The 144,179-nt window shown below is 41.7% G+C and overlaps 3 protein-coding genes across 8 annotated transcripts in view; 2 read left to right on the top strand and 1 right to left on the bottom strand.

The window, feature by feature from the left end:
• Positions 1–17,721: 17,721 nt before the first annotated feature.
• On the top strand, positions 17,722–27,375 carry LOC142659570 (UDP-N-acetylglucosamine transferase subunit ALG13-like). 3 transcript variants are annotated; one of them, XM_075835835.1, is made up of 4 exons: positions 17,722–17,906; positions 19,020–19,182; positions 22,914–23,052; positions 26,530–27,375. In XM_075835835.1, the coding sequence occupies exons 1-4, from the start codon at positions 17,823–17,825 to the stop codon at positions 26,639–26,641; spliced, it is 498 nt and encodes a 165-aa protein (XP_075691950.1). In that variant the 5' UTR covers positions 17,722–17,822; the 3' UTR covers positions 26,642–27,375. The 3 variants fall into 3 exon arrangements, with proteins under 3 accessions (XP_075691950.1, XP_075691951.1, XP_075691952.1); XM_075835836.1 differs by having other exon boundaries at positions 17,905–17,992; XM_075835837.1 differs by lacking the exon at positions 17,722–17,906 and adding an exon at positions 18,778–18,897.
• Positions 27,376–39,732: 12,357 nt separating this feature from the next.
• LOC142659569 (UDP-N-acetylglucosamine transferase subunit ALG13-like) lies at positions 39,733–100,839 on the top strand. 4 transcript variants are annotated; one of them, XM_075835834.1, is made up of 26 exons: positions 39,733–40,103; positions 52,688–52,771; positions 53,320–53,370; positions 54,481–54,527; positions 56,115–56,187; positions 56,348–56,429; positions 57,516–57,693; positions 62,217–62,292; positions 62,430–62,538; positions 63,036–63,100; positions 63,217–63,317; positions 63,943–64,070; positions 64,674–64,726; positions 64,818–64,900; positions 65,783–65,896; positions 66,558–66,639; positions 67,887–68,013; positions 69,747–69,779; positions 70,761–70,816; positions 75,288–75,356; positions 78,169–78,328; positions 80,578–80,670; positions 80,762–80,802; positions 94,157–94,319; positions 97,476–97,767; positions 100,258–100,839. In XM_075835834.1, the coding sequence occupies exons 1-25, from the start codon at positions 39,963–39,965 to the stop codon at positions 97,748–97,750; spliced, it is 2,484 nt and encodes an 827-aa protein (XP_075691949.1). In that variant the 5' UTR covers positions 39,733–39,962; the 3' UTR covers positions 97,751–97,767; positions 100,258–100,839. The 4 variants fall into 4 exon arrangements, with proteins under 4 accessions (XP_075691949.1, XP_075691948.1, XP_075691945.1 ...); XM_075835833.1 differs by having other exon boundaries at positions 65,807–65,896; positions 66,486–66,639; XM_075835830.1 differs by having other exon boundaries at positions 39,734–40,103; positions 66,486–66,639.
• Positions 100,840–119,182: 18,343 nt separating this feature from the next.
• TRPC5 (transient receptor potential cation channel subfamily C member 5) overlaps positions 119,183–144,179 on the bottom strand; it is a 311,378-nt gene continuing 286,381 nt past the window's right edge. The window contains exons 8-11 of the mRNA XM_075835838.1: positions 128,481–128,687; positions 128,306–128,347; positions 124,994–125,083; positions 119,183–121,659 (exon numbers count right to left, since the gene is read on the bottom strand). Coding sequence (XP_075691953.1) covers positions 120,955–121,659; positions 124,994–125,083; positions 128,306–128,347; positions 128,481–128,687 — 1,044 coding nt within the window. The 3' untranslated portion in view covers positions 119,183–120,954. The remainder of the gene's footprint in view (positions 121,660–124,993; positions 125,084–128,305; positions 128,348–128,480; positions 128,688–144,179) is intronic.

Genomic DNA, 144,179 nt, shown 5'->3' on the forward strand with positions numbered 1-144,179 from the left:
TACCTACATGTGGGTCTGCCATCTACAGGGTGGGCCATTTATATGGATACACCTAAATAAAATGGGAATGGTTGGTGATATTAACTTCCTATTTGTGGCACATTAGTATATGGGAGGGGAGAAACTTTTCAAGCTGGGTGTTGACCATGGCGGCCATTTTGAAGTCGGCCATTTTGTATCCAACTTTAGTTTTTTCAATGGGAAGAGGGTCATGTGACACATCAAACTTATCGAGAATTTCACAAGAAAAACAATGGTGTGCTTGGTTTTACCGTTACTTTATTCTTTCATGAGTTATTTACAAGCTTCTCTTCGTTTACAGCCATTGACATGTCGCAGAGGTTAACACGTGAGGAGCGGATAGAAATTGTGTTGATGTCTGGTGAACGCAGTACAGGAAGTTAATATCACCAACCATTCCCATTTTATTTTGGTGTATCCATATAAATGGCCCACCCTGTATATTACATAGCTTGGTGTCCTCTGCAAAAATAGAAATAGTGCTATTAATCCCATCCTCTATATCATTAATAAATAAGTTGAATAATAGTGGTCCCAGCACTGAACCCTGGGGTACACCACTTATAACCGGGGACCATTCAGAGTAGGAATCATTGAGCCAATTCTCAATCCAAATACAAACTATAATTTCTAACCCTATAGTCCGTAATTTACCCATTAGACGTCTATGAGGGACAGTGACAAATGCCTTTGCAAAGTCCAAAAACACTATATCCACAGCGGCCCCTCAGGTTGGTTTGACAACTTCTGTGCTTCGTAAAACCGTGCTGGCTGTCACTTATAATAAAAAAAAAATGGTCACATAATTCTGTATATAGTCCCTCAATAGCCCCTCAAACATTTTCCCCACGATGGATGTTAAGCTTACTGGTCTATAATTACCCTGGGAAGACCTAGAGCCCTTTTAGAAAATAGGCACCACATTTGCCCTGCGCCAGTTCCTTGGCACTATATAACCATTAAAACTTTATACACATCCTTGCCCTGTCCGAACCTTTTTTTTTTTTACATTTGTCAATATTAAGTGTGCAAGCACTAGTGAATTATTTGTATACAGTACATGGGGGGTGGTGTCATTTACGGGGCGGGGGGTGCTTTCTTCAATGGGGGTGCTATCTACAGTGGGGAGGGGTGCTATCTACAGTGGGGGTGGTGCTAGCTACAGAGGGGTTGTTGCTATCTACAGGGGTGTGGCGCTATCTACATGGGCACTGTGGCACTAAATGGGGGTGTGACACTATTTACAGGGTCATTGCAGCACTATCTACATGGGAACTGTGGTGTTTTCAGGGGGTTTGGACAATAAAACCAACAAATTAAATCCATCAGTTTTTTTAACGGCCATGAAAAACGGACAGATGGACTGGAGATGGATGAAAATTTGGAGACACACTGATGCAAAATGGCCATGAAAAATTCAGGTTTTAATGGCCATTTTTTTTCCACTGTCATGTGAATATAGTCTAATTTTCTGGAACAACATGTGCTGCATCTTATTTGTGCCGTTTGGAGCTTGGTCTTCTGCAGTAATACACTCATTAAGGGCTTGTTCACATCAGCATTGGCTTTCCGTTGAGGGGTTCCGTCTGAGGTTTCTGTCGGGAACCACTCAACAGAAAGGCAAACCTTAGCTTCCGTTTGCATCACCATTGATATCAATGGTCATGGAAACATTGCTAATGGTTTCCGTTTGTCACCATTCCGTCAGGTTTACGTTTTTTTGACGGAATCAATAGCGCAGTCGACTCAACGGAAAGCCAACGCTGATGTGAACAGGCCCTAAGGCCTCATGCACACGACCGTAAAAACACCCGTTAGTGCGGGTCGTAATTACGACCCGCAATAACGGGCTCATATACTTCTGTTAGCCATCACGGGAAGGTGCCCGTGCCGTTAAAAAAAAAATAGAACATGTTCTATTTTTCTATTTTACGGGCCGTGCTGCTATACTTTATAATGGCAGCACGGCTCGCAAAAGCGGCCGGCTGCCCGTAGCCGCCCGTTAACGGCCGTGCTCGTAATTACGAGTCGTGATTACGAGCACGGTCGTGTGCATGAGGCCTAACAAATCATTTATCTGTAAATATGTTATAAATCTTTGGATTTATGGAAACTAATTATAAGTAAATCCAAATACTGTATATGTCCTTTATACTGTTTAGAGTTGGGGATTTTTTATACGCAAGATCATAGCTTCATCTTGTGGACAAAATTGGTTTTACAACTCACAAATATAATTTACTGAACAGCAGTGTGACTTGTTAATATAATAGCAATTACCTGGAATTGCCTTCTTCTTGAGTGTAGAAGAAGGTTTTCTACAGGTTTTTATGCAGGTTTTAAAGCCAAGATCAGGTGTGAATCATAAAGGGAGTGAACGTATAAAGACCAGATACTATTTCTCCTCTTATTTAAATCCAGCCCTAATTTTGGCATTAAAAACTGCATAAAAAAACCGAAACAAAATCTGATCAAAACCTGCATGTGTGAATAGTCCCTTAGATATACACTATATGGCCAAAAGAATGTGGACACCCATCCTATTTATTGAGTTTAGGTGTTTCAGTCACACCAATTGCAAACAGGTGCATAAAATCAAGCACACAGCCATGCAATCCCCAAAGACTAACATTGTTCATAGTATAGGTCGTACTGAAGAGCTCAGTGACTTGAAACATGGCACTGTCATAGGATGCCACCATAAGTACGAGTTAGTTTGTGAAATCTCTAATCTGCTAGATCTGCCTCAGTCACCTTTAAGCAGGGGCGCCATCAGGAATTTATGGGCACCATACAGCCAAAGAGAATGGGGCCTAAGGCCTCATGCACACGACCGTATTTTTTCCCACCCGTAAATACTGGCGTAAATACGGGTCCGGTGTCACACGTATTCGACCCATTTTGCAACAGTATTTACGGGCCCGTGCCTGTAAATACGGGCCCGGTGTCACCCGTATTCCACCCGTATTTACGGGCACGTTTTTGGCTGCAAAATTACACTGCACTAATCGGCAGCCCCTTCTCTCTATCAGTGCAGGATAGAGAGAAGGGACAGCCTTTTCTGTAATAAAAGTTAAAGAAATTCATACTTACCGGCCGTTGTCTTGGTGACGCGTCCCTCTCTTCACATCCAGCCCGACATCCCTGGATGACGCTGCAGTCCATGTGACCGCTGCAGCCTGTGATTGGCTGCAGCGGTCACATGGGCTGAAACGTCATCCAGGGAAGTCGGGCCGGATGTCGAGAGGGACGCGTCACCAAGGCAACGGCCGGGAGACTGGACTGGAGGAAGCAGGAAGTTCTCGGTAAGTATGAACGTCTTTTTTTTTACAGGTTGCTCTATATTCTGATCGGAATTCACTGTCCAGGGTGCTGAAAGAGTTACTGCCGATCAGTTAACTCTTTCAGCACTCTGGACAGTGACTATTTACCGACGTAGCCTAGCAACGCTCCCGTAATGACGGGTGCACACACGTAGCCACCCGTCATTACGGGAGCTCCATAGACTTCTATGGGCTGCCCGTGCCGTTATTACGGCCTGAAATAGGACATGTTCTATCTTTTTCAACGGCACGGGCACCTTCCCGTAAGAAAATGGAAAGGTACCCGTGGCCAATAGAAGTCTATGAGCCCGTTATTATGGGTCGTAATTACGACCCGTAATAACGGGTGTTTTTACGGTCGTGTGCATGAGGCCTTAGGGTGAGTTAAAAAAAAACTGTTAGGCCTAATTCACACGACTGTGTTCGGTCCGTGATATATGGTCCACATGTCGGCAGTATTTCCTAGACTGCACACTGTGCAGGGAGGAACGCTACTAGCATCGTAGTTATATACGATGCCAGGAGTTCCTGCCTCGCTGCGGGAAGCTGTCCCTTACTGTAATCATGTTTTCAGCACAGGACAGTAGTTCCATGGGGAGCCAGGGACAACTAGCGTCATAGATAACTATGGTGCTGGGAGCCCGGCTCCCTGCACGGTGTTCGGTCCTTAAAATGCGGCAGACATGCGGGCCGTATATCACAGAGCAAACACGTGTGAATTAGGCCTTAGAGTAAGTTAACACAGGGCTGATACGACGTGCAAAAGTATACAGCGTATCTGTTCTGGTCCCCACAGGGGATGCCGGATGAAAAACCGCACCAAATTGTGGTGCAGTTTTTTGGGGGAATGTTTACTGCAGAAAATAGTAGGTAGAAAAAATACTTACAATGGCGATGCTTCCCTCTGATGCCTGCAGTCCGGCCTCCTGGGATGAAGTTGCATCCCAAATGACCGTTGCAGCCTGTGATTGGCTGCAGCAGTCACATGGGATGAAACGTCATCCCAGGAGGCCGGGCTGGACGCAGAAGCAGAGAGATCTGGGTAAATATAATCTTTTATTTCTTTCAGATTTTTTTTTTTTGTGTTGCGACATAAATTGACATGCTGCAGATTAAAAAAACGCACCGCAGTTCAATTTATCAACGTTTTTTTCAGCAATTTTTTTACGAAGCGTGTGGATGAGATTTGTTCAACTCTCATCCACTCTGCTGCTTCTGTATTACGCTGCGTTGTGGAAAATCCGTAGTGTTTATGCTACGTGTGAACTTACCCTTACAAATTTTGCTAAGGATTTGCAGCAAATGAACCCTTTGCATCGTAAAGAGTAAAATGCGTGGTAATTTTGCACCATAATAGGCAAGCTGCTAATTTAACAATCAGCAGAATGGCCTAAATCTAATGCACATTTTTTTTCTGCTGCATGTGCACGGGGGTTTTGAAAAAGCTGTATTGTCATTTGTAGTGGATTTTCAGTGCGCAATCCGCACCGAAATTAGGAGACAAATCCACCATGTTTGAAGTGGCCTTAGGGTCTATACACACAGGGCAAAATCGCAGCAAAAACTTGATTTTACTGCACTGTGAGAATATAGCCTAATAGCACAGTTTTTTTCAAGTTTTGTGACTTTTTTAATGCAATTTTTGTCATCGCGGCACAAATCGATGCAGCTTTGCCATGATTTTTATAATCGCAGCAAATACAAAACTGCGGAAAAAGGGAGGGAGACGAAAAACAAAAACACTTTATTTCCTACAAGTGTGGTCAGGAGGGTTGTGAAGGAGGCTAGGGCACTCACCAGTCTTGCAGGGTCCAGTCGGCTGTGTGGAGAAGGCCGTCTTGCTCTCTCCACACGGAGCTTCTGCTTTCATGCTGCTCATGCAGCAGCTTCCCCTAAGTCCTCTCAGGGTCCCAGCGTTACTTTGGAGAAAGAAACAGACCCAAATTATAATGAAGGGTTCGTTCCTTTCTCCAAGTGACTAACGCTGGGGCCCTGATCCAAATGTTTAAAGTTACTAAGAAGCGGACGGGCACCTTTTTCCTTTTTTTCCAGCATTGTGGCCGGGCCCCTTACGGCAGTACCAACCGTACTGCCCTGATGGCGGCCCTGCCTGTAAGTACTATTATTGTGAAGTGGAAGCATCTAGGAGTAACAGCTCAGCTACAGAGACACTCAAACTCACAGAGCAGGGCTGCCAGGTGCTTAACCCCTTCCCGCTCCTTGACGTACTATTACGTCATGGCAGCTGTATCGTTCGCGCTCCATGCCGTAATAGTACGTCACGGGAGTAACGGCCGTTTTGGCCGTCCTCCCGACACATACAGGAGCTGTGACGCTGCTGTCTTGTTCAGCAGCTGTCACAGCTCCTACAGCGGGGACCGATCGCTGTGTCCCCGCTGATTAACCCCTTAAAAGCCGCGTTCTATAGAGATCGCGGCTTTTTAGGGGTTAAGCTGCCATCGCCGGCCTGCTACGCGATAGCGGCCGGCGATGGTGACTATGGCAACCGGACACCAAACAATGGCGTCCGGCTATGCCATAGACGGAAGCCTAGTGGGTCCTGACAACGTCAGGACCCACTATGCTTGCTGTCAGTGAGTAGCTGACAGTTCTAATACACTGCACTACGCATGTAGTGCAGTGTATTAGAATAGCGATCAGAGCCTCCTGTCCTCATGTCCCCTAGTGGGACAAAGTAATAAAGTTAAAAAAAAGTTAAAAAAAGATGTGTAAAAATAAGAAAATAAAAGATTTAAAAGTATTAACAGTAAAAATACCCCTTTTTCCCTTATCAGTCCTTTATTATTAATAAAAATATATAAACAAACAAATAAACTATACATAATTGGTATCGCCGCGTCCGTAACGGCCTGAACTACAAAATTATTTCATTATTTATCCCGCACGGTGAACGCCGTAAAATAAAATAATAATAAACCGTACCACAATCACAATTCTTTGGTCACTTCACCTCCCAAAAAATGGAATAAAAAGAGATCAAAAAGTCGCATGTACCTAAAAATGGTCCTGATCGAAACTACAGTTCGTTACGCAAAAAATAAGTCCTTGCACGGCGTTATTGATTGAAAAATAAAAACGTTATGGCTCTTAGAATAAGGAACACAAAAAGTGAATGATTGTTTACAAAACGTATTTTATTGTGCAAACGCCATAAGACATAAAAAAAAACTATAAACATCTGGTATCGCCGTAATCGTATCGCCCCGCAGAATAAAGTGAATATGTCATTTATAGCGCACGGTGAACGCTGTAGAAAAAAAAGAATAAAAAAACAATAGTAGAATTGCTGTTTTTTAGTCACCACGCCACCTAAAAATAGAATAAAAACTGATCAAAAAGTCGCATGCACCCCAAGAAAACTACAATGGATTCCTCAAGGGGTCTAGTTTCCAAATTGGGGTCACTTTTGGGGGGTTCCCAATGTTTTGGCACCACAAGACTTCTTCAAACCGGACATGGTGCCTAATAAAAAAGAGGCCTCAAAATCCACTAGGTGCTCCTTTGCTTCGGAGGCCGGTGCTTCAGTCCATTACCGCACTAGGGCCACATGTGGGATATTTCTCAAAACTGCAGAATCTGGGCAATACGTATTAATTTGTGTTTCTCTGATAAATCCTTTTGTGTTATAAAAAAAATGGTATAAAGAGGATTTTCTGACAAAAAAAATATGTAAATTTCACCTCTACTTTGCTCTAAATTTCTGTGAAACACCTAAAGGGTTCATAAACTTTCTAAATGCTGTTGTGAATACTTTGAGGGGTCTAATTTCTAAAATGGGGTGTTTGATAGGGGTTTCTAATATATGGACCACTCAAAGCAACTTCAGAACTGAACTGAAACCTAAAAAAAAATAAAAATGAGGCAATACTTCGCTTCTAACATTATACTGATAATGAGCCGTGCCCACCCCGAGATGACCCCAGTTTTGACCGTTTGTATAAACGGAGACCCCTATTAGACCGTTCCAGTGCCCGGTTTTCCCAAGCATACACCCCCGAGAAGTGTATTTCTATTGATGAGTCCCTGGTACATTTTAAAGGGAGGGTTCAATTCCGAGAGTACCTGCCGGGTAAGAGGGCAAGGTATGGCGTGAAGATGTATAAGCTGTGCGAGAGTGCATCAGGGTATACCTACAGGTTTAGGATATATGAAGGAAAGGCCACCCCCAAAACAAACTGCATCCTTGACTACAATAGGTACATGGGAGGGATGGACTTGTAAGATCAAATCCTGAAGCCCTACAGCGCCATGCGGTGTGGTATAAGAAGCTGGCCGGGCACATCATACAGATGGCTTTGTACAATGCGTACGTGCTGCATCGATGTGCAGGCCAGACGGGAACTTTCCTGGAATTTCAAGAGGTGATTATCAAGAACCTAATCTTTAGGGACCAAGAAGGGGGGGGCACCCAGTACTTCTGGAAGCGAGGCCACACGCATCGTACCAGGGCGGCAACACTTTCCAGGGGAAGTTCCCCAAACTGGCAAGAAGGGAAATAGTCAATAGAGGTGCAAAGTCTGCTATAAGAGGGCGATAAGGGATGACACAATATATCAATGTGACACGTGTCCCGAATAACCAGAGCTCTGTATGAAAGAGTGTTTTAAAATTTATCATACTTCCGTTGGTTTATAATTTACCCCAATTTTACTTACCCTGATGCACTCCGCACAGCTTATCCCCCCTCGTCTTTCCCCTCTGAGCCCTGCTGTGTGCCCAGGCAGCTGATAACAGCCACATGTAGGGTATTGCCATACCCGGGAGAACCCACATTACAGTTTATGGGGTGTAGGTCTCCGGTCAAAATGCTCACTACACCTCTAGATGAATGCCTTAAGGGTGTAGTTTTTAAAACGGGGTCACTTCTTGCGGGTTTCAACTGTACTGGTACCTCAGGGGCTTCTGCATACATGACTTCGCACTAGAAAATCCCCAGTAGGCCAAATGGTGGTCCTTTCCTTCTGAGCCCTCCCATGGGCCCAAACGGCAGTTTATCACCACAAATGGGGTATTGCCGCACTCAGGACAAATTGGGCAACAAAATGGAGTATTTTATTTCTTGTGAAAATAAGAATTTTTGAGCTAAAATGACATATTATTGGAAAAAATATATTTTTTTTTAATTCCCAGCCCAATTCAAATAAGTTCTGTGAAGAAACTATGTGGTCTAAATGGTCACATTACCCATAAATGATTTACTTGAGGGGTGTAGTTTCCAAAATGGGGTCACTTCTGGTGGGTTTCCATTGCTTTGATACCTCGGGGCTCTGCAAATGCGACATGGCACCCGAAAACCAAACCAGCAAAATCTGTACTCCAAAGAACACACAGCGCTCCTTCCCTTCTGAGGCCTCCCATGGGCCCAAACGGCAGTTTATTGCCACAAATGGGGTATTGCTGCACTCAGGAAAAATTGGGCAACAAAATTGAGCATTTTGTTCCCTGTGAAAATAAGAAATTTTGATGAAATTTTTTCCAATAAGATGTAATTTTTTATTTTTTTAATGTCACAGCCCAATTGAAATAGGTGCTGTGAAAAAACTGTGTGCTCAAAATGCTAACAACAACCATAAATGAATTCCTTGAGGGGTGTAGTTTCCTAAATGGGGTCGCTTTTGGTGGGTTTCCATTGCTTTGATACCCCTGAGGCTCTGCAAATGCGACATGGCACCCGAAAACCAATCCAGCAAAATCTGGACTCCAACAAACATATAGCGCTCCTTTCCTTCTGAGCCCTCCCATGGGCCCAAACGGCAGTTTATCACCACAAATGGGGTATTGCCACACTAAGGACAAATTGGGCAACCAAATGGGGTATTTTGTTCCCTGTGAAAATAAGAAATTTTGATCACAAATGACATTTTATTGGAAAAATGACATTTTTTTCATTTCACAGCCCAATTCAAATACGTGCTGTGAAAAAACTGTGCGGTCAAAATGGTAACAACAACCATAAATGAATTCCTCGAGGGGTGTAGTTTCCAAAATGGGGTCACTATTGGGGGATTCCTACTGTTTTGGCACCTCAACACCTCTTCAAACCTGGCATGCTGCCTAAAATATATTGTAATAAAAAAGAGGACTCAAAATGCACTAGGTGCTTCTTTGCTTCTAGGGCTTGTGTTTTAGTCCACGAGCGCAGTAGAGCCACATGTGGGACATTTCTGAAAACTGCAGAATCTGGACAATACATATTTAGTAGTGTTTCTCTGGTAAAACCTTCTGTGTTACAGAAAAAAAAATGAATAAAATTGAAATTCAGCAAGAAAAATGAAATTTGCAAATTTCACCTCCACTTTGCTTTAATTCCTGTGAAATGCCTGAAGGGTTAAAAAACTTTCTAAATGCTGTTTTGAATACTTTGAGGGGTCTAGTTTTTAAAATGGGGTGTTTTATGGGGGTTTCTAATACATAGGCCCCACAAAGCCACTTCAGAACTCAAGAGGTACCTTAAAAAAAAGGCATTTTAAATTTTCTTAAAAATATGAGAAATTGCTGTTTATGTTCTAAGCCTTGTAACGTCCAAGAAAAATAAAAGAATGTTCAAAAAACGATGCCAATCTAAAGTAGACATATGGGAAATGTGAACTAGTAATTATTTTGGGTGGTATAACCGTCTGTTTTACAAGCAGATGCATTTAAATTCAGAAAAATGCAATTTTTTCAAAATTTTCTCTAAATTTTGCAATTTTTCACCAATAAACACTGAATATATCGACCAAATTTTACCACGAACATGAAGCCCAATGTGTCACGAGAAAACAATCTCAGAATCGCTTGGATAGGTTTAAGCATTCCGACGTTATTACCACATAAAGTGAAATATGTCAGATTTGAAAAATGGGCTCTGAGCCTTAAGGCCAAAACTAGGCTGCGTCCTTAAAGGCATGGTGTTGCCCTAAAAACATGTTTTTTTTTAAAAAATTAAATATTTAGTGTGTGGGTGATTAAACATTGTTCAAATTTTTTTTTTTTTTTTGCACGAGTCCAGGAAATATTATAAATTATTTCTAATTTATAATACTACCCATTTTTGGTCACTAGATGGAGCTGTTCCCAATGTTGCAGCATTGCAACATTGGGTTAAAAGCCCTCGCTCTAGTGAGCTCTCAGCATCCCCCCCTCCTTTATCCTGGCTAGTGCCGGGATAAACGAGGGGTTTGAAAGGTTTAACCTCCTACACTGTGTGTCGCCATTTTTTGAGGTAACCCACAGTGTAGTAGGTTTACATACAGTAGTAAACACACACAAACACTAACATACATTGAAATGTCTTACCTGCTCCTGCCGCCGCGGCTCCCTCCGGCCCGTCCGCTCCCTTTGCTGCCGCTGTTCCATGTGCACAAGTCCGGAAGCCGCGACCGGAAGTAGTAATATTACAGTCCGGCCGCGACTTCCGGTCCACAGGAAAATGGCGCCGGACGGCGCCAATTTCGAATAGGACTGTGTGGGAGCGGCGCATGCGCAGTTCCCACACAGACGCCGTACACGGACGTGAATGGGACGGGAGCCGTTCACAGTCCCTATGGGACTGTGGCTGCCGTACTCCATGTCTGTGTGTGTCGTTAATCGACACACACAGAAATGGAACAAAAAATGGCAGCCCCCATAGGGAAGAAAAAGTGTAAAAATAAGAAACAGTAAAACACAAACACACAAATGAATATAAACGTTTTTATTACAGCACTAACATCTTTAACATATAAAAAAATTATTTGCCATGACACTGTTCCTTTAAGGGGTTAAGCTCGTGGCACATACAAATCCACTTTTGCATCACTTACTACAGAGATCTACACTGCCTCTGGAAATATCAGCACAACTGTGCATCGGGAGCTTTATAAAATAGGTTTCTATAGTAGAGAAGCTGTAAACAAGCCTAAGATCACTATGTGTAATGCCAAGCGTCGGCTCTATTGGTGTGCCACTGGACTCTAAAGCTTTGGAAACGTGTTCTCTGGGGTGATAACTCACGTTTCACTATCTGGCCGTCTGATTGTCGAATCTGGGTTTGGCAGATGCCAGGAGAACGTTATCTACTGGTGTGCACAGTGTCTGCTGAAAAACTTGGTGGAGGAGGGATTACGGTCTGAGGCTTTTTTTCAACGTTTGGGCTTGGTTCTTTATTTCCAGTTACACAATTGTAGCTTCCAACTTTGTAATAACAGTTTGAAAAAGGGTCAGCGAGGTCTATAAAGACATTATGTGAAGAGTTTGGTGTGAAGGAACTCAAGTGAACTTCACATAGCCCAGACCTCAACCCCATCTACCACCTTTGGGATAAATTGGAACACTGATTGTGAACCAGAACTTCTCATCCACCATCAGTACCTGACCTTACAAATAGTCTTTTGGTTGCAAATTCCTGCAGACACTCTCTAAAATCTTGTAATATGAAATGTTAAATACTTTTGTGTCAAAAAAGACAATAGTATAATAGGTATGATACCTTTATTGGCTAACCATAAAAGTTCTATATGCAAGCTTTCAGAGCACAGAGGCCCCTCCAAAAGAAAACCCTTTTCCCATTTTTTTCGCTAAAGCAATGTAAAAAAAAAAAAAATACACAAAATTGGTATCACTGCGTCCGTAAAAGTCTGAACTATTACAATAAACCATTATTTAACACGCACGGCGAACGCTGTAAATAACAAAGAATATAAAACGCCAAAATCACAGTTTTTTGGTTACCTTAGCTTTAAAAAAAATATTAATAAAAACTACTCAAAAAGTTGTATGTACCAAAAAATGGTACCAATAAAAACTATAGCTCGTCACGATAAAATAAGCCCTCACACCTCTCCATCAACAAAAAAAAAAAAAGTTATGCCTCTCGGAATATGGTTTTAACAAATAGTTTTTACTTTGTAAAAGTAGTCAAATACAAAAAAAACGGTATAAATTTGGTATCACCTTAATCGTATTAAGTTGCAGAAAAAAATTACGTTATCGTTTTTACCGCACGGTGAAAGCCGTAAAAACAAAACCCAAAAAACAATGGAGGAATCTGTTTTTCCCAGTTTCAGCCTGCAAAGACTTTTATTTCAGTTTCCCAGTACATTAAATGGTACTTTAAATGGTGTCAATAGAAAATACAACTCCTCCCACCAGAAATAAGCCCTCACACGACTCTATTGACGGAAAAATAAAAAAGTTATGGCTCTTGGAAGAAGGGGAGTGAAAAATCCAAAAATGGTTCAGTCCAGAAAGGGTTACTTAATTTCGAATGAAAAAAAACATTTATAACCACATGTGTGATATTGCCGTACTCGGGAGAAATTGCTTTACAAATGTAAGGGTGCTTTTTCCTCCTTTATTCTTGAAAATTAAAAAATTCAACATTTTAGGGGAAATAATGTTGATATTCATTTTCACAGCCTATTTATAATAAATTCTGCAAAAGACCTGTTGGGTCAAAATGCTCACTATTCCCCTAAATAGATTCCTTAAGTGATGTAGTTTCACAAATGGGGTCACTTGTGGGGTGTTTCCACTGTTTTGGTACCTCAGGGGCTTTGCAAATACGACATGGTGCCTGAAAACCATTTCAGCCCTGCTGTGGGTCCAAACAGCAGTTTATTACCACATATGGGGTATTTCCGTAATCGGGAGAAATTGCTTTACAAATCCTCTACGTTTTTCAGAAACAAAGTAGATTTTTATCTTCACAGATTAATTCAAATACAGTACATTTAGCAAAATAACTGGGGTCAAAATGCTAACTATACCCCTAGATAAATTCCGTGAGGCGTGTAGTTTCCAGATTGGGGTCACTTTTGGGTGTCATATATGCACATGGATGTCAGGAGCAACCCCAGAGCTGGAGTCCCGGGCAGAGCGCTAGTACTGGTACTCCAGCTGTGCTCCTGACATCACTGGGACACCTGCTCTGGGGAAGCCCCTGACATCACTGTCGATGTATGGACAGCAATGTCAGAGGCTTCCCCAGAGTACCGAAGAAGAGCCTAGCGCTCTGCCCGGGACTCCAGCTCTGGGGAAGCCCCAGACATCGCTGTCCATATGTGCACAGCGATGTCAGGGAATTCCACAGAGCGCAGGGGCAGAGCCTTTACTAGCGGTCTGCTCGGGACTCTGCTCTGGGGAAGCCCCAGACATCGCTGTCCATATGTGGACAGCGATGTCAGGGAATTCCACAGAGTACCGGAGCAGAGCCTGTACTAGTGGTCTGCTCGGGATTCCGCTCTGGGGAAGATCCTGACACACTGTCCATATATGGACAGTGATGTCAGTGAATTCCACAGAGTTCCGGAGCAGAGCCTGTACTAGGGGCTCTGTGTCCCGCGGGCCGCAGATGACTGCCCCAGGGGCCGCGTGTTTGAGACCCCTGATCTACAGCATGCACCAATGCTTAAATCTAATTGACATACCATAAGTGTCTTGAATCAGCTGCTTCAAAGGCCAGCAAGATATTGTCGTGTATTAAGAGAGGCATGGACTCGCGGGACAGGAATAGAATATTACCACTTTACAAAGCATTAGTGAGGCCTCAACTAAGGCCGAGTTCACACGTCGCGGATTTGTCGCAGATTTTGTTGCGGTTTTGACGCAGATCTCACCCTTTTGCATTGCAAAGTGTAAAATCTGCGCTGAAAATCTGCATGAAATCCGCGTCGTGTGAACTCAGCCTAACTGAACTGAACAGTTCAGTTCTGGGCTCCAGTTCATGGAAAGGATGCCCTGGAGTTAGAAAAAATACAAAGAAGAGCAACGAAGCTAATAAGGGGCATGGAGAATCTAAGTTATGAGGAAAGATTAAAAGAATTAAACCTATTTAGCCTTGAAAAAAGATGACTAAGGGAGGACATGATTAAATTATATAAATATATGAATGGCCCATACAAGAAATATAGTGAAATCCTGTTCCATGTAAAACCCCCTAAAAAAAGGGGGCACTCCCTCCGTCTGGAGAAAAAAAGGTTCAAACTGCAGAGGCGACAAGCCTTCTTTACAGTGAGAACTGTGAATTTATGGAATAGCCTACCGCAGGAGCCGTCACAGCAGGGACAGTAGATGGCTGCAAAAAAGGCTTAAAATAATTTCTCATAACAAAATAATATCAGCTCTTATGTCAATGTATAGAATTCTTGATTGACTGTTAATCCAGTCGGATTAAACCAATGGGGGTAGTAAAACAAAGTTCTATAATTTTTCCCACATTTCACTTTCTCCCATCTCTTGGGTGATGTCAAAGTTAAACTGTGTAGGGACACGCCCCTTTGACATGGTAACACCCAGCTGTCAATTTCTTCATAAATTTCTAGGAGGAATAACAGAGGAATGGCAAAATGCAGAGTTCCAAAATTGTGATTTCAAGGTGAGCACATGTATTTACTAAAATAGACATGTCTGGAGCGGCGACACATCCTATTTAACCCTTTAGTGACTGATTTTTTTCATTTTTTTCTTGGTCGCATTTCAAAATCCATAACTTTTTTTTATTTTTCCGTAGACAAAGACGTGTGAGGCCTTGTTTTTTGTGGAACAAGGTGTATTTTTTAATGGCACCATTTTGGGGTACCTAACATTTATTGATTACCTTTAATTAACTTTTTATTCCGGGGGTAATTAAATAAGAAACTGAAATTCCATCATTCTTTTTCTTCTTTTTACAATTACGCCATTTACGGTGTGGTTAATATAACACAATCAATTTATTTTGTGGGTCGTTACGATTACGATGATACCAACTTTATATATTTTTTTGTTTTACTATTCTTGCACACAAAAAAAACCACTTGTGTTTTTGTGTCACCATATTATAAAAGCCAAAACTTTTTTATTTTTCCACCTAGACAGCTCTCTGATGACTTATATTTTGCTGGACAACATGTCATTTTTATTGGAACCATTTTGGGGTACATACAACTTTTTGATTGCCTTTTGTCTTTTTTTGGAAGGCAGGAGGAACGGAAAACAGAAATTCTGGCATTGTTTTTTGTTTATATTTTGGCGTTCACCGTGCAGATTAAATAACGTTATCGTTTTATAATTCAGGGTGTTACGGACACGGCGATACTAATAATGTGTAGCTTTTTTTTTTTTTTCATAAAAAATTATTTTGTATGGGGCAAAAAGTGGGTTTTTCCTTCTTTTTTTTTTTATTTGGGACTTTTCTTACCACACACACACACACACACACACACACACACACACACACACACACACACACACACACACACACACACACACACACCATTGCTGCACAAGTATAAGGCTTCATGCACATGACCGTAGCAATGTGCATGGCCATGATTTCCGGGTTGGCCAGCCACGGAGTGACAGCCGCGAGTTGCCCGCAAATCGCGGGCTGTGCACATGGCCATTATTTTCAATGAGCCCGGACCGCAGAACACTGCCGTAATAAGGCTTGCCCGTTCTTTCTGCGGTCCGGGCTCCGGTGCCATGCACGGACCGTGAAAACCACGGTCGTGTGCATGGCCCCATAGGAATGAATGGGGCCGCAATTCTCCCGTGGATTTTCGGGGGAATTGGGCCGCAAAAGCACGTTCGTGTGCATGGGGCCTTATACACACACAGAATTGCTGCATGGACATATGTGCATACACAGCTCTACTTCACATAATACCCGGCTCTGCTGCATGCACACATACAGCTATGGTGCACGCACATCAGGCACACACAAGAATGCACCACCCCGAGGGTTTTCTAACCAGATTCTTTTCATTTTCTGGAAAATGGATCCAAAAATCAGACAGGCAACATTGTTTACAGACAAATGGCAAAACCAAAATGGATCATAACGCTGATAAGTGATTTATGTTAGATACAAATAGAAACACATTTGCAGCCTTTACTGTGAACTGCGGAGTCCAGACACGGTGGATAACTTATGATGCGGATTTTGCTGCGTATCTGCAACAAATCCGTAGTGACATCTGCATGTGTTTGGCCCCATGCACACGACCATGCTTGTAATCACGATCTGTGATTATGGGCGCGGACGGCCTTGGACAGTCACGTGCATTTGCAGGCCACGCTCCCATTATAAGTATGTGAGAATGGTCCGTAAAATCAAAAAAATAGTCCTATTTTTTACGGATGATTTCTACGGCCTAGACACCTTCCCGTAAATATACAGGAAGGCGTCCGTGCGCCATAAAAATGAATGGAACTGTATTTTGATCCACAATTACGGTCCGTGTGCATGGGATTTTGCCACATATTTCACCCTATGCTTTGCAGAGGGTGAAATCAGCTGTGGAAATCCATGGCAGAACGATGTGTACAAAAAAGTCCTCTGTTTACAAACTGTTTAGGAATTCACAGATAGTTGCCAACCACATACATACACATTAGGCTGCGTTCACATCTGCGTCAGGGTCCCATTCTGACATTCCGTCAGAGCTTCCCGTCAGAACGGAGCCCTGACTGAAACCATAGGTTTACATTTGCTTCACCATTGATTTCAATGGTGATGGATCCAGTGCAAATGGTTTCCGTTTGTCTCAGTTGTGTAAGGGTTCCATAGTTTTGACGGAAGTAATACCGTAGTCGACTGCGCTATTCATTCCGTCAAAACGACGGAACCCTTGCACAAAAGTGAAAAAAACGGAAACCATTTGCAACGGATCCGCCACCATTGAAATCAAGGTTTCCGTTTGTTTCAGTCAGGGTTCCGTTCTGACAGGAAGCGCCGATGGAACGCCAGAACGGAGCCCTGACGCAGATGTGAACGAAGCCTTACACACAGCACTGCTGCATGCACATTATACACACAGCTTTGCTGCACACAAAATATACACAACTCTACTAAACACACAAACATGCAGATCTGCTGCACTCACAAATACATACACAGCTCTGCTGCACACACACACATACACAGCTCTGCTGCACACACAAACATACACAGCTCTGCTGCACACACAAACATACACAGCACTGCTGCATACACAAACATACACAGCTCTGCTGCACACACAAACATACACAGCTCTGCTGCACACACAAACATACACAGCTCTGCTGCACACACAAACATACACAGCTCTGCTGCACACACAAACACACACACAGCTCTGCTGCACACACAAACATACACAGCACTGCTGCACGCACATTATACACACAGCTTTGCTGCACACAAAATATACACAGCACTGTTGCCCACACAAACACACAACTTTGACACACACACACACACACACACACACACTGTACATGTGAATAAGGCTGTTTCTGCAGGATGTGCAAGGATTTCTGCAAACAACATTCAGAGAATGGACCAATATCTGAAACAAATCTGCAGTGTGAATTCCTCCCGGCTCACATGCGGACACCTCCAAGTCTGACTCCTCCCAGGCATGTGACTGATCACATGATGATGAGGTCATGAAAGGTCCTGCAGCAACTAGAACCTAACCTCTCCTGTTCTGTGAGTGTTGTGCTTTGTGTACTGCCGGCAGGACCTGCACCATGGAGAGCTGTGTGTTTGTTACAGTGGGGACTACGAGCTTTGATGATCTGATATCCTGCGTCTCCTCGGAGCCCATGATCAGGGTAATCCTGCATGTTATTACAGCAGTCCGGCTGTGTTACGTGTCATCGCTTCATAGCCCGACTACTTCTTGCTGCTGCTTTACCAGGTGCATACAAGGGGCTTTCAGAAAGTTAAACTTATCCACAGTGTAATGAAAAGTTCTGCAACTCTCCAGTATACTTTCTGTATGTCCATTCCTTACCACTTTCAAAAACTCTGCTAGTGGTCAGTGAATGAGAACTTTCATTGTTTACTTCCAGTGGATACTAATCTGTTCCTGATGTCACGCGTTTTTTACGTCAGCAAAAAAACTGAAGGAGGCGTTTTATTTTTTTCCTCATCATTTCTTTAGCAACTGGTGTGTGAAAAACACACCGCACATGGATGATGTCCATGTGCTGTCCTTTTTTTCACGCACGCATTGACTTCAAAGGTTGCGTGATGCGCAAAAAACGCACAAGAATAAGACATGCAGTGAGTTTCACACAGCGGACACACGCTGCATGAAAAACACAATGCCCCATTGAATAGCATAGGTCCGTGCGACGTCCCTTGTTAACGCGCGTAACACGGATGTGAAATACGCTCGTGTGAATAAGGCCTTAAATTTAGAATGGAAAATCTACAACAAATACGCAACCGTTTCTTAATCCACCGCACGTAAATTTATGCCGCGATTTCTGCTACTGTAATACCCTGGGGATTTTCTCTGCCAGCTCAACAGCCCATGGCAGTCGGAGGCCTAACAAAGGTCTGCCGTAGGTTTGGCCTATTATGTCCTCTAAACAATGCAAAGAGTTATCTCTTATATGTTTAGGCTAAAACCTGGCAATCTGGAGAAGGTGCTGGTTGTAGGTTGTGGTTCTGTGCCTGGAACTTCAGACTCCCTAATGTTACTCCCCACAACCCAATGGACTACAACTCCTGGCAGTGGGTGTTAATACATATGGCCAGCACTTTCTTTCCAGCTCCAGAGAGGTAGCAAGATTGCTGCTGCTTCAGGTTTTTGAGGTAAATATATATATTTTATACACAACAATGTGATTCACAATCGGATAAACATAAAATAATCTGACACGTTCCATTGCGTAATCCTCAGTCTTCTATATCTTTTATTCTTCTCATCACTCTAGATCCTCACAGACCTTGGCTACAACAGACTGATTCTCCAGATCGGGAGGGGAACCGTAGACCCTCCGTCATACAGTGCAGCCGGTTTTACTGTGGATGTCTTCAGGTATAAGGACTCACTGGCAGAAGATATGAGGAAGGCTGATCTTGTTATAAGCCATGCAGGTACATGATTCATTTCCGCACCTCTAAAATAGTTCTCAGAACTAGACTCTATATTGCCATTTCATATCCTGTAAGGTCAGGCCCGACTTCAAATGCATGGAGAATAGATTCTTATCTGATAAACTAAGGGGCTATTCACACTGTTTGCAGTGTCCGTTCAAGTATCACACACGCCGAATATATACATAACTCCCCTCTCATCCGATGGATGGCAAAAGTGTGTTCTTTTGACCTCTGTCGGGCTGATATACGTCGCCATACCTTCTATTTCGTTGTATGGATTAGTGCAGTTCCAATAAGATGTATCCAATAAACAAATGTCAACTGCACAGTATACTTTTTTGTAACATGGAAGCCTATGGGCTTTGTATGCCTCTGTATAGCTATAGAGTATACAAAGGGGGCTTAGGCGGGATTCACACGACTGGGTCGTTCCCGAGCCCGAGTGTCGGCCGGTGATATCGGCCATTTTGCCCGGCCGGTTTGCATTAAGTTTGGCATCCGTACCGGACCGGGCAGATCCGGACAGTGACATCAGCGGCAACTCCTGAAGGGGAATCCCCATGTGTTCGGGGATTCCGCTTCAGGAGTTTCCCCTGATGTCACTGCCCGGATATGGACAGAGACATCAAGCGCTCTGTCCAGGAGCGGAATCCCCGAAAACACGGGGATTCCGCTCCTTCAAGGAGCTAAAGTGCGGCTAGCACATAGCAGAGCAGGGAGATACCTCCCCGCTCTGCTATAGTGGCGTCGCTACAGTAGTAGCAGCCGCAGCTGCTAGCGGCGCCATCGAAGGTGTCGCCGGGCCAGGGTGCTTTTAAAACAAGCAGGGGAAGGGAGCCAGCGCAGTGCTCCCTCCACCTGCTGTACACCCCGGCCCTGCCACACAGTGTACAGCGATGCCATTCGTCAGAATGGCATCAACTCCTCCTCCTCACATGCACTCTGCGCTGTGAGGAGGAGGAGATAGAGCGCAAGCTCCGGAAAACCCGGCCATCACTCGGGACACATCCTGGTGATGGCCGTGTATTACCCGGCCCCATAGACTTCTATGGGAGCCAGGCGGCCGGGTACCCGGGCGAAGATAGAGCATGTCCTATTTTTTGACGGCCGGTTTCCCCGGCCGTCAAAAAATCGGTCTTGTGAAAAGCCCCATTAGGGGTCTATTATTCTTAATGCAGCCGGGTGCCGGCCGTTTTATGAACGGCCGGCACCTGGCCGGGAAACCCTGCCGTGTGAATGAGGCCTTATGCCAAAGGCATACGTCAAGAATATCTCCAGACCTATAGCTCTGACGGACACTGCGTACCTAAGCTGTTAAAGAAGGATTCCTGTCACATTGATCTTCAGATATGACAATCAATGTGATCTTCTCACTATCTACTGTAAGTCTGATCTCCGGCCACCAGTGATTTGCAGAATGAAAGTAGCTTAAACCTTTTGGCGCAGCTCTCAAATTTCTGTTACTGAAAAAGATTGTAAGCCTTTTGCTTAGGCTGAGTTTACACTACCATTAAGATTTACGTTTTTTGCTCCGTCAAAAGAGCAGAAAAACGAAAACTAAAAGGACAGAGTGCTGTATCCAACCGTGTATGATGGACTCCATTGACTATAATGAGGTCCGTCGGGTTCTGCTGTGGAGTCCATCGTTTTAACAGGAAGCGCAGTGCTGCATGTTGAGCTATTCTTCCCGTCAAATATGACGGAACTGCAAACAGAGCAACCACTGATGGTGTGTGAACAGAGCCTTAGAATGGTGTGTTGTCTCTAAGCAATGGCAGAGAAGTCTGAGTGATCTATAGAGCTCAATCATTCCAAAAATCAAAGGTGGTCCAAGATCAGACTCCACGACCTATGCGATCTTCTCTTCTGTATTTATGACATATCAGAAGATCTTTGTTTGGGTTTCTTACGACTAGGATGATGACTGTTTCCAATGGCTATTCGCAAAAGTACAGGGTGGGCCATTTATATGGATACACCTAAATAAAATGGGAATGGTTGGTCATATTAACTTCCTGTTTGTGGCACATTAGTATACGGGAGGGGGGAAACTTTTCAAGCTGGGTGTTGACCATGGCGGCCATTTTGAAGTCGGACATTTTGTATCCAACTTTAGTTTTTTCAATGGGAAGGGGGTCATGTGACACATCAAACTTATCGAGAATTTCACAAGAAAAACAATGGTGTGCCTGGTTTTAACGTTACTTTATTCTTTCATGAGTTATTTACACGTTTCTGACCACTTATAAAATGTGTTCAAAGTGCTGCCCATTGTGTTGGATTGTCAATGCAACCCTCTTCTCCCACTCTTCACACACTGATAGCAACACCGCAGAAGAAATGCTAGCACAGGCTTCCAGTATCCGTAGTTTCAGTTGCTGCACATCTCGTATCTTCACCGCATAGACAATTGCCTTCAGATGACCCCAAAGATAAAAGTCTAAGGGGGTCAGATCGGGAGGCATTTCTTCTGCGGTGTTGCTATCAGTGTGTGAAGAGTGGGAGAAGAGGGTTGCATTGACAATCCAACACAATGGGCAGCACGTTGAACACATTTTATAAGTGGTCAGAAACTTGTAAATAACTCATGAAAGAATAAAGTAACGTTAAAACCAAGCACACCATTGTTTTTCTTGTGAAATTCTCGATAAGTTTGATGTGTCACATGACCCTCTTCCCATTGAAAAAACTAAAGTTGGATACAAAATGGCCGCCATGGTCAACACCCAGCTTGAAAAGTTTCCCCCCTCCCATATACTAATGTGCCACAAACAGGAAGTTAATATCACCAACCATTCCCATTTTATTTAGGTGTATCCATATAAATGGCCCACCCTGTATATATAAACTTTGGTGCTCAGGACTGGACGTTCCCTATGATATGATGGTCCAAATGAATTAGAAAAGATGCTGGACCCCGTTTTTCTGTGGCGGATCCAGCACGGACCTGTAAAACACCTTCTGTTCACTAGAATGGGTAAGACTGCATTTTTTGACTACTCACTATAAATACTGATTGTTCCCTATGCGACTCTCTCTATTGGTATTAGTCCATGTATTTATGAAGTTTAGAGGACACTGTGGATCATCAGTTTGTAACCCATTGGGGATGTGATACTATATACAATCTTTGTGGGTAGTAAATCCAGCTTGCACTCTATGTTTCTATACATTTTTATTCAGTTATATTCGTGCTGAATTCTGTACCACCACAGTGTTAGTACTAGAGTCTTATAGTTATGTGTTTTTAAATGTATGCTATTTTGTGTAATAAAGTTGATATATTCTTATATATTCTGACTACGAGCTCTATTTTTCTTTGGTAGTGTTTTCTTTATGCCTTTCCTTTCTTTTGGAACCACTTCTGGCTTTGGCTAATAAAACTTCATCTAAACTGTGTGTGATCCTGGCCTAAAGTAGATGGGTGGAGTGATTTCTATTAAAAGGCACACACTTCTTAAAGAATTTGGTGCAATTTGTACATTTTGAATCTTGTCCTATAAATAGGCAGAGATTTGCACCAAAATTTGCACCATTTTTGGAAATTTTTCTTAAAAAATGTCTAAACTATGGCCACTTTTTTGTCACTTTCCATTATCAACAAGCAGAAACTGCTTTGTAAACGTGGTCCAATGTGTTATCAAGTTCTGGCTTTTGCTCCAATATAACATGCTTCTGGTCACAATTGCTTCTGCTCTTCTATTTCTAATGTTCATGGTCCTGCTTAGGTGCTGGAAGCTGCTTAGAAACACTTGAAGCACGAAAACCTCTTATTGTTGTCATCAATGAGAAACTAATGTCCAACCATCAACTCGAACTTGCAAAGCAACTTCATAAAGATGGACACCTCTACTACTGTACATGCAGGTATAGCGGAGACGTATATGTCAAGCATGCTCCATAAAGTGATACTAAATCTACACTGCATTTCTTTGCTCTGACCTGAATTCATTGCTGAAATAGGATCGGTCAACTCTCCTGACGTGTGTTTTACTGAATACTTGTATTTCCCATGAAATAACAGATGGCGCATCTGTCCTTAGAACTCTGCATTGTGCTGTTCCTCTCCTTCTCCCCATGGAAATGTATGAATACATTGACAACTGGGTGTTACCATTCCCCTTGTAATAGGGTGTGTCTCTACAGTGAAGGAAATAAGTATTTGATCCCTTGCTGATTTTGTAAGTTTGCCCACTGTCAAAGACATGAACAGTCTAGAATTTTTAGGCTAGGTTAATTTTACCAGTGAGAGATAGATTATATAAAGAAAATCACATTGTGAAAATATATATTTATTTGCATTGTGCATAGAGAAAGAAGTATTTGATCCCTTTGGCAAACAAGACTTAATACTTGGTGGCAAAACCCTTGTTGGCAAGCACAGCAGTCAGACATTTTTTGTAGTTGATGATGAGGTTTGCACACATGTTAGATGGAATTTTGGCCCACTCCTCTTTGCAGATCATCTGTAAATCATTAAGATTTCGAGGCTGTCGCTTGGCAACTCGGATCTTCAGCTCCCTCCATAAGTTTTCGATGGGATTAAGGTCTGGAGACTGGCTAGGCCACTCCATGACCTTAATGTGCTTCTTTTTGAGCCACTCCTTTGTTGCCTTGGCTGTATGTTTCGGGTCATTGTCGTGCTAGAAGACCCAGCCACGAGCCATTTTTAATGTCCTGGTGGAGGGAAGGAGGTTGTCACTCAGGATTTGACGGTACATGGCTCCATCCATTCTCCCATAGATGCGGTGAAGTAGTCCTGTGCCCTTAGCAGAGAAAAACCCCCAAAACATAATGTTTCCACCTCCATGCTTGACAGTGGGGACGGTGTTCTTTGGGTCATAGGCAGCATTTCTCTTCCTCCAAACACGGCGAGTAGAGTTAATGCCATAGAGCTAAATTTTAGTCTCATCTGACCACAGCACCTTCTCCCAATCACTCTCAGAATCATCCAGATGTTCATTTGCAAACTTCAGACGGGCCTGTACATGTGCCTTCTTGAGCAGGGGGACCTTGCGGGCACTGCAGGATTTTAATCCATTATTGCATAATGTGTTACCAATGGTTTTCTTGGTGACTGTGGTCCCAGCTGCCTTGAGATCATTAACAAGTTCCCCCGTGTAGTTTTCGGCTGAGCTCTCACCTTCCTCAGGATCAAGGATACCCCACGAGGTGAGATTTTGCATTGAGCCCCAGATAGATGTCGATTGACAGTCATTTTGTATGTCTTCCATTTTCTTTCTATTGCACCAACAGTTGTCTCCTTCTCACCCAGCGTCTTACTTATGGTTTTGTAGCCCATTCCAGCCTTGTGCAGGTCTATGATCTTGTCCCTGACATCCTTAGAAAGCTCTTTGGTCTTGCCCATGTTGTAGAGGTTAGAGTCAGACTGATTAATTGAGTCTGTGGACAGGAGTCTTTTATACAGGTGACCATGTAAGACAGCTGTCTTTAATGCAGGCACCAAGTTGATTTGGAGCGTGTAACTGGTCTGGAGGAGGCTGAACTCTTAATGGTTGGTAGGGGATCAAATACTTATTTCTCTGTGCACAATGCAAATAAATATATATAATTTTGACAATGTGATTTTCTGTGGTTTTTTTTCTATATAATCTCTCTCTCACTGGTAAAATTAACCTAGCCTAAAAATTCTAGACTGTTCATGTCTTTGACAGTGGGCAAACTTACAAAATCAGCAAGGGATCAAATACTTATTTCCTTCACTGTACATACTCTGCCACTACCCGCACTGATTAGACAATGTCAGCGTGTAGGAACACGCGGTACTAAGGGGAATGGTAACGCCAGTTATCTATTAATACACTCAAAACTGTATTATTGTCTCTTGATACAACTGTAAATATTGTAAAACTGCATTTTTTTTGGGTATTGTGGCAAAATAATTATCATTGCAATTTTCACATTGCCCACCAGATGGCAGTGTAATCTCCATTCCCACATGAACAAGGCCACATTGCTTTTCACCTTTGCTATATTCATAGTGAATGTTATTCCATACAACCCTATATATTAGCAACATAATAACATACATTAGGGCATATTCATAAAGTGTATTTGTGTTCAGCTTTAACCCCCTTTGCACACCACAACATAATAGCACGTCCTAGTGTAGGGGGGGGGGGGGTGATGGATGGAGTGGGCTCACGCGCTGAGCCCGCTCCATACGCTGTGGGCGTCAGCTGTGTATTACAGCTAACTACCTGGACTAACGGCCAGGAATAGCGATCGCGCTGTTCCTGGCCGTTTAACCTCTTATATGTCGCAGTCCATAGCAACCGCGGCATCTAAGCTGTTAGAAAGCCCATCAGCCCCCCTCATTCCCCGTGGCACAAGGTTGTTATGGCCCTTCTCTGCCTGTGTTAAGCCCTGTCTCTAGCAGGGCTTAACAGAAGCCTGCAGAAATTACAATATACTGCAATACAATAGTATTGCAGTGTATTGTACCAGCGATTATAGCGACTAATAAAATAAGTTTAATAACGTTTTTAGTAGTGAAAAAAAATATTGAAAGTTAAAAAAAAAAAAACACGTATTCCCATTTTTCCTCTAAAGCAATGTAAAAATTGAAAAAAACTAACCAATTGGTATTGCCGCGTTTGTAAAAGTCCACACTATTACAATATAACCTTAATTAACCTGCACGGTGAACGCCGTAAAAAAAATAAATTTGAAAAACCCCAAAATCAATTTTTTTTAAAAAAAATAAATGATCAAAGAGTTGTACATACCCCAAAAATGATACCAATAAAAGCTACAGCTCATTCCGCCAAAAAATAAGCCCTCGCAACGCTCAATCGCCGAAAAAAAAAAAAGTTATGGCTCTTAGAATGTGGTGAAACAAACGTTTTATTTTTTTTAACAAATTTTTCTTTGTAAAATATAAAAAAAAAAACAACTATATGGCATCACCATAATCTTATTGAGCTGCAAAATTAAGTTGTTTATTTTACCGCACGGTGAAAGACTTAAAAACAAAATAGATCTGTTTTTCCCAATTCCACCCGACATGGAATATTTTTCCAGTTTCCCCGTATATTATATAGTACACTAAATAGTGCCAACGGAAACTACAACTCCTTTTGCAAAAAATAAGCCCTCACACCACTTTATTGAAGGAAAAATAAAAAAAAGTTATGGCTCCGAAGCCGGGAGTGAAAAACGAAAAAGCAAACAAATGGCTTCGTCCCAAAAAGGTTACGGAGGGAGCTTTATTCCAGATTTATACCTAAAAAACTGTGACCGCTTCTGGACTTCATTGTGTTTTAAGAAACATTACAACTTGGGACAGGAACGCGTAAAACTTTTCTGTTTTTCTTTCCGTAGCTCACTGGGGAACACACTGAAGACTCTGGACTTGTCGTCTTTGAATGTTTTTCCTCCAGGTCATCCAGAAATATTTGCAGATTTTCTTAATAAAGTTGTGGGCCTTCGATAGCAGTAACCAAATGGATCGTTACATTGAAAATACTCTGAAAGACTAAGAGAAGATCGGATTATTGTCAGAATGGGACTTTAATCCAGATCTGTTGGTGAAGTTTGGGATACGGGTGCAGCTCCTCTGGAAGATGCATTTATTGCTACATTTAATTGTGTGTACTACTTGTATGAGCATATCGGCATTGCCTGGGTGGTGAGACGGCTGAAGAAATAGTTGACTGGAAATCTCTGACTCTATCCACGCTGCCCCCCCAAAACTGTAATAATGCAGGTCCCCTACCTGCTAAAATTGTATGTTACATGTTTCTATTATTGGAAGTTCTGCCCAAATGTATGAAATTCCAACGTATGATTGTGCATATTAATACAGTTTTATTGCATTTTAAGCTGGTTTCAGTTTTAACTTAAACACTGTATAAGGAAAAGTTAATATAAGTTGTTGACATCTATAACACTAAATATTGGATGAATGTTGGCTGTGTATGGAGAAATACTGACTGTTCTAATAAAGTTAGGGAGAAAATTGATTTTCAACATAACCAATTCTTTGCCCCGGTCAGAAATGTCAAATGGGCAAGATCCCCCACACCAAGGCTCCATTCATGTCATGTTTGTGAACATATTCGCCGGGAAAGCTACCTGCTACCCATGCTGCACGTATCCATAGGGCTCCATTCACCCTGCACATGGCAAAAGGGTGTCTGTTTTTTTTTTTTTTTTATATACAATGGGAGCCTATTGGTGAAAGTGGCATACATTGCCACTGTCGTAGGTACATCTGAAAAATCCTTGCCGTATAGACGGAAAGCTGAAACGTGATGTGCACAGAGCCTTACAGTGGCAATGAAAGACTGACCATGCCATGTTTTTGCAATGTCTACAACAAACGGGCAGCACAAAATCAAAAGGTCTGCGCTGCATCTCTTGCGTCTCCTGCAGCTGGTCACTTTTCAGTGCCTTGTACATTATCGCTTATTACAGAGTTATCGGTTATGCCTTTAGAGTAGGGTCTAAGGCAGGGGTCTCAAACCCGGCCAGGTAAGTGGGCCTCATATAGAAAAAAATGGGAAGTTGACGGGCCGCATTACTTTCAAATTTGATACAATACAAAATTATTGTTATTCAAATTAGTTATTTGAACTACTATAACACTATATTACTAGAATAATAATACTACATTACTATAATAATACCGCTAGGTTTAAAATTTGAGAAATTTCTATACGTGCTTATTTCAACAATCCAGTTTAACGCTGGGTTCATACGAGCATGTTTCGTCCGTAATGGACGGAACGTATTTCGGCCGCAAGTCCCGGACCGAACACACTGCAGGGAGCCGGGCTACTACCACCATCATAGTTATGTAAGATGCTAGGAGTCCCTGCCTCGCTGCAGGACAACTGTCCTGTACTGTAATCATGTTTTCAGTACGGGACAGTAGTTCCACGGAGAGGCAGGGACTCCTAGCATCGTACATAACTATGATGCTAGGAGCCCGGCTCCCTGCAGTGGGTTCGGTCCGGGACTTGCGGCCGAAATACGTTCCGTCCATTACGGACGTAACATGCTCGTGTGAATCCAGCCTAAGGCTGGATTCACACGAGCACATTACGTCCGTAATGGATGGACGTATTTCGGCCGCAAGTCCCGGACCGAACCCACTGCAGGGAGCCGGGCTCCTAGCATCATAGTTATGTCACTGTCCATACACTGGACCGGAATGTGATATCAGGGGCAGAGCCGGTGTCCCGGAGCAGAGCACTAGTATAGGCTCTGCACCGGAACTCTGGGGAAGCCATTAACATCAGTGTCCATATATGGACAGTGATGTCAGGGGCTTTCCCAGAGCTGTCGTCCAGGAGCAGAGCCGCGTCTAGCACTCTGCCTAGGATTCCAGCTCTGCTCCTGACATCACTGTCCATATATCGACATGGATGTCAGGGCCAGAGCTGGAGTCCAGGGCAGAGTGCTTGTAGGCTCTTCCTGGGACTCCAGATGTGCTCCTGACATCACTGTCGATGTATGGACAGTGATGTCAGAGGCTTTCGCAGAGCCCATACTAGCGCTCTGCCCGGGACTCCGCTCTGGTGAAGACCCTGACACACTGTCCATATATGGACAGCGATGTCGGAATTCCACAGAGTCTGGGAGCAGAGCAGATACTAGCGCTCTGCCCGGGACTCCGCTCTGGGGAAGACCCTGACACACTGTCCATATATGGACAGCGATGTCAGGAAATTCCACAGAGTCCTGGAGCAGAGCTGATACTAGCGCTCTGCCCGGAACTCCGGCTGTGGGGAAGCCCCAGACATCGCTGTCCATATGTGTACAGCGATGTCAGGGAATTCCAGAGTCCCGGAGAAAAGTCTGTACTAGCGGCTCTGTCACACGGGCCGCATGCCATGTGCTTGAGACCCCTGGTCTAAGGGAACCAGAACATATGGCAGTCTTCTGTGTGGGGAAACAAAAGTGCATAGTCTTCCCTACACAATTCTTGGGTGTGCGAGGGGGATGCTGCTGTGGCACCTCAATCGAGAAACCAAAAAACTTTCACCAGGACCACTCAAACAACTGACTTAAAGGGGTTGTCCACTACCGGACAACTGATGACCTATCCACCGGATAGGTCATCAGTGTATGATCGTTGGGGGTCCGACACCCGGATCCCGCACCTATCAGCGTCTCCAGGCACCGGATGTCCATGCTGGAAGCAGATGGTTACGGCCACAGAATAGCAGCAGAACAGCTTCAAGTGAGTAGGAGCAGAGCTGCAGCACGGCCACTATGCAATGTACGGAGCCAACTGCTTCCGGCTCGAGACATTGCATACTGTGCAATGATATCCGGTGCCTGCAGGCAGCCGAAGGAGCTGATCGTTGCGGGGTCTGGTGGTCGGACCCGCACTAATGATATACTGATGACCTATCCGATGGATAGGTCATCAGTTGGCTGGTAGTGGACAACCCCTTTAACATACTGTGATTTTTATTTATTTATTTTTCATGTCAACGCAAGAATACCACTGTATTTTGCTACGGTGATATGTATGGAGCCATTGAAATTCAGTGGCCCTGTATTCGGGATCCATGTGATACGGATCCCAAATGCTCTCGTGTGCATGAGGCCTTTAACTGGTATGAAGTGTAGTTCCATAGGAGGTGCCATCGTTGCTTTGATGCGCTGGATATCCACCCACAATTTGATGTTAAAATACCTGCATATCACCCATTAGCTAAAAGTTGTTTACTTCAGTTTTATTTCTCCTGGACTGCTCTTCCCCAAATGTACAAAGAAATTAATGGAAAAATCCTTATATCTATTATACAGTCCACTTAAGGCGAGCCCCAAGAGTCCCAAGTTCAGATTCCCCTGTCCTCCACGTTCCAATAATTGGCTGCCCAGACACATTAGTGGGTAAAGGTGAATTAAAGGCTATGTACACATTTGTTTTGTTTTTTAATAAAAATATGTATGTGTTTGGGGCAACTTTACTTTTTATTAATTATTTTTACTTTTTGAGATACAGCTGCTTTGTATCCTGTATACAGAGCAGCTGGATCTTGTGCTGAATCCTTCAGGTCAGCGGCACTGACGAGTTCAGTGTCAGCGGGTCCACCTGTTATCAATCACATCTCGTTTTCAATTTACTAGTCATAGGCTTAGGGTATGTTCACACACAGCGTAAACATTAGGTATTTTCCGCAATGTATTTCATTGTGGAACATCCGCAGCGTATTACAGTAGCAGCAGATTGGATGGGATTTGAACAAATCTCATCCACACGCTGCGTAAAAAAAAAAATTTTTTAGAAATTGACCTGTGGTGCGTTTTTTATTCCGCAGGATGTAAATTTATGCATCAGAATTGCTGCTTTTCTGTTGCAGATTTTCTCCATTGAATTCAATGGGGAGGTAAATGCCGCAACAAAAAGGAAATGTTGCATTCTTTGCGGTGGAAAGCGGAGGTTCTGCCTCAAAAATCTCAACTCAGAAAAAAAAGAAAATATTTTTTTAGGTTTAAAAAGAATAAAAAGGTTTATGCTCATCACCCGAGTGTTGCCAAAGCTTTCTTCTGTTCTCTGTCCAGGTCAGCATCGGAGGATGACGTTATATCCCATGTGACTGCTGCAGCCAAACACATGCTGCATCCATCACGTGCAGCGTCTTCCCGGGAGGCCGGACGACAGGTCGCCATGACAAACTTTTTTCCTTAACCACGGTTTTCTGCAGTGGACGTTCAGGCCGAAAAACGGAACTACAATTTGGTGTGATTTTTTTTGTTTTCTTGGGCGGAATTCTCTGAGTTACAGGATGGATATGCTGTGTACTTTGAGGGTATGTGCACACAACCTATTTTCAGGCGTTTTACGCCTCGAATTACACCTGAAAAGACGGCTCCAATACGTTTGCAAACATCTGCCCATTGCTTGCAATGGGTCTTACGATGTTCTGTTCAGACGAGGTGTAATTTTACGCGTCGCTGTCAAAAGACAGAGCGTAAAATTACGCTCACGTCAAAGAAGTGCAGGACACTTCTTGGGATGTTTTTGGAGCCGTTTTTTCATTGTCTCCAATGAAAAACAGCTCCAATTACGTCTGTGAAAAACGCGAGTACATGCAAAAAAACAGCTCCGTCATTTCAGACGTATTTTGCGTTGTCGTATGAGCATACCCTTACTCAGCGTATCTGCCCTGTGTAAACATGGCCTTACAACTGAAACAGTAAAACGCATGGGTAATTAAAAAACACATGCGTTTTCAGATGCCCTTTTCTTTCCAGCATTTCAAAAATGCACAATGTGAACCGAGCCTAACTGCGGTGCAGGCAATGAAGATATTCCTTTGGGTATGTTCACACGGCCAAATTTCAGACGTATACGAGGCGTATTATGCCTCGTTTTACGTCTGAAAATAGGGCTACAATACGTCGGCAAACATCTGCCCATTCATTTGAATGGGTTTGCCGACGTACTGTGCAGATGACCTGTTATTTACGCGTCGTCGTTTGACAGCTGTCAAACGACGACGCGTAAAAATACAGCCTCGGCAAAAGAAGTGCAGGACACTTCTTTGGACGTTTTTGGAGCTGTTTTCTCATAGACTCCAATCAAAACAGCTCCAAAAACGGACGTAAAAAACGGCGTGAAAACGCCGCGAAAAATGCGAGTTGGTAAAAAAACGTCTGAAAAGCAGGGTCTGTTTTCCCTTGAAAACAGCTCTGGATTTTCAGACGTTTTTGGTCACTACGTGTGCACATACCCTTTCACACACAGGTGCAGTTTTGCCGCATTTTGACAGTGACGTGTTAGGCTGGGTTCACACACTGCGTTTTTAACATGCATTTTTTTTTGTTTTGGTAGATAAACTTCTATATCTCTGGGAGTTCATTATCCAAAAGGAAAAAACGTATAGTGTGAACCCTAAGTGCAAAAATACTAGATGCTTTAACTGGAATAGTTTTTATACATTGCATATTGTTAGCAAAAATAGAACGGGAACCACAGTCTATGTCTTCTGGAATTATGCTGAAATAACGCAGTCTCTTCATCTTACAGTTTCTGCAGCTAATCGGTACGCCAGGTGATTCTGCAGAGCAGAGTGACTTGTCTGTAACAGGAATTGCGCAGGTCCAGTGATCTTCCATGGGTTTCCGTGTCAATCTTTTCGTATACTCCAGCTGAATATTGATGAATGATGTTTGGAGTTTCATCCCCCAAAAACCAAGAACAGATCCTAGTACAGGAGAGATGCGAATCTCCCCTTCTGGGGATCAAATTCCTGTTTTGGTGAATAATTATGTATTGGAGAGCAAATCTACTGGATGTCAGTGCAGATGCAATTGTAGTTTGCATTATAAATCTTGAGCCAAAATAGTATATACTGTCTTAGCAGAATAGAGTTCTATTTCTAATGTATCATTTTGCAGCAGTTCTACAATCTACCCCAGAGTATAATGTAAAAAATAAAATAAAAACATCCATTTGGTAGGTGAGTCAGAAGTAGGGGACAGACCGCGTAGGTGCTGTAGATACAAAACGGTGGGAGACTATTTTCAAAATTCTTAATTTTTTTGGGACGAGGTAGAGCAATCCAAAAATTTGGTTGTAAAGCTGTATATAGCATTGTCCTCTTTTCAGGGCTCATGCACGTGGCGTTATTAATGGGTCTCCTGGGATATAAAGTTTTATTTAGCCCTTGTAAAGAATAATAGGGCTTCTCTCTCCCTCTAATGTCCACTCAACTGAGCGTGATTGCATCGTCGTTCAAGTTTATACACAGTCGAGACACATTATTAGGCCTCACACGAGCGTGGCGTTTTGCGAGCGCAAAAACCACTTAACAGCTCCGTGTGTCATCACCATATGATGCGCGGCTGCGTGCTTTTCGCGCAGCCGCCATCATGACACTCCATTTGGATGTTTGTAAACAGAAAAGCACGTGGTGCTTTTCGGTTTACATTCATCCTTTTGACAGCTGTTGCGCGAATCATGCTTCCGTGCGACGTGCGTGATTCGCGCAAAACGCCGAAAGAACGGACATGTCGTGACTTTTTCAGCGGACTCACGCTAAGTAAAAATCGCGGACATGTCTGCACGGCCCCATAGACTAATATAGGTCCGTGCAACGCGCGTGCAAATCACGCGCTTTGCACAGACGTTTTTCCCGTTCGTCTGAATAAAGCCTTATGACCACTATGACCTGGCCATATCAACATGATTTGGTGCGGATTTCCCTGCGGCTTTCTGCGCATTTTCTGCGTTACGTAAGTGTATTCTCACGTTGCGGTTGAATCGTGCCTTTGTGCAAAATGTGTGAATACACCCTAAGGCTACATGCACAGGTTGCGTATTTTACTGCGGAAAAGGCGCAGTGAGGCCTTATTCACATGAACGTGTGCGTTTTTTGCACGTTGCAGTTGCGTGTGTCATCAGTATGTGCTGCGTGGCTGCGTGATTTTCACGCATATGCCATGCTTATGACACGCGGTTTTGAACTTTAGAAAAAGAAATTAAGGAAGTGCTTTTATTTTTTCCTTCATTTCTTTATCTACTATTGCGCGAATCACGCGCGTCACACGGAAGTGCTTCCGTGTGTCGTGTGCGATTTTCACGCACCCATTGACTTCAATGGGTGCGTGATGCGCGAAAAACGGCCATGTATAGGACATGTCGTGAGTTTTACGCAGTGGACATACGCTGTGTGACAATCACGGACTGTCTGAACGGCCCCATTCACTAAAATGGGTCCGTGAGATGCGCGTGATTTTCACGGACGTAATACACGTTCGTGTGAATAAGGCCTAAAACTGCAAAAAATTAGCAGGGAAAAAAACTGCATTTTTGGGTGCGGTTTTGCGTAAATCGCTGCGTTTTCATGCAGCGGGTTTTGCTGCGTATTTCCCCAGAACTAAGAAGATAGAATTCGCAAGCGGAATCGCGAGATAAATTTACATGCTGCGGTTTCTGAAAATACGCACCACGAGTCAATTTATGCGTGGGAAAATACTGCTGCGTGTACATGACATTCGCTGGAATCTCATTGCCTATGATTTTACTGTATTATGCTGCGGTTTTGCTGCACACAAATACGTATAGTGTGCGTTGACCCTAAGGGTGTATTCAGACATTGCAGTGAGGCCGGATTCACACAAGTGTGTGCGTTTTGCGCTCGCAAAAAACGTGGCGTTTTGCTCGCGTAAAATGTACTTAACAGCTCCGTGTGTCATCACATAGGATGTGCGGCTGCGTGATTTTCACGCAACTGTCTGCACGGCCTCATAAACTAATATAGGTCAGTGCGACGCGTGTGAAAATAATGCGCATTGCACGGACGTATATCCCGTTCGTCTGAATAAGCCCTTAGTGTACTCACACACACATAGCGGATAACTTCAGCGTATATTCGCATTTCAAAATATGCATGTGTTACGCTGAGAATTTCACGACATCTACATTGAAAAGAGTGAAATCCACAGTGACCATCCAGATCAGAATGAGCATGCTGCAGATTTGAAAAATGCTACAATATGTAGATGAGATTACTTGAAATCTTATTTACTCTGCCGGTACTGTATTATGCTGCAGATTTGCCGCAGGAAAATCCGCTCGTAATAAGCATTGTGTGCATGTGGCCTAAGGGTATATTCAGATGGTGCGGTCCAATTGCGATTTATTACTTCGATTACCGCAAAATCACGGTGAAATGTGTGAAATCTTGGTATTAACCTCGATTTGACCGCACAGTCTGAATTTACCCTAAGGGCTCATGCACCGTATCATTAGGGCTCCCTTGGAGGTGCATGATGCCTCTAATGCACCTCCATATGTCTCCGATTTGATATAGAGGCATATATATATATATATATATTTATTTATTTTTTTAGATGAAAACAATTGTTATGTTCCATCGGACTCCATGGGGCAGATTTACTAATGTGTTTTGGCCGCCATCGGGCTGGTATACGTCAGTATACCTTTTATTTGAAGGATGGAATAGCGTAGTAGACTGTGCTTTTTCATCTCGCCAGATTCCACCAAAAAAGTATACCGTGCAGTACGCGTTTCTTTTTAACATGGGGGCCTATGGCTGACAGATGCCACTGTATAGCATCCATCACAGGCTTCTGTTAAACGTATGCGTCGGGAAGCTCCAGTGGTGCAACTATCCATACATGGACAGTTCGGGTATGTTCACATGGCCTATTTTCAGCAGTTTTTTGGGCCGTAAACGCCCGAAAAATCGGAAGAACACCTCTAAACTAATGCCCATTGATTTCAATGGGAAAAACTGCGTTCTGTTCCGACGGGCCATTTTTTATTTTTTTTGAAAAACGGCGGCGTAAAAAAATGGCCGCGAAAAAGAAGTGCAGGCCACTTTTTGGGACGTATTTGGAGCCGTTTTTCATAGACTCTATTGAAAACAGCTCCAAAAACAGCCGTAAAAAATGCAGCGAAAAACGCGAGTGGCTTAAAAAACGTCTGAAAATCAGGAGCTGTTTTCCCTTGAAAACAGCTCTGTATTTTCTGATCTTTTTGAGTTTGCGTGTGAACATACCCTTACCGCTGGAGCTTTCCGGCGCAGCAGAAGCTGACCTGTCTAACCGTCCGCACGGTGGCCCTATATTCCGCGACTTCAAGACTTTTACAGCCCCTCCAGTGACGTAGCTTCCCTGGGCAGAAATAGCACCAGGGGAATCTGTCTGCTTTAAAATCAGTCGAGGACTTCGGCTGCTTTAACATTCTTGTGGTCGCGGGGGACATAGGGCCGCCGTGTGGGTGGTGTCTGGAGTCGCCAGCCAGAGTGCTCTCGCGATGCTCTGGCCAGGGACTGCGGCATTGTAACGTTTCTGACATTACTGTCCATATATGGACAGTGACGTCAGGAGCTTCCCCATGCACAGCGCTTCAAGTTCGACTCTGCTTGGGAGTTTGGGCGACTTATCCTACTGCATGCCTATACAGTGGGAAATGTTGCAGCCTTCCGTTGGAGGTATACGCCCGATGAAAGGATCAAATTCGATGCGAACTAGGTCTTAAATTTAGACAGTGTAAACTTAGACCAGGCAGGCAGAAGATGCGCCAAATTTATCACAGTGGTGCACACATACCTCCCAACCGTCCCGGATCCGGCGGGACAGTCCCGGTTTCTCACCAATGTCCCGCCATTCCGGGCGGTCTGTAAATGTCCCGCTGGGTGCTGCATCAGAACAGCTGATCGCTGCTGACTGCAGAAGCGATCAGAAGAAGGCAGGAGTCTTGCGGCGGTGTTCGCACTGGGATCGATGCCGGCCCGTGACTGGACCAGTCCAGTCACCTGACCTGTCATCTGACCTCACCGGTCAGGTGACTGGACTGGTTCACTCCCTGGCCGACATCGACACCAGTGAGAACGCCGCTGCAAGACTCCTGACGGTGAGTGACGTGTCCCGAGTGACGGCCGTGTCTTCCGTCACTCGTGCTCTCTCTCTCCTCCTCCTCCTCCTCACAGTGCAGATGCCCGTCTCAATCTGTTCTAGGGTATGTTCACACGTAGCGTAAACACTACAGATTTTCCACAACAGATTTAATTGCGTAAATTCCGCAGTGTATTACAGTAGCAGCAGAGTGGATGAGATTTAAACAAATCTCATCCACACATTGCGTAAAAAAAAACTGCTGAAAAAAACGTTCATATATTGACTGCAGTGCGGGTTTTTTTAGTCCTTCAATTTATGCTTCAAAATCACTGCTTTTCTGTTGCAGATTTTCCCCATTGAATTTAATTGGGGAGGTAAAACCCGCAACAAATAGCAAATGTTGCAATTTTTGCGGCGGAAAAGCTGTGATTCTGTTGCAAAAATCGCAACTCAAAAAACAAAGTTTTTTTTCCTTTAAAATGAATAAAACGGTTTATACTTACCACTCGGGCATTGTCATAGCGAAAGTTTCTTCTATTCTCTGTCCAGGCTAACCTCCTGGGATGACGTTAGGGTATGTACACACGGCCTATTTTCGGCCATTTTTAGGGCCGTAAATGCCCGAAAAACGGCCTAAAAATCGGAAGCGGAACGCCTCCAAACATCTGCCAAATGATTTCAATGGGAAAACGGCATTCTGTTCCGACGGAGCGAAAAAACGGCCGCGAAAAAGAAGTGCAGGACACTTCTTGGGACGTTTTTGGAGCCATTTTCCATAGACTAGCGAAAAAAGCTCCAAAAACGGCTGTAAAAGAACTCCACGAAAAACGACGCGAAAATCTCAAGTGGCACAAAAAACTTCTGAAAATCAGGAGCTGTTTTCTCTTGAAAAAAGCTCTGTATTTTGAGACGTTTTTGCTCACTGCGTGTGAACATACCCTTACATGGCATGTGCCTGCTGCAGATAGTCAGAGGCTGCAACGGTCACATCCTAGGAGGACGGACTGCACGGACAACAGAGGGACGCGTGGCCATGACAACGGAGAACGGGGTAAGCATAAACTTTATTTTTTTTGTTTTAGCCACTGTTTTCTGCAGCAGACATTCCGCCCGAAAAACTGCAACACAATATGGCGCGGTTTTGTGGCTGGAATTCCCTGTGGGTTCCCGGACGGATACGATGTGTACTTTTATGCAACGTATCCGTTCTGCGTGAACACGGCCTTATACCAACTCTAGGCTGGCTTAGTTTTCATTTGGAGCATACAAAGCCCCTCCCATTTCCCGCCGAGACATGTCCCTTTTCTAGACACTTCTTTTTCTAAGCCTCTAGTGAGGTGCAAACATACAAATTGTGCCAAAATGCACCAAAATTTGGCAATTTTTTTTGACACATTCTAAGGGAATGTGGCTCCTAGGGGAGAATATCTCTTCACAGCCTCCACGCACTGCCATACAGGTCTCTGTCGCGCATGAGTCCAAAGGCCTTATTTCGACAAACGTAGAATATGTCCGTGTGACGGCCGTTAAAACAGCGGCCGTCACACGGACGCATGTATTTCAACGGGGCCGTCCACACTGCCGTTTTTTAACGGACAGTGTGAAGGGTCTGTTGAAAAATAGTACATGTCCTATTTTCTTCCGTTTTCACGGATCCCGTCATAGACTCAAGTCTATGGGGATCCATGAAAACGGTACCCGCATGGGGGAAACGCGGACGTGCCAAACGCCGGTTTTTCACGTCCCAGTTTCCCCACGTTCGTTTGAATAAGCCCTTAGCACCATATATGTATATTTAGGTTTAGGGTATATTGCCCATGTTCGCACAGAGTTTTTTGCAGGCAGTTAAAACTCTGAAGGAATTTTGAGGCAGACTTTGACCTGCGTGCTCTTTTTTGACACGGTTTTCACCCGCGGCCATTAAGGTCCGCAGGCAAAAAACGCTGCGAAAAATGCTTGTAAACGAGCGCACAATGGGAGGTCAGAGGTGGAAACTGCATCAAGGAAGTACATGCTGCTTTTTTTCCCCCATGAGCGGCTCAATAGCCGCCTGGGAAAAAAACAAACGCCTCTGTCTCCCATTGAAATCAATGGGGGGCGATTTCGGCCATTTTTTGGGGCGGATTCCGATGTGGTTTCCACATCAAAATCAGCACCAAAAAACTCTGTGTGAACTGGGCCTTTGAAGCCACAATCAGGAGTGGATTTAATTTTATTTAAAAAGTCCAATGTTTCTTATATACTTCCCTTCCCTTTACAATCTACTCCTGCTGTGGCTTAAAAAAAATGCACCCAAACGACACTGTGTGAATAAGGCCTATTGTAGCAGGACCTGGCCATGTGCTCTGGTGACCACAGGTGGTATATTAAATGCTCTCCAATTCCACACCTGAAATCAAGACATTTTAAATCCTGGTCCTGTACAGCCTAATGTAGAACAACATCTCCTGTACCAACATAGAGACTTTATTGAAACCTGCTATGATTTTGTGACAATAAAAATATCACAGTAAACCAGTAGTCACCCCTGAACCTAGAAATATCCCGATATATTACAGTTTCTCCAAACCCCGCACCGTCATGATGACACACTGAGGTCTATCAGGTATTTGTTTGTTTCACATTACCTCAAGTGCCTGTTCACATGCTGGCGAGTAGCGCGCCACTTTCAGGGTGAACATGTTGGAGACATTTTTGGAATTTGGGGCCGTTATTTATAAGTTTGAGGTATGTTTCTATAGATAACGGCACATGTTTTACATGCGGTTTTTCAAAACGCCACACCTGGATCATGTTGTGATCTACAAAAAACTGCAGTGGAATAAAATTGCAACATGTGAATGAGACAATAACATGCGCCATATTTCCTTACTGGGTGATGTGGAAAATTCCAATGGCGTTCCTAAAGGCATGTACCATACATAGTCTGAGTAAATCTTCCTGTTATGTTTAGAATTGCCATTTACCTATAACTTTTTCAGTCACAAAAGTTCTAGAATATTCGATGTGACCCTCCTCTGTCCAGTGCTTGTTCATGGCTGGTGGTAATTGCATTTACTGCAGCTGTATTTTATCTAATGTGCTACAAGCCTTGTCCCAGTACCTCACACAACTATAGGTAGCCATGATTAATGCACTGGAGGGGGTTGTGCCGAAAGGGTTGCACTTTTTTTTTTGTCTTTAAAATCTCTGTCTTTTTCTCCCCCACCTCTCTACTTTGCCCTTTAAGGAAGGATGATGCGCCCTGTTCCGGTTTGGACACCAGTAGGACTGACACATTGTAGCGTGTAGTTGTGACTCCTGCGCTGAGGAGCGGGCAGCCCGGCTCCGCAGCCTGTCAGAGGTGGCTATATAAGAGGGACCGCACCCTGCAGCGACCGACCACCCGGGCAGACAGAATTGAGGGCTCCGACACAGCGGCCGCCATGCACAAGGGCTGGAAGAAGTACTTTGGTCAGAAGTCTCTCAATGAGGTGACCATGGACGAGTATCTGGGGAGTCTTGGACTGTACCGAAAACTAACCGCTAAGGACGCATCTTGTCTCTTCAGAGCAGTGTCCGAGCAGGTAATGGGGGAGGTTTTGGTGCAGTTGTTTATTATGCTCCCGCATACTGTACAGACCAATAACCGGAGCGCTTTATGCATGTGGCTACACCTGTGAGAAGTACAGTGCGGCTTGGAACGTTTCAGGTGAAATCCAGTTTTCCATTCGTACTTCACAAGCAGTCTCCATAGGACAGCGGCCACAGGAGTCAAAGCATTGGGTTGTTTTTTTTGTAATGTGGCTGCACGATATTGGGTGGTGCTGCTCTTTTGGCGTTGAGGGAAAAAAAAATTCTTATTTTTGCATTGATATAGGTGTGTGTGTGTTTTTTTTTTTGCAGGATGATTTGTATTTTTTTATGGCACCATTTTTGGCTACAAGGTGTTTTTATCCTTTAAATTTTTTTTAGGGAGGGTAATGCAGATCTATTCCGCTGTTCACCGCCATTCACCTCCTTCCTTTATTATAATCTACTTTATGGGTCATTTCAAGGATGCAAAATGTTCTATGTTTATGGATATATATATATATATATATATATATATATATATATATATAATCTAATTATTTTTTATTTTTTTTTTGAAATTTGCCTTTAAGAAAATATTTGGAGGTTTTGTTTCTAAACGTCAGTTGTATTGTATAATGCAGTGGAGTACCTCTGTGCAGGGCCGATTCTAGTTTTTCTGCTGCATGAGGCTGGCGCCCCCCAGATCTTGATTGACATCCCCATGGCTGTTCTAAATCACAAGCAGCCTCACAAATAAATAAAAAAAAAATCATACCACCCGTTATCTCGCTGCAGATCATACAGTGACTACAGTACTGATTAGAGGCAGAATAAACATTTACATTAAGTGACTCACAGGTGACGTCTCCATCCGGTCCGAACCTCTGATGACTTCTCCCGGCCATGGCCCATTTCTGCAGTTTTCCGCTCCGATGTCTTCAGCTTCTAACGTTTGAAACATTTCTGCACCTATAAACGAAGATAAAATTCTCATGGTGCCACACACAACACCCCTAAATATAATAGTACCATACAATGTACTTCTAATAGAACCATACACTTTGTCCCTGATTATAATAGCACCATACACTGTGACACAAACCGTGCCCGCCTGTAGACAATGCCCCTCATGGAGCCCCCCTGTAGACAGTGCTCCACATAGGGTCCCTCACATTTTTAACAGAGAAAAATAAACTTGACATACTCCCCTAAACCCGTTCCCATGCCGTCCTCTTGCAATGCAGGCCTGCTCTCTCCTGAGCAGGTCTGCTGGGGCTGAACGATGCGAGCAGCGCTGAGTGGCAGGGAAAATCGTTCTGCTCGGGTAATCAGCGCCTTTCAACGTTGCGTCGTTGGAAGGCGCTGATTGGCAGGCTGGCTTGCCCTGTTAATTAACGACGCCGCTTACATCATTGAAAGGCGCTGACTAGCTGGGCACGTTCCGTGCCTCGTCATTCAGCGCTTATGCATGTATTTGCATCTGTGTCCTATGGACGCATGTACAATTATAGTGCAGGATGGGGTGGCGGCGGCTGGTTTCAGAGGTGCCGCCACCCTCTGAGGCAGCTGCCTGAGGAGAGATACTCCTCTCTACTCATGGACGGTGCATAACCTGCCTCTGTGTACCAATGCATTACTGCCTGTCCGTGTTGGAGCTCATGCACATGACTGAGCCCTGTGCATGGACCCCGCATGGCTCTTTGAAGTATCCAGCCGTGAACGGGTCCATCGGAGTACAGAGATATTCTCCCCTAGAAACAACGCTTTGTACATAGTCCGATGACGCCGTACGTATGAATTCCAACAGATCAAGCCTCTGCATGTGATTAGTCATATGGCTGTACACTAGAGGCCTCATTCACCTCTGTGGCAGCCCTATTACAGCTCTGTGAGTTAGCCCTAAAACTGACAAGCACCTATTGGGCCATGCCTTTGGGATTTGGTTATGGTAGTCCTAGGGACTATTGTGAGGACTTCATCTGTCATGTCATACTATTGGCACCCCATCCCTTTCCTTTGTGTACGCATGTCAGGGACTAAACATTCATGATTGAAGCTTTCCTGGGGAGGTATCGCTACATAACTTGGCATATCTGTCCTTCAGCAGTCTGACCAGGAATGACCGCCCTGTGTGAGCTTACCTCTCTCGACATCTTTATGCGTCATCCTTTTTTTTTTTTTTTTTAGGTCTCTACGTTGTTATTCCTCTGTTATCCCTCCTAGAAATGTATGAATAAACTGACAACTGAATGTTACTAGTTAGGTTTGTCTATAAACACTGACCATGTTTTAAATGTTGTTCGTGTCACGGTGTAGGGACTCGCCCATTTGACAAGGAGAATGGTAACCAGTTGTCAATTTGTTCATACATTTCCAGGACGAATAATAGAACTTTACTTTGTCCCGTTCCTCTAAGAAAATATTTTCTGGAATTGTTATTTCATGGGCGAATACAAGTATGTGCTAAAATAGACGTGACGTGTTTAGTTTTTAACCCCTTTAGGACCGGCTTATTTTGAACCTTGATGATGAAGCGTTTCTTCGAACATTTGTTTTTTCCATCGTTGCATTCGTAGAGCAATTACTTTTTTCTTTCTATCAATGTTACTGTATGAGGGCTTGTTTTTTGCTGGAAGACTCATATTTTTCTTACAACTATTTTGGGGTACACAAATTTTTGAATATCTTAGTGACTTTTTTTTTACGAGGGAGTTATGAAAAAATTGTCTTTTGCGTCTTTCTACGTCAATCACTGTGCAGTTTACATAACATGGCGTTGTGTGTCCAATTCTAGCTTTTCTGCTGCCTGAGGTAAAAATGTAAATGGCGCCCCCCCCACATCTTGATTGACATCCTCCTGGCTGTTCTACATCACTACCAGCCTCCTCCAACTCTTGCGGATGCGCTGTTGCAGAGTACACCTCACTGCACCGTGTGTACCCATGCAGTACAAGGCAATGGTGCATCCGAGAAATCTCGAGGGGACTGGTAGTGATGTAGAACTGCCAGGAAGATGTCAATCAAGCATGGAAAGGTGTGTCAGGACTGTGTGACTTCAGGATAGCGGTACCTTTATCGAATAACTAGCATACAGCATGCACTGTTTTTAGAAGTTGACTTTATAGCTTTTGCGGCATTTGAGAAAACCATACAGGGGAATGTTTGGAAATATTGTCAGGTCATATATTACCGCATGGTGGCGGTTCAAGGGGTTAAAACTACCTGACTTCTTCCCATTAAATAGACAATGAATTGCAACAATTCCATCTGCCCTGCAATTTTGTTATAAATATATCCTATATAAATTACAGCACCAGAGCCAAGCTCTGTACATATATACGGCGCCAGAACCAAGCTCAGTACATATATACAGCGCCAGAACCAAGCTCAGTACATATATACAGCGCCAGAACAAAGCTCAGTACATATATACAGTGCCAGGTCCAAGCTCAGTACATACTAGTCCTTCTCAATGAATTAGAATATCAAGAAGTTAATTTATTTCAGTAATTCAATTCAAAAAGTGAAACTCCTATATTATATAGATTCATTACACGCAGAGTGATCTATTTCTAGCATTTTTTACCCTTTCACCTATGACAGCACCCCTGGAGAAACATCCCATTCACTGGACAAGAAGCCTGACTATATAAAAAAAAAAAAAAAAAGGACACCCCTCTCCACACACCCAGTCAGGTTTCCTATTCTCCGGATGGGATTGTCCTGTTGGATCAAGACACTCTCTCGAGGATTGCAGACCCTCCATCAGGTACTCACCTGTATTCCTGGAGATCTTCTGAAGGTGTAAGCCTCTTAGGCCCTGTTCACACTGAGCTTTTTTACGCGGAAACCGCGGCGCAAAACTCCTCAAAAACCGCCCGAAAATGCCTCCCATTGATTTAAATGGGAATTGGACGAGTTTTTTTTACCGCAAGTAAAAAAAACGCGTCGCGGTAAAAAGCGTCATGACCCATCTTGAGGCGGTTTCCGCCTCCAAAACCCCATTTCAATCAGTCAGAAAGAGGAAAAAAACTCCTCGACGAGTGTTTTCAAGAGTTTTTGTCAAACCACTGTGCAAAAACCGTCTGGAGCAGTTTTTGCAGGACGAATTTTCCTCCTGCAAAAAACTCAGTGTGGACACAGCCTTAGGGATCAACCTGTAGTCTGGGGCTGGTATCTCCATCCTCTACTGGTCACCGCTTCCCTCTAGGGAGGTGGTAGGTTCCTGCCGCGGGTGGGGTCTCCTATCCTGGGGTCAGGCCTGGCTCCAGTTTGCAGAGAGGGAGCCAGAACTCGCAACCCAGCGTTCGGCTGCTTCCGGCTCACTACAGTGATCGCTTCTGGTCGCAGCGCACGTCGCTTCCGGTGGGAATGATGCGTGGACGTCCCAGGAAGCGGTGTTCCGGCGGCCCAGGTGGGGAGGAGGGTCTACAGCGTGCCGTAGCCTTCCCAACCAATCCTAGGCCTGAACTAAGATGGCTCCTTCTCCAACAAAGCAATCAGCATGGAAGCTCCAGGAGAAGCAGCAGGACGCGTGGAACGACCTGAGCGATCAGACCCAGCAAGATCTGCAGTCCGGTACTTTAAACTGCATGGGATCTTCTAGGAAGCATGGTAGGGCAAACCTTTTTTTCCATTTATTTTGTCCTTGTATATTGCATGCTTCCTAGGTCAGAGGGTGTCCCAGGAAAAAGTTGGACAAGGCTCGCAACAAAGACTGTGCTGTGTGTTATAGGAAGCTAGTAGCCTCTTATCAAAAGCGGTTATCCCAGCTTTGTTTAGATAAAATCCTGGCAGAGGAATCCATCAGCCTTGCCTCAAGCATTAAAGCTATAGTGCGAACAGAGGTTACGAATTCCCTTAAATCCCTTAGAAAAAATCATCTTCCTAGCACCTCGTCTGGCAAGACACGGCAGGGCCTAGGCATTTCTAAGTCGTCTAGTGAAGAGGAGATTTTTGAGGAAGAAGGGGAGCTATGCTCCGCTGAATTTTCCTCTGACGAAGATGGGGGAGGGAAAAACCTATTTCCAGTGGAGAATGTGGACCAACTTCTTAACTCCTTAATGACCGGGCATGTTTGTACCTTAATGACCAAGCCAGATTTGTCAAATCTGGTATGTCTGACTTTATCAGAGAATAACTCTGTGAAAGTTTTGAATATCCAAGTAATTCTGACATTGTTTTTTCGTCACATGTTGTACTTTATTTTAGTGGTAAAAGTAGACTGATACAATTTGCGGAAATTAATTGAAAAATGGAAGAAATTTTGTAAAAATTACCATTTTTCCCTGTTTTTAAGTGCAATATGTCACATATGTACACACATACTGTAGAATTTTTTTAATTAAATATATATTTCCATCTCTTTATTTTGGCAGCACTTTTGAAAAAATAAAACATTTTCAGCAATTTAGAGGACTTACAAATTGAATAATAATTTTATAAATTTTGAAGTACATTTTGTTTTCCTGCACCAAGCCAGGTTTTCAGAGGCTCATAGGTCTCAGAGTGATGGAAACCCCCACAAATGACCCCATTTAGAAAACTAGACCCCTTAAGGTATTTACCTAGGGGTATAGTAAGTATTTTGACCCCACAGTTTTTTGTTAAATGTAATACATAGCAGGTGGAAAAAAAAAATATTCACTTTTTTTCATAAAAGTATCAGTTTGAAGACCAATTTCTTTGTAAAGCGACCATGAGAATGAAGAAACACACCACAAAATCTATCACCCTGTTTCTCCTGTTTTCAAAAATACCCACATTGTGCCCTAATGCGTTGCCTGGACACACGGCAGGACCCAAAAGGAAGGTAGCACCCGGAGGCTTTCAGGACTCATATTTTGCTTGAAAATGTTTTAGGCCCCACTGTACATTCGGAGAAGCTTTGAGCTGCCAGAACGATAGAAACTCCCCATAAACGACCCCATTTAGAAAACTAGACCCCGTAAGGTATTTATTTAGGGGTATAGTTAGCATTTTGACCACACAGGTTTTTCGCTAAATATATTGGAATTAGTCTGTAAAAATTAAAATGTACTTTTTTTCTGAAACAACATAGAAATTTTTATTATTTACAAGGAATAACGAAGAAAATGCACCCCAACATTTGTAAAGCAATGTCTCCCGATTACGACAATACCCCATATGTGGTAATAAACTGCTGTTTGGACCCACAGCAGGGCTCAGAAGGGAAGGAGCGCCATTTGGATTTATGATTTTGCTGGAATGGTTTTCGGTGCCAAGTCACATTTGCAATGCACTGGAGGGACCAAAACAGGGGAAACCCACCAAGTGACCCCATTTTGGAAAAACCTTCAAGGAATTTTTCTAGGGGTATAGTGAGCATTTAATATAATCATTTTTTCCACTAAAATGTTGCATTTTCTCATTTTCACAAGGGATAAAGGAGGAAAAAAAAAACAACCATTTTTTATAAAGCAATTTCTCCCGAGTACGGAAATACCCCACATGGGGTCATACATTTTTCATTAGAAATGAATTAACCCTTTCAGGACTGATCCATTTTTTGCTTTCTTATTTTAGATTTTCACTCCCCGCTTTCCAAGAGCCATAACTTTTTTTTATTTTTCCATCAATAGAGCGGCGGGAGGAGCTGCAGTTTTTATTGGTACAATTTTTTGGTACATAAAAAGTGATTCAAAAGTTGTATTACATTTTTTTTTTTTTTAGAGCCAGGGTGACAAAAAAAAAACAGCGATTTTGGCGGTTTCAATTATTAAATTTTTTTAAGGTGTGCACTGTGCAAATTAAATAATGGTATATTGTAATAGTTCTGACTTTTACGGACGTAGCGATACCAATTTTGTTCATTTTTTTACATTACTTTAGAAGAAAAATGCGAAAAGGTGTTTTTTTTTTTTTTTTAACTTTAAAAAAAAAAAAATTCTCACTACTAATAACTATAATTCTTCTACACATTTTATTAATTAATCCCCTTAGGGGACTTGAGCCAGCGATCATTGGATCACTGGTACAATACACTGCAATACTAATGTATTGCAGTATATTGTTATTCTTACAGGCTTCTGTAACAGAGCGATCGCTGTACCTGTCCGTTAGTACCGAGGGGCCTGCTGTAATACACAGCCGACACCCGCAGCGTATGGAGCGGGCTCAGCACGTGAGCCCGCTCCATACATCAACCGCCGCACCATGACGGGCAATTAAGTCATAGTGCGCAAAGGGGTTAATGCGCAGCGGATGGTTCAAAGTGAAAATTGCAATTTTCCACTGATGTGCCATTTTAGTGCATAATATGTTGTGCCCAGTTTGTGCCACAGAAGACAAATACCTCATAAAACGTTAAGCGGGTTCTCTCGGGTATGGCGACGCCATATATGTGTGGGTGCAAACTGCTGCTTGGGCACACTGTAGGGATCAGAAGGGAGGGACGCCATTTTGCTTTTGGAGCGCAGATTTTGCTTGGTAGTAGTTTTGTTTGGGGTTTTGCTGGTATCTCAGTTTATAATGTGGGGGCATATGTAATCTGTGCGGAGAACATCAGGGCATAATAAGAGGGTATAATAATGCGGTAAATAAATAATATTTCATAGATGTGTGGCCGGTGTTGCACTGATAAATGGCGCCCGATCTTATCTACTTTTGGACACTGCACATTTTGCATCGTTATATTCTGAAAGCCAGAACTTTTTTATTTTTTCACCACCGGAGCCCTGTGAGGGCTTAATTGTTGCAGGACAATCTGTCGTTTTCATTGGTACCATTTTGGGGTATGTGCAATGTTTTTTGTTTTTTTTTGGTTTTTTTTTGCAATCCTGAGCAAAAAACAGGAATTCTGACACCGTTTTTTAGGTTTTCTTTTTGCGGCGCTCCCGTACGCTATAAGTGACAATTTTACTTTATTCTGCGTGTTTGTACGATTACGGTGATACCATATGTATATAGGTTTGGTCCTTTTTTTTTTAGCGTTTGCACAATAAAATGACTTCTTTATTGAAAAAAAAAAAATCTGTGTCACCATATTCTGAGAGCCATAATTTTTTTATTTTTTAGTCAAAAAAGCTGTGTAAGGGCTTGTTTTTTGTGGGACGGATAGAAGTTTTTATTGGTACTATTTTTGGGTACATGCAAATTTTTGATCGCTTTTTATTTATTTAGGGAGCGGTGGTGACCAAAAATAGTGATTCTGTCGTAGTTTTTTATTGATTTTTTTTTTTGGGGTGTTCATCGTGCGGGAAAAATAACATTACAGTTTTATAGTTGGGGTCGTTACGAACGCGGTGATACCAAATATGTGTACTTTTTTAACGTGTTCCTTTTTTTTCTATAATAAGTCTTATTATAGGAAAAAAAAGCAGTGTTTGTTTATAGAACTTCTAACTTTTATTTGTACACTTTTTTTTAAAAAACATTTTTATTACTTTTTTTTACTTTTTTACTTGTCCCACTAGGGGACACTTAGACTTGCAGCTTTGATCGCTGCTAGAGTACATTACACTACACACGTAGTGTAATGTACTCCAACTGTCATTCTGACGTGACTGTCACACTGACAGGAAGCAGAGGAGGAACGGCCGGAGGTCCGCTGTCCGGCGAGACTGATGTGACAGCTGTCTAGGACAGCTGTCAGCGCGGGTCTGTCACTCTGTGTTTACACAGAGTGACAGTTTTAAATACTGACGAAAATGAACGTCCTGGAGCGGGAACTAGCAGCCGACCAGGACGTGCATTTTCGTTCGTGGTCGTGAAAGGGTTAAAGCAGTCCAGGCCACTATGAATATCGATGACCCCAAGGAACCCTGGTCCATTCAGGACATTGTTTGAGGGTCAAGATCCTAGGAAACAGAGGACTTTTCCTATTCACGGGAATATAGCCAGCCTCCGTAGGAGGGAATGGAAGAACCCTGACAGAAAGTTAGGTATTCACAACATTTTGAAGAGAAAATATCCCTTTGAGGAGGATTTAAGTAAGGACTGGGATAGTTTTCCCAGACTGGATGCCCCAGTAGTGAAAATATCCAGGAAAAATGCCTTGCCTTTTGAAGATCTGGGTTCCCTCCCCGATCCTATGGATAGGAAGGCGGACTATTATCTAAAAAGAACCTGGGAAGCCTCTGCAGGGGCCTTTAAACCTGGTATTGCGGCCACGTGTTTAGCCAGGTCACTAAAAATCTGTATAGTTCAGCTGGAGCTTCATCTCGGAGAAAAAACCCATAGGGATCAGATACTGGCTTCCCTCCCGGTTTTGTCTAAGGTCGCAGACTTTTTGGCTGATTCCTCAGTGTACTTAGTCTGTCTGGCTGCTAGATCTGCAGCCCTATCCAACTCAGCCAGAAAAGCTGTATGTCTGAAGACATGGAAGCGAAATGCAGCCTCAAAAGGGAAACTTTGTTCTATCCATTGTTCAGGAGATTTTTTGTTTGGTCCTCCACTGGATGATCTCCTGGAAAAAGCATCTGATAGGATGAAGGGGTTTCCTACCCAGAACAAACCAGACTCCTTTCGTCCCAAGAAGTTCAATAGAAAACCCAATCCCAAGAGACAGGAATTTAGATCCTTTAAATTCCCTAAAAAGAACAGTTTGTTTTTTTTGTTTAGGCCTCCGAACGATCCCAAGAATAAGGATCACCAACAATGACGCCAGGAGTGGTGTAGGAGGTCGTTAATTCTTTTTCTGCCAAAAATTGGAAAAGATCTCAAACAAATGGGTTCTAGACTTTCTCTTTCCACTCGATACTTGGCCAGGCTCCTTTTGCATGAATTACTGCATCAATGCAGCGTGGCATGGTGGCACTGCTGAGGTGTTATGGAAGCCCAGGTTGCTTTGATAGCGGCCTTCAGCTCGTCTGCATTGTTGGGTCTGATGTTTCATCTTCCTCTTGAAAATACCCCATAGATTCTCTATGGGGTTTAGGTCAGGTGAGTTTGCTGGCCAATCAAGGACAGTGGTACTGTGGTTATTAAACCAGGTATTGGTACTTTTGGCAGTGTGGGCAGGTGCCAAGTCCTGCAGGAAAATGAAATCAGCATCTCCATAAAGCTTGTCAGCAGAGGGAAGCATGAAGTGCTCTAAAATTTCCTGGTAGACGGCTTCGCTGACTCTGGACTTCATATAACGCAGTGGACCAACACCAGCAGATGACATGGCTCCCCAAACCATCATTGACTGGAAACTCTTCCTCCAGACTCTGGGACCTTTATTTCCAAATCAAATGGAAAATGTACTCCTCTGAAAACAGGACTTTGGACCACTAAGCAACAGACCGGTCCTTTTTCTCCATAGCCCAGGTAAGACGCTTCCGACATTGTTTCAAGGAATGCGACAGTTGTAGCTCATGTCCTGGATACATCTGTGTGTGGTCGCTCTTGAAGCACTGACTCCAGCCGCAGTCCACTCCTTGTGAATTTCCCCCAGATTCTTGAATTGCCTTTTCTCGACAATCCTTTCAAGGCTGCGGTTATCCCTGTTGCTTGTGCACCTTTCTCTACCACACTTTTTTTCCTTTTCAACTTTCCGTTAATGTGATTGGATACAGAACTCTGTGAACAGCCAGCTTCTTTAGCAATGTCCTTTTGTGGCTTACCCTCCTTGTGGAGGGTGTCCATGACTGTCTTCTGGACAACTGTCAAGTCAGCAGTCTTCCCCCATGATTGTGTAGCCTACTGAACCAGACTGTTGGACCATTTAAAGGCTTAGGAAACCTTTGCAGGTGTTTTGTGTTGATTAGCTGATTAGAGTGTGACACCATGAGTCTACAATCTTAAATTTTTACCCAATATTAAAATTTTCTGAGACTAAATTTGGGGTTTTCATTACCTGTATATGTATTTGTATATATGTGTATGTGTGTATATATATATATAGATAGATAGATAGATAACTTTATTTTTTATAACATTTTTATTAAATTGTACTTGAAAGAAAGTTTAAAAAAAAATGACGCGTTTCTTTTCTTTTGTGTCCACTCTTGTGTTTGGCTAAAATAAAATCTGAGCCACAAATTCCATTGTTTGGTCCTGGCCAAAAGGGGTTTTCACGGTACAGGCGTAAACGCCCGAAGATAGGGCATGTCCCTACTTTCTCCCGCGAGACGGTTTTACTGCTCGCGGGAAAAAGATACATCCGCCTCCCATTGTAATCAATGAGAGGCATTTTCGGGCCGTTTTTGAAGAGTTTTGTGGAGCGGTTTCCGCGTCAAACTCGTCAAAAAACTCAGTGTGAACATAGCCTTAAGCAACAGCAGAGTCGTAGCTAGGCTTTCTCTCTCCTGGGGCAATGATTCAGGGTCCTGTATCTAACTACCGTGATTATGGCAGAGTGGCTTGTTAACACCCTTCCTGGCACATGCGCTATACACTGACAAGCTCTACATTGGGTCTAAACACACTATTTGTAAAACATTTTTTCCTTTAGACATTCTTTAATGCGACTAACAATCCACACGTCCTTTGCAAGTCAAAGGCATGTCTTGGGCCAATGGTTCAAATGCTGCGTGTATGTATATATATATATATCATTTACACAGCCTAATTTATAATAATCTGCACGTGTTAACATGCCCATTATAGAGGTGTTCCTCTGCTATAGAGGACCTGGCCTATTAGAGATCGCTAATTTCAGGGGTTTCTTAAAGGGAGTCTGTCACCAGATGTCTGTATTGAACTCCCAACAGGCTATTATAGATTAGGCTAACCTGATTCTGGCGTGTATTATGTTTTTCCACAGAGTGCCTCCTTTTGAAGAGAAAAAGCTTTTACATTTTATAGAAATGAGCATTCTGGAGCAATGAGGGTGGCACCGTTGCTCCAAAATGCTTACTAGTCATTCCCCAGTTCAACCCCCCCCCTCCCTGCTTACTTTGATTGACACTGGCCAGGCAGCGTACTAGGCGAGTTCACGCCTGGCCCTGTAATGTAATGTAGTGAGTGCGTGCGCGTCCCTACATCCTAATCGGCGCAAAGGAGACAATGTTGCAAAACTTAATACATGTCAGAATCAGGTTAGCTTAATTTATAATAGCACATTGGTAGTTCAATATGGACACCTGGAGAGACTCCCTTGAACTCAGAACTGTGGCGATCAGCTTCAATATATAAAGGTATTGTTGTGATAAAACAATCCCTTTTAAAAAGTTTTAATTTGAATTGCCACCATGTGGCTGATGCAGGAAAAACCCATAGCTGGCTTTGACTTCCCCTGTTGATAAGTTGATCGCTAGGGTTCCAGTAGCCAGATCTGTGTCAATCAGCTGATCACTGGGCCTGCTGCATTCCTAAAAGGTGTCATGGTGAAACAACCCCGACTATATAGCCATAAGGTAGCCTTAGGAAGAGAAATAGCCAACATGCTCGCTGTACTAATGCTCCTGCTTGTACATGGAGTACAACGGGGTCCGTGACATGACGAAGAGTCGTATCGTCATCGAAGAAGGCTGTTCAACAAGACTTCCCGTCTCCCGGCAGTGCTAAGAAAATCTCAGAATCCACGCGACGGGTGACTGGAATGTATATTAGCGAGTGTACTCACATACTGCTGTTAGTACGCTGCTAATACTTTTTGGTCCCCACATAACCCCTTTAATTTTCTTTTTGTTATTTGTGTATTTTTCAGCTTTTCTACTGCCAAATTCACCACAATGACATACGGAAAATATGCGTGTCCTACATGAGGAAGAATGAAAAGCTCTTTGATTCTGTAAGTTCTATTTTAAACATCTGCAATTAACTTATCCTAAGATTTTGCTTTGTAAATTATACTGTATGAATATTATAACTGCTTACAAGAAAGATCCTACCACTTTTATCCTTGTTACTGTTTTTATGCATTTTTATTCAAATTCCCATATTTTCAGATATTTGTGGAAAGTTTCCCGATGTTTGCCGCCTGTCTTGCTAGTGGTGTACAATTGGATGCCTATTTCTATCATTTCTGCTTGTCACCTATCTTTACCTTATGCAGTTTGGGAAAGACCTTGAGTGCCACATGTACTAATGAACATATGTGGTGCTCCCTCTCCTCTGACTATTCATGTCTCGTGTTATCTACATTTAGTTGAATCACGCAACATATATGATGTATTGATAGTAACACTCCGTTGCCTAAACTGCAACAGGAAGTACATGGACAATTTTCAGTGCTAATTGAATTAATCCTGAAGATCCCATTAAAAAAGTTTAAAACGTTAATTTTATTTTTGTAAAATCCCCTAACAGTGTATTCAAATGTTTTGGCCTTTTGTTTAGTACGTAGAAGGTCCTTTTGAGAAATATTTGGAACGATTAGAAGATCCTAAGGTAAGCTATCGACACGCGTTTTTTTTTGTCTTGTGTGTTTTGTAGAAGTGGTAAGATGTTGTTCTGTGAGTAAATGAGTCTTTGTTTCTATTCATACAATGTGGGTTTGTGCCATTTTTCTTGCATTGACCTTGGTGCTTTTTTAAATTACATCCTGCTCTGGGTATTTTCTTGCCTTTTGCTCCCATAGACCAAAAGCTTGATAGAGCAAAGATGGCAGACACCGTTCTTGCAAATTCTAACACGCAAAAAGCTTTTTTTTTTGCTTTGTCATCTTATGTCACAATATGTAAGCAGATTTCAAATTTGGCTCTTGAAAATGAAAGCTTCGCTGTGATTGGTTGCTGTGGGCAACTGAGCCAGCTTTGCTTTGATTTTCAGTCACTGGCCATTTACCACTGGCTATTTATCACTTTAACTACAGGCCTTTACTTTTGCACCATCCTTTTTGAATCACCCTGTTTAATAATAAATCCATCTAATATTGTAATTTTTTTTTATTTTTAAGTTTTACTACTTTTACAAAATAAAAACAGTTTCTGTTGCCACTAGGAGGCTTGAGACTATGAAATAAAAGTGACTCCTCTTACTGGCTATATCCTGCCCAGATGCTGAGCTATTCATTCTTTGCTTAGTGTCGTAGGAGGCAGACACCGATAGCAGCAGTCGGAAATGTCTTTATTCTATTTTTTTATTTATTTTATTATTTTTATGAAGAACTAGCAGCTGATTCTGTACCAAGAATTTTGTTTTATTATTTTTATCGTGAACGAGGTTCACAGGGTCTCCCGGTGTTTCCCTTTTGGCGGGTGCAGTGTCATATGCTAATGCACTGTTGTCCAACCTGCCTTTGAAGACAAGCGGGACAAGAGCGCCAGCTCCTCTGTCACCCACCAGCCTAAGGAGCACCTCTTCTACCATTGTCCCCTTAGTAAGGGTGGTAACACTGAGGGGGTGCTCCTGCTGGTCCGTACATCTGGGGGATGGAGAGGACAAAAGTTCTGGGAAACCACCCACATATGCGACTAATATTAACTGTGATGGAAACGTATGCCTGTCTGAGATGTCAGAAGTTTGTTGAACGTTACCCTTTATTTCTGTGTTTTATAGGAGAGCGCAGGTCAACTGGAGATAACTGCTGTTTCATTAATTTTCAAGTGAGTAACAATACTTTTGTATTACCTACCTGTATAATACATTGGTTTAATAGTATGTACATTGTTACGTGTACCTTCAAAGCTAAATCTGGGAGAATGCTAGAATAGATATGTAAAAATTCCCTTTCCTTAAGTGCATATATATTTTTAAATGTAAATTGTCAAATTATAATACCACGTCAGTTTTTTTCCAACTGTGAACTTACAGCAAGTAAAATTCATGTGGATTAATACACAATTTTTAAGAATAGAAAATAAATAAATAAGGCTCTGTTCACATCTGCGGTGGGGTCCCATTCTGACGTTTCGTCAGAGCTTTCCGTCAGAACGGGACCCTGAACAGACACAAACTGATACGAACGGAAACCAGAGGTTTCCGTTTCCATCACTATTGCTTTCAATGGTGACGGATCCGGTGCCCATGGTTTCCGTTTATCTCTGTTCTGCACCGGATCCGTAGTTTTTTCCGGAAGCAATCGCGTAGTTGACTGTGCTATTGCTTCCGGCAAAATAACGGGTCCGATGCACAACAGAGACAAACGGAAACCATGAGCACCGGATCCGTCACCATTGAAATCAAAAGTGATGGAAACGGAAACCTCTGGTTTCCGTTCGTGTCAGTTTGTCTGTTCAGGGTCCCGCTCTGACGGAACGTGTGAACGAAGCCTTAACTACAATATCCTATTTGCAACAGTATATAGCACTTAACTACTGTTAGGAAGTATGTTGAGCTTTTATTAGAGTCCCATGTTCCAGTTTAATCTCTCTACTATTTTGAGGGTCTCTCTAATTGGTTTATTCTATGGGATTCTGGGGGTCAGATGGTTCATTTCAATACTTCAGGTTTTTCTTCTTGAAGCACATCTTTGGTTGACTTGCTGCTAAACGTTTTGTTTTCTTTTTAAATATAAACTACTTTTGGATATTGTTTTGCAAGAAATGACTGGCAGTACTGAAGTAAAGATTATGGAAATTATTGTTTAATTCAGAGAGGTCCATTCCTACTAAATGCCATGCCAAGTTTTTGATGTATAGGACTCCTAAAAAGAGCCTCAACTTGCCCCTCAAAAAAGACTCTAAACTTACATTATTGTAATATTTTTCTTATTTGAAGTCAGGACTCAGAATTTTTTTTTTACACTTGGCAAGCCCTTCAAGGGTGTTGTGTTTGTCGCCCTCTGGGTCAACAGTACAAGCAGCTAGTTTAATAATGAAGGGCAGACTTTTTATAACCACTGTATGACACGTTGTAGATTTTTGCATAGTGTTACTACTCTAAGGCCTCCTGCACACAGGACGGAATTTCTGTGCGGATATTAGCAGCGTTTATGTAAGATAAATATACACACTGCAGATTGAACATCACCATTGCAGGTCCATTTCTGCACGTATTTTCTGTGGATTTTTTCCCACAGCATGTGGATAAAATTTGTTCGAATCTCATCCACTTTGCTACTACTGTAATACGCTGCGTAATTTACACATGGAAATTTCACAATTTCCGTCCCGTGTGCAGGAGGCCTTATGGTGTGCTGGAGAATCCGATTTCTGCATGTCCAAATAAACACTTTTATCCCCCATTTGCAGCCAAAACTTCATTCTTTACAAAAGTCCTGGGAAACCACCCACATACGCGACAGATATTGACTGTGATGGAAAGGTATGCCTGGCAGACTTTTTTTTTTATATACAAATGAATGTTTATCAATGTGATCATGAGGATATGCCTTGTTGCATTTTCATACAGTTTCTGAACACAAAGATGAGAGGCTCATTTTTCCCTAAAAACTGTTTTTCCCTTATTGGTCTTTACCTTGCAGATAATGTTGTGTTGTTCCACCAATGGGCACTATGATTCTGTATTTACTAAAACTTTCCAAACTACTGCTGCGATTTGTCAAGGTATGTCTTTATAGCATAACTCAAGATCAGAACGCTTTTTCTTTGTGGTAATAAGTTTTAATATAGTACACAAGGGTCAATTTACCTAAAAAAAGAAACCTCTGTTTTTCTGTCCTTTGTGACACAACCGTATACGCATGTGTGTTCACCAGAGCCAAATGTGCATGTTACTGGGTGAATCACGATAAATAACTCTTGGCTGAACGGTCCATTAAATAGTTATGCTCAACCTCAAGGACTCGAGGTGGGGTGGGGGGGGGGGGGGTTTGTGTACTCGAATACCCTTGTCTTTTGGCACGAAGATTTTGTCCAACCCCTGCTTGTTGCTTTCGGTTAATGTAGGCTATGCTTATTTCTTTGTTTTTATATGCTAATCACTTTTATAACTCAATGTACTTTACTACTGTTCTGATTAAAGGGGTTTTCTTAGTTTTTTTTAAAAAACAAAAAGAAAACTGTGAGGCAATCACAAATAGCATGTCTGGCTTCTGTAACCCCCAAGTGATCAGCTGTTATTTCCAGGGTAGCACTACATTCCGACTATTTAGTATTACGCGTCTGACAGATGCCTAGGTCCACCAAAGCAGCTTTGTTCTGACTCGTAGAGGGGTGCGGGGTAGGGGGAATATGGACAGTGGCGGTAGTTCCAGCAGAAACCAGATTAGAATAAGAATAACTACACCATTTTAGGGTTACACTTTCCAGAGTACACAGAAAAGAAAATTATTGATCACGCCCGCCACTTAGAACCCTACAGGTGGCTCTGGGTGGAGCGATTTTGCATCTTGCCACATATACCAGAATTTTACAATAATTCTGCTTTTTCAGGTTCTTCCTCTTGTAAATTGTGTGCCCTGAATTAGGCTGGGGCTATATGGAGACTTTCCAATTTTAGCTATTGTTGTATGCAACTCAAAGTATTCCTCTAGACTGCAGCTGTAGATCAATAGTTTAAATTGGAAAGTCTCCATTCAGCGTCAGCCCTAACCATGTAGAATACAGCACATGTTTTCTATAGTCCTGTTAAAGTAGCAAACCAGCTAAGGCGTTTCATTAACTAGATGTTCTATTGGTTCTCTCCTGCAGCTGTTCTCTATGAGTGTCTATACAGAGATGTGTTTGGAGTAGATGAGCGAGAATTGATCGCTGCTGTTGAGCTGTTTCGAAGTGGTACAAAGAAGAACCGTAACAGTGCATCCACTGGCAGCGAAGATGCAAATTATGACTGCACTGCAGAACATAACAAGGCATCCACTGACAGCAGGTATCTGTTCTTTAGCCATTAGTGGCCGGGGGGAATGGCAGATGCAATTCCGCCCTTGTTTTTTGCTTTTCAACCGTTCACCATGCAATGTAAATAACAAATTTATGCAAAAGGAGGGAAAAAAAGCAGAAAAATACCTGGGAAACAAAGGGCACTCGACTCTTGGATTATAAAAGTATCACAGTTATTCATACACTTATATAAAAAATGAAGTTTATCAAAAAACTGCATTAAAGGGAACCTGTCACCAGCATTTCAAGTATTAAACCAGCAATACCTGGTGCTAGTGGGTGAAAAATAATTTCTGTATAACCTATAATTCTCTTCTTAGTCGACTCTGCAGCTTTAGTATTCAGTTTTTTAGTGTTCCCACACCGTATGCTAATGAGCAGAAAAGAGTCATATCTTTTTTTTCAAGAGTCAAATCTTCATTTGAAAAGAGTTGTATCTTCGTTCCTCAAGTCTTTCAGAGTTTACCCCGCCTCCTTACTTTTGATGGACAGTTTCTCGCCTTCCACCCAGCACACATGAAAATCCTGCGCTTGTGCATTGATGTCCTCTTCTGGTGTGTGCGTACAACGGGACACCGGATTATTACGATAAAAGGCACGGAATGTTTGCAGACCGTTATTTACAGTCGGAGGAGGAGTTTAGGAGCAGGGATAACGGGAATGAACTTTTGATAGCAGCAGCCGGTGAGGGATAAGTAAAGTTCAATAGGTGAAATGCTGGTGACCGGTTCCCTTTAATGGTGATCCTGCATCCCAATAGACATCACATATATGGCCGGGTGGAAACAAGATAGCCAAAAAGGGAAATGTATAAATGTACTAGAAACAAACAACAAATGTTGTCATTTACAGATGGACACAGTCAGTTCACACTGAGTTTTTTGCAGGCAGAAAAATCTTCCTCAAAATTACGTCTGGAATTCTGAGGCAGATTTTGACCTGCCTGCACGCATTTTGCCCCGTTTTTTGGCCGTGGGCATTGAGCGCTGTGAAAAACTTTCTCTGCCTCCCATTGTTGTCAATGGGAGGTCAGAGACGGAAACGCCCGAAGAAAGGGCATGTCACTACTTTTTCCCGCAAGTGTTTTTTCCACTTGCGGGAAAAAAAACTCCCCCGTCTCCCATTGAAATCAATGGTAGGCGATTTAGTCCATTTTTATGCCGTGGTTTCCGCTGAGGTTTACGTGGCAAAAAACTGAACAGGACCTAAGGGAAACTAGTGTACCTAATTAGAAGAATCTATATGCATATAAAACTGAGTAGCCGATAATTCTGGCATGTCAAATGAACATGGTTACCGTGTTACACTCTGAGGAAGTCACGTGGTAGCGAAACGTGTCTGCGCACGTAGCCTCACGTTCTGATGTCACACACCCGGGATCTTGCATATTCAGCTGAGTGACTGCATGCTGCCCTTGCATGCCGTTCTAGCTGGTGTTGATCCTCTTTGCATTGCTAGCTATTTGAACAGCGGAGACCATACATTATGTTCCTGGCCTTGTACGTGTGCCAAATAAGTCTCCATTGCAGGGACCTATCCTGCTTGCTGCAGGTTGAGATCCATTCTGGACATCATTTTGTTGTATGGACAGTGATAGACTATGCCAAGCTCCCTACCTGGATCTACCATTTTCACTCCCCTCGGCTGAGGTGTTCCATTGACGGATGAGTATATGACTCTTTTCTACTATATATATATATATATATCTATATATATATCTATATATATATAGATATAACTAGTGTACCTAATAAATTAGAAGAACCTATATGCACATGCGGCTATAATGGGTAGCAGATAATTCTGCTTCAAAATAAAGATAACTGCATAATAGAACAGACAGATAACCAGACCTGTAAATGCAAGTGCAAAACTGAAAATGGCATATAAACAAGGCAAATTACCATATCCGACACGATGGTTAAATAACAAATGGTAAATAGCAAGAACCATAGTATACTCCAGGGTGGACCATATGCTCCAGGACAAACCATGTGTAGAAATGTTAGATAAATACAATAAGTCAAACATTTCCGTTGACATATATATACACACACACATATATATATTATATATATTATATATTATATTATATATATGTGTGTGTGTATATATATGTCAACGGAAATGTTTGACTTATTGTATTTATCTAACATTTCTACACATGGTTTGTCCTGGAGCATATGGTCCACCCTGGAGTATACTATGGTTCTTGCTATTTACCATTTGTTATTTAACCATCGTGTCGGATATGGTAATTTGCCTTGTTTTGCTGACAAATTTTTTGGGCTCTGATTTATATGCCATTTTCAGTTTTGCACTTGCATTTACAGGTCTGGTTATCTGTCTGTTCTATTATGCAGTTATCTTTATTTTGAAGCAGAATTATCTGCTACCCATTATAGCCGCATGTGCATATAGGTTCTTCTAATTTATTAGGTACACTAGTTTCCCTTACTATGTGTCCATCTGTACGTTACTACATTTGTTTTGTTTCTTGTACATTTATACTTTGTTACAACTTAGACCTGTATACATTTCCCTTTTTGGCTATATTGTTTCCACCCGGCCTGGTATGTAATGTCTCTATTGGGATGCAGGATCACCATTGATGCTGGTTTTTGATAATCTTAATTTTATTTATATATGTGTGTGAATAAATTTGATACTTTTTTTTTTATAATCCAAGAGGCCCTTTGTTTCCCAGGGGTGTTTGTCCACGTTTTTTCTCTCCTTTTGCATAGTTTTACTCTGGTGGTACCGTACTAATTGTACTGTACCCTGGTTGGTCTGATGAGATCTTTAGTCTCTCCTTTTAAATAACAAATTACTTTTAGGCTAGATTCACACGACCATGTTACGTCCGTAATGGACGGAACGTATTTCAGCCGCAAGTCCCGGACCGAACACAGTGCAGGGAGCCGAGCTCCTAGCATCATAGTTATGTACGACGCTAGGAGTCCCTGCCTCTCCGTGGAACTACTGTCCCATACTGAAAACATGATTACAGTACGGGACAGTTGTCCTGCAGCGAGGCAGGGACTCCTAGCGCCGTACATAACTATGATGCTAGGATCCCGGCTCCCTGCAGTGTGTTCGGTCCGGGACTTCCAGCCGAAATACGTTCCGTCCATTACGGACGTAACATGGTCGTGTGAACCCAGCCTCATTCTGTGAGTAGGTACAACTACAAAGATACCAAATTTGTATAGATTTTTTATTTTTTTTTGGACTAGTTTTGCGCAATTAGTGCACTTTAATTTGTTTATGCATCGCCGCATTGCAAGAGCCGTAACGTTTTTTGTTTTTTTTTTACATTTTTATTTTTTGACAATGTAGCCATATGAGGGCTTGTCTTTTGTGAGACAAGATGTAGTTTTTAATGATACCATTGTGGAGCATATGGTACTTATTGGTTAACTAAAAAAAAAATATTTTAGGAGATCAAAAGAAAAAAAGCAATTTTGCACTGGATAGCGTCCAACAAAAATTCAAAAAGCAACGGCAAAATTCCTTTTTTTTTTTCTCCCATTCCCCCCCCAAAAAAGTACCAATAAAAACGACACCTTGTCCTGCAAAAAAACAAGCCCACATATAGCTACATCGACGGGAAAATAAAAGTTACTGCTCTTGTAATCTGTCGATGCAAAAAGAAGTAATTTTTTTTTATAACCGTTTTTATTTTGCAAACTTAGGAAAATATATAAAACCTTTACATATTTGGTATCCTCGTAATCGCGCAACACATGGAATAAAGTTAACATGTTGTTAATGCCGCATATTGAACGGCATAGGTTTATAACGCGAAAATCAATGCTGGAATAGCGGTTTATTTTAATTTTTCCTAAAATAAAGTTAATATATTATATGCACCCAAATATGGTGCAATTGAAAAATACAACTTGTCCCGCAAAAAACAAGCCCTTATACGGCTTTTTTTACGTAATAAAAAAAAAGTTCTGACTTTAAATGCGACAGTGGAAAAAAACAAAAAATAATCCTCTGTCGTTAACGCGCAAAAAGGCCTCGTCATTAAGGGCTTAATAACATGTTAACTTTGTGTTTTTGAGTTTAAATAAACTTTAACTATATGTAATTATTCTTTTAGTACCACTAGGGGACCTCCCAAAGCGAACTTCTGACTAATTTGGTATACAGTATCAAAGCATTACGGGCCACTGATAGGTGACAGAGGGAACCGCCCACCAGCTGAAAACTTGCTGGGCTCGCTATTTACCGTGACATCTAAGGGATTAAACAGCTGGAATCAGAGGTTCACCAAATCACGGTCATTTGAGCTGGAGCACGTTCCGTGCATATTCTGATATGCTGCGAAAAGGCGTGTTCGTCAGAATAAGACCCCTTAGTGACCGCTGAAAAAGACTTATTGGTGGTGACTAAGGGGTTAATAAGGACTGTTTAAACAATGAAAACACTGCAAATATTTACATATTGTAAGGAGCTTTGCTCTAATAAGAAGCTGCTAGAATTATAAGCTACATTTCTTTTTAGGCAAGAAGAATGGGAGAAAAAAGATGTTGACAATCCCATGGATGAGAGAATAAAACAGAGCACAGAGGAAGTAAAGGTCTGGTGTGTGTAGAAATGATGATGATATTCTCATTCTTTTATGCTATAATGTGCATATGTTATGATATAGAATTAAAACCTTCAAATAAACTGCCTATGGAAAAGGCTTTTCAAATTCTCAATCTGTTTCTTTAGACAACCGATAACCCAAACAAGATGCCTTTTCCATACAAGGTCTTAAAGGCACTTGATCCAGAGATCTACAGGAATGTAGAATTTGATGTCTGGCTTGACAGCCGAAAAGGTAAGCCTACTAAAACCTGTAAGTGTTGCATAGTAGCAACTGAGTATACAAAGTTTTTAACCAGCATTTTGCAGAGCAACGCTCCTGTCCACCTATTGTGCAGTGAATAACGCAGCCCTTTTTACTTAAATTCCGGGTATCGTCCAAAGGCACCCTACCCTAGTCCCTACGTTCTTGTGGCAGAGGTCGGGCCTCCATCGTTCATAATGTTATGGCGTATCATAGTGATATGCTTTTATCATTATTTGTGCTGAATACCCCTTTGAATTAGTCAAATATAATTTCACGTGTTTGTAACACCATTTTCCCAGGTGTGTTATAGCAAGTCCAAAAAAGTTTGTAAAGTGGAATTTTTTTGTTTTAACCAATGAGCAATGCATTGATCGTATAAATTTGTATTGACAACTTGGTCAATATACTATTAGCTTTTTGATCCCCACTTCTGTATGTTACTACGGAAGTCAATTTTATTAGTTGGTTTATTTTGTGTATTGTAGAGCTTCAGAAAACAGAATATATGGTGTTTGCTGGAAGGCATTACTGTTTGGGTGATAAATGTCAGGTGAGTGATCATCTTGTACCTGGAAGTGTCATTTTCTCTTTTAGATATTTTTTTTTGCGCCCAAAATGGTAAAAGCCTTTAGTCCAATGACTTAAAAATTACTTCTACATTCAAAGGTGCGATTAGAGCCTGGAGGGCGATACTACAATGCTCATATACAAGAAGTTGTGCAAGACACGAATTCTGTTACAGTATTTATTGAAGAACTGGCAGAAAAGTAAGTTTACGATAGCAGATGGGGAAAGAGAATGAGTTTTTGGGAATACATTCAATTTGACTACTTGAGGATTTGTATAATTTTGTATTGTTGCTCTACTGTAGACTTTGAAATTTGGATAAAAATATTTAGTTGGTCCCAATTAGTACAAATTACCCAAGATATATAATTACCTGTTTTTTTTCTCTTTTTTAAATTTCTGTTCCTTTTTTACAGTTTGCAGTGTAAGAGAAAACCCTTTCAACAAGCTGCTGTTGATGGATCTGTTATGCTTGTTACTTTATTTGCTCCCATGTTTCACTAAGCGCGTATTTACACGCAGCATTTTCCCTATGTTCCTACTTTTTAAATTCATTAAAAACTTACAAATGCACTGTTCAGCACTAGGTATGCATATGTAAATGTCTATTTGAAGCTCCAGGTTGTAGGAAAATAAGAAATATGTAATTGAAAAAAAAAAGGCATAATAAGATTGTACGGCAGCAGTTAGCTTGCTTATGGACGACCTCTAGAAATCCTTGCACGTTTAATTGTTAATTGCAAAGCCAGCTTTTGGTGGTAGGCTATATACTTGAAATGTGGTACGGTACAAATACAAGCTAAACCAAAGTATATTGTTTTACAGGCACATTGTCCCACTTGTTAATTTAAAGCCAGTCACCCAAGTGATACCTGTTCCGGCTTGGAATTCATCCAGTAACCGCAAGGGAACAAACTACCACAAGATTGCAACGGGTTACCAAAGTGACATTGGTGTGTAAATCAAAACTTGTGGCTCCCATAACAAACACGTTAATTAGATATGAGAACATATTAGACCATTTTAAGAATGTGTACGTGTTCTGCTCAGATTATAGGAATATTCACATCGCTCGAATTGTTAGCCATCTGAATTGTCAGATATACACATTTAAGCCTAGTTCACGCTGAGATTTTTGCAGGCAGATTTTTTGCCGCTGTTTTCACATCGTTTTTCGCCTGCGGCCATTGAGTACTGTCGGTAAAAAAGGCAGCAAAAAATGCTCAAACGCACGCCGTAGGTTTTTTTCTGCCTCCCATTGATTTCAATAGTTCGTCGGAGGCGTAGCTGCGGCAAAAAAGCCGCCCGGGAAGGAAAAAAAAACCGCCTCTGCCTCCCATTGAAATCAAAGGGGGCGTTTTCAGATGTTTTTTGCCGCTGATTCCAACGCAGTTTCCACGTCAATATCCGCGCCAAAAAACTGTGTGAACTGGACCTTAGTAGACCAGACTGTTTTACAAAAATATATTGTGTGCTTGTACTGAGCTTTTATCTTAATTACTGACTATTTAATTTGAATTACAAGACGTCTATATGTTTTTGTTCTTGCTTTTTAGAGCTTGACCTCAAATCTAGGAAGAGGCTGTTCAAGAAAGTATGTGGAAAGGAGGTTTGTACGATTTATAACAATGGGGTGGTTCTTTTACCGCCCCAATATGATAACATGCCTAGGGTGAGTTTGTTTCTTTATTTATTTGCAGAATGCAGCCAGTCTAACGTCGTATGAACATTTCAGACCTCCCCAATCTCCACATCGTCAAAGCCGTAGCTTTGGAATCCCAAAGTACGTACTGCAAATTAACTCTATTTATAAAAGTAATATTTTATAGTATGTATGATGTAGTTGATAATTTAGCAGATATATAGATATTTAATATACCATATGGACCTGGAAGATTGTGTGTGTATGTATATTATATCTATAGCTTTATCAGATAAATGTGAAAAATAATGTGGTTTAAGCCCTAGACACCCACAATATGTATATTTAAGTTCTTGCTGCCGATGCCCCGTGCAGCTGGAATGTAAATATACATGGTCCTACTTAATGTCAGATCACGCTGTATAGCGCACTGCCATTAAATATATCCAGCTTACAATGTGTCAGCCTGATCCTCCTAAACTGATCGCTCCCTCCCTGTCACATATACTGCTGAACACCATACTTGGTGCTGTGTTTTGCAGCAGGGGACGCATGGAAACCTGTGATGTCGCAATAAGGTCACGGGCATCTTTCACATGGAGGAGAGGGGCATGTTCAGAGGACACAATCTGGGTCCCCTCAGTATTTCTCTGTATGCAGAGAACTCCTAATTGTGTTGTGATTTGGTATTGCACTAAAACCCTGTTTGTTCCCCAAAAAATAAAGTATTTGCCCTTCCCAAAAAATAAAGTATTTGCCCTTCGAATGTATCATTCCAAAAGGTGAAATGGACTGCTGTGGACATTCAGGCCTCTGAAGGCCTTGGTCTTAAAACGGTTAAGCAGGATCAAATTCTCATTCCTTTTGGCCGTTAACAGTACCTTCATTTTTCTTCACAATATTGTATTGGGAATATATCACTGCAGTATTTCTTCAATACCCTATTAGTTTTTTGTTCTAGAAATATTAATCTTTTAAATAACGAAAAAAAAAATCTATATATCATTTTTATTCTGAACAAAGGTCTTCGCCTCGCTATATTAACAGACACACTATTATGAGTCCAGAGATCCCATTTTATCACAATCCTGGGAAGAGGTGCTACCAAAGTTTTGACAACTATTCCTACAGAACTAGGTAAGCATATCTACGCAAATTGTTAACAAAAGGCCGAATGACGCGTTGCAGTCAAAATGCATATTTTGCCTAGATTTTGTGAAAATTGCACCAAATAATGCAAATTATTAGATTGTGAATCGTGAAACTGCATCCAAAACGGTGTGTGATCCTGGCCTCAGGTAGGTTGGAACTCTGTGATGAGTGTTGCAAATGAGGGCAGACTATTTATAGTCGTTGCAGAATTAAGCACTCGGCTATCCATTTCTGTGAATCTGCATGGGCTGCTTTTTTTTCAGCTCTATTTTTTCCACAGTAACGGCAATTACAATTGGCCAGGGCAGCAATACCGTGGCAGAAATTTAGTATTCCATGACTGTTATTTACATTTTCTATAGGACCCATTAATTTACTCAAGTTTTTTTACATGGAAATTGCATATGCTTGATGTGTTTTTGGCTGTCTATACTTTCGGCCGTGTAGTATAAAACTGTATATTTAAGTAAAAGGAACACACTCTTAAATGCCTTTGATGAAATATCCCTTTTTATATCCGATGTACATGCAGAATACATCTACTTTGTAATCTGTTATCCATGTTACTTGCCAGGTCTTACACACGGAGTAGAAGGCAAATGCCTTGTGTAAATAAAGAGTGTCAGTTTGGGTTTGTGTCCGACAGAGATGAGGAGCAACGAGGCCTAGAAGAAACAATAACTTATTATGAAATTGAGGAAGGAGATGAAGCGCCTTTTCCTCTATCTGTAAGTATCTTCAGTTTCTGAGGATGAATTTTCATTGTTTATGCTTATGCTGCAGTAAGAATCAAAGAATGTTGGAAGGATATCCGGCACCAATGTGCTCAGTCCAACCTAAAACAAAGGTTGGTCGTTTCCTCACCAGCAACTTGCATGCCACCAATGTTGCCAGGGTGCACTGTCAATGGGAGAAAGTGCAGCCTAGCTTAAAGAGACTCTGTCACCACATTATAAGTGCCCTATCTCCTACATAAGGAGATCGGCGCTGTAATGTAGGTGACAGTAATGCTTTTTATTTTAAAAAGGATCTTTTTTCACAACGTTGGGAGCGATTTTGGTTTATGCTAATGAGCTTTCTTAATGCCCAAGTGGGCGTACTTTTACTTTCGACCAAGTGGGCGTTGTACAGAGGAGTGCATGACTCTGACCAATCGGCATCATGCACTCCTCTCCATTCATTTACACTGCACTAGCGATATAGTTATATCGCTATGTGCAGCCTCATACACAAACCCTAACATTACTACAGTGTCCTGATAATGAATACACATGAAATCCAGCCTGGACGTCATGTGTACTCAGAATCCTGACACTTCTGACACTCTTTTTGTGAGATTCCGGCAAGTGAAACCAAATCTCATTTAGCTCCGTGATCTCGCGAGATTTGGTTTCACTTGCCGGAATCTCACAAAAAGAGTCAGAAGTGTCAGGATTCTGAGTACACATGACGTCCAGGCTGGATGGTCATGTGTATTCATTATCAGGACACTGTAGTAATGTTAGGGTTTGTGTATGAGGCTGCACATAGTGATATATCTATATCGCTAGTGCAGTGTAAATGAATGGAGAGGAGTGCATGATGCTGATTGGTCAGCGTCATACACTCCTCTGTACAACGCCCACTTGGTCGAAAGTAAAAGTACGCCCACTTGGGCATTAAGAATGCTCATTAGCATAAACCAAAATCGCTCCTAACGTTGTGAAAAAAGATCGTTTTTTTAAATAAAAAGCATTACTGTCACCTACATTACAGCGCCAATCTCCTTATGTAGGAGACAGGGCACTTATAATGTGGTGACAGAGTCTCTTTAATTCGGACTTCTGCAATCTTCAACCTCCGACACATACAATAAAGAATAAAATGTGATACATAACGTGTTGAGAACCTTTGTATTGAATTACAGATCTATAATCACTTGATCTAATCTTAACCTATAAAGGGGTGTCCTGATAAGCGTCTGTTTTTCTCTCAGAATCCAGGAAGCCCAATGGTTCCTACACCAGCTTTTTGGGTTGCAAGAAGCAGTCCGGGTCCTATTGGCCCTGTAAAACAAAATTTGAATTCATCAGAGGAAGATATTGATGAGCCAAGTGATAATGGTAATACTTATATGCTATCCTCTTTTTTTTTTTTTTTATTTATTTTTTTTTTTTGTTCTTGATTGGTTTAACTCCTACCTGACCGCCAACTGTCTTTTGACGTCAGACGATGCAGGTCCCGAGCCTACGACGACATCTTTTGGCGTCGCTGTAGGAGAGGCTGATGAGCGCTCGTGTGAGCGCTCATCTGCTAAGCAGGAGCTGTAACTTACAGCTCCTGATCTTAGAGCAGCCTCCTGAACACAGCTGGGGTCGGAAAACATTCGGACCCCAGCTGTTTAACCCTTTGATTACCGCAGTCCGTGACCGCGGCATTATCAAAGGGAATTCCCTGCTTTGATTGCATCACTGGGATTCCGGTGATGCGATCACACTGGGGAATCCCTCTGCAGTCAGCCCTGGGGACCTACAAAGGACCCCAGGGCTGTCTGTTACGTTTGCCTGCTGTTTGGGCACACTATGTGCTGCCCGATCAATAGCCTGTGTCATAGTGACACAGTGTAATGTATTCGCATACAGGAGTATGCTAATACATTACAAGTAAAAAAAAAAAAAAAGCTACAAATAAAGTTATCCCTTGATGGGATTTAAAAAAAAAAAAAAAAGTAACTAAATAAATAAAAAAAAGTCCCAAAAAGAGTCTTTATTTTGCATAAAATAAATTTTATTGCCCCTACACTAAATAAAAACAAAAAACCTACACATATTAGGTATCTACACGACCGTAATAACCTGAAGAATTAATCTAATGGGTTATTTTAGCATGAAACGTGAACGGGATAAAAAAATAAACAAGAAAAACTATGCCGAGAATCGCTTTTTCCTATATTCACGGCGTAAAAATTTTAGTTTTTTTTTACCCCCAAACTGTGGGGAAAAAAAATACTAGTTCTCTCGCATAAAACAAGACCTCATACAGCCACGTCAATGAAAAAATAAAAGTTATGGCTGCTGAAAGGCAGAGAGGCAAAAACAGAAAAATTTAGCTGGTCATTAAGGTCTTTTCAGGCCTTAAGTGGTTAACTGAAGTGGTAAAAAAAAAAGCGTGTGTAAATATGCCGATGTGGATACATGTGCCTAGTTTTGCTTCTCTCTGCTCCACTGGATATGTGGAGGGATCCCTGCTTGTCAGAAGTGATGCTGAGCAAGTGACAAGAGTGGGACGTCGTTACTGCAATTGTGCTTGCTCAGCATCTCTGACCAGCAGAAAAGACGCTGCAGCTACAGAAGCAACCGGCTCACCACACCGGGGATCCCGCCGCATACTCAGTGGAGCAGAGAGAGAAGCAAGACTGAGCATGTGTGTCCATCTCGGCACATTTACGGAGGTGAACACAGGTTATTGAATAGAAATAGCAGGCGGCGCTATACTAACATTATTCCTAAAAATATTCGTCATGGGACAACGCCTTTAACTTTAAATATGCATTGCAGTGTTTTTAGGGTCTGTTATGTAATGTTAAATAGCTACAGATATTGTAGAAGCCGGACATTCTGAGCTGTTACGCAGCTTCTTATGAGCGAAGGGATCGGGTGGGGTGATGAGATCTCGAATTGTTTTAATTTCCTAAATTTGAAAATGTACTAATTCTTTTTTTACATAAAAAAACAAAACAAAAAACAGCTGCAGACAAAACAAATGCATTGTTCAGAATAGTTCACTTTTTAACAAATTTGAAAAACAAAACAGATTTTGTGATATCAATAAATAAGTTACAATTTATTTTCTGCAGGAGAGTATCATGGAGACTTCATTTATACTTCAGGTTAGTACATTGTTCTATTGAAATGAAAAGAAAAAAAAATCATAAAATAGACAATCTATCTACGGAACTGTCGTGCCAAAGTGAATCCGCTTTTTTACACTAAATGTAGAACATGCACAACAACAAAAAAAACATCTCCGCAATTCCCAACTTAATAATCTTTACTCCTTTTGATCCTGTTCGGTCCCAGGATTGAAATATAATTGGGATAAATTATTCACCCCTTTAATAGAGCCCAGCACTGTACTCGGCTGTTTCAGTCGGCTCTATAGACACTGAGTTAACCATGTGGGCATGTTAAAACTAGGGAATGGGGGGCTTGGGATCATTAGACCGGAGGGTTTCTAGTGTTCCGTGCACCCAAGCGATCAGATCACCTTCCCTGTGGATAGGTGATGTCCAAGTGACATTCCTTTGAGGGGTTAAACAGGATGCAACAAGACGTAAAAATGAGTTGGACTGTTTTATTCCTGTTTTGTTTTTTTTAAAGAAAAAAATGTGGTCAATTTGTTTAGGTTGCTTCACATGTCATGTTTTTTTTTTGTTGGCAGTTTTTTTTTCTTAAATTAAAAAAATGCTTCTTTGAGTTGCGACCTGTGAACGGAATTTTAGGCCCTGTTCAGTTTTCTGCAGCAGAGAAATCTTTGACCTGCCTGCACTCTTTGCCGCGTTTTTCACAGCGCTTTTAACTGTTTTTCGGCCGTAGCCATTGAGCGCCGCAGGAAAAAAACGCAGCGAAAACCGCTTTCTTGCTTCCCATTGGTGTCGAGGGGAGGTCAGAGTCTGAAACGCCCCTCCCGCAAGCGGTTTTTCCAATGGGAGGTGTTTTTTGGCGCGGTTTTCGCCTCAAACTCTGTGTGAACAGGTCCTTAGGGTTCTGTAGAATCAGACTACATATTGTGATACACCATCGTATGTAAACCAGTTTTATCTGAATTATTTAATACTATTCAATTTCTTTTTTTTTTTTTATTTCCACAGATGGTGCATTTGAGAATGCTTCTTTGTATAGTGCAACAGAAGCCACTCAGAATCTGGTAATTATATTTTTCACTTTTTATAATTTTGTGTTCATGTGCATCATATCATTATATATCCGATGCATCACATTTAAAGCAAATGTTATTTGTCTAGCACGTCACAGTGGATGGCCTTTGTCACATGTAGTATTTTGGTCAGGTTTTTCATTAGTTTTTGTAAGCCAAAACCAGAAGTGGAACATAAACTGGGAAAGTATAATGACAAGACACACCTCTTCTGTATTTTGGATCAAAGTCGTGGATTTGGCTTTTAACCCCTTCCCGCAAATAAGCGTTACTGTACGTCCTTTTTAGCGGGTCGTTCCCGCAAAATGGCATACAGTAACGCTCTGAGGAAGAAGCTGTGCGCGCTTTATCTTCAGCGGGTGTCGGCTGTAATATACAGCGGACACCCTTCTGCAACGGCGGTGATCAGTTATCTCCGATCACTGCCGTTTAACCCATCAAATGCTGCTGTCAATAGCGACAGCGGCATTTAAGTGATTGACACAGAGGGAGGGGGCTCCCTCTGTACCCCGTTGGCCCCCCGCGAAAAATCGCAGTGTGCTGATGGTTGCAATGGCAGCCAGGAAGCCTAGCAACGGCTTCCTGGTTGTCAGGTGCGGGAGCCTATTAGGTCCTGACCAAGGCAGGACGTAATAGGCTCAACGGTCAGTTGTAAAATGACAGCTACAATACACTGCACTACATCAGTACATACAGAAGTAGTGTAGTGTATTGTACTGGGGATCAGAAGATCAGATCTTCAAGTCCCCTAGTATGTGTAAAATAAAAGTTTTATGTAATAAAAACAATAATCGCCCTGTTTCCCTGATCAGGCCCTTTATAATTAGAAAATAATGGGTATCGCCGCATTCATATCGGCCTGACCTATAAAAATATAATATTTATCCCGCACGGTAAACACCGTAAAAAAATACAATAAAAAACACTCGCAGAATTTCCTTTTTTGGTCACGTTGTTTCCAAAAAAATTGAATAAAAAGTGATCAAAAAGTCAGTCGACAAAAAAAATAAAGTTATGGCTCTCAGGATATGGTGACACTAAAACATTATTATTTTATTTAGAAAAAAGTGTTTTTATTGTGTAAAAGTAGCAAAACATATAAAACCGATATAAATTTGGTATTGCCATAATCATATCAAACTGCAGAATAAAGTATACATGTTTATGCTGCACAGAGAATGCATTTAAAAATGTATTAAAAAAAAGTGAGAGAATTTCTTTTTTTGGTCTCCTCACCTCCTAAAAAATTGAATGAAACGGATAAAATTATCACATGTATCCCAAAATGATACTAATAAAAATTACAGCTAGTCCCATGAAAATCAAGCACTCGCTCAGCTCGTCAACGGAAAAATAAAAAGTTATGACTTTTGGGACGCAATAATGCAAAACGACGGCCCAGACTAATTGAGAAATGTGCAGCAGTAGTTCACATAAAACCCCACCTCATAATTTGCTGCCCCCATTGGTAGACCCTGTAAATGCAGCGGAAACTGACATTTTGGGGTCTGTGCTACATATGGGGCTAGTGAAGTCAAAGATTAGACAATGCTGGAGTGCGGATATTTTGTACAACACCACAGACACCCTATAGAAGTTCGACTCCTGCACCCAAAAATCCGGCCTGTGCATAAAGGATTGGTTCAAAGCGTATGTCACTATCCATGGATAATGAATTTTATTATTCATTCACCCCATTATTACATCATCCTATTATGACCTGATCACTCCGCCCAGCTTACATATACCGTGATGTACTGCACCCAGCTTACATATACCCTGATGTACTCCACACAAATTACATATACCGTGCGATGTACTGCACCCAGCTTACATATACCCTGATGTACTCTGCCCAGCTTACATATACCCTGATGTACTCTGCCCAGCTTACATATACCCTGATGCACTCCACCCAGCTTACATATACCCTGATGCACTCCACCCAGCTTACATATACCCTGATGCACTCCACCCAGCTTACATATACCCTGATGCACTCCACCCAGCTTACATATACCCTGATGCACTCCACCCAGCTTACATATACCCTGATGCACTCCACCCAACTTACATATACCCTGATGTACTCCGCCCAGCTTACATATACCCTGATGTACTACGCACAGCTTACATATACCCTGATGTACTACGCACAGCTTACATATACCCTGATGTACTACGCACAGCTTACATATACCCCCACATTATAAACTGAAACACCAGTAAAACACTAAACAAAACTACTACCAAGCAAAATCTGCGCTCCAAAAGCCAAATGGCGCTCCTTCTGGGCCTGGCAGTGTGCCCAAATAGCAGCTTATGATCACGTATGGGGTATTACTGTACTCTGGAGAACCCACTTAACAATTTATGGGGTGTGTCTCTCCAGTGGTACACGCTGGGCACAACACATTGGGCACTGAGATAGCATATCTGTAGAAAATGGCAATTTTCAATCTGCAACATCCACTGTGCACTAATTTCTGCAAAACCTTTGCGGTCAAAATGCTCACTACACTTCTAGATGAATTCCTTGAGGGGTGTTGTTTCCTAAATGGGGTCCCTTCTTGGTGGTTTTCACTGTACTGGTACCTCAGCGCAATGCAACATTGTGCTTTTTCCCTTTTAGACCCTTGCCGTGTGTTCAAATAGCAGTTTACAACCACATATGGGGTATTTCCCTACTCAGAAGAAATTGTGTAACACATTTTGGAGTGTCTTTTCTCCTGTATTCCTTGTGGAAATGAAAATTTATGAGCTAAATCTACAGGTTATTGGAAAAAATCCAAATGGTGCTCCGTCCCTTCTGAGCACTGCTGTGGGTCCAAACAGCAGTTTATTACCACATATGGGCTATTGCCGTAATCAGGAGAAATTGATTTACAAATGTTGGATTGCTTTTTCTCCTTTATTCCTTATAAAAATGAGAAAATCCTATGTTTTTTCAGAAAAAAAAGTAAATTTTCATCTTCACAGACGAATTCCAATAAATTCAGCAACAAACCTGTGGGGTCAAAATGCTTCCAAAATGGGGTTTCTTTTGAGGGGTTTCCACTGTTTAGGTCCCTCCAGGGCATTGCAAACGCGACACAGGACCAAAAAACATTCCAGTATAATCAGTGCTCCAAAATCCAAATGGCGCTCCTTTCAACTGCCGTGGGTCCAAACAGCAGTTTATTACCACATATGGGGTATTTCTGTAATCGGGAGAAATTGCTTTACAAATGTTTTGCTTTTTCTCCTTTATTCCTTGCAAAAATTCAAAGTTTTTCCAGAAAAAAAAGTAGATTTTCACTTTCACAGACTAATTAGAATAAATTTAGCAAAAAACCTGTGGATTAAAAATGCTCACTATACCCCTAGATAAATTCCCTGAGGGGTGTAGTTTCAAAAATCAGGTCACTTTTGGGGGTTTCCACTGTTTTGGCACAACAAATCCTCTTCAAACCTGACATTGTGCCTAAAATATATTGTAATAAAAAGGAGGCCCCAAAATCCTCTAGGTGCTTCTGAGGCCTGTGTTTCAGTCCAGTAGCACACTAGGGCCTAATGGGTTGAAAGACTTTCTGAATGCTGTTTTGAAATTTTGAGGGGTGCAGTTTTAAAAATAGGGTGATTTATGGGGGTTTCTAATATATGGGGCCCTCAACCACTTCAGAAATGAACTCGTCCCTGAAAATCTAGCCTTTAGAAATTTTCTTAAAAATGTGAGAAATTGCTGCTAAAGTTCTAAGCCTTGTAACGTCCTAGAAAAATAAAAGGATATTCAACAAACTATGTAAACCTAAAGTAGACATATGGGATATGTTAATTAGTAATACCACACAAAATAGTTACTATCTGTTTTACAAGCAGATACATTTAAAATTCGAAAAATCATAATTTCTTCAAATTGTCTCAAAATTTTGGTGTTTTTCACAAATAAGCAATGAATTTATTGACCAAATTTTTTCACTAACATGGAGTACAATATGTCACGAGAAAACAATCTCATAATCTATTTGGATAGGTAAAAGCATTCCGGAGTTATTACCACATAAAGTGACATGTCAGATTTGAAAAAATGGGTCTGGTCCTGAAGGCCAAAATGAGCTTGATCCTGAAGGGGTTAAACATTAATGCAAAATACTGCCATGTGAAAGTGGCCTAACGGACAGAAAAGAATGTTATATGTCTGCGGTCAAATGTATTGGCGACTGTCAATCGTTCTTTATTATCCATTTGTTTTCATAGTGGCCATTAGGTTATCAGATGTAGGAAACTCATTTGTTTCTTTTATTGGAAAACCATACAGCATGTCCCTGAATACCAGTAATTTCTTCTTGTATGCCTTTACATGTATTTTCGGTTTCATGTTTCCTACTTGCCTTCTATGCAAATTCGGTCTACTTGACATCGCTCTTGTGCTCAACTTGTGTAGTTTTTCCTCTCCACTAACATCAGTTCATGAATCTATCAGTCTCTGCAGAATGAGGTCTCCCGTTCTGTGCCTTCTCAAGATGACGGTCCCTATAAGTTTTCAGAACAGGTGATCTTCGTTTTCCTACATAAGATATAAATGACTATCCTGGTACTACATGCTTTTAAGAATGTTGATGCTAGAAGGAAACTGTTCTCTAAAGCTCGTTTATAAAATGGGTCTAAGTGAGAACTTGTTTGCATGTACTCTGCCAAATGGGCATAAACTTGTTAATTCTATAACCTTAATGTGTATAACCAGAACCAATTGAAAGTGTTTGGTTACGCCTAAAGACGCCAAAGAGTTGGCTAAACATGTTGGGGGACGGACGGACAGGACACGTGTTTTTAAATTGCTTCAGCAACTGTCTTCGTAAACGGTGGTAGCGGTGCCGATAACCATTGGTACTGCATTAATTGAAAAAAAAGTCCTCGTGTAAGCAGTGGAGCGTAATTACTTATTTACTTAAGTATGATTCCTCATATATGTGGGCATAGTTTTTTCAATATAAACCAGACCACTGGCCTGCTTTTCATAAGTGTCATATAGTACTGTGTGAGTGTTCTGCAAGTATTCTGATACATTGTGGTAGTTTACAAAAATGCAACAAGTCACTTATTGATACTTGTAAAGGCTATAATCAGGGCTGGTTTTAAACAAAGTGTGGCCCTGGGCAAAGTTAAAAGTGGGGCCCCAAGTGCTGAATAATTGTATCAATAATGAAGTCATTTCAGAAGGTGGTGTGTAGAGAACTGCATCGCTGATTTCTAGCACATTCGGGATTGTTGAAAGACCCAAAGGATATGTCGCCACCCCCCCCCCCTCGCAGAAAAAAAAATGATCTATATACATATAGTTATTAAATCATACTACTATACTGGACTCAAATTTACCTGCATACGGTTACTGGACCCAACTCACTCTTTAGAAAAGACCAATATTACCAATAACACTATATAAGGTCCAAATAATACTGCCACACCATAACAACATATTGACTGAAAAATACCACCATATAGTGACTGAATAAAAACCACTATACAAATACCAATATAACCACCATGTAGTGATAGATGGCAGTTATACACAGGAGCTCTGCAGTCTATATATTACCATCTTCTATTGGTAGATTAATTTATACACAGGAGCTCTGCAGATGATATGTGATCACAGCACTTTTTTTTTTTTTCCCAGTGACTCACAGGTGAAGTTTTCTCTCATTAGAGTCCTTCACTTTCCCTTTTTTTTTTCCTCCTACTAGCTCAGACCACTGTGATGACTTATTCCATCCATGACTCGTCTCTGCAGAATTTAATGCACAGACATGTTGGTTTCCCTCTTTTCCAGCACCCTCCCCACCTATACCCCGTCCTCTAAATAAACTCATAATCCACAGTGCCCCAGATGGTAATAATGATCCCTTCGTGCTCGACACAATAAAAATGTCCCATTAGGAATCGTACTCCCTGTAGATGCGCACACACACACACACACACACACACACACACACACACACACACACACACACACACACACACCTGTAGATGGCCACGCACACCCACACACACACCTGTAGATGGCCACGCACACCCACACACGCACCTACACCTGTAGATGGCCACACACACACATGCACGTAGATGGCCACACACACACACACACACACACACACACACCTGTAGATGGCCACACACACACACCCCTACACCTGTAGATGGCGACACACACACCTACACCTGTAGATGGCGACACACACACCTACACCTGTAGATGGCGACACACACACACACACCCCTACACCTGTAGATGGCGACACACACACACACACCCCTACACCTGTAGATGGCGACACACACACACCTACACCTGTAGATGGCGACACACACACACCTACACCTGTAGATGGCGACACACACACACACACACCTACACCTGTAGATGGTGACACACACACACACCTACACCTGTAGATGGTGACACACACACACACCTACACCTGTAGATGGTGACACACACACACACACACACACCCCTGTAGATGGTGACACACACACACACACACACACACACCTACACCTGTAGATGGGCTTCACACACACACTCACCTGTAGATTGTGACACACACACACACACACATACACACACACACACAGCCCCGCAAATAAAAAAATAAAATTCTACTTACCTTGCCCCATTCCCAAGACGGACGGAGTGCTCCACAGCCTCCAGTTGGGACCCTTGCGTTGCTCAGCGTGATGCAGTGACGTCATCACGCCGGCCTGCGCAGGGATTCTGTCCCAGCGTATTATAGGCTGCGGGCCTAACGTCGCCTGCAGCCTATAGTCTTCAATTGTATCTGTCCTGAGTACACAGATACAATTGAATATGGCAGTCGCTAGCACACAGTGTTTTTAATTAGCAGCCTTAGTAATAATTTCTGTGTTTTGTATTAAAATAGAAAATAGTTATAAAGAACTCCCTTTTTTTTTTTTTATTTTGAAATAGTTTCTTTTGTGCCCTAGTGGCATTTTTAAAGAACTAGCTCTGCATGTGAACATGAGCTTGTCCAGTCTTCGTATATTCAATATGTTGGTAAAAATTAATATTACACTGGCTGTACGTGATTTTAAGATACAAAAACAAAAGGTTATATTTAAGGTGATACTCTGGTTCATATTTGGTTAAAAACACATTAATCCATTTATTTAAAAAAAAGTGAAATGTATGTTCATCCCTTGACTGTTTTTTGTTTTTTTTTGGTGTTTATGGCACCACAAAGATGAGAGATTTGGTCTGATATTTTGAATATCCAAATAATGATGCAGTGCTGGTTTGTGGACATTTTAAACGCATGTTATATGAAGTTTGCACTTCGTTTCAGGTAACATCTGTTATATCTACTTCTTGTGTGAATTCTGCACCAGCTACCGTGATCTCTTCAAGTTCGGCTTTGGGTGTAGCAGCCACGGTTACCTCCACTGTCCTTCCACAGACTGCTGTGCAGCCAATCATGATATCACAGCCTCCCACTGGACGGCAAGGTAGCAATCCTGTTTTTAAATTTTGTTTCTTAATTATTTTATTTGCAGAATTACTTTTTTCACCTTTTTACTAAGTGGATACAATGGGCTGTTTGTTTGCAGAAACACTGGGTGGTGCTCTTGTACAATTAAAATTAAGGGAATTAAAATCTCTATTGTGTTTATCATTGTCTATTTTGCTCTTTTTCATATTTTACTTTTTACCTTTTGGCAATTTGAAAATAAAACTGTAAATTCTTTATGTAGGATTCTGACTGTTTTTGCAGCATTTAGAATACATTTCCTGGATGTTGTGGAAACTCCGTCTAGTTATTTATACTGACTATTGATTTAAATGGTTTTATGTGAATAAATCTTAATGATGCTTTTGAATACTTGGTTTTATTTCAATTTTTCTTTTAAAGATCAGTTTGCCTTCAGTGGAAGAAGACGTTCTTGTTTACACCCAGGGGCCAAAAACCCATGTGGTACTCTAGTCCTCTGCACAGCTTTAAGAAGTGGATATAATTGTATTCAATCTAAACCGTCTTCTCTGAGCTAAATGTGTTGGGCTTTGTTCACGTATGTGTCGGGGCTCTATTCTGACGTTCTGTCTGAGCTTTCCGTCAGAATGGAGCACTGGCTGATACAATCGGAAACCATAGGTTTCCATTTCAATGGTGATGGATCCGATGCCAATGGTTTCCGTTTGTCTCTGTTGTGCTGGAGTTCCGTCGTTTTGACGGAATGAATAGCATAGGCGACTAAGCTATTGATTCCGTCAAATGACGGAACCCTTGCACAACCGAGACAAACAGAAACCATTGGCACCGGATCCGTCACCATTTTAAATCAATGGTGATGGAAACGGAAGCCTATGGTTTCCGTTTGTTTGTCAGGGCTCCATTCTGACGGAAAGTTCAGAAGGAACGTCAAAATAGAGCCCTGATGCATATGTGAACAAAACCTTAATGGCACAATCTATCTCCTCTCCTGATATTTGCCACAATATATATGAACAGGTAAAACCAGCCTATAGTAACACAGGTCATAGCGGAATGTGAAAACTGGTTAAAAATACATTCAACTCTTAACTGAGGGCAGGCCAGGTCTGTATGAGTTTTAGGCCTCATTCACACGGCAGGGTTTCCCGGCCGGGTGCCGGCCGTTCATAAATCGGCCGGCACCCGGCTGCATTAGGAATGATAGACCCCTAATGGGGCTATTCACACGACCGATTTTTTGACGGCCGGAAAATCCGGCCGTCAAAAAATAGGACATGCTCTATCTTTGCCCGGGCGCCCGGCTCCCATACAAGTCTATGGGGCCGGGAATTACACGGCCATCACCGGAATGTGTTCCGAGTGATGGCCGGGTTTCCCGGCGCTTGCGCTCTATCTCCTCCTCCTCACAGCGCAGAGTGCATGTGAGGAGGAGGAGTTGATGCCATTCTGACGAATGGCATCGCTGTACACTGTGTTGCAGGGCCGGGGTGTACAGCAGGTGGAAGGGAGCGCTGCGCTGGCTCCCTTCCCCTGCTTGTTAAAAGCACCCTGGCTCGGCGACACCTTCGATGGCGCCGCTAGTAGTAGTAGTAGCAGCAGCTGCTGCTGCTGCGGCTGCTACTACTGTAGCGACGCCACTATAAAAGAGCAGGGAGGTATCTCCCCGCTCTGCTATGTGCTAGCCGCACTTTAGCTCCTTGAAGGAGCGGAATCCCCGTGTTTTCGGGGATTCCGCTCCTGGACAGAGCGCTTGATGTCTCTGTCCATATCTGGGCAGTGACATCAGGGGAAACTCCTGAAGCGGAATCCCCGAACACATGGGGATTCCCCTTCAGGAGCTGCCGCTGATGTCACTGTCCGGATCTGCCCGGCCCGGCACAGATGCATAACTTTATGCAAACCGGCCGGGCAAAATGGCCGATTTTACCGGCCGACACTCGGGCTCGGGAACGACCCGGTCGTGTGAATCCCGCCTTAAGCTTTTTGGTTGTGAATAAAACGAGAACTTAAAGGTGTTTTCCCGCAATAAAGATTTATTACCTAACCACTGAATAAATAATAAATATTTCATCAGTGGATGGAGGTCCAACAGTTTGGACGCTCAACTATAGAACGGGGCAGCCGCATGACCACGGGAAGGAGGAGTTTAAATGCCACATCGGTCAAGCATGCACCCTCCAACTCAACTCAAACTCTAGAGTACTGCCACTGTACATCTGCATATCCACTTTAAAATGTCAAATTTATTTATTTATTTTTTTAAAGCTCCACCTGGCTCAGGAGAAATGGGGGACTGTGCGGTTCCTTTACCTCCGCCACCTTATTCTTGTGACCCTAGTGGCAATGATCTACCAAGAGGTAAACCACTAATGATCCTACATTTTTTCAAAATTGGTTTCTGTTGCTTTAAAGAAAGAATGCTCAATATTACTCTCTTTTCCTGTTTCAGACACAAAGGTTCTACAGTATTATTTTAACCTAGGCTTACAAGTAAGTTATCTTAGGTTGCAGGGTTTCGGATTTTCCTATGTTTAGTCTTTCGGAGAAACAATCTTAGTATTGTAGAGGATGACATGTTGAGTATTTGTGTAGCCTATTCATAAGAACACGGTGTCAAAAAATTTCTTCTCTTTTAAAGTCACATTCTTAGGCTTGGATACATAAATAATGCGCCCCATAGTAATTCGTAAAATGAAGAGGTGAGCTTTACCCACCATTTTTAGCATAAAGTTAAAGGGGTTGTCCCAACTTCACGTCTTTCAAAGGCACATATCCATGCATATATTGAAAATGCACACAAAATGTGCACTCAAGCTCTCCAAATCAGCACCCCCGTGGCTCAGGAAAACTTTCACTCGTAGGATGGCAGAATGGGCTGCCCGATGCTCCACTAGATGATGTTTGCAGTAATCGCACCCTGCTCGCTCTTATGTGCTTATGGTGATATATATATATATATATATATATATATATATGTGTGTGTGTATATAAAATTTGGCTACAGCAGTCAGGCCTCTGCGCATGTTTGACTGTAGCTGTCATACTACTGAGCATTGGCAAGACAAAGATCAGCAGACACTGGTTAAGAGCTGCTGAACTTCTCAACCTAGCCCTGTGCAGTGAACGCCGTCGCAATTTGCAGAGTGAGGAATAGAGCTGCTATGCTGAAATGGCAGTGAAATCTACGCATTCTCAGCCTGTTAGGAGAAAAACTAGTAGGGGACTTTACCAGGGACAGCAAGGGAGAAACCATCCTGGGGGATGGCTTACTTTCAGGGGTGATCTCTTATTTAACCCAGGTGTTTTAGAAAATAGGTTGTATCTGCATGTAGTAATTTAATTATTTTTTTTTTAAATCTGATACAAAGGGGCATGCGTATGATCTTGGAAATATCCCTTTTGGTTGCTTTCACAGGGCAGTATTTTGGTCAGTATTTTAATTTTTAGTATTTGCAAGCTAATACCAGGAGTGGGTTTAAATCTTTCAATTATACTTCTGTTTGTTTCAATCTTTTGGCTTACAAATTGATGCAAAATACTGCCGTGTGAAAGTGGCCTTTATAGACCTGACAAGTTTATGGTTATTTTAACCTACATTCTGTTTGCTGTGTCTTTTCATCCATTCCCTGGTCTCAATTTTCCACTCTCCCCTTCAAACATCAACATTCATCACTAGCTGGGTCCCTTTTTCTTTCTTGCCACCATAGCAGCTGCCATGCCTGCTACCCTAGTAATTGAGCTCCTGCACCTTCTAGACCATATATTGTAGAAGTTATTCAATTCTAGATTTCATCTATATGTAAGCTGTGAAATGTTATATTTCATTGATGTAATGTGGCTCAGGAGCAAACTCCAGCTTCTGGACCTCTCTTGTGCTTCCTAACTACTCAATCCTGGACACTTGATTGTCACAAGGTTTGAGTAGAATAGTCCTTTATTCCTGGCACGTCCAAGTAAAGCCATACATATATGGTCCAATCTGACTGTTTTGGGTTTTCAAGTGCTAAGTTTGGACTACAGAGATTGTCCCAGGAAGCGATGGCTGCCTTAATGGGGAAGTTGGTTTTAGACAATTCCCTTCTGTTTAAAGGATTCCCCAACAATATGCTGATCACTGGATGTCGCACAGTTGGGGCGTTCAGCAATCATCTGTATTAAGTTGGGGGTACAGCAAGTGTTAGATTTTTGTGCAGCATCACCGCAGGGGAAATTAAGCATTACATGATATGTATCTATTTAAATCAATAGGCCGTATAATATGTTGCCAACATATTCCGCAGCACTTTACAATACAGAGGAAATTTGTACAGACCATATCAGATGTTACATAGTGACAAAACTTATTTGCAGTTCAAACGAGGAGTGAGGACACTGCTTGCAAGAGCTTACAATCTGAGGAAATAGGGGAGACCAAAATATGAAGTACAATGCTCTAGCCATCTTTTGTACATATGGGGCAGTACACGTAAAGCTGTATGAGCTGGTCACCAGCCAGTATCTGCGTATGACAGACATGAAGTGCATTTGGGTGTGGGGGAAACTGTTGAATCAGAGAGTCAGGCTCTGATGACTTAAGTAAATGGGGAGCCAAGGAAAGTAGTCAGATTAGGGAATGTTATAGGCCTAAGAGGCTCTGTCACCAGATTTTGCAACCCCTATCTGCTATTGCAGCAGATCGGCGCTGCAATGTAGATTACAGTAACGTTTTTATTTTTAAAAAAACGAGCATTTTTGGCCAAGTTATGACCATTTTTGTATTTATGCAAATGAGGTTTGCAAAAATACAACTGGGCGTGTTGAAAAGTAAAAGTCCAACTGGGCGTGTATTATGTGCGTACATCGGGGCGTGTTTACTACTTTTACTAGCTGGGCGTTCTGACGAGAAGTATCATCCACTTCTCTTCAGAACGCCCAGCTTCTGACAGTGCAGACACAGCCGTGTTCTCGAGAGATCACGCTGTGTCGTCACTCACAGGTCCTGCATCTTGTCGGACGAGCGAGGACACATCGGCACCAGAGGCTACATTTGATTCTGCAGCAGCATCGGCGTTTGCAGGTAAGTCGATGTAGCTACTTACCTGCAAACGCTGATGCTGCTGCAGAATCAACTGTAGCCTCTGGTGCCGATGTGTCCTCGCTCGTCTGACACGATGCAGGACCTGTGAGTGACGACACAGCGTGATCTCTCGAGAACACGCTGTGTGTCTGTGCACTGCCAGAAGCTGGGCGTTCTGAAGAGAAGTGGATGATACTTCTCGTCAGAACGCCCAGCTAGTAAAAATAGTAAAAACGCCCCGATGTACGCACATAATACACGCCCAGTTGTACTTTTACTTTTCAACACGCCCAGTTGTACTTTTGCAAACCTCATTTGCATAAATACAAAAATGGTCATAACTTGGCCAAAAATGCTAGTTTTTTTAAAAATAAAAATGTTACTGTAATCTACATTGCAGCGCCTATCTGCTGCAATAGCAGATAGGGGTTGCAAAATCTGGTGACAGAGCCTCTTTAAAACTGTTGATGGAAATTAATCAGATTATCTCGGGTAGCACATTTCAGTTGTCCTGTGCAGCACAAGAAAACCCTTGGAGACAGGAGCGGGAGGTTTAGATTAGATCGTTGACCGAACATATATCATGGATAGGGTGGTAGACAGATGAGGGTGGGGTTATATGGAGGTGCATCACCGTGGAGAACTTTGTGGTTGAGAATAATGAGTTTGAATTTTATTCTGATGGGAATGGGTAACCAGTACAGTGACTGGCATAGGGTAGAAGCGTTGGTGTATAGGTTGGTCAGAAATATGAGCCTGGCTGCTGCATTAAGGATAGATTGGTGAGGGGAAAGTTTAGTGTGGGTGAAGACCGATTAGCGATAAGTTACAGTAGTCAAGAGGAGAGTAAATCAGAGCAACAATAAGAGTTTTGGCTGTTTCCACAGTAAGAAAAGGGTGTATTCTAAAGATGTTTTTGAGGTGAAAGTGATTGAATGTGCGAAGGAAAGATCTGAGTCAAAAATAACCCTTAGGGTATGTGCACACGGCCTATTTACGGACGTAAATCGGGCGTTTTTGCCCCGAATTACGTCTGAAAATAGCGCCTCAATAGCGCTGACCAACATCTGCCCATTGAAAGCAATGGGCAGACGTTTGTCTGTTCACACGAGGCGTATATTTACGCGCCGCTGTCAAATGACGGCGCGTAACTAGACGCCCGCGTCAAAGAAGTGACCTGTCACTTCTTTGGCCGTAATTGGAGCCGTTATTCATTGACTCCAATGAATAGCAGCGCTAATTACGCCCGTAATTGACGCGACGTTCAAGCGCCTGCACATGCCGGTACGGCTGAAATTACGGGGATGTTTTCAGGCTGAAACATCCCCGTAATTTCAGCCGTAACGGACGCCCTCGTGTGAACATACCCTAAGACAGCGGGCATGCTGCCTAGACATTATAGTATTACCACACACTGAGATGGAGACATCCGGTTTAGGTGGGTTAGATGGTGGGAACATCAGGAGCTCCGTTTTAGAAAGATTCAGTTTTAGATAAAGAGCAGATATCATGATGGAGACAGTGGACAGACAGTCACTGGTGTATTGTGTTGGAGCAAGGGTGATGTCATGGGAAGAGGGATATAATTGGGTGTCCCCAATGAATCTGCTGATGCTTTGTCCAATAGGGGCTGTGTAAAGAGAAAAGAGGATCAGACTTAGGACTGATCCCTGAGGAACGTCGATAGTTAGGAACTCAGTGTAATGCTCAAGGCGTGCTGGGTCTTTCAGAGCGAGATGCACTCTTTGCAGCTACTCTTCATTCTGGCTTATAGTAGGCTTCTAAAACACCAAAGTCTGTCCCACTACTTTCACCATGTTTCTAGAAGCCATGTAGGGTAACAACTTTGAGACAGACAATATAACAAGGGTTACAAACTGTTCTATCAATATAGCCTGTAGATGGCAGCAAACATGGTAACACAAGTATAACTCCTAACACTGCAACAGGGGTTTGGAGTTTTGTGAGCAAGAAAAAGAGCATTCCCATTACATGAAGATGTATATCTTCTTTTCCATGCACAACTCCTTTACAAGATATGAAAAATAATTTCCGTTTGAAGAAGATGATCAAATTTGGGATGAAGTTCCCAAAATAGATGTACAGGTATCCAAAGTGCTAAGAAGACGACATTGCCTTTTTTAAACTCTACCCAGTTTGGAGATTTGATGGAGAGAAAAACAGCAAGCCTCTTAAAGACCTGGGAGACGGCTTCTGCAATCCTTAAAATTAATCTGGCAACCACCTTTGTGTCCAGATCGGATCCATGTTTGTCTGGGTGAACCAACTAGGAAGTCACTTTAAGGTAAAACATCTAGAGCTAAGAGGCCTCAAAATTAGAACTTAAAAAATAACCATGACACCATTAAAGTTGGAGGTAGACTTCAGAATTTTCAAGGCCCTCCAACGGTGGCCTAAGGGAGCGTGAAGCTATAGTCGTTGCCTGTTGCACATGTTCTAACCCACTGTCTTGATACTTGCTTGTGTTGAATGTAGCGCAGTGAAAAAACATCTGGTGAGTGCCACGATTTCATTTGTCGGCTGTTGAAATTCTATTGAATTCTGCCTTTTAACACCACCAGTCCTTTTGTGGTTCCCATTCCCTTCCATGGATCAGAAGTTTAGAGCAGTACTGCTCTACTTCAGACTGTTCCCCGCTATTTTTGATTGTCAAGACATTGGAAGAAGTGTACAAACAGGGAGGTGAAAGCCATGGTACCTGCAGCGTAGAAACACAAAGATAATTACTTTTTTTTTTTCCTTGTCAGAAAACCAAATGGCCTTTATAAGCTTAAAGAAAGGATTCCAGCTTTTGAGTACTGGAAATGAAATCGCGTAGCTCTCTGTGCTCTGCTGTTCCCATCACTCCTATACACTTCCATGGGAGTTACTGAAACTTCGTAGCTCAGCAACCTCATAACTCCGTGGCCGGAGGGTGGACCAGTTCTAGAGATGGGTGCGGGTCCCAGAGGTGGGACATAATTGTCTAAAGGGGTATTCCCATGTCAAAGTTCTGAAACAAATTTGTGAGATCTCAGATTCAAGATGGAGTAGATCAAGGAAACTGGGTCCTATAAAGAACTAATTTATGGTGACATTAGACCTCCGAGATGCACATTACTACCCATTCATTCAATCTACCAGAAGTTCCTAAGGTCTTCCTTAAGGATAGAGCAAACATTCATCCACTTCAGAAGTAATGGTGGAGGTAGTAGTGGGTAGAAGAATGACCTAAAGTATTCTTGAAAATCCTGTTAGATTCAGAACAAATTTCTCCTATTCCCAGGGACACGTTATTGGTGGCTCAAAAGGACTCTTCCCTCTAGAAAGATAGTGTCCCATAAGACTGCCCATGTCAGTACTTGGGACCATGACCTCCCTTCATCTCAGCAGTGGTTTGGAGCGAGACTAACAAGCCCTTTCAGGAGATCAACTTTCCAAGTATAGCCTTCGGATAACTTCGGATAACTTGTACATTAGACGGGAAAATCCTGACATCTGACAGTCAAAAGATCCTAAATGGCCCAGAAGAAGTAGGGTTCACCTTACTATCCAAACTGCTGCTAGAGTAGCTGTCGGATCTTCCTCAGGACAGGTCTGCTCTCCTATCAGCCAAAACATTAAAAATTAATTTTGTGCTGTTTGCCTAATAGAAGAGATCAAAGAATACACTGGATTGTATTAGGAGCCTGGTGTATTCATAAGTAGAGCGCCTTTCCCCCCTCCCCCTCAGTGATTGACGGGCAGCTGTCTATGCAGATACACAGCAGCCCAGCTACTAATCCCTGATGAGAGGGATTGGGGAGAAATCCCTGCATGAATACACCCACAGCGGAATACAGTAGCAGCAAAGTGGGTGTGTTTAAACAAGTCATCTACACGCTGCAGAAAATTTAGTCCAGAAATTCACCTGCGGTGCATGGTTTTAGTTCCGCAGCATGTCAATTAGGGCTTGTCCACATACGACGGAATTTCTGCAGCAATTCCGTTGAAAGTCAGAGATTTTCCTGCTGCGGCAAAAACGCATCATTTCCTGCGTTTTTTTTGCGGCAGAAAGTGGTCCGTAAATTGCATAGTTTTTCCCAATGTTAGGAGATGGAGACATCTCCTATCAATAACGCAGCAATTCATCAGTCCTTGAAAAAAACGCACCAGAAAACCACAGCAAAAAAACGCATGAAATGGTGCAGATTTTTTGCAGCGGATGGCCTGCTAGTTGATCCACAAATGTTGCAGAAATTTTCTGCAGCAAATCCATTATGTGTGGACAAGCCCTTACTATCCTGTTCTTATATAGGACAGCAAAGTCTGGTAACTGATCTGCAAAAAGTTTCCTTAACAAGCAGAGTTCTGGAGGAAAGGATTATCTTTAAACTAGACCCCTTTGCCTACCTAAAGTGGTTACAGGCTTCCACAGATATCGGGAATAGTCCTTTCATTCCCTTTACGTCAAAAGGTCCGTTCTAAAATATCTAGATGCAACTAAGCCTTGTAGGAAAGAGAATTATGGTTCATCCAATATCTGCATAAAAAAGGAGTACCGGTAAGTATTAAACTCCATTGATGGATGGAACAGAAATACAAGAAGATTTAACAGCAATTGCACTACTTTTTTCACTCCCTATCTGTCTTATTGATGTATTTGTATCGCAGAAAGTCTGTATGTAGCCATGGCCTACAGATGTTATCAATTATTGGACCATCGTCCCTGTAATGTCATAAGCAATTCTGTTTCCAGCCCATGCAAGAAGGTGGTGTTGCTTCGGGGTTGGGGGTCTCCTTTCCTATATTTAGTGGCAACTTCACTAGGTCAAATTTGTGAATTCCATGGTTGAGAATGTACAGTGCACAAGAAGCATTTTCCTTTTCTTGAATACAGTGTCCTTATATACTACCGTGTTTCCCCGAAAGTAAGACAGTGTCTTACTTTCTTTTTATCCCCAAAAGCCCCACTATGTCTTACTTTCGGGGTATGTCTTATATTGGAAAAAAATTGTCGAATTATTATTTATTTTTTTTTCACAAACTTTATTTAACTGTTTTACATTTTTTTTTTTAGTCCCACCAGGGGACTTCACTATGCGATGTGCCGATCGCATATATAATGCTTTGGTATACTTAGTATACCGAAGCATTATTGCCTGTCAGTGTAAAACTGACAGGCAACCTATTAGGTCATGGCTCCGGCATCGCCTAACAGGCAGATGCTGAAGGCAGACCTGGGGGTCTTTGTTAGACCCCCGGCTGTCATGGAAACCCGACGGCGACCCGCGATTTGTTTGCGGGGGCGCCGATCGGGTGACAGAGGGAGCTCCCCCCTCTGTCAAACACATTAAATGCCGCTGTCACTATTGACAGCGGCATTTAATGGGTTAAACTGCCGGAATCGGCGCGCGCTTCGATTCCGGCAGTTGCAGCAGGAGCCAGGCTGTGTATAACAGCCGTGCTCCTACCGCTGATGGAGACGTATGGAGAGGGGGGCGGCGCGGAAGTGGGCAGGAGGCGGCAATACCCCTGTGTTTCCCCGAAAGTAAGACATATGTCTTACTTTCGGGGTACGGCTTATATTAGCCGACCCCCCTGAAACCCCCGATACGTCTTACAATCGGGGGTGTCTTACTATCGGGGAAACACGGTATACTAAATATATGGAAAAAATACGAACTTCAAAGAATCTGTAAAAAGAGTCACCTCCAAACCCCCCCCCCCCCCCCCAAATGTCAGTAATCCGTAAATCGCTTAAAAGACTGATTCAGAATTTGCAATTTTTTTTAATCTTTCTACTCTCTTGCATTCCCCTGCTGTAAGCCCACAAACGAGCCATGCGCTGCAGGCTGATGCATAGAGGGAACTACTAAGCTCGGTGATATAATGGAGAGGGCTACTTAGAGTCGTTATCCGTATGCAGCGCACAACCTGTTTGCGGGGGAACGCAAGTGAGTAGAAAGATAAAAATTCAGATTAGGAATCTGCGTCTTAAGCTATTTACTGATTCCTGTAGTTTTATTTGGGGGTTTCAGAAGTGGCTGATTTTCTTACAGGGAATCTGAGTGGAAATGGAGATATTTGACTTTTATTGAAACATTTCTTTAGTGCAATATAAGCCAAGGTGAACGTTCAGCTCCCGTCTCTGGTACTGTAGATGTAATGTGATTCTACAGTGCTGGCCCATGTACTGGAGATGGGAGCCTGGGAGACAGAGCAGGACACTGTCTACTTTTGCAGAGTTATGATCTGCCTGCAGCGTTGACAGAGGCTGATCCCTGCAACTATTTAGAGACAGAATCTCGTATGCAAGTTATTTTCGAAAAATGATATTGTGCACGCTCCTGCACTATAATAGTTTCTCTATATAATTGGATGTACAAGTTATGTTCCCAGATAAGTTAAGGGATAACTTAGTTCCTGGCCTCTCTCATAAGGAGTTCTTCTTCCTTCCTTCTTTTTTTTTTTTCTTTTTTTTTTATTCCTCTTAAGGAAACTGGCTTGTTCCATTGCCAATTGTACATTGGCAACTCGTAGGAAGCAAGCTAAAAATATCCCAGGAGCAAACTATATGAACTCAGTCAGATAGGCGCAGAGTTATTGCATCTTCTAAGAGGTGTCATGCCAATGTGGGACAGTCCTTTCGATAAAAATATATTTGATGGAGTTTCCTGCAAATTTTTGCACCAGGAATATAATGATCCCCAGAGAGTCCTCCTTGAGTAGCAAGGAAACCTATTGAGTTAATATTTTTCCAAGTCTAAAATGAAGGCATACATGTGTCTTGGTTTTTTTTGTCTGCGAATAAGCCAAATATTTAGTAACAATGACTCAATTGGTTTCTGTCCTGTGAAAAAAAACATTAGGAACAGTCTACAGGATGAGTTCCAGTCTGGTACTTTGTCTCTAAATATATGGCCGATACACTGAACTGTAATACTGGTTGTTGCATAAACCTCTAATCTGTGATACTGTCATCAAAGCGGTTTGAAAATCTGGTTAAAAGGGCGTTTCTTGGGGGGTTTTTTTCTGCCTGAAAGATGCTACGTTTCCTCTTCCACTTAGGATGAGTTCAGTGTTTATTTTTTTGCCCATAAACGCTACAGCCAGATATGACTTTAACCCCTTCCCGACATTTGTCGTAAGTATACGACATGGAAAGCAGCGTTCAAACGTGATCGCTACATTTAAGCTGTTTGCAGCTCATCGGAACCCCAGCAATGAAATTGCCGGGGTTCCGGTGGCTGCAATGGCAACCGGAGGCCTAATACTGGCCTCCCGGTCTGCCTAGCACGGAAGCCGGTCAAGTTCCGCCCGGCGTAGCAAGATGGCTCAGGAGCTGATCCGGCGTCATCAGCGGTGGAAGTCAGCTGTATGTTACAGCTGACATCCACCTGTAATGGCAGGAACCGGAGCTAGCTCCGATCCCTGCCGCTAACCCCTTCGATGCAGCAATCGAAAGTGATTGCTGCATCTTAGCGGTTGCTAGCAGATCGCCAGCCCTGACAGGCAATCAGGACTGGCGACTGCTGCTATGGCAACAGGAGACAGAATGGCCTCCTGCTCTGCCATTGCGGAAGCCGATTAGGCCCTGCCGGGAGGCGAAGCCTAATCTGCTTGCTATCAGTGAATGACTGACAGATCTAATGCATTGCACTACGTAGGTAGTGCAATGTATTAGAAAAAAATAAATCTGACAGTTGGACCGTCAAGTCCCCTAGTGGGACTTGAGAAAAAGTGTAAAAAGAGAGTAAAAAAGTGTAAAAAAAAAAGTGAAAAAAATACGTTTGAAAACAAAAGTTTCAAGTAATAAAATAAAACACAATCGCCCTTTTTCTCTGATCAAGTCCTTTATTATTGAAAAATAATAATAAACCAGACGTATTTGGTATCGCATCGACCGTAACGACCTGAGGTATCAAAATATTATAATATTTATTGCACGCGGTGAACAGCGTAAAAAACTTTACCAGAGTTAGTTTTTTGGTCACTTTAACCTACAAATATTGGAATAAAAAGTGATCAAAAAGTCGCACGTATCCAAAAATGGTACCTATAAAAACTATAAACTATATCTCCTCGCAAAAAACAAGCCCTCATACAGCTCCGTCGACAAAGTTAAAAAGTTATGGTTCTCACAACTTGGCGACAGAAAAAATACATTCTTTTTACAAAAGTAATTTTATTGTGCAAAAAGTTGTAAAACATAAAGTGCTATAAATTGGGTATCGCCGGAATCGTACTGACCCGCAGAATAAAGTTAACATGTAATTTATAACGCTTGGTGAACGCTGTATAAAAAAAACTATGCCAGAATTGCGGTTTTTTGTTTACCAGGCCTCCCAAAAAATAGGATAAAAGGTGATCAAAAAGTCGCATGTACCCCAAAATGGTACCAATAATAACTACAGCTCGTCCCGCAAAAAAACAGCCCTCATATCACTACGTCTATGAAAAAATTAAATTAGTTAAGGCTCCAATAAGTCAGGAAATAAAAAATATGCAGTTGTGCCGGCCCGAGGGGAACATTTCTTCTGTTTTCAAAAGGCGATTTATCAAGGACCTAAAATTAGGGAACCGGGAAGGGCCAAAACATATCTGCTGGAAGCGAGGGTGCCCGTATTATACCAGGACAACACTTTCCCAGCAAAATTCCCCAAACTGCAAAGGTGCGGAGTGTGGACCAAAAGGGGGATAAGAAAGGACGCCATATATCAGTGCGACACCGGCCTGTGCAGAAAGGATTGCTTCACTGCGTAACATACATCTATGGATCATTTTATTGTTTTTTTTTACCCCATTATTATGCCACCTAACTATGTCCCTGATGTACTCTGCCCAGCTTACATGTACCCCCACATTATAAATGGAAACACCAGCAATAATCAAACAAATCTACTACCAAGCAAAATCCACTCTCCAAAAGCCAAATGGCGCTCCCTCCGCTCTGAACCCTACAATGTGCCCAAACAGCAGTTTCCTTCCACATATATGGCATAGTCCTACCCGGGAGAACCCTTTTAACAATTTTTGGGGTGTGTCGCCAGTGGCATAAGCTGGGCATGACCTATTTGTCACTGAAATGGCATATCTAGGGAAAAATGTGATCTACAAAAGCCAAATACCGCTCTTTCCCTTCTAAGCCCTGCCGGGTGTCCAAACAGCCGGTTATTACCACATGTGAGGTATTGTTTTACTCGGGAGAAATTGCTTTACAAATTTTGCGGTGCTTTTTGTCCTTCAGTCCTTGTGGAAATGAGAAAAAATTAGCTAAACCTACATTTTCTTTGAAAAAATTAATTTAGATTGTCATTTTCAGGGCCTGCTTCCAATAATTTCTGCAAATAACCTGTGGGGTCAAAACGCTCACTATACCCCTAGATAATTTCCTTGAGGTGTGTAGTTTTCCAAATGGGGTCACTTTTGGGGGATTTTCACTGTTTTGGCACCGCAAGAGCCCTTCAAGCCTGACATGGTACCTAAAATATAGTCTAATAAAAATAAGGCCACAAAGTCATCTAGGTACTCCTTTGCTTCTGAGGCCGGTGCTTGATTCCAGTAGCATGCTGCGGCCACGTGTGGGATATTTCCAAAAACTGCAGAACCTGGACAATAAATATTGAGTTGCATTTCTCTGGTAAAACCTTCTGTGTTATAAAAAAATTGTATTAAAAATTTATTTCTGCAAAAGAATATGAAATTTGTAAATTTCACCTACTTTGCTTTAATTCCTGTGAAATGTCTAAAGGGTTAAGACCTTTTCTAAATGCTGTTTTGAATACTTTGAGGGGTGAAGTTGTTAAAATGGGGTGACTTTTTGGGGGTTTCTAATATATAAGGCCCTCAAAGCCACTTCACAACTGAACTGGCCCCTGTAAAAATAGCCTCTTGAAATTTTCTTGAAAATGTGAGAAATTGCTGCTAAAGTTCAAAGCCTTGTAACGTCCTAGAAAAATAAAAGGATGTTCAAAAAATGATGCCAATTTAAAGTAGACATATGGGGGATGTTAATTAGGAGCAATTTTGTGTGGTGTAACTGCCTGTCTTACAAGCAGATACATTTAAATTGAGAAAAATGCTAATTTTTGCAATTTTTCACAAAATTTTAGTGTTTTTCACAATTAAATACTGAACATATCAAGCAAATTTTGCCAGTAACAAAGTCCAATGTGTCAGAAGAAAACAATCTCATAATCGCTTGGATAGGTGAAAGCATTCCGGAGTTACCACATAAAGTGACACATGTCAGATTTGAAAAATGAGACTGTCAGGAAGGTCAAAAGTGGCCAAAGAGAGAAGGGGTTAAAGTCCATAGTCAAATATGAGCGCCTACGTACACAGCGTTTTTGTGTTTTTGCCACTTTTGAAGCATTTTGTGTGCTTCTTTTTTTTCTCTATAGGACTTAAAAAATTTTTTTTTAAAAAAAGACTCCTCTTGGATAAAAAAAACACATGTACAAAATGATGCTAAATTATTAAATCGCTAACAAAAACTAGAAAGGTGTGTGTGAGGACTAATGATTGCTTCTGTTGACAGGAGCACACAGTCATGATAGATTTAGCTCTGCCAAGGGTGGGGATGGTTAGAAAATATGATGAATTATATTGAAAACATTTTGATGAAAGCAGTTGGAAATATTTTTTAACTACGATATTTATGCTCTAGTGTTAGTCAAATGTAAGTTGCGGTTTAGTTGATACTGTTATTGACTGTACACTTTTTTTTTTTTTTTTTTAATTCTAACTTAAAACTTTAGTTGAAGATAAGATATATTGTTGAATTTTTTATTTTATTTTTGTTAGTGTTATCATCAGAGTTTTTGGCACTCTATGGTATATGTGCAACAGGTACCAACTCCACCACATGTTGAGCCATACCAAAGCTTTCCAGAACCTGTTCCCATAGTTGACCAATCTATGCCTACAGTTTACAATGAGAGCCGGCCTGTGACGCTAGAAACTGGTGGTAAGTACAATTGATGGTCACAAATGGACTCAGAATACTAAATGTATAGCATATCGAACTTGCTGTAGGTGCATTATAGTTGTTTTGAATAGAGCAACCTGTACGGTGTTAGTTGAAACATGAAGGTTCAGTTGTATTTTTGGACAAGTCATCTGGACTTTTAAAAAGATGTGGTGTTGCGACGTTCACGTCTGCATTCTCATTTCCGTCTTTTTTGTACCATCATGGAGACAGAGAAACAAAAATTATGGCAGTGCCGAATCCGTCACCTTACGAACACCAACAGAATTAATTGACTTTAATCCCTTCCCTCCGCAGCCATTTTTTGGATTTTCACTTTTTTGTTTTTTTCTCCCCACCTTCCAAAAGCCATAGCTCTTATTTTTCCCATCAATATTGCCGTATGAGGGATTGTTTTTTTGCGGGACAAGTTGTAGGTTTTCGCAGCACCATTTTTTTTGCCCCATATAAGGTAGTGGGCAACGAGATAAAAAATATATGTGGAATAGGAAAAAAACAGCGATTCCTCCAACCTTTTGGGTGTTTTTATTTTTACGGCGTTCACCGTACGGTAAAAACGTCATGTTAACTTACTTTTATTGGTGAGTACGATTACAGAGATACCAAATTTATATAGTTTTCTTTGTTTTACTACTTTTACAAGGAAAAAACTGATTGTCAGAAGTAAAATTTGAGTTTTGTCGCCACATTCTGAGAGCCATAAAGTTTTTTTTATTTTTCTGTCGATTTAGCCGTGTGAGGGCTTATTTTTTGCGGGGCGAGCTGCAGTTTTTATATTGGTACCATTTTGGGGTACGTGAGACTTTTTTTGATCACTTGATTTCATTTTTTGTGGGACCAAAAAACAGCAATTCTGATTTTAATTTTTTCTTTTTCACGGCGTTCACCATGCGGACTAAATAATGATATATTGTAATAGTTCAGACTTTTATGGACGCGTCGATACCAGTTATGCTAGCTTTTTCTTTTTTTTTTATTGTGCTTGAGGGAAAATGTGAAAAGGGGGGGGTTTTCGATCTTAATTTTTTTTTTATTTGTTAAAAAAACTTTTTTACTGTTTTTTACTTGTCCCGCTAGGGGACTTCAACCAGCGTTCGTTAGAATCGCGATATACTACCGGAGGTATGGCTTCATAGGAGTACAAAGATGTCAGGCCCCCAGGCAGCCGTGCCAACCAAAGGCTCCCCCCGATCTCGCCACGGGGGTGACGTTGGGACGTTACAGGGGGTCGCCCCCTGTTTTTAGTAATTTAAATGCCACGATCGCTATTGAACGTGACATTTAACGGGTTAAACAAGGGTTATAAGGCGGATGTCGGGAATGGGTTAACTGGTTCTGTTGGATTTCAGTCATGGTGTCTGTCATTTTACCTGAAACATAGCGCAGTATTTTTTTAGGGAATCTGCGATGGAGGCTCCTGACGCAGATGTGAACAAAAATTGGCCAGTATCGCTTTTCTTACAGACTGCTAAACCTATAATTAGTCTTGAAAATAAAAGGATTTAAAGTGTAGTTTCTATCTAATTTATATTTTTTATCTCGTTCGTTTCACACTAAATAACCTGTTAAATGAATTCTTCAGGTTATTACGGTCGTGTATATACCTAATATGTGTAGGTTTTTCGTTTTTATGTAATGTGTCAAATATATATTTTGGGCAAAATGCCACTTTTTTTTTTTTTTGGGACATTTTCTTTATTTTATTTATTTTTTAATCCCATTAAGGGATGGCTTTACTTACAGCTCTATTTTTTTTACTTACATTGTATTGGCATACTCCTGTATGCTAATGCATTACACTATGTCACTATGACACAGGCTGCTGTTAGGGCACACTATATGCACACTATTTCTAGGTCCCCAGGGGCTGACTGCAGAGGGATTTCCCGGTCTTTGATCAAGTCACCGGGTTTTTTATTACTAGATCAAAGAGGGGAGATCCCTTTGATCTAGTCACGGACCATGGCGATCAAGGAGTTAAACAGCTGGGGTTGGAATGTTTTCCGACCCCAGCTTTATTCAGCAGGCTACTCTAATCAGGAGCTGTAACTTATAGCTCCTGATCTTAGAGGATGAGCGCACACAGGAGCATTCATCAGCTTCTTCTACAGCGACGCCAAAAGACGTCGCTGTAGACTAAGCACCTGCACCACCTGCCGTCAACAGTGTGGCGGTCGTTAAGGAGTTAAAAAAAAATAAAAATAACGCCATTCAGTCCGTGTGATTAGTGCAACTTTATAAATAGTATTTATTAAAAATTATAATTCCCTTTTGACATACAGCTTCTCTATACAGAGCAGCTGTATCGTTCGCTAAATTCTACTCCCATCAGGTCCATGGGACTTAGGGTATGTTCACACACACTAATTACGGACGTAAATCGGGCGTATTAACCCCCGAATTACGTCCGAAATTACGGCTTGAATGCGTTGACAAACATCTGCCTATTGAAAGCAATGGGCTGACGTTTGTCTGTTCACACGAGGCGTATAATTACGCGCCGCTGTCAAAAGACGGCGCGTAAATAGACGCTCGCGTCAAAGAAGTGACCTGTCAATTCTTGGGACGTAATTGGAGCCGTTATTCATTGACTCCAATGAAAAGCAGCGCCAATTACGTCCGTAATGGACGCGGCGTTCAAGCGCCTGCACATGCCGTTACGGCTGAAATGACGGGGCTGTTTTCTCCTGAAAACAGCCCCGTAATTTCGGCCGTTACGGACGCTGTCGTGTGAACATACCCTTACTTTTTCAGTGAAAGTGAGGATCCACCTGTAATCGATCACATCTAAGTTCATAACTGGATCCTGTGTTTCGGAGACACGCAGTACCTGCTGACACTGAACCCATCAGTTCTGCGGGACTGACTGATTCAGGTCATAGTGAAAGATATAGCTGCACTGTATAAAGAATAACTGTTTATAAAGTTGCACCAATCACACTCTATTTATACAAAAAGGTCAAATTCCCATTCAAAGGTTTACATAGCCTTTAAGGTCCGTCCAGGCCTGGTCATTAAGGGGTTAATGAATGTCAGTGGAACAAATGGTCCTACCAAAACAAACACTTTTATATGTACACATATAGCATTTTATTTTTTACACAAGAATTTAACAATGTTTTCCTTTTATTCTAGGTCCATTTTCAAATGTGGAATCTCTGCCTCCCCCACCAGGACCAGTATATTACCCTTTTGTTCCTGACCCATATAACCAGTCTCCCTTAAGTGGTTTTGACTCGTGTGTGTCTGTTGTACCTACATATCACTATGTAGGACCCTGGCATTCTATAAGCCCCACTTACAGCAGTTCACCCCGGATTCATAACACTGTAAATCCTGGCCACATTCACCAAGTCAGCTACATTGCGGCACCACCTCCACCTGCGCACTTTGTGCCTCAAGCAATTTGAGAGCAGATGCGTTGTTGGTATGTTGAACCAAGCTGTTCCACATCACTTTACTATGTATATATACAATATTTTAACTATTTGGAGTCCTTTTTAGGCTATGTTCACACAGTTTTTTGCAGGCAGAAGATTCTGCCTCAAAATTCCGTCTGGAATTGACGCAGATTTTGATCTGCCTGCATGCCAATTACCACGGTTTTCACCTGCGGCCATTGAGCGCTGCGGGCCAAAAATGCAGCAAAATACGTTTCTCTGCCTCCCATTGATGTCAATGGGAGGTCAGAGACGTAAACGCCCGAAGATAGGACATGTCTTTTCTTTTTCCCGTGATACGGTTTTTCCGTTCGTGGGAAAAAAAACCGCCCGCCTCCCGTTGAAATCAATGGGAGGCATTTTAGGCCGTTTTTTGGCGCGTTTTCAGATGCGGTGTCCGCGTAAAAAAAAAGCTTAAAGAAATGAGAACTGGCCCTTAAATGTAGAAAATATTTTACTCCTTGTAAATTGTTGCACTTTGGAAATGGAAGGCTCAGCTGTGTTTTGTCTTTTGTATTACAATACATACTATAATGTACTTTTACAGAGCCGTAATGCCTTTGTGCTCTGCAGACAGACTCGTATAAGCTGACATCGGTCCGCAGATGTCTGCCACTGACTGTATTCTGCCCCACCATACAACTTCACGATTTATGCAGTTCCCTAATGTAATAGTTAAAGTGAATCTCCACTCCTTATTGCCATGTTTCTAGGTCTAAAATTCTGTCCTGATTAATTTCTAAATATATATTTGTAGCGGTTGTAGCTTTGTTTTTCTGATCCAGAGCTAAAAATCCCCTACAAAGACAAAGATTTAAAACCTAATATGCTGACATTCTGCAGCCACCATTTATGGGAGCTAACTGAATACAGTGTTATTTCAGTTCAATTTATAAAGGGTAAGCTACCTCTATTAGCGACTGCAGGTAGCAAGCATGTTTGTGTTTTTTGGTTTTTTTTTCTAAATCTGTCTGCAGGAGATTTGGAGCTGTGAATCTTAAAAATATTGTGTGTGTGTGTATGAATATGTGTGTGTATGAATGTGTGTGTGTGTGTGTGTATATATATATATATATATATATATATATATATATATATATATATATATATATATATATAATTAATAAAAAATTTAAGCATTAGAGTATCTAATAAATATATCAAAAACTGTTAAGCATAGGAGTACGACTGCTGAACCCACTTCTAAAAACAAGGGATCTTTGGTCTCCTTTAAAAAAGACCTATCCAAAATCCTTTCAATAGATGTTTCAAATGAAGAAAATTATTTGACAAATTTGACATCCTATGTTAAAGAATTACGCCCATAAAAAAGCCTCCATTCAGTCCTTCCATTAGACTACGTGACCCCCGAACTGACAATAATTCTTACCAGAAGTCAGTTTCCCTATATAGTCTTAGGAGACTGACATTATGTCGTAACGAAGGCTGACATACATGAATAAAGCGATCAGTAAGTTTTCTATCCACGCTATTGTTTTTGCCGTCCCAATTACAAACCGAGGGCCAAAACATTTTTTTTATTTTTTCTTCTTTAAGTTGAACCGGAGGAAAGGCGAAACTCATCAGGTTTGGGTTTTGGTGTGGTTCAGTTTTCCCATGGCTGGATTTACACAAATGATCCAAAGCAAGGAGAGGGTCCAAAAGGAAGTAAATGTATAAATGAAGGACTTCTTGGCCTACTTTTTTATATCCACTCCTGTTTCTTGCTAAAAAAAAAAATGCATCAAAACCTGCATGTGTGAATCCAGCTTAAGGCCAGTTTCACACAAGCAAAATACAGGCACGCACTTTTTAGCCCATATTTCGGCTGCAGTGAATCTGATGGCCTGAACTAACAGCATCATAGATCCCTATATGATTCTGCTTTTCGTTTTGATCATTAGACCTGTGGTTAGGCCAGGATTTGCTATCATAATACGTGCGCAAAAGTGTGTGCCTGTATTAGGTTTGTGTGAAACTGTCAAAGCTTGGTTCACGTTTTGAGGACTAAGTTGGCAGCAGAACCCTTCTGAAGATCTGCAGTGAATCCACATTTATGAGCAGAATAGAGTGTGCTGTGGACTAAAATCTCATCCTAGTACTAATTGAACTCATTGCTTGGTGATGAAGTTGCAAACAATAAACCTACAGTGTATCTATTGTTACTGACAGTTGAAAAGTATAATTGGTTCTTTTTGTATGGTTTTGAAGTTTTCTCCCACTCTACTTAAGAGCTGTAGCTGACAGGTGAGGTAATGCTGCAACGTGATCACCTCTCAGTTTACAGAATGAATTAGTCCCTGAACAATAGTAGTTTTATCATTTACCTTGTCAGTTTTCTTTGTCTTTGGAAACCTGAAAAAATGCAGCATTTAGTGTAACCTCAGATTGAGTAAATAGGTATTGTTAATGGTTGGTAAGACTACAAATTATGTTTAATGTTCTGTCTTTTTATTATTTTTTATTTTTTTTGACAGGTCATCCTGTGTTCATAAGATGACTGATTCTGAGAGAACTCTGGCTTCTAATCTACAGATCTATAATGGCGAGGAACTGGGTGGCTAGGACTGGGTGTAAAAAGTGAATTACAGTTTTTACTGTACTGAGGGGCCATAGATGGCTTTTTGTGACAATTCTTTATTTTCTGGAGGGACAATCACATAACCACTGCTGAAGATTTCTTTGCACAGATGACTTTTGAAGCTCCATTTTTATATCATGGTGGGCTGCTTCCGACCTAATCTTTATCACCGATCTGTTATCTAGTGTGTGGCCGCCAAACGCTATCATTGGACTACCTCATTCAAACTGTTGCGGAGAAAGGTCTAGTCCTATTGGACTATAAATGGCACAACTGTGTTATCTGAACCCGTTTTTTTTTGTTTTACCGGTCTACATGTTTTAGAACAGAAGCACTGCTTGTCTTTCAATGTGTACACTACTAGGAATATTTGGCTTTATTTTTGTTATATATGGGTATTTATGTTATTTGTATGTCACATTTTCACTGTAGGTGAGTTAACTTTGGTGTTCTTTCATAGTCACTATAAATAAATAAGAAAGCATGAAAACCTAATCTGAACGTGAAGTCCTTTAACTGAGCTGCGTTGTCCAACAGATTCTAGACGATTGTTGGAGAGTTACTCATATGATTAGCTTATAGATGCATACTAAGGGTAGGTAGTTTAAAATATATTCCTCATTTCACCACCCATACTGTGTGGTACCTCACAAATTCATAGAAAACCGTCACAACTTGTGATCATTCAAATATGTAGGGACCACTTATATTATAGTTATTGCTGGAGGCCCTCGCAGATTGTACAGATTAAGGCCTCATGCACGCGACAGTGTTCGGTCCGTGATATACGGACCGCATATCTGCTGCATTTCCCTTACCGTTCATACTGAAAACGTGTTTCCGTACGGGACAGTATTCCCACGGGGAGGCAGGGACACCTAGCGTCATACATAACTATAATGCTAGGAGCCCGGCCGCTTCAACTGTGTTCGGTCCGGGGAATGCAGCCGACATGTGGTCTGTATATCACGGACCGAACACGGTCGTGTGCATGGGGTCTTACTAGAAAAAAAATTGAGATTTAAAAATACGTTTTGTGCCCTCTGCATGATTTTTTGTTGCCATTATGCATCAGTGGGAAGAATCAAAGGCCAGTAAGACAACACAGGAACAGATCATGCTCATGCTCATGCTGGTTCCAATTATCGTGTTGGACAGTAATGTCAGAAGTTTTATTTAAAGCTTAAAGGCTGAGTTCACACGTCGCGGATTTGACGCAGATTTTCAGCTCCGATTTTACCCTTTGCATTGCAAAAGGGTGAGATCTGCGTTTAAAACCGCAACAAAATCTGCGACAAATCCGCGACGTGAGCTCAGCCTAAGGCTGGATTTATACCCGCATTTTTGGAGTAAAACGAGTAAATACAAAAGTAAGAATCTATAAAGGGGAGAATTGTATGTGTATTTTTTCTTTTGTTTCCACACCTGGGGTTGGCTTAAACTGCATCAAGACTAAATGCATGAATCCAGTCTAAGGCCGGGTTCACACGTAGCGTAAATACTATGGATTTTCCGCAACGAATTTAATTGCGGAAATAGCAGAGTAGCAGCAAAGGTAATGAAATCTGAACAAATCTAATCTACACGCTGCGTAAAAAAAAAAATGTAAAATCCATTAATAGATTGACCTGCGGTGTGTTTTTTCAAACCGCAGCATGTCCATTTACGTTGCGGAATCTCTGCTTTTCTGTTGCGGGTTTTCCCTATTAAATTCAATGGGGAGGTAAAACCCACAACTAGCAAATGTTGGGATTTTTGCGGCGAAAAAGCTGTGATTCCGCCGCAAAGATCGCAACTCAGATTTTAAAAAAAAAATCTCATACTTACCCAGATCTCCTATGCTCCTGCGTACAGCTTGGCCTCCAGGGATGAGGTTTCATCCCATGTGACTGCTGCACCGGTCACATGGGATGAAACCTCATCCCAGGAGACCGGGCTACAGGATGTCCGAGGGACGCATTGCCATGGCTACAGGTGAGTATTTTGACACGATTTGGTGTGGTGTTTTTTTGTTTTGTTTTTTCACCTGCGGGCTCCACACAGGTTGGATATGCTATGTAAACAGCGTATCTGCTCTGAACATATACCCTAAGGGAGAAAATAAATCCCTACAAAATCCCAGTTTTAAAGTAAAACCATGGCCAAGTCTAGTTTTCAATTGAAATGTTGAATATACTAACAACCTTGACTGCCTTATGGCCAAAAAAATGGGTTTAGGTTGGTTTACTTGGACAGGCAACTGAAGCATCCATTTAGGCTGGATAGACTATGAACTGAAGTATATACTTTTTGTTTTGTTTTTGGATTAATTGGTCAGCAGCCGGAAGTAACCAAGGCGAGTGGGGCACATACATCCAATCAGAAACACACTATTAGCCCTGCTGCTAGGGCATTTTGTGTGCGCGCCCCAGTGCTGTTGCTAGCACTTTGTGCTCTTTCTTTTTTTTACAGGTTCGGACGTTGAACTACGTTGGATTTGATGACTGCTTTTTTTTTTTTTTTTTTATCTTCAATAAAATTGTTAGAGGGTTGTGGTGTTTTTTAAAATTTATTTATTGGTTTGTTTTTTATTTCAATAAACAATTTTTTCTATGACCTTGTGTTTTTTTACAAGGACAGAGTGATAGAGTCCATTACTAAGGCAGTCCTTAATGTTAGCCGGTGAAAAGTCTAACACTAACCCCCATTATTACCCCGGTACCCAGCGCCACCAGGGGTGCCTGGAAGAGCCGGGTACGATCCAGTACCAGACCATCTGTAGTGATGACTGGGTACTTGGTTGGCCGCAGGCTGGTATTAGCCGAGGAAAGCCTAAAAACAGTGGCTTTCCCAACCTCCTAATGCTAGCCTGCTTCTGCTATGTTGTAGTGAGCTGGTTGGTTTTTTAAATAATCATGAAAAAAAGTGTGGTGTCCCGCTGGAGCTGCAATGTCCGCGAGCTGGACCTTTATGTTGGCGTGCCCACACGCGTGATAGATGTATTTGTATTCGATTGGTGTAGCTTAGGTGATGTAGATGTACTTTTTGTGTTCAGTCCTATAATCAGCACAATGGGAGAGCTCGTATAAGCAAAATACTGCAGAATTATCCTAAAAAAAGTGGGGTACATGTGGTACACCAAATGTGTTTTCAACACTGTACACCTTCACAAAATATTGGTGCACTTGTTCTCCATAAGGTGACATTAGGAAAAGTGTCTAACATGCCTTTCATGTTGCCCCAAATTTATCATGACAACTTTCCAATAGAAAGAGAGGGGCACAATTTTAAATTTGTGGTGCAGAAACTTAATATATATGCCACGTGACTTCTGTGACCATTGGCTACGTTTATACTGCCAATCATCCCATTCATTGGTGTAAAAAAAGAATGGTAGGGAATTTAAATGGTGTAAAAATGTTTTTATTTACCAGTGCATCCATGACGATGGAAAAATCGGAGACGGTACAGGTCATAACTCCGTCAAAAATGATCGTTTTTCTAAATAAAAAACACTGCTGTAATCTACATTACAGCGCCGATCACATCATGTACAAGATAGGCCATTTATAATGTGGTGACAGAGCCTCCTCAAGCTGTGTGCAGAAACATGCTGTTTTTACTGCAGAACTGTAGCGCAAACGCTGTGGAATTTCTGCAACGGAATTGTGTGGAAATTACGCAGCATTTACAGTAGCTGCAAAGTGAATGAAATGTTGAAAATCTCATGCCGACGCTGTGGAAAAAAACGCAGCGTAAATGTTAATTGACCTGCGGTTCAGAATTAAATTCTGCAGTGTGTCCATTTATGCTGCATTTTTGTTTTTCTGTTGCAGGTTTTCCCAAGGGTGGGTTCATACGTTGCGTAAGAACTACGGATTTTCTGCAATGTAATTCATTGCTGAAAATTCTGCAGCAAATACAGTAGCAGCACAGTGGATGAGATAAAACATCTCAACCCAATGCTGCATAAATACGGAGCGGAAAAAACGCTCAAATTGACCTGCAGTGCAGAATTTTATTCCGCAGCTTGTCAATTGTATTTGTGTAAATGCTTATTTGTTGTGGGTAATATGTTGAAAAACAAAAACCCGCAACAAATAGCAGTAGTTGTATTTTTTTGCGGTGGGCTCGCAGCGACTCCCCCACAAAAACGGAACTCAGGAAAAAAAAAAAAATCCTATACTTACCTAGGAGTCTTTTTCTTCCTCCAGGATGGCCTCCTGGGATGACGTTTCATCCCATGTGACCGCTGAAGTTAATCACAGGCTGTAGCGGCGGTCACATGAGATGAAACGTCATCCCAAGAAGCCGGCCTGGATGGCTCTTCATCCCATATAACTGCCGCCGCAGCCAATCACAGCCTGCAGTGGTCTCTTGGGATGAAACGTCATCCTAGGAGGCTGGCCCGCTGAGTGCTCAGGTTTTCGCAGCGGACATTCCGGGAGAGATACTGTGCGACAGTTTGAGGTTTTCCCCCTGAAATTCCCAGCAGCGCACAGGGTGGATATGTTGCGTGCTATTGCACAGCGTAACCTCCTTGTGTGAACTCAGCCTAAAGATGAAGCGTTTCATTGTCTGGACGTTTGTAGTTTGGTTTACCTTAGTCAGGATTTGTCGCCTCCTTTTTTGAGACTCATTCTAGTAGGAACCGTCTCGATAACTTGGGTTGAAAGAACTGATGTATCGCTACAGCAGATCTGTAAGGCAGCCACAGGGAGTTGGCCACATATTTTTCTGAAACATTCCCTACAAAAGGTCTATTCAGATACTGAAGAGAGCTACTAGCGGTAAAGTCCTTCAGACTGTAATCTCACCTTTAGATATAGTCCTAATTTAGTTCTGCATGGGGTGCTGTTGTGTAAGGGGGAGGAGTAATTACTCTAACGGTAATAATTTTTTCTGTAAAAATAATTAAGTGTACACGGTCTTTCTGTAGACTGTGTGTGGCCTAAAGAAACAATACTACGATCACCTATATTTAAAGCCCCACAAAGCTTTCTATTGGAGTAAACCTGCCACAGTTATTTTTTTTTAGGTAGTGTGTATATATAATGCTATGTTTTAATATATATTTTTTTTCTTTCTACTGCTCTTAAACTGGTGATTTTTCTTGGGGGAATGGTGAGGGGGGGGAGGGGGTGTTTCACTCCATAACTGCAAGGGCAGGAAATTGTGGCTTGATCTTTAGGGCATGGCCACACGTAACGGAATTGCTGCGGACGAAAAATACGCAGCAGAATACAGTAGCAGCAAACTGGGTGAGATTCAACCAATCCCATCCACACGCGTAAAATTTCTGACCAGAAATTGACCTGCGGTGCGCATTTTTCGCACCGCAGCCTGTCCGTTCCTGCAGCGGGAAGTGGACTGAATTGCTGCGTTTTTCAGAAGAGATGTCACCACCTCCCTGCATTGAGAAAAATGGCACAAAATCCGCACTATTTTCTGCAGTAAAAAAATGCAGGAAATGGTGCGGTTTCTCTGCAGTGGAATTTCTGCTACTTTCTGCGGAATTGCTGCAGAAATTTTCTGCAGAAATTCCGTTGTGTGGACAAGCCCTAACATTCCTCAAGGATTGTTGCAATACGTTGGACAAACCATTCAGTCTTAGCACAATCAAAAGACCGGAATAAAGGGCTAAGATGTAGAGTGTAGTAAATTTGGTCTAATGTTCTAAAGGAAAATACTTTCGTCCATGAAATAGGGTTTTGGGGGTTCCTTCATGGTAAAATGCTTAGGGATCACTGGCCTAGAGAAAATCCACAGCAACCATTTATTTGAAAACATCTTCCTGCTTTCCTACTCCGTTGTCTGTTCCCAGTTTTGGTCAGCGTGGTTTGAAGAGCAATTCCATATGGCAATTGGGGAAAATCACAGCTATTAAAAGTCGTAAAGTAAACCCTAAAAACATTAGCTTTTTCATAAGCAAATAGTTTATAGATGAGAATAAAACCATTGTTTGAATCAGAACAGGTTGTACTTATAAATGTTTATTGGCAACTTAATGTTACATACAGTATGAAAGAATAAAAATCTTAATTTCAGTAAGCATATATTTTTGAAAAAAAGATAAGCTTTTATTTTGTATTTAGTGTACAAGTAAATTACAAAATACATGGAAATAAATACATTTTATGTACAAAGTATCTGCCGGACATAGATCTCTGTTCTGTGGTGTATAATCCAAGGTGCAATCTAAGTGAGTTCTATTTTGCGTATTTTAAATGGACATTCAGAATTTTCTGTTACCCGTCTTTGCAGAAGGATTGGCAAGGCATTACAAATTTATCTCTCCTATCACTTCCTCAGGATGGAAAGAATTAAGAATCCACTTTATTCATTGCTTGGATCCCTAAGTGCAGGCAAGATGCCATTTTGGTGCATATTGCTGCCATTCTATAAAAATGTAAAAAATAAAACCATTATATTACACAAATACATGTCTCGTCTCTGCTATATTAAATGCATGTATATATTGAAATATATTTCTTAAATTCCCAGAGATATTATTTTCTGGCATCACCCATGCAAGTCTTCAGATTTCCTATTGCGTTAAATAAATAAATGGATTTGGGCAAAAGGCTTTGTGGCTACTATTTTGCACAGTGCTGCATTAAACATACAATGAACAAAGCTCTCTAGACAAGTCACAATAACAGACCATGGCAGTTATACAGAAGGCTGCAGTTCTCCATATGCAGCTAGTATGATACTACACTTCATATTTGTACCGTACATACAATACTTGCAGGAGGGGGTCGAAGTGTGGGGAATGTGCTTTCCGTTCTTCTCAATCCTTTCAATATGCATGCTATATACAGTATAATGAGCAGGTGTGGACTGAGACGCTGTCTATGAGAATGAGGGCAGTACAATAGGGGATTCTCAACCATACGTTAGGTTGGCATTTTGATGCAAGTCCTTTATTGTGCCATAGCTGGGGCCACTGCCCGTCACTGGAAAGCACCTAACATTGCTAGATAGATTAATCAAATTGTAGTCATTTATTTATCACTTCACCCATTATGCACGGATGGAAAACTGGTTTGAATTATCATTTCAAGCTGGCTTAGGGCATGTTCCCACGGCCCGTTTTTCGGGCCGTAAACGCCCGAAAAACGACAGAATAATCGGAAGCAGAACGCCTCCAAACATCTGCCCATTGATTGCAATGGGGAAAACTGCGTTCTGTTCCAAATGGCCATTTTTTTGCGTGGCCGTTTTGAAAAACAGCCGCGTAAAAAAACGGTTGCGAAAGAGATGTGCAGGTCACTTCTTGGGACGTTTTTGGAACTATTTTTCATAGACTATTGAAAAAAAGCTCGAAAAACGGACGTAAAAAAGTGAGTTGCTCAAAAAACTTCTGAAAATCAGGAGCTGTTGTCCCTTGAAAACAGCTCCGTATTTTCAGATGTTTTAGACTCCGCGTGTGAACATCGCCTCCGTGTTCAGCCATCAATGTGGCTGTCCTGCATGATGTGTTGGCGACTGGAAGTTTTAAAGTTCCATCAGTGACATACATAGAGGGATACAGTAGCAAAAAGTAAAATGAAGCCCCCTTCTGGTGCTAGTTTAACACAACCTAACCACCTGGCACAAGGGTACTTGGGATTTAATTGCTACCCATAAATTTTCCAGGATACTTGGGTTGATTCCCCACACCCTTGCATGCTTATGTTTTCGGGTTTGTGGAGAAGGGATTCCTGCACAGATTTTCACCACCCATTAAAATAATAAATGCAGCCAACCTGGGATGGGCCCGCTTCCTCCAGATGCTCCTTGCAGGCGCATGGACTACATCTATGGTGCATATACACTTGAGTCCCAAAAGAACAAACATTTATTATATGGAAGTGTCTATATAGTGGCATTGAGGGTCTGGATGGTATTATATGTATATATTGAAATTCTTACTACATATGTTCATTCTGTGAGCTTTGTAAGGGTATGTTCACACGTAGTCAACAAAAACGTCTGAAAATCCAGAGTGGTTTTCAAGGGAAAACAGACCCTGCTTTTCAGACGTTTTTTTACCAACTCGCATTTTTCGCGGCGTTTTCACGCCGTTTTCGCGGCGTTTTTTACGTCCGTTTTTGGAGCTGTTTTCATTGGAGTCTATGAGAAAACAGCTCCAAAAACGTCCAAAGAAGTGTCCTGCACTTCTTTTTACGAGGCGTAATTTTACGCGTCGTAATTGCCGTACGACGCGTAAAATTACGCGTCGTGTGGACAATACAGCGTTATACCCATAGAAAGTAATGGGCAGATGTTTGACGACGTATTTGAGACGTATTTCCAGACGTAAAACAAGGCAAAATACGCCTCGTATACGTCTGAAATTTGGCCGTGTGAACATACCCTAACATTACAGGTAAGTATTTAAGCTGTAAAATAGAGAACATCAGAATAAGGTTTCTTATGGCACAATAGATAACTTGGTTGGCATGCTTCTTGAACTGCGATTACCTCCACTCTAATACTTTACTTCTATATTATATTGTAAAGGATTTGAAATCAAAATAGATTTCTATAAACATTATATACGAAATGCATTCCAGATTTAGAAATCGATTATGATCATAAAAATCTTCAGAGTTTTCGGCTTGGTTTATACTGTTACGTGACATTACATTGAATTAATTTTGCAGATTATGGTTTGTGTGTTGCTGAACATACGTGACCGTATTCTATAAGCTTCCACTGAAGAAAATCGTAAACCGCGTGGTATGTTTCACCCCCTTCTAATACAGTATAAGGTAATAGTACTTTACAGTGGAGAACATGGTATCCCTCGGGCATATGGTTGGTTGGTTGGTTGGTATATGTTTGAGGTATACTCTTTTGGCATACCTTGGCTAATAATAGTCTAGGCACGTTAGATGTGTACAGAGAAATTCCCAATGTATAGACCGAATACAGGGCTCATGCACGCAGCAGATCCCAGTGCACAGAGGCTGTAAGGCTGGATTCACACGAGCACATTACGTCCGTAATGGATGGACGTATTTCGGCCGGAAGTCCCGGACCGAACACCCTGCAGGGAGCCGGGCTCCTAGCATCATAGTTATGTACGACGCTAGGAGTCCCTGCCTCGCTGCAGGACAACTGTCCCGTACTGTAATCATGTTTTCAGTACGGGACAGTAGTTCCACGGAGAGGCAGGGACTCCTAGCGTCGTACATAAGTATGATGCTAGGAGCCCGACTCCCTGCCGTGTGTTCGGTCCGGGACTTGCGGCCGAAATACGTCCGTCCATTATGGACGTAATGTGCTCGTGTGAATCCAGCCTAAGGGTATGTTCACACGATAGCAGGCATTTACGTGTGAAAAGACAGACTGTTTTCAAGAGAAAACAGCTGCCTCGTTTCACACGTAAATGCTCCTCCTCGCATTTTGCGAGGCTTCTCTGACATCCGTAAATTTTGAGCTGCTCTTCATTGAGTTCAATGAAGAACGGCTCAAATTCCGTCTGAAAGAAGTGTCCTGCACTTCTTTTGACGAGGCTTTATTTTTACGCGTCGTCGTTTGACAGCCGTCAAACGACGACGCGTAAATGACAGGTTGTCTGCACAGTACGTCGGCAAACCCATTCAAATGAATGGGCAGATGTTTGCCGACGTATTGTAGCCCTATTTTCAGGCGTAAATCGAGGCATAATACGCCTCGTTTACGCCTGAAAATAGGTCGTGTGAACCCAGCCTAAGGGTCCTAAGTACGGAACCATTCAGCCTCTGCACTATTGTACATGCTCTGCTGGACTCTGAATGTTTGAAGGTATTCCCTAAAAGCATTGCTTATAGGGAAGAATAACTCTGTACATACGGAGTCCAATGGACTATGCCCCAATTTATTTTTCTGTCTGATTTTGTATGACTCGGAAGATCTTTCCATATTAAATCAGAGGCATATGTAGGTACAGTAGAGATCTCATCGAGCTTTATGGCAGCCCTATTGCGGCTCTGTACTAAACAGCCATAATAATGGCATGTGCTTGAGCCCTAAGGGTATGTTCACACGCAGTGTTTTCAGACATAATTCGGGCATTTTACGCCTCGAATTACGCCTGAAAAAACGCCCCTAATACGCCTACAAACATCTGCCCATTGCTTGCAATGGGTTTTACGGCGTTCTGTTCCCACGAGGTGTAATTTTACTCATCACTGTTAAAATACGGCGCATAAAAAGACGCCTGCGAAAAAGAAGTGCATGTCACTTCTTGGGACGTTTTTGGAGCTGTTTTTCATTGACTCCATTGAAAAAACGCTCCAATAACGGCCGTAAAATCCGCCGCGAAAAACGCTAGTTGCTACAAAAACGTCTGAAAATCAGGAGCTGTTTTGGCAAATGTTCCATGTGGCATCAGTATGTGGTGCGTGCCTGCGTGATTTCTGCGCATATTGCAGCGTGATGACACTGTTTTTATGTTTACAAACAAAAGCAGAAGGTGCTTTTCTTGTTTCATTTATTTTACTACTGTAGCGCCAATCACGCGCGGCACACGGCAGTGCTTCTGTGTGCCGTGCGGGGTTTCCACTTCAATGGGTGCGTGATGTGCGAAAAATGGCCAAGTATAGGACATGTCGTTAGTTTTACGCAGCGCACATACGCTGCGTGAAAGTCATGGACTGTCTGAATGGCCCCATTGACTAACATATGTCCATGCGACGCGCGTCATTTTCACGTGCGTATCACGGACGTTAAATACGCTCGTGTAAATAAGGCCTTATAATGACTAGAACTGCAAACATAAATGATGCCACCAATGATGAACATTTGTTATCCCCCAGTTGGTTAAATGGTGTAATTACTATTCAGTCTACATATTAGAGGGTGTGATCTCTTCTAATGTGTTACTGACAACATTTAATTATCTTATTTTATATGCAGGGAAGTAGCACTTATAATGAATCTGTTTTTCTAAGCATCACACGGCAGCTCCCAGGTGTGTGGATGTTCATCACATTGAGAACACACATCGTTTCATGTTTTCATTGCACCACTCAGAGGTGTGATCTTAGCTGGTAAATGGGACCTTATATGCATGCTTAAATATCTGATCGCTATGTCACAATTCTAAATATTCATATTCAAGATTATTGTGACTTTTTCATTTAAATGGAATACAATTCTATATTCAGCATTCAATATGGGTATTTCTTTTCCAACCTTTATGAAATACACCATTACGCGTTAGGATAATGTAATCCAGGCACTTCTATGACCTTTGATGCTTGATGATGTTTGATATTTAAACGTTATCCGTCATGTTGAATAGGCTGCCATATCTGTGGGCGGTATGTTAAAGAGCAGGTGGGGCTGATCAGATTGATTATATATTTTGTGGTAAACTATTCAGAATAACTTAATTAACAATCCCTGCTTATTTTCACTTTAGGAATCCAGTTGGAAGTTTGCTCAACGATTGACAGCCTTCCATGATGGAGTGTGCATACAGAATGGTCTGTCAATCACTGAGAAGTACTGTCTACTAGACTCCTAAGCCCAGAATAAGCAGGGATTTAAATTGAAAAAAACCCAACATACTTTTGTTGGAAAAGATTCAAGTAATTGCAGTCTTTTCAGCTCCTCCTGCTCTATCCTATGCTGTCTACACATAGGGCAGCTCAGGATGAGTTATTTCCTTTAAAATAGTTTTTCAATAAGCATGCGGTAAGTGGAGTAAAAGCAGAGTAACTGAAAAATGTACGCCGTTACATCTAAAATGTTATGCACATTCAATGCAAATTTCTGAATCCGTGAGACTTGCACACCAGTACAGTCTATATCTGCAAGATGAACTATACCCAACCACAAGGAACACAAATCGCATTGTTACATAATCCGTGAGTTAAAAAAGAAAAAACATGTGCATATAGTTCAACATTTCCAACTTACAAACCCCACATGACCCAGAGGCAGAGTCTTATTATGACTGTGTGAAACCGGCCTAAGGCAAATACGACCACAACACTCCGAACCCCTCACCATAGATGCCGTTCCTTGTTGTGGGTGTAATACGGATGCTTTCATGTGGCCATATTACAGCCTTGAAAAACTGGCCTTCGAGTTAATACAAACAAGTAACCCTCTACATTCTGCCCCTCAAGCCAAACGCCCAACAGTCTTTCTTACTCTTTACAGAAAGGCACATTCATCCTTCTCGATTACTTCTTATGGGATGTTTCAGTGACCCACCAAAGTACCAGAGGTACTTTTGGGCCCAGGCTCTGACACCGTAATAAGCACAAAAGTTCCAGAAGAAGACAACCCCATTTGGAGTCCTAGTTTTGCCACAAGGTTCAATTTCTTATCATTGGTTCACAAATAACTTATTAGACCTTATTAATGATATGTTCTGTACAATGATGATGATGTTTATGATGCACTTAAAAGTAGACATGCACATGTTTCCCATACATATCTCTATATATGCAGGGCGGATCCGAAGAACCACAGTCCAACACTGCCTATGGGACAACCGTTTAGTGTAGAAGCCTTAACTTGGCAATGTTTATTCTACAACTGTGACTAAAGCTGTTCTTCAACTAAGACGACTGTGTAACAATGTATTTGTTTAATCTATAAAACATTTTACATTCATGAGCAGGCTGTGGTATGAATATTATGTAAAAGTATGGGAATGTGATACACACTAACAGGGCTTTGCGCTGTGATTCAACTGATTTCAACAAATACTCTTTTACTCTATTGCATTTTTTGGCATTTTAAGATGTTAACTATTACAATAATATTTGAATCCATGTTACCATATTTTGTACGTTACCAATGGAAACTCCGTAAAGTCCTCAAGTGTGGCTGGTATTTTGTATTCATAAATTTCTGCAACCGCACAATACACATTTCTTGTTTTTTTTCTTGACTTCAATGTTATTGTGTAATAAATCAATATGTCAATGTTAGAACAATGTTCAATGTTGGAACAGGGAAGAAAAGGAGCAGAGTGCTAAAAAGGACAGTATGTTTCTATAGTAAAACGGTTTACACCAGTGTACAAGAGCTTCCCTTATGTTGTGGAAGACGCACAACAACTTGTGTAGTGTGGTCTTCATGTGGTTCTGCAAACTGCACAGGTTATCACAATGGAAAACTCATGCACTAGGTGACCATGCAGACAATAAAAAAAACATGACGGCGCTCCCAACTTAAAGCAGTATTCCTAGAATCGACAACAATAACCTATCCCCAGGATAGGGGATAATAGTCTGATCGCTGAAGGCCCCACCACTGGGCCTCTCACCGATCACGAGAACGGGGGTCCGGAACCTGCTGCTCCTCTTTACTGCTCGATTGAAGTGAGGAAAGCATTGCATGGAGCGGTAGTCAAGCATGTGTGGTGCTGCTCCACTTAAAGTCTATAGGAATGATGAAAATAACAGCATAGTACAGTGCTTGTCTGTTCCATAGACGTTGAAAGGAGTGTCCAGTGCATGCTTGATCATTGCAACATTCAAGCTCACTGCGTAGGGTGCAGTGAGGAGGATCTCTGGATTCAGTACCCCATTCTTACAATCAGTGGGGGTCCCAGCGATTAGACAGGATAGGTGATTAATGTTTATTCTGGGAATACCCCTTTAATGAATAGATCTCATACAAGCATATGTGACATTTTTTTGAATAACCTACTCCATCACACATAAAGGGAGATCATGAATGATAATCCTTAATCATTCATGATATTTTCCTGAACCATATTATCAATATGGGATTATGAATCGGAGCAGGTCTAATGCATTACTGTGAGGCTGTCCGTACTGCTTGGACCATGTCACAATGAAGCAGGAGGCAATGCCTACTTGGTAGAAATTAGGTCTCCTCCTCTCTGTACTCAAAATGTGCATGGAGTAGGGGCCATAGCAGGACATTGAAAGGGCCAAAGGAATAAAGGGAGGTTCATGGTTTAAAAAAAAAAAAAACATGACAGCGCCTCTTTCATTTGGAGGGTAGTCCTAAAAGGATTATTTTTATTTTATAATTTAAGGTCAGTTGGTTATTATGGATATTATTTTATTATCTGACACACATTGACCCAAAGACACTAGTATCAAAATATAAGGAACAGTGAGGTGGAAGGGGAGAAACTAACTGCCTCAGGAAATTCTTCGTGAAATATATGCTCTTCAGCCATAACTTTAATACCACCTGCCTAATATTGTGTAGGTTCCCCTCGTCCCGCCAAAACAGCTGTGACCTATCGAGGCATGGATTCCACAATGCCTTTGAGGGTATCTGGCACCAAAACATTTGCAACATATAGTACTAAATAGATATGCTGCTAGGTGGGGCCTCTGTGAATCAGACTTGTTTTCCAAGCATATCCCACCGATGCTCGATTGAGATCAAGGTGTTGACTTGGTCCACAAATTCACCCGAACTCTTTGTCATGTTTCACAAACGATTTCGAAAGGTTTTTTTGCAGTGTGGCAGGGTGCATTATCCTGCTAAATAAGGCCACTGCCTTTAGGGAATACCGTTGCCATGAAGGGGTGTACTTCTCTGCAACAATGTTTAGGTAGGCGATACATGTCAAAGTAACATCCACATGAATGCCAGAACCCAAGAACAGAACGTTGCCGAGAGCAACTTACCGCCTCTGCAGGCTTGCCTTCTCCCCATAGTGCATCCTTCCCCAGGTAAGCAACACCCATGGCCGTCAATATGCTGTAAATGTGATTCATCAGACCAGGCCACCTTATTTAATTTGTCCATGGTCCAGTTCTGATGCTCACATGCCCAATTTAGGCGCTTTTCTCAATGGACATGGGTCAGCATGACTAGTGGTACTCTGACCCATCTGCAACTACGCAGCCCCAAACACAGCAAATTGCGATGTACTCTGTTCGGACGCCTTTCTATCATAGCCAGCATTAACTTTTACAGAAATTTGTCCTACAGTAGATTTTCTGTGGGATCGGACCAGAGGGGCTAGCCTTTGCTATGAGCCTTGGGCATACACGACCCTGTTGCCGATTTACCGACCGTCCTCACTTGGATAATCACTGCATTCTGAGAAAACCCTACAAGACCTTCTGCTTTGGAGATGCTCTGACTCTATCATCTAGCCATCACAATTTCCTTATTCTTTCCCATTTTCTCTGTTTCCAACACATTAACTTTAAGACCTGACTGCTCACTTGCTGCCTGTTATATCCACCCTCACCCCCATTGTATCAGGATAATCCATGTAATTCACCTTACCTGTCAGTGGCTTTAATGTTATGGCTTAATGATATATTTCTATATATATGCTTTTAAGTGTTCTTTGTTTTTCGAGTAGCACTAAAGGTTATGTTCACCTTTGCAACCATTTTTTTTTTTACTGTGCCTATGCGTCAAATAAAAACAATTAAGCACCTTGCACAAAGTCTTCATTCAAAATGTCCTACTGGTTTGTGTCTATATAGACCTATGTTTCTCTATGGTTACAGGCTACAAACAGAAGATATATAGTGGCATGCTTGAAGTTTGTTAGCAAGAAAATCCGAGTTTTTAAGTCTGTTTACCCAGTACAGTGGTACACACGTAACTTTAGTCTTTTTTTACCTCTCCATTTTTACCTTTTGTCTTGCCTTATCTCCTAAAGGTACAATATTTCATGAGGAATCTTCTCTGATATCCGAAGATCTGAGTGGTAGAAACCAAAACAAGCCTGTGTAGCATTAAGAACATTGGGTGACCACTATACGGTATGTAGCTAAATAATTAGGCCCCATGCACACGACCATAAAATCGCCTGTAATTACGGACCGTAATTACCGGCCCATTAATTTCTATGGCCGATGGACACCTTCCCATATGTCCACGGGAGGGTATCCGTGCCATAGAAAGCTTCCAAAAAACATGTCCTATTTTTTTATTTTACAGACCGTGCTCTTATACTTTTATAATGGGAGCACGGCTTGTAAAAAGGGCCGGCTGTCCGCGGCCGGCCGTGCCCGTAATTACGGGTCGTAATTATGGGCACGATCGTGTGCATGAAGCCCTACTCAGTAATAAATAGTGGTCACCCAGACAGAAGGTGAGGGGGTTGCTATCATAAACTTCAAAGTATACAAAGTCTACCAATGTATGTAACTCCATTGTAAGCAGTTACAGACATGGAGACTTTTACATAAAAACATTTCTTTGCACTAAGGACTGTATTCATGATATGACACCTACTGTGCTGACTTCTCTGTGTATGTAACATAGACATGCAGGTAGCTCTACATATGATGGTATGTCTTATCAGTAATCTTGCACCATCTATATTATATATATATATATATATATATATATATATATATATATATATATATATATATATATAGGTTGAACTTGATGGACATGTGTCTTTTTTCAGCCGTACTAACTATGTAACTATGTAATATATGTAATATATATATTGAACATCTCTATGTGTGGAAATGTATTTTAAGCTTAGTGGTCATTTAGCTGCCAAAACGACAGCGTGGAGATTTATACAGCATAAACTTGATGTATATTTATCACAATGGCACATGCTGTGTGATTAGCAAGATGCAGCAAGTTTGACACTTTTCACTTATGCCAACTCCCGGTTAGCTTTGTTTTAGTTTGGCACATTTTAAGCCATGCCCCTTCCCCCCGCTAAGTCCCTCCCCCTTTTCTAGACCCTTTTTAAAAGTATCTAGTGAGACTCAAATATCTGTTCTTAAAGTAGTCTAAAATAAAATGCAACTAAATTTGGAGCATTTTTCAACACATTTCCGGTGCAGACACCGTAGTAAATCTGCCCCAGTAATCTTGCAGGCTTGAAACTAAAATTAGTGTAAATACCCAAAAAATTTAATTAATCTAATACCTTGCTTTTATCAGTAAGACAGATCAGTGGGAAAATCTAATTTAGGGAATTACAAATAGTGTGGGAATAGTAGGGAATATTAAAAAAGTGTGAATTTATGCTTTTAAACTATTTCAGCTGCAAGAATTGCAGTACAATGATAAGTGGACTTAAGTTTATCTTGTTATCTAGAATAATTTTAATATAGAAGACTGCTAGAATATGGTAGTGACTTGTCTCAGGTATAAAGCTTTTACAAATGATTCACTTAAACCTACTTCTTTTACCAACATAAGGAACTCTTTGTATTCCCTATTCGACTGCATTGTCATTACTGACTGAATATATAGTAGAAGTAACATTAAGAATAAGGCTGTTATGAACGAGCATGTTACGTCCGTAAATTTTTCAGCCGTTGTAACTATGTAACTATGTATTTCGGCCGCAAGTCCCGGACCGAACACAGTGCAGGTAGCCGGGCTCCTAGCATCATAGTTATGTACGATGCTAGGAGTCCCTGCCTCTCCGTGGAACTACTGTCCCGTACTGAAAACATGATTACAGTACGGGACAGTTGTCCCGCAGCGAGGCAGGGACTCCTAGCATCATACATAACTATGATGCTAGGAGCCCGGCTCCCTGCAGTATGTTCGGTCCGGGACTTGTGGCCGAAATACGTTCCGTCCATTACAGACGTAACATGCTCGTGTGAACCCAGCCTCGTGGTGCATCTATGTACATTCTTGAAGGGAACCTCCGGGATAAAGCTGATGCATTACAAGAGAGTTATTTTCTATATATATTCCGGGCGGCTCATGTCAACCTCAGGAATGCCAGGAACCAGGTAAGTATGACTTTTAGGGTGAGGCATGTAGTCTCTCTTTGGGCAAAAGTGTCCTTTTTTTTTCCTCCAAAGAGCTTCACTTTAAATTTGCATTATATTTTGGCAATTGCTTAGTCACCCTGAGTAATATAGTAAGTCCTATCAAGGCTAATGAATGCTTATTACTGGTAGAGTTTTTTTTGTTGTTGCCGATGTTTCTACAGCACAATAAATTGTTCATAATAGATAAACATATTAGATGTTTAGTGTGAGGGTATATTCACACGCAGTGTTTTCAGGTGTATTTCGGGGCGTTTACGCCTGAAAAAACGGAAGCTGAATGCCTACAAACATCTGCCCATTGAAATCAATGGGAAAAACAGCATTTAGTTCATACGGGGCATCTTTTTATGCCGCTGATTTAAAAAACGGAGCGTAAAAAGATGCTCCGTAAAAAGAAGTGCATGTCACAACTTGAGGCGTATTTTGGAGCTGAATTTCCATTGAACAATATGAAAAATGGCTCAAAAAACGCCTCAAAAGAAGCTCCAAATTAAAAGAAGCTTCATTTTCAGCTTCAAAAACACCTGAAAATCAGGCTGTTTTCTCTGAAAACAGCTCCGTATTTTCAGATGTTTTTTGTTAAGCATGTGAACATACCCTTACCAAAATAGCGAAACTTTTTGAATTTACCCAATTTTGAACTCAACCTACAATGTTATCTAGTGTGTGTAGAAGAATCAGTTACACCATAGTTAGGGAATCAGCATCTCTAGAGCTATATGAACCTACTGAATGTATCATAGCAGGGCAGTCTGCCTTATCTACCTGACCATCCTGACCTGATTTTGTATGACTAAATTTTGCCGAACAAGTAGTAGTGCGTAGTCCACAATTTTATAAGCGCTGCTTCAAAGGATGCACACAGGATTAAGAACAGTTACAATTTTATATATAGTGCAAATTTTCATTGCTTTTTACATTACAATTGGACTGTGATACAACTGGAGAAGTGATACTTACCAATCTGATAAATTTAAGATTGTTAGGCACTAAGTACTTACATACAAATACTAAGAATTAATTTGAGCTAATTACCATGAATTCGCTATAAAAGCCCCTGAGCGGGTGCTGGGTCTTGAGATTAAGTCTTGCTAGGTAATCTTACCCAACATCTACTTTTTCCTCTTTAAGATCCCCTGGAGGGTGACTTTGGGTAATGATTCTTAGTGCTGCCCTTGCACCTCACTTCTTTAAAATGTTTTAAGAATGTCCTTTATCTTATTTTGTCTTTATTTTCTTCAATTACTGCTTCTCTTTTCTACTTTTTCACTAATTAAATTTTTTGGGGTAAATAAGTCATGGCTGCTATCTATTCTAGGTCGACCTTGTTAATATGATGTTTAACATGACAACTTAATACTTAATTTACATGTACCATACATTGCGCTTGGATACTTTTGGTTTTACCTTTGGTGAATAACCAAAATAAATACAGAACATATCAATGATGCATTTAATTAATTAAAGCGATTAGATAATTAAGCAAGCTTGACATTTCTCTTGATTAAAAATAAATTCTGTATGCAACCATTATCTCATTGTGATCTGTTTTTCCACAAACCATTTCCCTGCTCCATAAAAAACTATTGTAAATTGTGCCCACTTCTTACAGAAATGTTCACACCATGCCTTCCCACTTACAACAATTAGGGGGAGTTTTAACTTGAAGCCAAGAATCATCTCTCTGTTCTCAAGGCAATTGAGCTCTATAGGTCTTCTCCACAGATCTCTATTGAAAGACTGAAAAAGTTTAGTAATAATGTGAAGTGCAGTGATTTTTTTTCTAACCAACCCTAAATTTGTACCTTCAAATAATAGAACTCCTATAAGAAGTTCAACATTTATTTAATAAAAGCCTTTTTTATTTATTGACCACCCCTACAAGGTAAATGGATAATGGGTGGTAGAGAGCTAATGCGTAAGCTAAAAACACTACTTTTTTTTACCATTACAGAATAATGATTCAGTGGATATGCTTAATAATGTAGTCATGTTTTCTAAGCTGTAGAAACCGTGTTCCTGAGTTCTTGAGTTTACTTTTCAAATATATGCTAGTTCTATCGATACACCACTTATATCATCAAAGACCAAGAAATCAGCTAAGTTAAAAATGCTAGAGGTGAACAATGTTCGTTGGCACTGATCTCCATGAAAAATGGATCTATATTACAATTGTAAAGTAGATCCAAGTAGAACAGGATTAGAGAATGTTCTGAAATATACAGTAAGCTGCTTTATACCAGTGGCCTTCCAATTGCTGATACATTCATGTAATGTTGCTAATATTGTATGATGCTACAGCCGTTGTTCACATAGTGCTGCAGACAGATAAATCATAGAAATAAATTGTTGTACATTAACCAAAACATTTATAGTGGTAATCGAATTGAGTTCTAAAGTGCTGGGAAAGGAGGTTAAAAGATTAACAACCCTTAAGGATAAGCAAACATTACCTGTAACCAGCTTGATAGACGGTTTTTTGTGCAAACATGTCAAAACCCACATGCTGCTGGTGGAAATCACAATATAAAATTTAAATTGATGCATCAGAAAAGATAAATTTGGCTAAATATCGGAGAATTAGATCCGTGGACAAGCTGTTATATTGTAGTGCAGCTCCATTTGCTACAACTGTTCTGCATTCCCCATTAGTGTCCTTCAATAGTCAGAAAGCCCTGCTGATGCTGAAAGACTAACATGAAAGCTTAGACGCAGCTTAGTAAGCTTTGATATAAAAAGCAAAAACGAGAATGGTAAAAAAATATTGCAAAATAGATTGCTGTTAATGGACTTCCACACTCATCTATGTGAACGGGAAGGGAATCCTACCTTATTTAATGCTCTGTAAAAGGAAATTCTTACAAATCTATTGTTGCTAAATTTTACAGCAGTCCTATATATTTATCTTATAGTCTTGTTGTGACCTGCTCCTCCGGCCCATCTTTCCACTTGTTCATGAGCAGATCACATGCTTCTCCCCATGAGTCAAACACATCCTCTGTTGAGTCTATCAACTTGGCATTAGAAGAGCAGAGGTCGGAAGCACAGTGTAGGGAGCTGGTATGAATAGGAGTATGATCGTGACTTAATGCACCCATGCTCCCACCTTGACTCACCTCATTGAGGTTAATTTCACTATTAGAGCACTCTGGCTCTTGATCAGTTTGTTTTACTTCCTGCCACATGTAATGGGGCTGGACGAGACCATCAGAGATGGTGTATACTGGTTCACTAGCAGGCTCGGGCATATGTCCGTTCATCTTGGAAAAGAGTAAGCCCAGTCTTTTAAAGGACTCCTTTTTGGAACTTGAAAGCCTCTGGAGTTTGTTGCCATTTCGAATAAAGGAACGCTTACTAATGCCATTACTTTTGGGTGCCTCATCCATGATCTCAATCCCAGACATTGTTTTAAAGAGAGCCGAAACATTGAAATCCTTTTTTTTGTTGGCTATGTTGAAGGACACACTTTTTGCCTTGGGCCGTTCTTCTGGTACATCCTCTTTTTGTGATATCTCAGTGCTGCTGGTGGAATAGCTTCTCCTTGGAGGCTTTCTGTTCCCCAGAAGATCGAGCACTTCATACCGGAAGCTGGAGATATCTTGTTTTAGTTCCTGCAACAGAGCAAATTTATAAAAGTACATCAAACAATATATGTACAGAACATGAGGATCACACTAATATTTTTAAACTAAGACTAATTCCTAAATGACTGGTTAAATCACTGTGTTTACTCTTACAAATCTTCAAAGTTTGCTTTAGGTAGTTGGTACTATTATGATTTCTGATTAAAATAAAAGGGAGCATACCTATAACCCACTGTTGTCCAAGGAGATACAAAAATGCCAATATTCGTACAAATTTATACACTGCCATATTGTAAATCATGTGTGAAGACAATTTTGTGCTCAAGTATTTACTCCAAGGATTACTGTGAGATGTTATTTAAGCAAAGCAAGTTCTTCCTGAGAATCACACTGGTACAGTACAATTTGCACATCTCATCTTCCATTGCTTTTAGAAGCATCTGAAAGTGTTGTAATGAAACAAGTGCAGATCAGTAGCTGACATACAATGGGATTTAGTGTGATAACTTGTTGACAGAGTAGAGCGAAATAATTTGTAAAAATATCCGTATCCAGTCAGCTTGAAATATAACCCAAATATGTCAAAAGAAAATGATGTACACAGGGCCACCATTAGGAATTTCTGGGCTCCTTACAGCCAGGGAGGGAGCTTGGGCCCTCACTACGAGGGGTGAGGGCAGTGCAGAGGCAACATTGGTAGAGGCTCTCGGGGAGGAGAACAACACAAGGTGGCAGGACTCTTGGATGATGTGGTTGAAATGGAAAGTGGCAGGGGCAGGAAGGGGGAATAGGTGAGACGCAACCTGGCAGGGACAGGCCGGATGCCAATATGGCAGGGAATCTATAGGGGAAAGGGGGGGCACACAACTTGCAGGGCGCTGCGGAGGTGGGGCAAACTGGCTGAGGCAAGTGACGAAGCATCAAAATAAAGCATAAACCTGAAACCGCTATCTGTACAGGATCTAGACAGGCAGCAGCTTACGGAGGTGCTCGTGTTTAGAATGCTCAGGGGCCTTTTTGTTTCACTTCAATTAAGCAAGTGGGGAGGGGCACGGCAATGATTGTATTAAGTTGGCATTGCACAGTAATAAATATAATTCAATGGTTGGCGGTAGCAGCAGACTCCTTTTTTTATTTGCAGTTGGTCCCCTGACGGCAGTATCCGCTATACTGCCCTGATGGTGGCCTTGGTTATATAGATATGTAAAAGTGTGCAGTTGTTTTGCCTTTGGTGTGAGAAGACTTATTCCTTTAATGGTTTGTAAAAGAGAGTCATTATTTTGAATTTCTAACAGTGAAATCGGAATGTTAAACATGAAAAGCTTAAAGAGGTTGTTTAGAATATGCCATGTAGGTCCGATTTGGTGGTGGTCTGACCTCTGTGACTTTTGCCAATCCCCTGTTAATGGCTGATCATGGGACCTCCAGGAAAAGCCAAGTGGAGATGACAAGAGGTCAAGTAGCAATAAGCTTTTTAGTGCACCAGCCACTTTGTCCTATCCATTGGCAGGGTCACACACGAATGGACATTGATGGTTTACCCTAGCGATATGCCATCAATGTCTTTACTAAGAAACTCTTTAATGTTCTTTGAGACTTTTTAGCTGGATGTTGTTCTTGGATGTGAAGATATTTAAAGAACAATGATGCTCTGCATATCTGATTAGATCCTTTGATGAACTCGATGGTTAAAGATTTATCTATCTATCTAATATATCTGCATGTAATAATCTATGACATTTCTTTGTGAATGGACTCCCATTTCTTTCAGCTGCTTTAAAGCTCAGCCGCGAGCCGCCCACAAATCGCGGGACATGCACATTATCTTCAGTGAGCCGGACCGCAGAACACGCCCGCAATAAGACAGGTCCGTTCTTTTTGCGGTGCAGGCTCCCGGGCCATGAACGGACCGTAAAAACTACGGTCGTGTGCATGGCCCCATAGAAATGAATGGGGCCGCAATTCTCCCGTGGATTTTCGGGGGAATTGCGGCCGCAAAAGCACGTTTGTGTGCATGGGGCCTTAAAATAATTTTTAATGAAGACTAATTAAAAAGTTGCACCAATCATGCTGACTAATCTATTTATTAAAAAAATGCGCATCAAAGGTTTACATAGCTTTTAATAGCAGAAAAAAAGTAATACGGTAAATAGCAGATTTCATAGCTGCATGATCTTTCATCAGAGATGGTGAGAAGACCAGCTGTGATGGGAAACAATTGCTTCCTGTGAGATGTGTGAATCCAAGTGTGAATCAATCATATGCCAGACACACAACACAGACAAACATAACCATATATGTTCCGCACATTTTCTATTAACTGACTGTAGGAAATGTTTTAAGAGTAAACTGCTATTTAGTATTTCAGGCCCAGTACAGAATATGACATTATACTTGAGCCATCGCTTTTTGGCCCAATAACACGTTCATTAGATATCATCCCAACTCAGGACATGTGAATCATATATACAAAATTTAATATTCACATTAGCCATTATTTAAATGAAAAATTAAGCCATAATAAATTCAGTTAGCAGCAGCTAGCCTGATTATTGTTGGTCTCCCGGGAGGTATGAGTTCTTTCTACACTGCACACCGCAAAAACAAACTGAAAAATCAATTTAAAAGAAAGCAAGAGTAGGTAACGGGGCTACATTACTAAGATGGTACAGTATATTTATTGACTTCTTTTTATATGGAATTAGGCCTCATTAACCGGTCGTATTGCAGGTGCTTTTATTTTCCATGGCGTAGTCCTGGCCTGACCGTGGTCTAATAACCCTAACCAACAGCATCGTAGAGCACACATTATGGCCGTCTGAATGAGGCCCCATGCACATGACCGTAAAAAAATCTCCATAATTGCGGACCGTAATACGGTCCACAACTACGAACCCATTCAGCTCTATTGGCCGTGGACACCTTTCCGTACTGCTACGGATCGGTGTCCATGCCGTAGAACTCTACCGCAAAAGATAGAACATGTCCTTTTGCGCTTTACAGGCCGTGCTCCCATACAAAGTATTGGAGAATGGGCCAAAAATGCTGGCTGTGGCCTTCGGTGGCCGGCTGTGCCCACAATCGCGGCCCATGATTACGAGCACGGCCGTGTGCATGAGGCCTTAATTGAAGTGGTACCGAGTACACTTTCTAAATGTCAATAATAGAACCTGCACTAAAAAACTTATTCAATTTATTCTATTAAAATATATGGTAGAAGATAATGAGAACTATAAAAAAATATCCCAAAACCCATGGAAACTAGAATGTAGAATATGTATAATTTATATTGCAACTACAATAAAGAAGTGTATTACATAGCTAATCCTGTATATGCAGAATGCGAAAAATTACTTTTTACCTTGAAGTTTTCTTCTGTTAAACCTTCATTTGTTTTCGAATTCCTAATCATTGCTGCAACGTATCGTTTGACCAGATTTCTAATAACTTCCTATGGTGAGAAAAAATAATCTGAAATGTTAGAAAGTTTGAAAACAAAGAAGGATTCAAAAGTCTTACATGCGAACATTGTTGTTGTTTTTTTGCTTTATGACACATAGAAAATAAAATACTAATAAATGGAAAGAGTTAATTACAAATCAATTATTAAAAGGGTCTTCCGAGCTATTAAAATTGCTGGCCTAGGATAGGCCATCAATATAAGATCGGTGGGGGTCCGACTGTTCACCCTGAGGATGAGCTGTTTGCAAGCTCCGCAGCCTCTACATTGTATACATGGTTCTTCTCTCCGTTCGTACTTGCATGCACCGTTACATTTGTAGTGGCTGTGTAAGGTATTGCACCACTGTCCCAGTCACACAGCTGATCGGCGGGAGTGCCGACAATCAGACCCCTACCAATCTTATATTGATGGGCTAGCCTAAAGATAGGCCATCTATTTTAATATCCCGGATAACCCATTTAATTATAAATATAATGTACAGAGATTCCTCTGGGTTCTTATAATACTTACAAGTATACACTATGAAATTCCGTCACTTATTTTCCGCATCTGCTGGTCAAATAGTTAAAACTTTTTTTTTTTTGTTTGTTTTTTAATATCAAAGTGATTTTTGCATGACAGGGCTTTGTTTTCTTTTTCTTTTTTTTTACTATTTTTACACACATTAAAAATATTTTTTTAATTGGGCTTTTTAGAAAAAAAAAATAATTTCCCTAAATTCAAACAAATTTTTATTTTTTCATTACGTGGAGAAACCCTAAAATAGAATTTATATTCGTATCTGCTTTAGTCTGTTTATTTTAGTATATAACTTAAACTGGTTAGAGGAATTGTGTCAGGGCAAGGGCTTCAGACATGGTTGGGGGGGGGGAATATTAACATTATCTCTGTTTTTTCTTTTTATATATATATATATATACACATACATACATGCATATATAGTGCTCATTGATTCCATTTGTACATTGATCGAGAAAACAGAAAACAGCACTTGTTTTAAAGCACAACACTACAATATAATGTGGAATTTGACTAGACTAGACTCGAAGCAGAAGACTAGGCAAAGATTGCCAGTTAGAACATTTCTCCAATTCAAATACAAATTGTGGCAAACTTCATTGCATGCTGTATGTCAGCTATTCTCTCCTTGAAGCTCCATGGAGGCACCTTGTAGCGGAATATGGAGTGTCTGTAGGTCTTTAAAACTGACCAGTAGGTGCTCTGCTTGCCATGGTACAGGGTCTGTGTGGCATCACCGCATGCATGACCCCTTAGAAATAAAGTTATAGTACAGTAACATCAAGTTCTAGTTTTTGTTTACTGTGTACGCTAAGAAAGCTTCTGAGGTATATGCTAAACGTGCCCATGAAGCTCCATTGCGAGACGAAGGCGAAAAGAGTGTCCTTTTTGCCTCTGTCTGGTCAGTATACAAAAAAGAGGTATAAAATAGCATAGTAGACTATCCTATTCCATTAAAACCTCATCCAAATACTGCAGACATTTTCCACGCAGAAATTGACTTGTGGTACAATGTTTTAAATGCTGCAGAAAGCGCGTAGATTTGTTGCGGATATTCCCCATTTAATTCAATGAGCAGGGAGAAATCCACAATTAAATCCTATTGTTGCGGATTACCTGCTGAAAAATCCACAAATACAGAACGCTTAAAATAAGTTTAAACTAAAAAAAAACCACTATGCTCATCTCCCCTGGTGCTCCACTCACAGGCTGCAGCGGTCCATCATGTGACGACACATCATCGCTGGAGGCCGGGGGAAGCGTTGCCATGGGAGATATAATGTTATGATTTTTTTTTTTAAAGACATTTACCGCAGGAAAATCCTTACAAAACTCTGCACGTTTTGTGTGGATTTGCAGTTGCAGAGTTTTAGAAATTTTCAGGAAGTCCAGTAGGTGTGGACGTACCCTAAGGAATGACCATACAGTGGCACATGGAGTGCCTATGTCTCTGGAGTTAATTCACTGTATTGAATGATACATATAAATTTGCACTCCCACAAAGTATGAAAAAATTGTCAATTCACTGAAGTGATAAATGAGTAAAATATATAACTTTATTTCATAACTCTCTAAAAACAGGGGTACAATCACCACTGTGGAAAGCCCCACCGTGTGTATTAAAAACGTATTAAACAAATTACTCCAAGTCCTGATTCAATTGTGAACCCTCTTTGACTGGGTGTACTACAAAGATACCAATCTGGAATCAGCGTTTGAACATTGGTGTAACAGTGGTTAAGACCCTCAAACACACCGGAGCCCGCGATAACCGCACAAAAAACTCCTAATGCTCAGGTACACAACAATGCCACTGTCCCCTACGCTAAAATTCCTCACTTGAAACCAACCCTACGCGTTTCTATACTTATCATCAGGGGTCTGTAGCTTGGTCACTCTGGCCAGGATGCCAGCGATATTACTTCAACAGCAGATATTCTACTGTACACCACGGATGCATGCTCGCATAGATATCAGCGGCATGCTTCACTACGGGACTCTGAGTTACTATAACACATAACTCCTCCCCCAGGCTTCGGCGGTGCACTCCGAACCAGCCAATCACACTCACCCACCAGGTTCGTGACGCCTGACCACGTGACTCCCGGCTGTCAGCTGACATACCCGGAAGCAACATAGACAACATCAGAACGAACGCAGGCGCAGTGGAGGCTGTAGGAACACCTCATTGCCACACAGGAGCTCATTATAATCGAGGGTAGAGTATAACAATAATAATAAGTTAGGATAAATATTGCGGATCAGCTCAAAACCGCAACTGGACTACCATCGATAAAACACCAGTCTCTGGAGTTAGGAGCAGCAAGGACTCTTTTTGCCATACCCGAAAAAAATTGTGTGCTCAGCAGAAAGAACATAAAATGCATTTAGAAATATTTCAAACGTTGTAATAGCAGGAAACCGTTCACATTGGATTTTTATTTTTGTCTCTGCCTCTTCTGTCAGTTACCTAATAAAATATCATATTGCATAAACCTGCTTTAAAGAGGCAGGGGGACAAAAATGAATCATACAAGTCATACATATTTTATTTGGTTTTAAGCACAGAATGCAGGAGCTATGTGACGGAACCCAATATAAGGGAATGTTCATTCCTGCTTGTCACAAATGTTTTGAGTCAAGCTTTGCCAAGAAGACAGAACTGTAACAATGTAATGCAGCAGAGCTTACCTGGTAATGCTGATTTTGAATCAGGTTGTCAGCATGCCGCTCCTGCAATTAAAAATGTATACATGAATTTCCTAAGCATCAGTTTAGTCAATGAGCAATAATGTTTTGAAAGGTCTAGAAAGTGGAACCATTCGGCTATAGCGAACAGGTTTATATAAAAAAAAATGTGTCTTACAGTGAAGGTCTTTAGGTTTTCATGTTGTTTCTGGAGCTCTTCTTCACGTTTTCCTGGGCAAAGCTGATAGTGGATCCACTTGCAAAGATACCAGATAGATTTTGGACTGGCAATGATATTGAAAGGAGGTGGTAGAGTCCCACCTTCATCAAAGTAACTCATCCACAGTTTAGTTCTTGCAAACTTCCATTCAATGTCAGCATGATCCTACCAAAGAAATAATGTAATGTAATCCAGGCTGACCTTTGTATGACTTGTCTTACATTCATATCTCTAAATGTTAGAGTATTGGACTGGGGATCCTTAGGACCACCAGCGGAAATTAGAGAAAATGTAAGGGCTTACCCCCCATTTATAATGAACACGCAATGCAATGTAAATTATTGTGTTTGCACATGCAAGGCATACACTACTGTTCAAAAGTTTAGGGTCACTTAGAAATGTCCTTATTTTTGAAAGAAAAGCACAGATTTCCTACAACGGTGTGTACTACTCCCTTCAGAGGACAGCACAAACAGGCTCTAACCAGAGTAGAAAGAGAAGTGGGAGGCCCCGCTGCACAACTGAGCAACAAGACAAGTACATTAGAGTCTCTAGTTTGAGAAATAGACGCCTCACAGGTCCTCAACTAGCAGCTTCATTAAATAGTACCCGCAAAACGCCAGTGTCAACGTCTACAGTGAAGAGGCGACTCCGGGATGCTGGCCTTCAGGTCAGAGTGGCAAAGAAAAAGCCATATCTGAGACTGGCTAATAAAAGGAAAAGATTAATATGGGCAAAAGCACATAGACATTGGACAGAGAAAGATTGGAAAAAAGTGTTATGGACAGATGAATCGAAGTTTGAGGTGTTTGGATCACACAGAAGAACATTTGTGAGACGCAGAACAACTGAAAAGATGCTGGAAGAGTGCCTGACGCCTTCTGTCAAGCATGGTGGAGGTAATGTGATGGTCTGGGGTTGCTTTGGTACTGGTAAAGTGGGAGATTTGTACAAGGTAAAAGGGATTTTGAATAAGGAGGGCTATCACTCCATTTTGCAACGCCATGCCATACCCTGTGGACAGCGCTTGATTGGAGCCAATTTCATCTTACAACAGGACAATGACCCAAAGCACACCTCCAAATTATGCAAGAACTATTTAGGGAAGAAGCAGGCAGCTGGTATTCTATCTGTAATGGAGTGGCCAACGCAGTCACCAGATCTCAACCCCATAGAGCTGTTGTGGGAGCAGCTTGACCGTATGCTACGCAAGAAGTGCCCATCAAGCCAATCAAACTTGTGGGAGGGGCTTCTGGAAGCATGGGGTGAAATTTTCCCGATTACCACAGCAAATTAACAGCTAGAATGCCATAGGTCTGCAATGCTGTAATTGCTGCAAATGGAGCATTCTTTGACGAAAGCAAAGTTTGAAGGAGAAAATTATTATTTCAAATAAAAATCATTATTTCTAACCTTGTCAATGTCTTGACTATATTTTCTAGTCATTTTGCAACTCATTTGATAAATATAAGTGTGAGTTTTCATGGAAAACACAAAATTGTCTGGGTGACCCCAAACTTTTGAACGGTAGTGTATCTACAACAATATTATTAAACACATTTATCATAAACCTTACCGGTAAGTGATTAACTCCAAAGTCCGCTCCAAACGAGATTGTATTTTGCTGGACCTTGGGACCCTCATTGTATTAGCAGCCCATGTCGGAGCCTGGGCCCACTAGAGGATCATCTGGTTCTCTGATGGGTCAGTCCAGTTCTGCTCCCTGACCATAAATTGTCTAAAGATCAGGGAAGCTATGGTATATTGTGGGTGAGGATATCCTTTTCACTTATTAGTCTAGAAATATTCTGCCTCTTTTATAATATGCACTACCTTGGATCTCCTCACTATACCATACACTATATGGATAAAAGTATTGACACACCGACACATTACTCGTACGGGAGCTTTTATGACATCCTATTCTAAATCCATAGACATTAATATGGAGTTGTTCCTCCCTTCGCAGCTAAAACAGCTTCCACTCTTATGGGAAGACATTCTACAAGATTTCGCATTGTCTGTGGAAATTTTTGCCCATTCATCCAGAAGAGCATTTGTGAGGTCAGACAATGATGTTGGATGAGGGTGCCAGGCTCTCAATCTTTGTTCTAGTTCATCCCAAAGGTATTCGATGGGGTTGAGGTCAAGGATCTGTGCGGGCCAGCCAAGTTCTTCCACACCAAACTCACCCACCCATGTCTTTATGGACCTTGCTTTACGCACTGGGGAACAGTAATGCTGGAACCGAAAACGGCCAAACCCCAAACTGTTCACACAAATTTAGAAGCATACAATTGTCCAAATTGTCTTGGTATGCCAATGCATAAGATTTCCCTTCACTGGAACTAAGGGGACTAGGCCAACCTCTGAAAAATAACCCCATAACATTATCCTTCCTCCACCAAACTTTACAGCTGGCACAATGCAGTCAGGCAGGTAACGTTCTCCCGGCATTCGCCAAACCCAGACCCATCCATCAAACTGCCAGATAGAGAAGCGTGATTTGTCACTCCACAAAACAGTGGCGGAATGCTTTACACCACTCCACCTGACGCTTGGCATTGTGCTTGGTCATGTAAGGCTTGTATGCAGCTGCTCAGCCATGGAAACACATTCCATGAAACTCCCGGCGCGCAGTTTTTGTGCGGATGTTAATGACAGAGGAGGTTTGGAACTCTGCAGTTATTGAGTCAGCAGAGCGTTGGCGATCTGTATGCAGGGCAGCACCGTCCATGAGGCGTGGTGAGTGTCTCGCCTCAGGCGGCGGCCTGCTGCCTCTCTCAGCGGGTGGCGGCACCACTGAAACCAACTGCCGCCACCACCTCCTGCAATATAATTGTATCTGCATCTATAGGACACATAGAATTACTTTGATAACTAGCACTAGCAGGACAAAGAACATTAGCTCCTTGCCATTCAGCACATTTCAATGATGCAAGTGATGCAATGACATCATCATGCCGCTTGCATCATTGAAAGGTGCTGAATGGCAGGGCAAGGATGTGCCTTACCCTGCCATTCAACGCCTTTCAATTATGCAAGCGGCGCGATTCGCGTCACTTGCGTCGTTCAGCTCCAGCAGACTTAGCCAGAAGAGACCAGGCCTGCTAGAGGACGGCGCGGGAATGGGATCAGGTGTGAGTATGTAAAGGGGTTGTTTTCAGTTAAAAGTGGGAGTGACCCTATCTACAGGAGGCACTATCTACAGGAGGCTATATGTGGGGCACTATCTACAGGGGACTGTATGTGGGGCACTATCTACAGGGGGATCTATAGGGGCCATTACCTACAGGGGGATGTATGGGGCACTATCGATAGGAGGCTCTATGGGGGGCACTATCTTCAGGAGGCTGTATAGGGGGCACTATGTATGGTGGCATGGTCTACAGGGGACTCTATGTGGTGCACTGTCTACAGGGGGCTCTATGTGGGGCACTATCTACAGAAGGCTCTATGAGGGACACTACAGGGGGCTCTATGTTGGGCACTATCTACAGGGGGCTCTATTATGGGCACTATCTACAGGGGGCACTGTGTGTGTGTGTGTGTGTGTGTGTGTGTGTGTGGGACACAGTGTATGGTGCTATTATAATCAGGAACATAGTATATGGCGCCATTATATTTAGAGGTGAAGTGTATGGCACTATTATATTATATTTGAAAAGTGAGAAGCTGAAGACATCAAGCGGCAAACTGCAGCAATGGGCAGTGGCCAGGAGAAGTCATCATAGAGTTCTGGACCGGATGGAGAAGCAATGAGAAAAAGAACTACTAGAATCTGAGAAGACGTCACCTGTGAATCACTAAATGTAAATGTTTATTCTGCCTCCAATCAGTACTGTAATCACTGTATGATCTGCAGCGAGATGATGGGTGGTATGATTTTTTTTTTGTGAAAGAGAAACTCCTAGCATATCCTTACCATTGTTCAGCCATGCTGGGAGCTGTGGTTTTACGCTGTACAAAACTATACGGCAGGGGTTGGACTAAATTTGCAAATTATCTCTGTACCGGGCTGTATTTGTGCTGGTGCTGTATTTATGTACTGGGCTTTGTTCTGGTGCTGTATTTATGTACTGAACTATATCCTGGTGCTGTATATATGTAGTGAGCTTCGTTCTGGTGCTGTATTTATGTGGTGAGCTTTGTTCTGGTGCTGTATTTATGTACTGAGCTTTGTTCTGGTGCTGTATTTATATACTGAACTTTGTTCTGGTGCTGTATTTATGTATTAAGCTTGGTTCGGGTGGTGTATTTATGTAATGAGCTTTGCTCTAGTGCTGTATTTATGTATTGAGCTTTATTCTGGTGCAGTATTGATGTACTGAGCTTGTTTCTGGTCATGTATTTATGCACTGAGCTTGGTTCATGTGCTGTATTTATGTAATGAGCTTGGTTCTGGGGCTGTATTTATGTACTGAGCTTGCTTCTGGTGCTGTATTTAAGTACTGAACTTGCTTCTGGTGCTGTATTTATGTACTGAGCTTGGTTCTGGTACTGTATTTATGTATTGAGCTTTGTTCTGGTGGTGTATTTATGTATTGAGCTTTGTTCTGGAGCTGTATTTATGTACTGAGCTCGTTTCTTGTTGTGCCTGCTGTCGCTGACCAACCGCACATCCTACTTATCGGCAGCCTCGACTGTGGGTCACTCTCTTTATGCCGACGTCTCCCTCCCCAGAGACGCCGGCACACACGGCTGCAGCTCTCTCACTGAATCCTTTAGGGTGCGCGCTCGTTCCCGGCCTTAAAAGTTCTCTAGCCAATCCCTATACATTCTGGACCTTAAAGGGGGCTCTGCTTTTCTTTTGTTTGCCTGAGCGTTGTTGTGAATAACCATGTTAGTCTTTGGAAATGGTCCATTAATTGTATCCTGCATCCAGTGTTCCCGTATCCTGTATCCTATAATTGTGTTTGTTCTAGTACATAATCTAGGGTCGGAGTGTTATCTGTGCCAAGTGTCATCTGTGCCAAGTGTCTACTACGCCACGTGTTGCTACACCACATGTCTGCTATGCCTAGTGTATGCGCTTTCTATCTAAACATCTATCACTTATTTTCTGTTTTCCAAAAGTGTAAAAAGCAATTGGCCGCATTATAGATCTAATAGAGGTTCTCGCCCAGCTTTTCCGGACTTCTGAATTGTAAATTGGCATAATAATATAGTGATCTAAGAGTAGGTAAAGTATACCTCCCAACTTTTCAGTTTCGTAAAGATGGACAATGGAAGCAGCACGCATAGCAAATTGTTCCCCTGTTAGGCCACGCCTCTAACCCCACCCATTCAGCCCACACAGTCCAATGCTCCCATAGAACCCCCTACACACTATAATGCTTCTATAGCTGACCCTCCACACTGTATAATACCCCATAGTGACTTCTACACAGTATAATGCCCCCATTGCTGCCCTGACACAGTATAATACCCCAATATATTGTGTGGGACGCACTAATGCCCCCATAGTACCTCCCATACAGTATAATGCCCCATAGCTGCCCCCACAAAATATAATGCCCCCATATTTGTACCCGTACAGTATAATGCCCACACGGATGCCCCATACAGTATAATATCCCCATAGCTGCAGCGGTCACGTGACGTTCATTGCAGCATCACCGCTGAGGCCAGAGATTGGCTGCAGCGGTACATGACCAATTAAGAATCTGAAACAACATATATTATAAATGAAAGGGGTTTTCCCACAAACACAAGTATCCACAATCCACAGGATAAGGGGTTAAATGTGTGATCGCTGGGGTTCCAGCCACTGGGGTCCCTACCAATGAGGAAAACAGGGGACCAAAAGTCCCCCGAAGTGCTACAAAAGAATGGAGCGCTGGTGCTCACAGTAGTCTGTCTGTTTTTTAGTGACCGGTGGCTCGATGCCGTGCTGCCTGTTGAGCGCACATCCTGCTCCCTCACTTCGGGCACACAACGCTGTTGCGCAGAGCGACGTACTCACGCTGGGGGCAGGCAGCTGACGAGTCACGGTCTGACCACAGTCAGACCGTGACTCGTGAGCTGCCTGCGGTGAGTAAGGTCAATGTAAGCTAATTGTAAGCTAATTAAATTTGCTTTACATTACATTGACCTTACGGAGGGTAGGGGGCGTGGCTGGCCACAGGGAGACGGAGTCTGTGACTCAACGAGGCATATTGGGACATTTTTCAGACCTTCGGGATGGCGGGTCAGCGGTTAAAAACCGGGACTGTCCCGCTGGATCCGGGATGGTTGGGAGCTATGGGTAAAGTGTTACTGAATAACTAAGCAGATTCACCTTTCAGTAGTTTAGGAAAGATGTCTGACAACACCTGTGACACCTTTCATGACAGAAACTTTTGGAATTAAAAATGAAATATAACTAAGAGACAACTGAATGAGAATTTGACCATGTAGACAGAAGAGAACAAGACAAGGATTTCTATTTCCTGCATTTTTTAACTGCTATTTAAAATGAGGCAGAAATTCATGGTATGGATCCATGCAAGAAAAGCGTCAAATGTCAAAATATATAAGATAAATCTGTTTAAATGCACTTATAATAATTATTCTTTATAATAAAAATAAATGTTCAACAGCTGATTTAGGTCAGAGGTTATCCATATTGACTCTCAACTGTGAAAGTTTTTAAATGTATTCAATGATAAATTTTGGTAGTACACCTAATTTTACCACATGGTGGCAGTACAGTCAATCTAATCTGGTGTATACTTTGTCTAATCTGGTGTATACGTTGAAGGTAGCAACAATAACAGAATTGAAAAAAGAAACAATTCAGCAATGGATTAACGCAATAATATGACTATTGAGCTGTGCAAGTATCAGAGCATTTCTGTGGGTCATATATTGTAGAAATGACTGTAAATGTGCGCTGATCTTTACCATCAGGGCACTTCATGGCATATTCCTACTTTGTGACCAATGAAGTGGGCTCCACTTAAAAAAAAAACAAGATTCTAACCTCATATCACTACAGTTTCTAATGTATAATGGAAGATGCATTAATTATATCATCTGCTTTTACCCAAATTCAAGATCTTGGTTTATTTGCTAACGCGGATATATTTTGGATATATTTTTTGCAATATATTTCGGCTATTTCTTTCCATTTTATCTTCTCTATACTAGACAGATGCCAACTAAAACAATAATAAATGGCTAACATTGTTGCAAGATTCCTTATGTGAAATATAATACCATCCCCCGATCTCACTTCTAATGCTTACGGGCTCCTTCCTAAAATAATGAACAATCTCCAAAGTTCAGATTTTTGCCATTCATCATATCTTATATTACTATCGTAACGGTTAAAAATGATGGCATTTAGAATGAACTCTATATTTTATAATGTATCGTTATAAGCAGGGATGTAACTATTGGGGCTGCAAAAGCTAAGGAGGCAACTGGGCTAAAGGGACCCAAAGTTCACTCTGTCATATACGAGAATTGCAGTGTTTGTGATTGTTTATTCGCTGAACTGTAACATCACTGCTTATTATTCCTTTACTGTAAGATAACTGTATATATTATCTATTAGCTTTACCTTCATGTTTATTACCTCTGTACTGTGACATCACTGTGTGTATTATCCTTGTATTATGCCGTATTTATTATCTCTATGTTGTGACCAGGGCCAGCCTTAGGATAGATGACGCCCCCGTGTGAAATTGGCGCCCCATCATAAAAAATGCCCTATAAAAAAGTATAAAGCCCCCACACAGTATAATGCCCTTTACAGTGCCCCCACACAGTATAATGCCCCCTTTAGTGCCCCCATGCAGTATAATGTCCCCTAAGTCCCCCACACAGTATAATGCCCCCATAGCTATACACTATAATTATATTTCATAATTTAATATATTATAACCCCCTTAAAGGACACAGTATTTTGTCCTCTAAGTGTGCCCACACAGTATAATGCCCCCTAAGTGCCACACACAGTATATTGCCCCCTGTAGTATAATATTGCCCTCCCCTGGGTGCACCACACAGCCCACCCTTCTAGATAGTCCCCCCTGTGGATTGTGCCATAAAGCCCCCCTGTAGATTCTGCCATACATCTCCCCTGTAGATAGTGCCATACAGCCCCCACCTCGCCCTTGTAGATAGTGTCATACAGCCCCAGCTCTCCCTTAAAGACAGTACCCCACACTTCCCTCTTGTAGACAGTGCCCCCACCTCCCTCTTGTAGACAGTGCCATAAAGCCCCCCACCTCCCCTTGCAGATAGTGCCATACAGCCCCCCACCTCCCCTTTAAAGACAGTGCCCCCCACTTCCCTCTTGTAGACAGTGCCCCCCACCTCCCCCTTGTAGATAATGCCATACAGCTCCCCACCTCCCCCCTGTAGACAGTGCCCCCCAAACAAATAAAACAAAAAATTGTATTCCCCTAGGACCCGTGACGAACGGAGCTGCTTCACAATGCCGATGGGATCCTTGCGTAGACTGGCGTGATCCAGTGATGATGTCATCACGCCGATCAGCCTGTAGCCTAGTAAATGGCAGAGCAGGGTAATACCTCCCAGCTCTGCTATAGTGTTCAATAGTATCTAAGGACGCAGATACTATTGAATGAGGCGTCCAACCACTGTAGCAGCCATAGTGGCTGCAAGAAGTGCCGCCGGGCATGGAGGGTCTGTCCCAGTGGGCGGCACGGGCACCCTCATGCCCGGTGGTGCCACTAGCAGCCGCTATGGGTGCTACAGTAGTAGTTACGCCCAGGCGGAAGGGCAGCAGCAAAGTCACCGGGCTTCAGAAAAACAAGCAGGGGAAGGGAGCCAGCGCAGCTCCCCCTTCCTCCTGCTGGAGTGATGCACCCTGTGCGATGGCATATGTCGCTCACCCCAAATGCCGGCCCTGGTTGTGACATCACTGTGATTATTAGCCTTCAACTGTGACATCACTAGATTTATTTTCCCTGTTCTGTGACATTACTGTGCTCATTATTCCCATACTAAGATATCACTGTAAACAATAACTCCATCCTACGACTTCACGGTGTTTACTATCCATGTGCTGTAACGTCACTGTGTCTGTTATTCCTGTTTTGGGACTAGTCGGGTGCATAGCTGGTTGGGGCGGGTGGGGGGGCAGGCAACATGTGCCTTAAGCGTAGTTAGGATTGAGGGAAGGGGTGACATTGGCCCAGCTAAACAGTGTTTTTCAGCTAGTATTAGGGTATGTTCACACACAAACTCAAAAACGTCTCAAAATATGGAGCTGTTTTCAAGGGAAAACAGCTCCTGATTTTCATACGTTTTTTTGGCCATTCGCGATTTTTGCTGCGTTTTCCGTGGCATTTTTCACGGCCGTTTTTTTAGCTGTTGAAAAAATGAAAAACTGCTCCAAAAATGTCCCAAGAAGTGACCTGCACTTCCTTTTCGCGGGCGTTTTTTTACGCGGCCGTTTTTCAAAATGGCTACGTAAAAAAACGGCCCATCGGAACAGAATGAAGTTTTTCCCATTGCAATCAATGGGCAGATGTTTGGAGTCGTTCTGCTTCCGAATTTTCGGCCCTTTTTCGGGCGTTTACGGCCCGAAAAACGGCCGAAAATAGTCCACGTGAACATACTCTAACGCTCCCCCCCAGATCCTCTGTCAGTTGAAGAAAGCAGCCGAATGCTGCGACAGTAGAAATGCGGATTAGAAGTCATATAATGGGCGGAGATAATGTTATTCCTCATGTATGCACATATGAAAGCTTATTCTGAAAAGTCACCTGAAAAGTTAGGTATGCTTTAAAGTTCCTTGTGCAAAGGATCCACCTTTTTACATTTATATTGCCACAAAACTTGTCTGAATATCAAAACTTTTAAGCAGTGTATTGCAATAAATCCTCAAATAATTATATTATAATTTCTGAAACAATGCAGTAAATTTATGAACGCAATTGTCAAAATTAAGAAGGATTGTCCCTTCAAAATAATATGACAATATAATTCAATAAAATTCCAGTGGGGACACTGTCAGATGACAGCCGCTCCAGTTTCTATAATTGTCATGTGTACTTGAGCAGGAGGGGCAGCGAACAATACGCCCCTAGAAACAGCTGCAACCTAAACAGTTGCTTACCTCTGCCTATATATATATATAAATAAAAGCCCTGCTACAAAAACGTATACATTGGTCTCTGTTTAAATGTCTTTTCTTTTTCTTGGCATCTAAAAGGAGCTAAAATTTGTCCCTGGTTTCTCTCTCTAACCTATCGGACAAATGTCACTTCTCAGGAACACTGACAACCATTGACATGTTAGTCTGCCTATGTACATTACAGCATTCCCAAATATGTTCACATGAAGGTGCTGCGATCGTACTGTGATTCTAGGCACTGTATCAAATACAGAAGAACAAAGAGCATTCGCCAAGCCTGGAGTTCAATAAATCAAACAAATGCATCTGGCCATGAATTTTGTTTGGGTACATTTATTTAATTTATTGAACTGTAAGCAAGCTGCTCTCACTCTCATCTCTGAATGTGATCTCTGTTACTGGATAAACACACATATTATATGCATGTTAGAGACATTTGCTCATTGGCCCTAAAAAAACTGTTTTGTCTCTCCGATCTTATACTGAAATCAGAACAGTTCACTGCCATCGCTAGATACATCTAATATGACGTTAAAAGACGTAATAAACAAAATATTTACCGTATTTTTCTGACTACAGGACTCACTTTTTTATCAGAAAATTGTGAGATGATAGGTGTTTTGCCACTTTACCACTTTTCTGAACTCGAATGCATATTATCCAGTGCATCTTATAGTCCATAAATTACAGCACCTTATTACTTATCTATTTAGGAGAGTGCATGTGAATAATGTTTATCTAGTGTTTAGTTATCTGCAGATTTTTATGTATTAGACCAGGGCTCCACGGCGACACAATGTTGCCTGTGAGTCATCGTAAAATCAATTAGGGGCCCTAATGCAAAAGTTTAGCTCCCCTCTCTTCACAGCCGATGTACGTAGCCCATTTTTAACTTTCAGCCGCATCGCTGAGTCTCTTAAGTGACCCATCAATGCAGAACTAGCAGCCTGGGGCATTGCTAGGCTCCTAAAAGATTCGGGGAACAAGCCCCAAGACATGTCCCCCCCCCAAAAAAAAATGATATATATGCGTGCAAGTCGAAGTATGAATAAGACCTATCATATTGACTAGTGCTATAGGAAAAAAAATATCCACCAATAGCACTACCCGTACCAGACAGAACCTGGGCAGTTGCCAGGGCCTCCTGGGTTTGGTAGGACCACAGCTCCATGCTCTATGCCTGTCAAGCTGAGAGTGGGGTATATAGGCGCCTATGATGACTCGGGTCACATAAACCTGGAGCCATTCATGACCACAAGTAATAGCACTGCCACCCATGGCCATTCAGTTCTAAAATAGATCATGTGTTCACCCTTCACCCTTCCCTGCAAGGTGGAAATAAGCTGATCATTTGAACCATTTGAGGCAGACTGGTTGCTACGGCCACACTGCATAACAACTACAGTCTTGTAAATAAGGTTGTCAGGCAGCACATCCCTTTCAAGCAGCCTGTTTAAGGTTTCCCAGGTCAAGGCCAATGGCAATGAGCTATCGGCAGAGGAGATCAAGGGATGCTTAGGAGACCAGAAGCATACATACCATATGTGCAACCTATGCAGCTGCACAAGGGCCCAATAGGTGAGGGGCCCATTGCCACCTTAAAGGCAGCTAGCAGCTTCCTAGAGTCTATTCGTTTTTATGTAAGGGCCTGAGCTAATGAATTTCATATCTCACAATTAGTAGTGGATAGTAAGAGAGGCGTGTACTGGCAAGGGGGCGTGTTACTATAGCTGTGACACTGTCCAATCAGATATGGACAGTGTTACAGCAAAAGCGAGGAGAGAGAGTGTGCGCGCGTGCGGACACGCTCTCTCACTCTTCAACTTTGAAGATCAGTCTTCTGCCGAACTGGCAACGGGGCGTGTCACTGCTACGGACAGTGTTAAAATAGCTGGGGAGCGCTTACACTGTCCGTAGCAGTAACACGCCCCCTTGCCAGTTCGGCAGGAGACTGATCTTCAAAGCTGAAGTGTGAGAGAGCGGGCGCGCACACTCTCTCTCTCCTCGCTTTTGATGCAACACTGTCTATATCTGATTGGACAGTGTCACAGCCATAGTAACATGCCTCCTTGACAGTACACGCCCCGTTGACTGTTCAGGGGGTTATTTAAATATCGGGCGCCAAATATAACGGCACCGATATCTAAATAACGGAGGGAGGTAGGAAAAAAATTTAACGTGCCCAAGAGTTTGTGCAGCCTTGCCTATTACATGCTGCACTCAGCTGCACATGTATGGGGAGGTGAAAGGTTCTCTTTAATGTTTTAATGGAACCCACATAAAAAATATTGCAGCACGCTCCATCGAATACTGCATCTCTATCCATATTCTCCCCTAGCATCATTGTTTTCAGTGCTTCTAGGGAAATATGAAAGATATAAAAATGAAAGAAATATGGAACAGTTGTGCCTGAAATATGATGTGCACTATGGTTCTGCACTGTGTAACGGGCCAAAATGCCCATGGATGTGTGCATGATGCCCAAGTGTTTATTAATGTTGACAGCTAATTTTAGATGTTTTATGATGGCCTTATGCCTGGTGTTCATACGGTGTAACATAGAAGATTGTAATAGGGCTAGAAGACTTTGGCCACTGCTGTTTGCCTTTAACATTATTTACTTTGTGTTTTTCGTGTTTGGGATACAGATAGAAAAATTGGCTTCAAGTGTAGGATGAATCCTTCAGGACATGATGTGAGCTGCTCATGTCAAAGTCAAACCCAATTCTGTGGTAAACTCCATATTTATCTCCCCAGGGTTATGGGTATTGACAGCAAAATGAATAAAGCAGAAATAAAGCTTTATTCATACATAGAGTATACGGAAACTGCAGTGCAGGTTTCTCCCGTATACCTGGCGGTGGTAGAGGGGGTAGAGAAGTGAAAACGGCAACTCAAAGCCAGAAATATCAGAAATGTTCAAATTCTATTCTGTCACATGGGTGGTGAGGTGGAACGTAGCTCTCCTAACTTAGGTATTCAAGCTGGAAATCTGAAGCAGTTCCCCGCTGCACAGCATCATGGATACGAAAATCTGGACTATTTGAAAGTGCATTTAAGGCCATTTATTTTAATTTTAACATAGTGCTACATCTAGACATGTTTGCTGAATTAAAGCTAAAGGCCTGTTATGCAGATATGCTCTTTAAACGAAATTTCCATATTTTAACGCCATGCCATTTTTAGGCCAAACATACTGTAATGATTAATTTCTAAATATATTTTTATATTAAACAGAGCTCAGTTTCCCTGATACAGAGCTCCAAATCTCCTGTGCAGACACAGAGTTAAATGATACAAGGCTTCTTGCAGCCATCACTAGCCCACCAATCATGAGAACAGGCTTACCATGCCATTCCTGGGAGCCCCATAGGAATGGAGCGGTAGTGTGCATGATCAACCACCGCTCCACTTATTTCTATGGGGCTGCTGCTCCGCTATCTTCGACAGCCCCAAGAAAATTAATGGGGCAGTGGCTAAGCATGCGCACTACCGTTCCATTCCTATGGGACTCTCAGGAATGGTAAGGTTACACCGTTCTCGTGATCGGTGGGGACCCGGCCAGATATAAATCACCTATCTTGTGAATAGGTGATAAATAATGATTATGGGAAACCACCTTTAACTCAATAATGACACAGAATGCCGTAAGCTCCCAAGCTCCCTCTAGTGGTGGCTGTAGATAGAAAGAATTTTATTATCTAATGTTATGTCTATTCTGGGGATTTGGATTGCCACATTATAAAAGCAAATCTACTTTAAGACTAATTTAAGTGTATACACCCTATCCTTGTATATTAGGGAATATATACTGTATTTTTCCTATATCAGAATCCATCTCTTAATAAATGAGGGAAATTATTTTAATAGAACAGGGCAGCCAGCAAATCTCTGCTGTTGTCCTGCAAGTCCATGAGCAGAATCCAGACTACTGTTCATGGCAACCTGTATCCTTCTATGATGCAGCAGTCACAGTTAAACAACCTGCATGTGCTAAAGAAAAGCTGGGGGGGAATCAAATTCCCAGAGACTTCCTCGCTTTATTACCGGGAATTACTGCCTCACATAAAGGGAACAAGTACATCAGTTCATGAAAGAAAAATGAATATTATAACAATAAATACATTTTAAATGAACACATTATGGTAACGAACTGAAAAATCGTATTATTCTATCTTTAACATTTATTCTTTTTTTTTTTTTTTCTAAAGAGACAATTTGTTCTGATAACATTTTGTATTTTTAGCCATCATCCTGATTTTGAACAAATAATGAGCATGGGACGTGTGCCAATAGGAATATGTTCATATGTTATAATAGACGGCTACTGGAGAATAGAAAAAAGGTATTATTTGCTTCTTCATGCAAACGAGGTCATGCAATTAAATGAAGTCATGCAGAAATAAAGATGTGTTTGATGTTATGTCTATACAGGCGAGGATCTGATTCTGGATAAGGGAATACATATAGTAAAGAAAATGCATGGACTATGTTTTCAGGCAAACAGGTTCAATATAATTACCCTGACGTCCTCCCAGTGTGAAATGTCAATACTAAGTTGATCATTGAATCACACCTTCTCCCTTTACATGCTGTGTTTCTGTAAGTAACAAGATACCTGCTAGGCTATGAACACCCTGTACGTATTAGACAGATGGTGCCGAGATCTTATTAATTTCCACTCATTGGAGGGTGCTTTTTAAAGGGAATCTAATCTAAAAGAAATAGCAGATCCTATTTACATCATCATCCAAATTTAGTTAATCTTTGGTGAACCAACATGGGGTCTGCACTTGTATATTAGGGATTTGTAGCTATATTTCTGTTATCAGTACTGCTCTCTTTATTAGCAGTATTGTTCCCATATTAGAGCATGGCAGCTGCAATAAATCTGCTCGAAATGTTAATTCCTGCTTTTTAGGATTAGCTAATAGCTCACACCAGGGGCCGATTTAGAGGGTGCCCTTGGGCATTAAAGGTCATGGGTCCCTTACCAACCACTATAGCCGTGATACATTTGATCTGGATTAAAGCAACTTCCTAGTCCCCTGACTGGACATTCACAGCTCCGATGGGGTATACTAGGCAATTGGGGGGTTATAAAATAAATACATCTCTCTGGTTGCTCCTATTCTGGCTCCCAGCTTCAGAATAAGGACGGTGAGCAGACGCTGGTGAGTGACGTCACTGATGTTCCATTCTCATAGACCGTGATGATGTCTATTACAGGTGTCAGCAGAGTCTTAGACTACAGTTTTGAAGTAAATGGAGCTGAGCTGCTATACCACACACAACCTGTGGATAAATGTAGTGCTGTTTTTGGAAGATAACAGCCATGTGTTTATAATACTGTACAATGCCTTTAGGATAAAAATCCCTGATTTGCAATATATATCCAATTTTTCACGTATTATTCATCTGTCTGTGAATTTCCCTCTTAAACAAACAATAGCAAGTTTGAAAGGAATTTGAGACACGTCGCTTCCCGTTATCTGATGCGTCTATCACATAAAAGGGAATGGAAATCGTGACATGGCATGGGGTAACCCGGCACTCACAGTGTA

This window comes from Rhinoderma darwinii, chromosome 8, assembly GCF_050947455.1.
Source record: "Rhinoderma darwinii isolate aRhiDar2 chromosome 8, aRhiDar2.hap1, whole genome shotgun sequence".
NCBI lineage: Eukaryota > Metazoa > Chordata > Amphibia > Anura > Rhinodermatidae > Rhinoderma > Rhinoderma darwinii.

What these genes read in the sequence shown, in the direction of transcription:
- LOC142659570 (XM_075835835.1), top strand. Translation starts at nt 17,823, where the DNA reads ATGGAGAGCTGTGTGTTTGTTACAGTGGGGACTACGAGCTTTGATGAT. An exon ending in TCTTGTTATAAGCCATGCAG is followed by an intron (nt 19,183 to 22,913) that starts GTACATGATTCA and finishes GGTCCTGCTTAG; the next exon opens with GTGCTGGAAGCTGCTTAGAA. An exon ending in CTCTACTACTGTACATGCAG is followed by an intron (nt 23,053 to 26,529) that starts GTATAGCGGAGA and finishes TTCTTTCCGTAG; the next exon opens with CTCACTGGGGAACACACTGA.
- LOC142659569 (XM_075835830.1), top strand. Translation starts at nt 39,963, where the DNA reads ATGCACAAGGGCTGGAAGAAGTACTTTGGTCAGAAGTCTCTCAATGAG. An exon ending in ATGAAAAGCTCTTTGATTCT is followed by an intron (nt 52,772 to 53,319) that starts GTAAGTTCTATT and finishes CCTTTTGTTTAG; the next exon opens with TACGTAGAAGGTCCTTTTGA. An exon ending in ATTGAAGAACTGGCAGAAAA is followed by an intron (nt 63,318 to 63,942) that starts GTAAGTTTACGA and finishes ATTGTTTTACAG; the next exon opens with GCACATTGTCCCACTTGTTA.